This window comes from Podarcis muralis, chromosome 3 (genome assembly GCF_964188315.1).
Source record: "Podarcis muralis chromosome 3, rPodMur119.hap1.1, whole genome shotgun sequence".
Classification (NCBI taxonomy): Eukaryota; Metazoa; Chordata; class Lepidosauria; order Squamata; family Lacertidae; genus Podarcis; species Podarcis muralis.
In genome coordinates, this window is record NC_135657.1 from 25,527,384 (window position 1) to 25,651,377 (window position 123,994).

A 123,994-nucleotide genomic window follows, 5' to 3' on the forward strand; every position below is an offset into this window, starting at 1 on the left:
GTGTGGGGAGAGGGCACTTTAACACTTTGATGCTACTGAGGCCCTGATCCACCTGTTGTTGCTTTTTTTAAGTGATCGTACAAGGCCCAATAACACCGTGTTGACTTTCCCACTTTATCAAGGCCTTCAGTGCATCTCTGGGTTATAACCTAGCAACTTTCCCCTTGCCATTTCACATTTAGCTGTGGCTCTCCACACGTCAGCATCTACTGCTTAAGGTGGTCACCTCACTGCCGGCTCTGAACTGCAGCAAACAGAGGAAGCATCTTGTTCAAAAGCAACACTCTGTCTTACAGGCCCTGCGGAAAGAAATCAGATCCTGCAGGGCCCTGGTCTCATGAGGCAGAGCGTTCCACCAGGCCGGGGCCAATGTTGAAAAGGCCCTGGCTCTGGTTGAAGCCAATCTAACTTCCTTGCCGTGGGGCATACCAGGAGAGGTGGTCCCGTAGGTATGAGGGTCCTAGGCCATGAAGGGCTTTAAAGGTCAAAAGCAGCACCTTAAATCTGACCCTGTACTCCACCGGGAGCCAGTGCAACTTGAAAAGCACTGGGTGAATATGCTCCCAGGGCAGAGACCCCGTGAGGAGCCTCGCTGCTGCATTCTGCACCCGCTGGAGTTTCTGGGACAGCTTCAAGGGCAGCCCCGCATAGAGCGAATTACAGTAGTCAAGCCTGGAGATGACCGTCGCAACTTTCCCCTTGCCATTTCACATTTAGCTGTGGCTCTCCACACGTCAGCATCTACTGCTTAAGGTGGTCACCTCACTGCCGGCTCTGAACTGCAGCAAAGAGAGGAAGCATCTTGTTCAAAAGCAACACTGCTGATTTCTCCTCTCTAGCAGGATCTCTGGGAGAGGAGTGTTGTCAGCATCTAGGAAATAGCTATGCCACGACGCTACAATTATTTGCAATTATTATAAATCACAAAGGCCTCACCCAGCAACTGGGCTTCTGAAAATACTGCATACAGATTTAGTTTGGCATACTTGGAAGAAATTCTAATCTGTTCATCTGGAAAGCTCGATGAACCACAGCCTTGTTTCCACACATCATACATAATATGGGATGCTCGCAAATGGTACACTAGGATTTTTTGCATCCTGCTTTTCTCCTCCAAAACAGGTTGCTCGGGTGGCTAATGAGGTATAAAACAACAACAAAAATTGAAAACAAATAATTAAAACAATGACCAAGGCTGCTTCCAGATTAGAGCTTAATACTGTAAACTAGTCGTTGAGATAATCTGGCAACAGGCTTCTAAAAACAAACAAGCAGATTTTAAAGAAAAATCCAGGTTAAAGTTACTTTGACACTTGAAGCAGAAAGTCTCGCAAGTGTCCTTCACCTTTCCTTGTGCTAAAAATGCAATAGCAATGCATTAAATAATAATGCATTAAATAACTAGCACTTTCCAGCCTTTCAAGAAACCCCAAAATGGCCGCTTAGGGCTGCCACTTCACTTCCTAATGGTAGAGCCAGCCTTCAGAGTCTAAAGTGTAGAAGATTGAGAAGAGGAAAGAAGGGACCAGGGCAGAAAGGTCTCCACTTGGCCAGTTGAGCCTCCAGTATTGGGGACAGTGTATCTCTTAATGCCGGGTGCAAGGCTTATCGAAACTCGGGAATGGGCATTGCCTTCATGCCCTGTAGACTTGTTTCATTTTGTTCAGGTGGCTTCAGAATCAAAGGGTTGCATTCAACGTAGCACCACGTCGGGGTCCCATCAGTGCAAGGATTACAGCTAGTGCAATGGGACTCCCCCCTCTTTTTCCCCTGCGCACCCCTTAAATCTGTTCTAGGGCTTCCCCTGATACCCCTGGAAGGTAAAGAGCATGCAGGGCATTCCACTACATTCGCGGTAATCCTTGTGCTTGGAGGAGGAATTAGTAGAATACTGCCCAAAACCTTTTGGCTATGCTCAGACCGAATATAGTGCAGGGGTGAAGAACCTCAGCCCTGAGGCCTGAATGTCATCCTCCAGGCCCCTCTAACCAGTCCTTGCTCCTGCTCTCTCAGTTGTTTTTGGCTGGCTGGAGTCTTTGAAGAACAGTGATCACATCTCCTGCTTGCCTGAATGGAGAAGTGGTGTTTGCAAGTGTGTGGGTGTAGAAACCTCAAGACTTTTGTGTGGGTGCAGCGGAGATTACTGTACAGAGGAAATCGTCACCCTGGTCTGTTTGCCCTTCCCGTCACCAGCATGTGGGCTGTAAGGAGGATCTTCCGCACCCCTGTCCTATAGGGTCACGCAGCTTTGAGTCGCTTCCTTTTTGAAACAAATAGCTTCATTGGAAAATGATGAGGCAACAAGTTGTGATGCTTTCAGTTGCGGCACTTGCTGCTGGAAGTTTAAACGATGGAGTGCACTCTGATCCACAGAGGCTGACTCTAAGTCTCAGCCATCCTGCAGGATAGAAAAATAAATGATACAGAACAGCTGGAAAAGAGCAGTTATCAATATGGGATGTGTCCTTTTCTCACACCCATCCCTTGTTGTCCTTGTCATTTCCTTTCCTCCTCCACCCCATTTTGAAATGTGTATTGTAAGCTGCTCAGGGCAAGAATTGTTATTTGGGGGAAATCAAATGGTAACCGGGGCTCTCACACTTGGAGACACACCTGCCAATTACACCTCATGCGTTTCCAAGGAACCACCAGTGTAACACTGCTGCACCCACAGGAAACACAATTCCTGCCTAAAGACCCAATTAAGACATATTGCTGCTGCTGCTGCTCCAATAAAAGGGATGTTTGATTTGGTAACAGGAGTATAGGAATCTGCCATACACAAGTGATCTAGCTAGCTTAATAGTGTCTACACTATCTGGCAGCTGCTCTCCAGCTTGGACAGGAGTCTTTCTCAGCCCTAAGTGAAGACGACAGGCATTGAACCTGAGACCTTTTGCATGCAAGCTAATACGCGCAAGGTCACTGACCTGTATCCTCTCCTTTCATTTGCATGGGCAAGTCCAAAATGAAAATAAGCTATTAGCCCAGGCACTCCACTCTCCCCATTATAAGAGGCTTAAGAAGAATCTGCTGGAGCAACCCGGCATCCTATTCTCACAGTGGCCAACCAGAGACTTAGAGGAAGCCTACAAGCTCCCTTATCACAGTTTCCAGCAACTACTATCCAGAAGCATTCGGCCTGACAGTCTACTCCTCTTTTAAAGTTGGGGACCCTCACATCCTCCTGCAAGAGCAAGTTCCTCAGTTTATGCACTATGTGAAGAAGTATTTTCTATTGTCTGCACTGAACCATCCAACAGTTGGCTTCATGAAATGCCCATGAGTTCTAGCACTATGAGAGAGGGAAGAAAAACCTGTGTCCATTCACTTTCTCCATGTCTCATATAGTTTTACACACTTCTAAAAGACGCCTGCTTCTTGGGAGAAGGGCAATGACAGGCCTAGACAGCATCTTGAGAAGTAGAGACGTCACCTTGCCAACAAAGGTCCGTATAGTTAAAGCCATGGTTTTCCCAGTAGTGATGTATGGAAGTGAGAGCTGGACCATAAAGAAGGCTGATCGTTGAAGAATTGATGCTTTTGAATTATGGTGCTGGAGAAGACTCTTGAGAGTCCCATGGACTGCAAGAAGATCAAACACATCCATTCTTAAGGAAATCAGCCCTGAGTGCTCACTGGAAGGACAAATCGTGAAGCTGAGGCTCCAGTACTTTGGCCACCTCATGAGAAGAGAAGACTCCCTGGAAAAGACCCTGATGCTGGGAAAGATGGAGGGCACAAGGAGAAGGGGGCGACAGAGGACGAGATGGTTGGATAATGTTTTCGAGGTTACCAGCATGAGTTTGACCAAACTGCGGGAGGTAGTGGAGGACAGAGGTGCCTGGCGTGCTCTGGTCCATGGGGTCACGAAGAGTCGGACACGACTAAACGACTAAACAACAACAACAACATAATATCAACTCTGACTCGCCTTTTCTCTAAACCAAAAAGCCTGAATTTTGTACCCTATCCTCATAGGGAGCTGCTCTATCCTCTTCATCATTTTGGTTGCCTTTTTAGAAACCTTTCCCAACTCTATCCTTTTTGAGGTTTGGTGTCCTGATCCCCTGGCCTACCTGTCAGCCACTCAAGTGTGCCAAACACAAGTTCAAAAGCCAAGGGTTGATCAGCACCGGCAAAGTCCGAAATCCAAAGGCTGAAGGTCAGGAAACAAGGTTCAGGGCCAATCCAAGTCTGAAGTCAGGATACAGTCCAGCGTCAAGCCCAAAATACAGTCCCGTGGAGGTCCAGGAGCACCCAAGTCAAGGTGCAGTTGAGCAGGGACAGCACCTCAGCTTTGCTGCCCTTTATTTATTTTAAATGATATTTATTAAAGTTTCAGAAAAGATTACAAAAATAGGAAAAAAAGAAAAAAGGGAAAAAAAGAAAATACAAAATACAGAAAAGTAAAAACAATTAAAAACAAATCAATCTTTCCATGTCTTATCTTTCATTTACTTGTTTCCCTGACCTCCTCACACCTCCCTTTTTTGTATTCCGGTTCAGTTAGTTATTTCAGCAAATCCTTTCCCTCTTTGTTTTTATCTTAATCCTTTATCTTAATATATTATAACTTTAGATTCTCATCTGTTAACAATCCATTTTTACATACTCCTTTATAACATTGCTGCTAAAACCACTTAACTTCATTCCAACATCATTCTAACATTCATTAGCTTTGCTGCCCTTTTATACTATGCCTGCTGATTTCAGCATCTGGGCTTGAGGAGCCATGTGACCCTCACCTGCTCCCAGTCTACTCCAACTGGGGAATCACTTACCTCCTCCCAGAGCTAGTGAGCCCCACCTGGCCCACTGGTAAGTGTCGACATGCAGAGGGCCGGGAGGCCAGCTGGCTAGCCCCAGCTGGGCTGTCTCCTTCCAGCTGTCCCGCTGCGAAGACCCATCGGCCTCTGCTCTGACGTAAATCAGCAACCCGGGCTTCAAAGCCAGGGCACACTATCAGCAGATTGAACTGCACACACAGAATAGGTGTGAGGCTTGTGAAAGCATACTACAACTACAGATTTATTAATCATAAATCAAGACAAAGAAACATGTCCTCTCTCTCTCTCTCTCTCTCTCTCTCTCTCTCTCTCTCTCTCTGTCTTCTCAGAAAGACCGGGAAAAGCAAAAACTATACACACAGCAGAAGTTCCCAGCAAGCTGTGCTGGGATGTAAACAGACATATGACACGTAACAGTTCCACATGTCTGCTCCTTAAGGTGGAATGGAAATTCTCAACAGTAAACTGGGCTGTGGGCCCTTGCCTGCCTCTGCCTCTGCCTCTGCCTCTGCCTCTGCCTCTGCCTCTGCCTCTTGGAGCGCTCCACCCGCTGTTCCCTGTGCATCAGAGCCTGCATATATCTGGAGGCAGGGGCCCCTCTGGCTCTGCGGATGGGTCCTGTTGCTCCGGCTCCTGCGCATCGACCCCCATCCCCTCGTCCTCCTCGGTCCCCCTTCCTACACCAACATCTCCTTCCCCATCCCTTGCTTGCCCTGGTGTGCCCCAGTGCTGTCTACACCCACCCGGAAGCCCCTTCCTCCTCCCCATACTCCTGCCAGTTCAGGACATGAGGTGACCAGAGGTGTACAATTTAGTACCATCCGTCAACTTGGCTGCCATCACTGTTCCCCTGACTGTGCTTGTTAACTGGCTCATGAATGAGCTAGAGTGTGAACTCATTTGTGAAAATGTTAATAAGCCCGGTCCTAATAGAGGACTCCATTCTCTACATCCCTCCACTGGGAGAATTGTCCATATATTCCTACTGTCCACTTTCTGTTACTTAACCAGTTCCTGATCTACAAGTCGGGTGCTGGCGGGGGACAAGTCATGCATGGGGTAGTTTGTCTGCCTTTGGTCCTCATCCTGCACTCAGCTCTCACCCTGTGGCTCCTAGAAGCTGTCAGCATGCAACAGAAGCCACACCCTTGGAAACGGCTTTTAGCTGATGTATCTCAAACCCTTGGTGAGTTACGGATTTCCCCTGCATGGAAAGATAGACTGCTGCGGATTGAACAGACAAGACCAGTAGTGTTAGATTCAACCCAGGATCATGTTTTGTCTTCTCCCAAACAAACCATAAGTGATAAGCCAATAACTAACCTTGATTACAGTTTATTGTTTGGAATGCGACAAACCCCCAAAATGAAACCATTGCTTAGTTTCTTGTAGCCCAGAAGCAGTGGAATAACATAGCAGTTCTGCACCAGCACTCTTGCTCGTTCATGCTGAGTCATAGTTTGGCTTACCATGACATGTGAACCAACGGCTCTCAAGTTTTCAGACAGGAGACATGCCCTGTCCTACCAGGAGATGCCAGGATAGTTGGATGTTCAACAGAACGGTTGCCTGCTTGCGCTCAGATTGTGTTGCTGTTATTTGATTGCTGTATACAGTTTCCTATCTGGTTTCAGGAGGCACTGATTCTGTGACCGTACTGCTACTGAGTGTCTCAGGTTCCTGTAACCTGTACACCAGGTTTGTCATTGATGTCTCTTGCAGGCTTTAATATTGCAACGTGGTACAAATGAGTCACGACTCAAAGCCCAGCCTGCTCCATCCTTGGGGCATAAATTATGTACTTGGTTTTGAGGAATTTTGAAGTGAAACAAAGAAGCCCGGTTTCAGAATGCACCGAGCCATTATTGCCACCGTGGCGAAAAACACAGGAACATGGCGTATCATTTGTCTATCTGAACACTGCAAAGGGAAATTTATCTCTTATCTAGAAATATGACACCGATCCCATTCCTTTGCATCTGTTCTTGCTGTTGAGTTTGACAGATCATTTGCCAAGAAGATTGAACATACCAGCTAACAAGTACACACATGAACCTTTTGCAGAGAAAAGGGCTGGATTTCCTTGCCTAGAAGCTCAAACGTATTCAGTTAGGTCAATTTCCAGGTACAATTATTTCATCTTGCCCCAAGGTTAGCAATGACTTACTAAAAAATAGATGAAGACCAAAAATGTAGAATGAGCCAGCCACCACAGATTGTAGTCTCTTTTAAACGTTTCTGCTATAGGTCTGTGCTTAGAGATTGCTTTAGGTCTTTTCTTGAGGAGGTCCATCTTCTCTAGAATCATAGAATTGTAAGGGGCCACAAGGGTCATCTAGTCCAACCCCCTGCCAGGCAGGAATCTTTTGCCCAATGTGGTGCTCAAACCCATGACCCTGTGATTAAGAGTCTTGTATCTGGTATCTCGGGAGACAATGGAGGAGTGCATCTTTGGGGGTGAAGTCAAACCATTGGAGAGTTATAGAGCCTGCTGTGGCTGTAAAGAATGATATGGAAGAGACGTGTTTTGTGGCATCTGGGGAGGATGAAAGTGTCCGGTTGTGCTGCTGCAGATGCACCATGGCATTTCTTCGCTCTGTGCTCCTTCCAGCAGTCATTCCTCCTCCTCTGTGGATACACGACCTGATTCACTTTGATTGATTGCTTTGTCAATGCTTGCCATTTAGTAATCCTTATGCAAATCATATCCAATAACTAATAATCTACCTGATTTTGTATAGCTTTTTATATATTATATTTTCCATTTTCTGTATGCATTCTGTATCATTCACAATTCTATTTCACATCAGTGTCATTTTCCATATCTATTAAGCTTTGTATATCCTTTATGCTTTTCTATTGTTGTTGTTGTTGTTGTTCTATTGTTGGGACGCGGGTGGCACTGTGCTCTAAACCACTGAGCCTCTTGGGCTTGCCAGTCGGAAGGTTGGTGGTTCGAATCCCTTTGACGGGGTGAGCTCCCTTTGTTCTGTCCCAGCTCCTGCCAACCTAGCAGTTTGAAAGCACTCCAGTGCAAGTAGATAAATAGGTACCGCTGTCGTGGGAAGATAAACGGCGTTTGTGTGCTCTGGCACTTGTCATGGTGTCCCGTTGTGCCAGAAGCGGTTTAGTCATGCTGGCTGCATAACCCGGAAAAGCTCTCTGTGGACAAACACTGGCTCCCTTGGCCTGAAAGCGAGGTGAGCGCCACAAACCCCTAGTTGCCTTTGACTGGACTTAACCGTCCAGGGGACCTTTCCCTTTTTTTTTAACCTAAACCACTGCAATATATTTAAACTGTATATATTTTTTATTAAAAATAAATAAATATTAACGGAGTAATTTGTTTCAGTCACATGCAATTGTCTGTGGGTTTTCTTGGACTGTAAGCTTTCCTCCGTTTACCCAGGTTGCTACTGAGCAAAATCTAACTTCGACTGGGATCCAATGGCTGCAAGTGTGTTGGCCTGACTTTGGCTTTGGCATGGCCTGTGCTGACCTTGATTTGGATCACCAGACTAACAGCACACAAAGAGACCTGTATGTCAGTTATGCTCAGGGCTAAGCTGGAGGTTATTCCCACTGTGTGAATGCAATAAACATTTGGACTGAATGCAAGTTAGACTGGAACAAAATTAGGGTGCAAACCTATTAAAGCAGCCAGATTCTCTTTGAAGCACTTTTGCATTTATAGATGATGTTGATCAGAAGTACTAAAAGGGAGGGGAAAGGTCACAGAGAGCAGGCTTGCCCGATACGCAAGACTTGCGGCAGGCAAAATGGACAGAGGCAGCTGCAGGAACGGTACAAGGACAGGCCAGCTTCACCATCACATGGCAATTACAACGGCCAGCCATGGGATTAAGGCGGATGCACGTCTCCATAAATTTAATACGGTTAAATTCAGGAGGCAACATTTTCCGTTCTTCAAAAAGCTGCGACCTGAACTGTGTAAACTGAATTTCCAGTGCTCCTGCACCGATAGCCAGCTGCTGGTTAAATCAAGTTCAGCTTGGTAGTGACTAGCTTTAAGCTCAGACAAACCCATCCTTGCAAATTAAATCAGTTTTTCGCACAGGAAATTGTTTGCAGCGGTTGACATACGTAGGGACATGTTTTAGGCCTGCATTTGACCTGAGCAGAGGCTGTAGGAAGGGCACTCGGTGGCACTGTGGTAAGAAAATGCATTTCCAAACATGATTATTCCCTGTACTGTACTCTGCAATCAAACTGAGTGCCTGTATGTATGTATTTTTATTGTGCTTATATAAGTTGATGATTTAACTGAATCAGCCTGGAGACTTAACTTCTTCCCACCCCAGAACAGCCAAAGTCCCTGCCCAAGAAAGAAAATAAACAATATTTGATTAAATACATGAAAATCAGAAAGTTGAGGTGATTTTAATCTGTTTTAGTATTTTAACTTTTTTGTGTTTTAAAGTATACTTGAGATTTCTTTTGATTTCACTGTTTTGTCTTTTGTAGTGTTGTTGTAAAGTATACTTGAGAGTTCTTTTGATTTCACTGTTTTGTCTTTTGAGTGTTTTTTTTTTAACAATCAAGTGATGTATACATTTTATGAAATAAATAAATGATTAATATTAATATTTACAGATAAATGTAAATCTATCTAACTTATTGCATTTTTAGTTATCCAATAACCAACATTCTCTGGGAAATGTACAGTATATGATTTTTAAAAACCAATAAAACTGTACGATCCAAAATATGGTGCTAAAAAGCAGTATTTTAAAGCAATCAATATACATCAGAAACCCTATTTGGGCCCTCTGCTTATGTGTTTAACCTACATGTAAGCATGGAGAGTGGAAACGATCATACTAAACAGTGCCTCCATCACCCTCCAAGTCATGGAAGCTCTGAAACTTATTTATTTTAAAAAATGGCAAATTTAAAAAAACCCCAATTACAGGAATTTGCTGGTTCCTAAACAAGGTGCAATTTCAGTGTCTCCTCTTGGGAAATGCAGCTAGCAGAATGCACGAGGAAATATGCCAGTGATAACAAGCACTCAAAGCAAAATAAATTTAGAATGACAGTTGGCATCCTTCTTCAGAGGTGGAGACATAATGGCACTAACTAGGATCAAGAAGCCATCGTGACACGCCACAAGGAAGTCATTTGGGACTTGGCAGAGGCAGCAACACCAAAACCACGGCATCCTCTGATGGAATAGGTTTCTGACCTGCAGTGTTGAAAAGGCAACGCTCATTCTGACAGGCAAAAGGACTAGAGTGAGGAAGGTGCCTTGGAGGAGCACTGCTACCACAGATTTAGACCTGCTTTCCGGGGTCTCAGGCAAGAGAGGCCTTTCCCATCACCTGATCCTTTTTCTAACTACAGATACTGGAGATCGAGTCTGGGACTTTCCCCATATGGCCCAAAATGAAAAGTTGGTTCAAACAATGTAGAAATCTAGCAGGACTGGTCCTAACTATTAGGACATGGCTGCCTCGGGCAACTGATTTAAGCCTCATGAAAGGGCAGCAAATTATTATCATTTAATGTACAGTGGTACCTCGGGTTAAGTACTTAATTCGTTCCAGAGGTCCATTCTTAACCTGAAACGGTTCTTAACCTGAAGCACCACTTTACCTAATGGGGTCTCCTGCTGCCGCCGCGCCGCCGGACCCCGATTTCTGTTCTTATCCTAAAGCAAAGTTCTTAACCTGAAGCACTATTTCAGGTGTGTAACCTGAAGCGTATGTAACCCGAGGTACCACTGTACGTCTGCTGCCTAGAAGGGGAAAGAACCGTTTGTGGGATGTCCTGCCCCAGATGTCAAAATATCTTGGTTGATCTTGGGTACTATGACTTGGAGGGTTGCCTCATGCAGCAAAATGGCTTGTGCCAGCCCTGACTATTTTGTCGGCCTCATTACCAGCTACCGTACATTAAATGACTCAGGACCGCAACATGAGAACAGGGCCTTCCCTGCAGTGGCTCCCCGTCTGTGGAATGCTTTCCTCAGGGAAGTTCGACTGGTGCCTTCATTATACACCTTTATACGTCGGGCCAAAACATTCCTTTTTAACCAGGCCTTTGGTTGATTTGATTCAACATCCTATGCCCTTTTAAAATGTTTCCTTTTTTTTGAGGGGAGTGTTATTGGGTTGTTGTTTTTATTTTGAATATGGAATTTATAGTTTTATATTTTGATTTTATTCTGTAAACGGCCTTGAGACCTGTGCGTATAGGGCGGTATATAGATTTAATAAATAATAATACTACTAAATAATATTACTAAATAATATTACTAAATTACTAAATAATATTACTAAATAATATAACTAGGGTCCTTCTGCATGCAAACCACTGAACTATGGACTCTTTGTCCAAGGAAAGACCCAGCCCCCTGTGTGCACTGCCTCTCTATTGAGGTTCTCCTCTCCCTCCAATCTTGCTTTCACCAACAGACAATATTTTAGAAGAGGATCCACCAAGGATTGTGTCTGCCCCTGCCTGGTGTAACCCTGGCACCGGTTCCATATCTTGCTTATGCCAGACTACGTTCATCACCTGAGGCCCTGCCTCTTGTCCCACCTCTGAGAGAGATTTGGAGAGTGGCAACACAAGAATGGGCCTTTTCAGTGGTGGCTCCCCAATTGCGGCTTGCTCTCCTCAGATAAAGTTGCCTGGTGCCATCATAGGAACAACTTCTTAGCCAGGAAAAGTCATTCCTGCTCACCCTAGAATTTGGCTTTTAATTGGGGGTCATAAGGTATGATATACCCAAGTCCATAATGGTAGGATGGGGAAAGATTTGTTATTTTTATGTTTTTGAAGGATGGGCACATTTAGGCAATGAATGCTCCTTTTAACTTTGTGATATTTTTTAATCTTTGTACAGTGGTACCTCGGGTTACAGACGCTTCAGGTTACAGACTCCGCTAACCCAGAAATAGTACCTTGGGTTAAGAACTTTGCTTCAGGATGAGAACAAAAATTGTGCAGCGGCAGCAGTGGGAGGCCCCATTAGCTGAAGTGGTGCTTCAGGTTAAGAACAGACCTCCAGAACGAATTAAGTTCTTAACCCGAGGTACCACTGTATCCCGTCTGCTTTTATAATTGTAAGCAGCTTTGAGATGTTTTTGTAAGCGACAAATAAACGTCATAAGTAATAAGAGACAACACACTGCGTGCTTTGTGCTGTTCAACTACAACTTCCATCTGCCCTGACCACAGGCCATTCTGGTTGAGGCTGATGGGAGTTGGCGCCCAACATCAAGAGGACAACCCTTTGGCGATCTCTGCGCTATAGTTGTGGCAGAATGTTGGGAAACTGGTTTCATTTAGAGAAGCAAGATTGTCATCACAACCGATGGGCTGCCTGCGAGGTCCAAAACACATTGCCCAGAATTGAGGGGATTTCAAACTATGAGAGTCAGGTTACTCAATATTTTCCCTATGAATGTTTCCTCATTTGGGGGGGTGGGAATGGCCCTCATTAACATGGGAGAAAGTCATGGGACACTGATGGGTGGGGTCAACAATCTGCCCCTAATGACACCCCCCCACCCCCAGAACTATAAAATAACTCACCAAGCATCAAGCCTGCTCCTTCCCAAGTCAGGCAACAGAGTGAAGTTTGGAGGGTAGCTTTTCCAGACTGAGCGACCTTCTTACCACCTTGAGAACTGGCTTTCCATCTTCCTAGCTCTTGCCTCCTTGGCTGATCTGCCTCATGTAAGAGGATTTCATATTATGCAAACACACAGATTCGGCTACCAGAAATAAATTAGGAAAATTTAGCAAATGTATGCATGGTTATCCATTGGGGGGCAGGGAGAGAAATTTATTAGTGCAGGAATCCAGGCTTTGCTGATTTCTCATTAATAAGTCTTTCCTGTATGGCAGAGGTGTCAGATTTTCAGTCCCACTTGAGATTATTGCTGAGGCCCACCAGTCACAAAAGGGTGGCAGATGGAGGCAGAATTCAGCAGTCGGCCAGTAATTACCAACATAATTTTTCTACCAATATCTAAAGCATTTTTGGAAATTGCTAGATTCTTTGCCACAGCATTTTCCTCATGTTAAGGAGTTCCACTACTCAGCTTTCTTCAGGCACACTCTGCATAAATGTGAAATCCATGTGTGTGTGTGTGGGGGGGGGTTGTCTTCTGCAAACCTTGGGATGACCTTGAGAACAGCAATACCACCCTCTTATTCATTTTTCAGAAGGCCTCATTTTTGCAGCATTTTTTTTGTAAGAATGCTGTAATTTAAGTCTATTAGCAAATACAGGGTAAACTTCAGTTCCTTTTAGCAGTTACAGTCGTACCTTGGTTCTCGAATTGAATCCGTTCTGGGAGTCCGTTCGACTCCTGAAACGGTTTGAAAACCAAGGCGTGGCTTCCGATTGGCTGCAGGAGCTTCTTGCACTCAAGCGGAAGCCGCGTTCGATGTTCGGCTTCCGAAAAACGTCCACAAATCGGAACACTCACTTCTGGGTTTGCGACGTTCAGGAGCAGATTTGTTCGACAACTAAGGCATTTGACTACCAAGGTTCCCCTGTACTTTTATTGGTTCCTATTACAGTGTATAATAATATATTTCTGAGCAAGAATATATTTTTTGGTGGAGAGTCAAGGGCTTCCACACCTCCTCCTGATCCTCTGTCTCCCAGGACCAGGAGAGGACTGAAGTGGGAGGAGCAGGAGGTGACATGCAGGCAGAGTCTTCTCTCGCTTGCACACAGCTCGGGTAGGGGAGATCCAAAAGCCAAGGTTGGGACCTCTCTGTTGTGGCAACTGCCACATTGGGTGCACACCTTGTTAGTATTTTCATTCTCCATTGCTGCTGGATCACCTAGGAGTAGCTGAGAGACGTAGGACTGATGGACATGCCTTCTCCTAACTTGTAAGTGTACTTTTGACAATAAAAAGTTAATTCTTCCCGCTGGACAAAGCGCATCGCAATACTTATAGCATCACGATACTGGAGGGACACTTATTTCCCACCCTTGGTCCACACCCATCCATGATCTATTGTAAAGCTGTTATAGCATATGGTGGCTATGGGTATGAACAGGAAATCTTTCAGAGTCTCTCCTTTACCACAAACTTGCTAGACAATTACAGGCAATAAATTCTCAGTCTTGCCCCTACCCCACTGGGAAGATGGAGGTAACATTCACCAACATTATAGAGCTATTGTGAAAATTACTGAAATGATATATATTCTCATGAGATGTTCTACAGAAGTGGTGGCATTAGTAATCTGGAAGAAGAGAATCTCTAGCACTGATATAAGAGATTCAGAGTAGGCTATATATAATTTGCCTTTTTCTCTATGCAAATGGAAAGCTGCTCCATGCCGAATGTTCCCTTTTATGTGTTCGTCTTTTGGACAATCAGCATTTGCATTCTGAATGGCTGCTTACTGGGAAATATTTTTGCAAGCCTCTTTTAATATGCAACCTCGTTTCCATGTTGTGAAGATAACCTTCAAAATGCATTATATAATAAAATCACAATTCTAAGATTCTGTAAAATTCTGATTTTATGCAAGACAAACAGTTCTTCACGGTGCTTGAAATATGAAGCAAAGAAACATTTCCAGTAGGTCCTTAAAATCCAGCACAGCTGATGTGCAATAGCTTCCCCCAGACTTGACCATTCCTGAGACAACAAATGAAATAAATACGACAGAATTTGGTCAAGGAAAAGAAGTCCTAACTTGCATACAATGCTTGAATTCATGATCACGTATGTGCTTACCTAAAGTCTCGTCCCTAGAAGGTTACCCAAAAGGAACACAGATTGTGGGACGAAAGAGATTCCCCATCCCTGATCATAATGTGTGGGTCATAACTGCAGATAAAACACTCAGGCAATAAATTTCCTATGACCCAGATCACTATGCTTTTCAGTGGAGGCAGCTGTATGCAGAAGTATTGCTGCCTCTGACCAGGATATCTGGCTCAAGCTTGAGGCTGGGGCCATGACTCCAAGGACTCCAGATGCTGATGTTGGTCATGGCTCCGTTTTCATCAGCCTCAGAACTTCAGACATAAGGCCCATAAAAGCCTGAATTAAGTATCTTTCTTAAAAGTGCAGCTACACAAAAATGAGGGGAAAATATTGAATTTCTTCCCTGCTTTGAATTCTACTGCCTTTCAGCCAGTCCATCTTGTTTGAAATCCCATCTCCAGCTACGGCTATTTCGGATGCACCAGAGGAAGGAACCAACATGAAAATCTGTATTATTCTGTATGTGGGAATTGCCTAATCATCATAATGGATTACACATTTTTTTTTAAAAAAAAGCTTACCACTCCATATCTTTCTTCCTCCAATGGTTCCAACTTGTAGAATTTACCTCCGTGCTGGTATGCAGAAATTCTAGCTTCATCTCTGCTCCCCCTACGTCCCAGGTTTATTTCACCAATGTCCCTAAAGGCCAACCAACATCAGAGTATTTTCTAACCATGTTTCAGCTCCTTCTTCTTGCTCCTGGTATCACACTTTCCTTTTCTGCTTTCCATGGTCATAAATGAGCATGAATTGGATTGTCATATATGGCTATTAACACAACGGACAAGTTTTCTTCTTGAGCAAAGTTAGACATTATGCAAAACCATTCACCTACCATTTCAACTGGGCACCATATACTACACCATAAAGCAGAATTATGCCAATTTAAACAGTCATGGGTTTCCCCAAAGATTCCTGCGGACTGTAATTTGTTATGGGTGCTAAGAGTTGTTAGGCAATCCCTGTACCCCTCACAGAGCTACAATTCCCAGAGTTGAAAAAAATGCTAGCCCACATTGATTCCATTACTGATTTCAGACCAATTAAAGACTTCCAAGACCTCCTAGAGTCGGTGGAAAGGAGAGACAGCTAAGTGTCATCAGCATGTTGAAGATATCCAACTCCAAATCAACCCTAGCAGTCTCATGTAGAAACAAAGGGATGCTCAGTATTCCAGCAGTGGGGTAAGTGGCTTCTAAACAAGTCCAGTATCTATAGGCACAGAACTCCTTTTTCAATTAAGTAAATTTAGGGAAAGAGGAGTCCTGAAGGGAAATAGCTTATTCAATCAGAAATTGGATTTTTCAGCACAAGGTGGAAATATTCAGGGATTCCCCATGGTCAGCTGATGGTATGCACACCTAGCTCCAGTGACCTCTGTGTAACTTGGGTGAAAAGCCTTTGGATTGGGTTTACATAGGTTTGACTTCATCTAAGTCAGTGCTAGACGAAGGTGGCTAAAAGATAAAAATGGGGAACAAACTGTGAAGCTAGCCAGCTGATCAACACGAAGCTCCATCTACCTACGTATGTCAAGCAGCACATTTCCCACTGCTTGCTGTCAGAGGCAGCGTTAGAAATTTGCCAGGCGCATTTGGCTGGCTATCGGCCACTTGCGATCAAGTGAAGATGCCCGGGTGCCAGGATTGGCGGCTGACATGTCCACCATCTGGAGGTGCATGCCTGGGGATCATTGGATCTGCACTCTTTTCACACGCTAATACCCCATTCTGTAGAATTCTATCCATTATCTTTTATCTGCACATTCAAAATGAATTTCAGGACCCAAAAAAGTCATATTGAAAAATATGACTTTCAAGTCGTCTGGCCCCAAAATGGAAACTAGGCATTCTGTTTCAGCAACTGTAACCCTGGTTTAAGGAGCCATTTGGCACCTAGTTTATATATCTGAGTTTATAACACTGGAGATTATTCATAATTTGCAAAATCAACATGGGGGACAGAAGAGGTGAAATGTTTCTTTGTTAAATTGGAGAGACACTTTGAAACCCAAGGCAGCAGTGAATCAAGTATTGGAGTTTAAAGAATGCCAATGTCTTTTTTCCCCACAAGAAGTTCTGGTTTTGCTGATCAGATTCAATTGGGAAACAAATGGTTTATTAGGATATTCTATACATAACAAGGAGGCATTTGCTTGATGTAAGATGAAGTAAGAAACTACATCTGAGTAGTTTCTAAAAAAGGAGCATGTTGCAAGTAACCTCCAAACCCACCCCCCAGTATTTACAATGGAAGAAACCCTCAACCTGCATACCTGTATCATCAAGAGCTGAGTGAACTTCTCACATCTGAAAGCAAGAGGAATGGACACCTTGCAAGTTCAGTAAGAGAATGCAAAGTCAATTTCTTCCTGCACAGCTATGGCATGCACTCCACCAACCATAAGAGCATTTAATAGAAGAAGGCTCTCCATTCACAACTCTGGTACAGAATAAAGCAGGGAATTATTAGTATTAGAATTATTTTCATCCTGCCTTTCAGGATACCAAATGCTTCCAAGCCTTACTGGTAAAATTAAAGTACTTTATAACGTATGTTTGCTTTTTAAAAAATAACAGGATCCTTCCCACTGGATAGCTGGCCTGGAGGCGGTAGGGGCAAGAGTCCATGTGGAGCAGGCTCCAAGATCATTACTTGTCTCCTTGCTCTCTTGAAGTAACTCATAATACCATACAAAATATACCCTCTTTAGGTTATAGGGTACAGGGCCTGGTCATCTGTTGCACTTCAAGCAGCATTTTGCTTTAGAATGAGTTGCCTCTTCCAAAAAACAAAAACAAAACCCTATTAAAAAGTACTCACGTAGCTTCAATGCGCATTTCCTTCATAAAAGAAGAACAGTTATAACACAACCCTTTCTGATCTTTCAACTTTCTAACCTTTCAAAGATGAATATATTTCTTTCTGGGGGACTTTGTGTTGGGGGGCGGGGCAAGGATCCCAACCAATCTGAAATGCCTTTTCCTATAAAGCAAGACCATCTCCCTTTCCCCACAATGGCATAGCTCAAGCATTATTATATAGAGAAGCAACAAATATGAGCAGCTGCAAGACTCAGAGGCATTAAAGAACACCACCCCGATATTTGGAATGATATCCAAACCTCGTTCTAACTTAGCAGCATTCAAAATGATTATTTACATTTAACCACCCAGAATGTCTGGACGTTTGTTGAAACTTTTTGCATTTGTAGATGTACTGAATAACACAGAGGAACACAGTTTTGCATACATAAAAACCCAATGCAATTTGAAAGACTAAATGTAGAATCGAAAGTCATGCTCCTCAGGAAGTGGCAACTGGATTACTCAAACAGCCAATATGTTGGGATGCAACCCAGGAAATTCTTGCAGACCTTTCACTGCTCACTATCTTCCAATTGGAAGCCATCAACAACGATGCAAAGGGAAACCAACTTGGCCCATTCTTATCTGAGGCTTTAAAGTGGCTTTTCTATTGTGTGTGGTGGAATGCAGGTTACAAGGCACACGGAAAGCACAATAAAACAGTGAATGGATGGATCATGTAATGTGCCAGATTTCAGTTCATCACACCATCCTAAAATCTGTGCTGAATGATGGCGAGAAGAGCTGGGTATGTGATGAAGCCATAAAAACATGGATTTAGCCCCCTCAGGCCCTTAGTGACCCACATCACATGAACAGGGCCATAAGAACCTGAAAAAAGGCTTTAAAGCACATAACCAAGGCTTTGTTCTGCTTTAGCAAATTTCTGCACTCCACTGCTAGAGCAATTTCAGTGGCATGGTGGAAACAGCTGGAACCAAGAGCAGAGCCACTTCATTCAACCAGCTTGTTATATGGAGTGCCTCAAGAGGATTGGGTTTCAGTGACCGAGCTGCTTTTTATAGGTGTGATCATTGCAGTTGCCAAGGAAGGAAGGAAGGAAGGAAGGAAGGAAGGAAGGAAGGACGGCATCATGGGAAACAGATGGGGGAAATGACAACATCCACATAAAATGGAATGCCTTTCACTTGGGCTGATGAATGATAAGAACAGTGCTAAAAACGGGAATAGGCAGTTCGTTGCTGTGGCTGCGGCTGTTGTGGTGGCTGCTGTCCTTGCTGCTGCTGAAGTCGAATTTGCTGGGAGTAAGGATCTTCAAGAGACTTAATCAACAGAGTGGTTTTGGGCCCCGTCTTCCATATGATACCATTGAGATCTCTAACAGAAGACTCCACTGTGATGCTGTGGGTGCCAACAATAATAAAGTTCAAGAGGAACTGTGTGCTGAAGTAATCGTTGTGAGGCTCAACCATCTGCTCCATCTCATTTGTCAGGCTGTCAATGGGCATCTGGGAAAGAAAACAGGAGTAGGAATGGCATTTTCCACAGCTTCTCTAAGGGGGTGTTCAATGTTTCAATTCTGCCATATAAGCAAAGGTTTGGCTCACGGAGGACAATATCAGAACTGTTGTCCTTTGCTTTTGTTCAGCATGTCTAAGCAAAACGTAAGAAGCCATTTAGCGCTCTCTGCTAAAGCTATTGCAAACCGCTCAGCTGTTCATAGCAGGGCTTGGGAACCTCTAAGTGATTAGCCATCCCAAGTGATCAGCATTCTCTTACTTGAGCAGATTTGCTTCCTGCTGCCAGACAGCTGTGTGTTCTTAGTCGATTGTAATGTTAGGACTTTTCAGTGCTACTGCCAAGACAGCAAGTGTGGAAAAGGATTATCTGTTCCACCTTCCCCTTTCCACCGAGACGCATATACACAAGGCGCAGACTTTTTCCCATGGGGATATGAACACAACACCACCACAAGATCTTACTTACAGGTTTTATCTTCAAAGAACCTGCCCGAAATGCCTACACACCCACACACCCCTCCCCCGCTGAGATTAAAATCCTCGCCACCCAACAGCAGAAAATGGTATTTCCATTTAAATTCTTCATAGGTTTCAGACACTGTAAAATGTTGACAGTATACAACTCCATACCTTGTACTCTTGCCCAGATTTGGTCTGCAGTGTTGAAGATACATTTAGACAGATTGACTGAATCTTGCGGAAAAGGCCTGGTTTGGAGCCGTGCTGAACCACTCCTTCTACCTTCAATGCCATTTGCTGGTTATTCTGAACGACAATGGGCTCAGCAGGGTTGCGTGGGGATGGTGACAGGGCAAGCTGAAGTACAGATAAAATAAAACAAAGCAATTGAAACAAGAAGCACATGGAAGATGGCGAGGGATATTACAATGCTCAAGATATAATCAACACAATTTATGATCAGTGCATTCATTGCATGAGTAGTGCACTGTCAGAAAAAAATACACGTTTTCAAGCACTCCAAACTTGAAATGCATTTTCTCTAAACTGAATTGCAGCTAACTTTTCTGTTAGAACGTTATTTTACACAATGAAGATGCTGTCCTTAATACCTCCATATTAGGGCAGCTTTAATATTTCAGTACAATCAAGAAGTAAAGCTTTCTCTGAACTTTGGGCAGCAGCTGGAAGGCTGGATGACAGCCTAAAAACTGTGTCTGAAACCAAGCAGGAAATCAGCCTTTGGCTAATTAAACAAACTATGGTCTTTTGAACTGTGAGAAGGGTATTGTTTTTGTTTGTTGCTATGGTATGTATTTTTGTGTTTTTATATTCTAAACAGCCCTGTTACCCCAACCAGAGAGACGACTTATGCTCTGGGGCATGGATTCTGCAACATTTGATAATCTTTCAAGTAAGCTTTTTTGCTTGTTAAGAGCCCTTAGCTTTTGACTCTGACAATCTTAAGTACACATACTCTAAGGACTCCAAATAGACATTAAGTCGACTGCTATTGACTCAGGCAACTGATTAGCTGAAGGAGTCCTGAAGGAAGTTCCATGGGTCTGCTGTAAAGAGAAACCTTAGCAGAGGTACCTGTGCTGCAGAGATCCCTTCTAGAGAGGTACTTCTGGCAGGCTTCTTGGTGAGTTTCAGAAAGCTAGCAAAGACCTTCCTTTTTGGCAAAGTATGTGCTCTTTGGGGAGCAATCCTGGATATCTCTCTCTCTCTCTCTCTCTGTGTGTGTGTGTGTGTGTGTGTATGTATAAAACTTTGTGGCAAATTTGTTTGTTGTGGGGAGCATGTGTGTGTTGACCTCTTTTAAGACATGTACACCACTTTGGATAATCAAGAGGCTAAATTTGAACAGCACTGTGTCTGGGTGGTCAATACTGATTAAACATATGCTTCAGCCATACTGAATATTTGTATATTCCTTCAGGAGCTTGATCATTTTATAAACAGGATGTGAGCTTAATTGCGTAACAGCATCAGAAGCCATATTACATCAAATGAATGATCAATAAAATGAACCATTAAAACGAAGCAGGGAAATAACAAGCCACAAGACTTTGAAAGATATGACAGAGACCATTCTATTTCCTTCAGATAAATGAGACAGTGGGGATGTAAAATAAAAAGGGGAAGATAAATGCGGATGTTACATGTATGGGGCTGCGCTCCCTCTGAAAGAACAGGTTCAGAGAATGAGGGCGCTGCTGAAGCCATCTTTATCTTTTACCTTTTACCAGATGCAGCGGATACATCAACTATAACATTATTGAACAAGGATAGTCTGACCATGGTGACCTCAAGGTCTGATGACTGCAACACGTTCCATGCCGGACCATATTTGGCCCTTGTCTGGAGATTTCAGCTGGTGCAAAATGCTGCAGCTAGATTGTCGATGGGGACAATCACTAGCCTGTAACCCTGGTGCTCAAAAGCTTGCACTGGCTGCCCATATACTAAAGGGCCAGGTTCTAGAGTATTGTCTTAATTGACATGGCCCTTAACAACATAGGTCCAGGACAGCTCAAGGGCTGCCTAATCCCTCATATCCCTAGCCCAGTCACTGTTAGGGGCTCTCCATGGTTCTGATGTATGGCTCGAATCCACCAGAAACCATGTGTGTGGGATGATGGACACAATTTTGTGGAACTGCCTTCCAGTTGAGGTGACGCAGGGCCCCTTCCTGATGAACTTCTGGTGCCTACTGAAGGCTTTTTTTTTAATCCCAGCAAGCATTTAAGTCTGACTGTACTGTTTTAATCAATTTTTACCTTTTCTATTTCCATTTTTTATTTACCTTTACCAATTTCTTGTACACTGCTTAGACAAGGTTAAGTGATATAACAACAACAACAAAAAATTATTTATACCCCGCAACAACAACAATTTATTTATTTATACCCTGCCCACCTGTTTGGGTTTTCCCAGCCACTCTGGGCAGCTCCCAACAGAATATTAAAAACACAACAAAAGATCAATCATTAAAAACTTCCCTAATGCCTTCAGATGTCTTCTAAAAGTCAGATAGTTGTTTATCTCCTTGACATCTAATGGGAGGGCGTTCCACAGGGCGGGTGCCACTACCGAGAAGGCCCTCTGCGACTCTCCATTTACACAGGGTTATGTTATGGACCTCTGTGAGCCGGACGGGCAGAGGGGCTTTGCTGAGGCTGCTCAGCTGATGCATGGGGAAGCTGTTAGGCGGGAAGCCTCAACAATGTCCCGCTGTGCCTCTGTCCTCTTCAGGCTCTGGGGAGGGTCTTCTTGTGAGCCAGAAGGACACTCATGCAAATAGATTGTGTGTAAATGAGGAGTTGCTTGTAGGCATTGTTTAAATAAACAAACACATAATAAAAGCTTTGGAAAAAATAACTGCTGTATGGGTGCCATACAATCACTAAGGGCTCCCATTCCCTCTCCTGTTTATAGAAGAGCCAGGGCCAAACAGAATGCAGTGAGCGATCTGAACGGACTCTCCCACTGAAAAATAGCAATAATTAAAGAATCAAAGCAGACGTAGGGATCTGCATCTCCAAATCCAATTACATTTTAACCTACAAACAGTGAGAAATTTGAGAGCTGGATCAGCAGCAATCCTCCTTCCCCTTCCTCTTCCTGACAGCAAAGGGACTGTAGACATTTCTCTGCATTAACTGCAGTTAAAATTCGGTGACACCACCAGCTTACCTTAATGCTAGTCGACTGCAGCTTCTGGAAAAAATACCTCTGGAATGACAAGGGAACTTTCAGCAAGGCAATGACTGCATTGCATAGACAAGCCGTGTGCTGGAACAAAACAATGCCAAGCCAGATCAGAACTAATCCTTTTTACAGCAGGGATCGGAAACAGAATGTACTTTGTGCATTAGCGTTGCAGTCACTAGCACTTATTAGGAAGCCAAGACAATGCATCATCAAGAATATGGATGAGCGCAGCGCTCACCAGCCTGGGGGGCTCCAGGTGTTTTAGACTACAGCTTCTATGACCTGATGAGAGTTGTGGTCCAAAACGTCTGATGGGCACCAGGCTGGAATAACCTATAGAGATGGTGGAAACAAATCCAGTTTCCTTTCTGTATCAGGACAAGAGAGGCATTGAATAGCTCCGAAAATAGCTCTGTAGCAGCTCTAAAGGAATTTGAGGGAAAGTTGTTATTTTCCCCGACATCCCCTATTCCTAAGTGCATCATTTGATCAAGAATATATGGAAAGATAAAATGGCGGCCAATGCAGCCTAGCACATTAGATCTCAAGGCAGGGGCTTCCTGGAGACCAGAGGCCACCAGGAGGAAGAATATAGCCAAACGGGGCAAGGCAGGGCAAGGCGGTACTGGCTTGAGAGAAACTAAGTAGCAGTGGGGAGTCCCTACAACAAAGAAAGGAAAGCCATGAATGGATCTGAAGATTAAATACGGGGAAATTCTGAAGTCTTACGAAAAACGGCTTGTTCTCTAGTCTGGTCCCACAGTGCTTTCTGCAATAAAACGAGAGCAAAAATATGGCTAGCGAGAAATTAACATATGAAGAGTCCTGCTGGATCAGGCCAAAGCTCTCTCTAGTTCAATATCTCACTTCTCACAGTGGCCAGTGAGATGATTCTGGGAAACCCACAAGCAAGAAATTAGGGCAATAGCAACCACCTGCTGCTGCTATTTGAATAATTGCTTTAGTTTTTATACGGGACTCTGCGTACATTTTTATTCATATAAAAATGCATGTCCATATATAATATAATGCTCAACACGCATGGAAGGACAGCAGATTGCTTGCTCTCAAAGAGATCAGAGATATCCTAAAGTCAGTATCTGAAACCCTGGTTCTAGTCGATAGATTAAGCTCATTTAGAACTCTTCTCCGCCTTGTGTTTGGAGTTACATCACCTAGTGCTTGTGTTCTCAGATGACCTGACCCGATAAGAGAAACTCTACACCAGTGAAAAGTTGTACTGAAACACAATCAGCTTCAATGAATGAAGCCAAGGTGGAGCAATGGCAGGTGGCCTCTAGGATGTTCCACACATGAACTTTCTGCATGATAGCCATCACAGCGTCAGAATCAGAAAGGTATTAAATAACACAGCTCCTAGAAAACTGAGTAAAATTATAAGCAGTCCAAAGAGCAATGATATAGCTCCGCATGTCACTACAAGCTTCATCCCTTTATTTCAAATTACAAATATTTCCGTCTGTTTCTACTGATGTATACCGAAGATGTATATAATGCTTTTCAAGTTGAAGCTTTCCATTCTCAAGTTTAGGAGAGGGGAAAGGGCCAAAATCTAAACAGCCGTGGATAAAGAAACATACTACTCATTAAAAAGCATGGCAAATTTTGCTATAGCTGGTCAAAAATTTTGAGAATGAGTCAAGACTTATTACAAACAAAAAATATTTTTTTTACTCTTCTGCACGTTCATTAAGCTTTTTAATATGCATGATAATCTCTGGATTATACCTATGTTTGTACTGGTTAATTCATTATACCTAAATATCAATGCTGCTTCCACCATTCCTATAGCTTTAGTTAATAAATTACAGATAGAAGCCAAGTCTTGACTTGTCACTTCCACCTTGACCACTGAACAGTACAATCTTATACATGTCTCCTCAGAAATACAAATCTGGCACTGTGAGTCATCAAAAATTATACCCTCTAAAGCATAAAATGAATCTCCAATGTTGCTCTATGGTAGAAACCGATTTTATTCCATCACTCTGGTTATATGCTATTTGTGACCAATACAAAACCTGGGGTCATCTATCTTTTGACTTCTTGTTTCAAAGGAATGTAAAGAACTACTATTTTAAAAGTCTCTATGACAAAGTGGCTATTACTTGCCATGTAAGACACAGGTGCATATTTTCTGTTCAGTGATTCTACTTCTTCCAGCACATGACTGAACACAGACATCATTCTCCTTTCATATTCACTTGTGGCATGTGCCACTCCAGCAGAGCCATATTCCTGTAAACTAGAAAAGAAATTCATTCCGGTGATGCCCAATGTGTGCCTTTCCCTAACCTTTCCAAAGTGTCTTGAGTATTTTTACACAGTGCTTTTGGCACTCTAGGCTGGATAAGAAGGTGAGATAAAGATTCTATAAAATCATCATCTTGTCTATATATACTTAACCATTCATGGGGAAACAAATAATTTCCTGTAAATAGCACAGCCTCTCTGACAGGTTCCTTTGTCCTTGTAAATGCTGTACTCCATGGATACCCTCCCCATCTTTATAGGCATTTCACACTTAATCTGAACATCTCCAATTCACTTAAACATTTCTTCCTTAATTAAAAAAAATAAAAAATCTTGGAATAAATTTGTGACACTCCTGCAAAACAGTTGCTTGTGCATTCAGCGCCGAATTGAATACACAGGAAGTGTCCCCTGAACTGAAAAGGCAGACGGCTCGATTTTGCTGAAGCAGTCTGCACTCACACATGGAAGCCACCTCCACGCAATGCATTCTCTGCACTGGTTCACCAAAACGATGTTGTGGTTGTTGTGTCTGGCAAGCATGGTTTAGATGTTCTGCCAATCAACTTATAACCTTCTGCATCAGGGGCAGGGAACCTTTTCTGGTCAGTGGGCTGGGTCCTTCTTTTCCTTCTCTTCTGGACCAAATCTGACATGTGGGTGAAGATGCTGCCTGCCAATCGCCTGGCATCACTATCGCCAGGTGATACTGCGCTTGGAAGCCCCGATCGTCAGGACATCAAAGTGCAGTGCAGGGCTTGAAATCCTTTTTGCTTGGGTAACGTTTCAGGTTTGGATGTAATGATAAACTGCGGCTAATAGAAAACAGAAGTGACAGCTTCCAATCATTTCTGTTCAGGAGCAGTGAAGAGGAAAGTGAAAATTGCAGGAGCCAAAAGCTGTGCACAACATCTGAATCGGGCCATTGTTTTAAAAAGTGTGTACTGTCTATGTGGATTAAGATCTACTAGGCATCAGTTCAGTCCTGTAATTCCCATGTTTAAATGAGCCATTACTACTTCTGAGCAATTCTTTCCGATTTCCAGTCTCACGGGATCTGATCAACTTACGTTCTATCAACAGAAATCAGAGACAGCCCAAAGGGAGACCTTTTACTAGCACCAAGAAGGCTTACATGGCTATCTTTGTCCCTCGAGAAACTTCATCAAAGTCAATGGCATTACACCAGAGATTAATTATCTGGTTAATTTAGGGGATTTCAAAAGCTAAGGAGGAAAACAGGGACTATTCAAGAGAGCCCAATGGTACTGGGGGGGGAGCCCTGGCTTTTAAAGTAAACTTATTTGAATTTAGTTCCATTGAAATTATTAGTGCTTACATCAAATAAAGTTTATTTAGGGCCAGGTATACAAGCAATACAAGGAAGAAGTATTTGTCATTTATTTTATTTTTACCTTCAACAAGAGTTTGTGGCATCTCATCTTGAACTATTTCTAAGAATGCCAGGGTTCTCTTAAAGCTTAACAGATGCTTCTCAGTGAGAACAGAAATGACAGACAAGCTCTCCTAAAAGATGGCTTGTGCAACAATAGTGATCTTTCACTGCAATGCACTGATGCACGCTCTTGTCTGTGCTTTAAGTTCACATGGGTCAATGAGGAGGCCCAAGCCAGGGAACTGAATGTGTAATTTAATGACTCTCTTTTCTATGCTTTTTTGCTTTCTCTGTTTTACCTGTAAGCTGCCTTGGGGAAAAGGTGGCAAATAAATATTATTACTATTGTTATAATACTGTAAAACATCCTCTGTAACATTAGGGGTTCCATGGCAGACATGCAAGGTTTCCACAGATGTCAATGTGAAAATCCTTCCTAGAAGGAAGACTGAAAAGCACTAAACTACAGAATCTCATTTTCACCAAGGTGCAATGTCCGCAATGCTTTCATCCCTAGAGAAAAAAATCACTAAGGGTTGTGTCCAAAGTGGCAGTAATACGTCTCCAAACAACGCAATAATTTCCACTTGTGCAACAGGACTTCCTGCCTCCTTCCCCTGCACACCCCCTAAATATGTTCTGTGGGTTTCTCCATCCACCCAGAGGAGACTGGGAGAGGGTGGAGGGAGAAGAGGAAGTCCTGTTGTGCAAGCTGAAATCTTTACACTGATGGGACATGTTAGTTGGATACAGCCCTGAGAATTTTTAAAGTAAGGATTGCCTAGCTAAAATATTATAACCAAATTACTTGAATCTGTATTTTTTCTAAATATTTTCTGCCACTCCCAGCCAGCGTCAGTTAGCTGTTGACTTCCAACTCCTATCAGCCGCAGGCGGAATGGCGAATGGTTGGTGTTGATAGGAACTGAAGTCCAACAACAGCTACAGGTTCCCTCATTCCTGATTTAGCCCAATCATCAACCCACTTTAAGGAAATCAGGACTCCCTTCAAAAGATTTCTAATTTTTGCTGTCCTGATGCCTATCAATATAAACAATAACATGCTGAATTTTACATTACTACTCTTCCACATGACAAGTTCATGCGCTAGTTCATGCACCTCGTTATCAGCACGGTACAGTGCCGACAGTTTATTTTATTTTAATACTTCTATTAAAACTTTGTTTAAATAAAAAAACTGAAGTATGATTAGGCCAAGAATTTATCTCATCTGACCGAGTCAAAAAAAGAGGGGTGGTGATCTACGCTAAGGAGAGCCTATCACCAAAATTTCTTTTTAAAGACGAGCAAGGGAGAATTTTGGCAATTGAAATTCAAGCACAAGGAGAGAAGTTTTTAATATTAGGCATTTATGCACCAAATGAGGGGAAATCGGAATTTTACAAGAAGCTGCATGAGACAATGCTGGACTATCTGGATTATAGCAACATCATTTTGATGGGAGATATGAATGGGGTGGTGTCTACAAATATGGATAAGTCTCAAAATCAAGATGTTTCAAAAGATGGTAGACTACCTAAAACTTTTTTTGAACTGATTGACAATATGGACTTAATTGATATATGGAGGTCAAAAAACCCTCTAGGAAGAGAAGGAACATTCTTTTCTGAAGCCCACCTGACATGGACAAGAATCGACCAAATTTGGGTGACTAGAGGTCTGGCACCTAAGACTAGGAAAGTGGAAATCTGCCCAAAGACTTGCTCCGACCATAACGCACTAAAGATGGACATGATATTAACTACAACCGGTTCCTTTAGATGGAGGATGAATGACAATTTACTGAGAGATCAGGAGATCATTAAAAAGGCCCCAAAAACTTTGAAGGACTACTTTGAAATAAATTCGAACACCGAGGTGGAAAAAAGAGTAATCTGGGACGCAAGTAAAGCTGTAATGAGGGGGTTTCTGATACAACAGAACACCATAAAGAAAAGAGCACAGAATGAGAAAAAGGACAAGATCCTGGAAAGAATTAAGGAATGTGAGAAAAAGCTAAGATCGAAACCGAAGTCACAGGAGATTCTGAGAGAAATTAAACTCTACCAAGCACAATATTCTAAATTGATAAATCAGGAGGTGGAGTGGAAAATTAAGTTAATGAAACAAAGATCTTTTGAATCGGCAAACAAATGTGGGAAACTGCTAGCATGGCAGTTGAAAAAAAGACAAAAACTAAATACGGTTACTAACTTAGAGATTGAAGGGAAAAACATCCAGAATCCTGTGGAGATTAGAAAATGTTTCCAGAGATACTTTAAACAACTGTACACTCAAGGGCCGTAGAAAGAGACTGAGATAGACCAATTTTTGAAAAGGAATGGCCTACCAAGATTGTCTCAAGAGAACAGAACAACCCTGAACTATAAAATAACACAACAAGAGATTGAAGGTGCCATTCAGAATATGCAACTGGGCAAGTCTCCAGGGCCAGATGGAATTACCTCCAAGTACTATAAGGTTATGAAAGACTATTTGATACAACCATTAATGGAGGTTTGTAATGAGATTATGGAGGGGAAGAAGGCACCGGAATCGTGGAAAGAAGCCTACATCACATTGATACCTAAGTTGGAATCTGAAAAGACACAACTTAAGAACTACCGTCCCATCTCTCTCCTGAATGTGGATTACAAAATTTTTGCTGACATTTTGGCAAGTAGACTTAAAAAAGTGTTAAACACAGTAATTCATAAAGATCAGGCAGGCTTTCTCCCAGGTAGACACATGTTTGACAATACTAGAAACATCATCGACATTCTGGAACTTTTACAAATATGAATACAAGAGCGGTGTTGATTTTTATAGATGCGGAGAAGGCCTTCGACAATATAACTTGGATGTTCATGAAAAATTTTTTTGAAGGGATGGGAGTGGGACGGGGGTTTGAAAATGCTATAGAGGCAATCTATTCAGAACAAAAAGCTAAACTGATAGTTAACAATGTGGTGACAGAGGACTTTAAAATTCAAAAAGGAACACGACAAGGATGCCCTATTTCCCCTTTGTTATTTATTTCGGTCCTGGAGGTGCTCTTGAATATGATTAGAGGGGACCGGTTGGTGGAAGGGATTCAGGTCGGAGCCAAACAGTATAAACTTAAAGCATTTGCAGATGACCTGGTTTTGACATTACAGGAACCAGACTCTAGTACGAAAAGAGTTTTGGAATTGATTCAAGAGTTTGGTCGGTTGGCGGGCTTTAAATTAAATAAGCAGAAGACAAAGGTTCTGGGGGAAAATTTGACAATTGAGGAATCAGAAAGGTTTCAGAAAGAGACAGATTTAAAAATTGTTAAGAAGGTGAAATACTTAGGGGTTAATATGACTTCTAAAAACTTGAATTTATTCAAGGACAATTATGAAAAGTGTTGGACAGAAATTAAGAAGGACTTAGAAACTTGGTCAAGACTGAAACTTTCCTTGTTGGGTAGAATGGCTGTGATAAAAATGAATGTATTGCCAAAGATGCTGTTTTTGTTTCAGACCCTACAGATCGTGGACAGAGTGGAATGTTTTACAAAATGGCAGAGAGATATTTCTAAGTTTGTCTGGCAGGGCAAAAAGCCCCGAATAAAATTTAAAATTCTAACGGATGCTAAAGAAAGAGGGGGGTTTGCCCTGCCGGATTTGAGACTGTATTATGAATCGGCGGCTTTCTGCTGGTTGAAGGATTGGTTGTTACTTGAGAACACTGATGTCCTAGATCTGGAAGGGTTTAATAATGTTTTTGGATGGCATGCATACTTGTGGTACGACAAGGTAAAAATGCACAAGTCCTTTAAGAACCACATTGTCAGGAAAGCTGTGTTTAATGTCTGGATAAAATATAAAGACTTACTAGAAAACAAGACCCCAAGGTGGCTGTCACCAATGGAAGCCAAGGCCCTGAAAAAACTCAATATGGAGGCCAATTGGCCAAAATATTGGGAGATAATAGAAAAAGAAGGCGATACTTGGAGATTGCAGAGTTTTGAGAAATTAAAAGGTAAAGTGCGAGATTGGTTACATTATGCTCAGATCAAGGAGGTTTTTAAGTTGGACAAGAAAGTAGGTTTCCAGGTGGAAAAATCGAAATTAGAAACAGAGCTGTTAGAACCTAAGACCAAAGTACTTTCAAAAATGTATAACTTGCTGTTGAAATGGAATACGCAGGATGAAATCGTTAAATCAGCTATGATAAAATGGGCTCAGGACATTGGGTACAACATTATGTTTGCTGACTGGGAAAAGTTATGGACCACCGGAGTAAGGTTCACGGCATGTAATGCCTTGAAAGAAAACATTATGAAAATGATATATAGGTGGTACATGACCCCAGTCAAGCTGGCAAAAATATATCATTTGCCCGATAACAAATGTTGGAAATGTAAAGAAGCTGAGGGAACATTCTTTCATCTCTGGTGGACATGCCCAAGGGTTAAGGCTTTCTGGGAGAAGATCTATAATGAACTAAAAAAGGTATTTAAGTATACCTTCCTTAAGAAACCAGAGGCCTTCCTTTTGGGCATTGTTGGCCAAGGGGTGTTAAAGAAGGATAGAACTTTCTTTATGTATGCGACAACAGCAGCAAGAATTCTCATCGCAAAGTATTGGAAGACACAGAATTTGCCCACCCTGGAAGAATGGCAGACGCAACTGATAGACTACATGGAATTGGCCGAAATAACTGGCAGAATCCGAGATCTGGGAGAAGAGAGGATGGAAGAGGACTGGAAAAAATTTAAAGACTATCTACAAAAACATTGCAAATTGTATGAATGTTAGGAGAATGCACAAATGAAAGTAACATGGCAACAGTAAAATTATTGTAAGATATTTGAGAATGTATGATGTTTAAGTTAACGTCGAAAATGGAAGTAATATTTGGTTCAATAGAAGGAGTTAAATTTATGACAAATACAAGTTAAAAGTCGAAATTGAATACCTGAGAACTATAAAATAAGAATGGAAGTAAGGTTACAAATTGCTGCATATAATTATATTGTTGGGAACGCAGGCAAGGGGGATGTGAGGAAGTCTAAAGTTTATGAAAATATAATTTACGAATACTGTTAAAATAAATAAATAAATAAATAAACAAACTGAAGTATGAAGTCACTGTCAAATTTTTAAAAGTATACAGAAAATTTTAAAAAGCATATGTTTAGCTTTAATTTTGGAGCCAAGGAAAAAGACAAAGTTGCTAAAGAACTAATATGGTTTTTTAAAAAATACTTTCTGAATGACAATAAGCATGCACTACATTTAGTTAATGAATTGCTTCCCATGAAACTGCATTTCAGTGAAATGCAGCTGAAGTTTCTTTCAGATGAGCAAATAAACTAAAGGTAATTTGAACAGACTCTTCCATATACTAAAAATGTTTAACTTTGTGCAACTTTATTTCACAGGATCCCTGGCTAAACTACTGCTAGACATTTTTGCCTTGATTAATGGCTACTTAAATTAGAAAATAATGGCAAGACTGGGTGGCAAGAGGCTGAAGAAAGTTAAGTCTGCATCATATTTACCTTGCAGATTCAGGATCTAAAATCAGGGCTTCGATTGCATGTGATATCAATAAGCAACCTTGCTGCTGTCTGACGTAATGTTAAAGGTGAACAAATGAAATTGGCAAAATCAAATTAATATTACATGGTTCATTAAAATAATGGCCGTAAGTTACTAGAAACAGCATGGCCTTCATTTCTGGGGAGATTGTAATACAACATGAATTTAAGAACTTGTTTCTACAGACCACTTTGCATATACACCTGGTTTGGCTACAATGCTGAACCAGAGTTTAGCCCTATGCAAATGTGCCTAGGGAGACGCCAGGTCCATGCACTCCCCCCCCCCCATTTTGGTCATGAACAGGAGATTTGAAACGTTTGGACCCAAGCTATTTACTGGTTTGCCTGCACCCATACGAATCTGCCAACACCACCCTGTTTCGGAAGCTCACCTTCTGCACCCAACCCTCAGGTCAGCAAGATGGGTGACCATGAGGGAGAGATCCTTGCCCATGGTGGCATCATAGCTACAGAGCTCCCTCCCACTGAACCTGTGCCAAATCTCTACATTGAATTGTTTTCCAGAAGGCGCTGAAGAAGAGCCTTCTAGGTATGATGCTTGATAGCTGGGTAATGGTCTGACACAATGATATCAAGTGCTAAATTCTGGCAAACCAACTTTGGTGTTTGGTGTTGGCTTTAAAAGGAAACTGGCATGCTGAATTTGTAAGAAAATTATGTTCTCCCCATGTCCTAAGCTCCAGTAATAAATTAAGAGTCATATTTACAAGGCATGTCCTTAGAGAAAAATAACTAAGCCCTGTGCTTTGAAAAGTAGGATACAGCTCCACATTCCTCAAAGTTGCTGAGTCTGCATCAAAGGATGATTGATAGAGATCTCCGTATCTTGCAGCTAGGTTCCTGAATTCTTCCATGGAGAGTTTCATCTGCAGCAGCAAAAGGGGTGGGGACAAAAACAAAGCACTACTCATGATTGATTGCACTGAACTGAACTAATATTTTTATTTCTTTGTATATCCTTGCTCAGTTTTCTCATTTGTTTCCATTAGGTTCATAAACTGAAAAGGTCAAACAAATACACCACAGAACCCCTGCGCTGAGCCCTCATATCACTGGCTCAGCTGGCAAGACTGTACCTTCTCTCCATCCTGTCTTGGGATGCAGGTTCGCCTGAAGCCAACTGAGCTTCCCTGCTTTCTTTGGCTCCCATTAGCAGCCCCTAACATATAGAACCAGCAGGCGATTCTTGGCAAGCTGCTCAGAATCCAATTACAACTTGCACCTCAAACGTATCAGTTCTCTCTTTGCCCTGTTGAAAGTTGCCTTTTGCCTCACTTCTTGCACCGTCCAAGTCCCTCCTCCCTGCCAATTTGCTCTTCAGATTTCTCCCTGATCCTGCCTCACAATCCAATTCTTGCCTTTCCCCCACCCTGCCCATCTAAATTAGGTTAGGCTCTATTAGGAGCAGGGCCTTTTCTATTGTGGAATATTCTCTTCTGTAAGACCTGCCTGGCTAAATCAAGTCTTGCTTTTAAGAGGCAAATGAAAACCACGGCACTCTGCCAGACTTGTGGAATCTGAAGGTTGAAATCTCTGATACTAGATTTTTTTTTAATATTATTAATTTGCTCTAGTTTGCTTTATGAATTTTCAAAGTGTATTTTGTGGCAATTTTGGAGGATCCTTGTGTGCCAAAATGCAGGGTACTCATTTATGGGACAAAGCAATTCAGTGGGGTAGGGAGAATCCAAAACCTTTCCAATCTCATACCAGCCCAGGCAGAAGGTCAAGGGGGCTGATAGAGGGGGAAATAAACTCCACAGTTGATATATTTCCCCCTCCCTTATGAGGGGTGTGTTTGTATGTTGGAGAATGGGTCAAAATAGCCCACATAATGAGTCATTGTGAATACCCCTAACTATGGCTTGATGTGACGACTGAACTGGGTCAATGTATATCTGATCTTATGCACACTGAAGATTGTTTTTGGCTTACTTATCATGGTTTGTTGAACTGAAACAAACCACCACCCCCAGTTCTGGCATTCTTGTAAGCCAGAGATTTTGTTTAGTTTCCTCCATGCACTAGGAGGGAGGAGCAAAGGGGACAAGATTGGAGGATTCACTGTAGGAGATTAACTCTGGTGCAAGCAAGACTAAAGCAGGGCAGGAACATCTTAACAAATCAACGGCCATATGCATTCTGTGAAGTTGAAGTGCTAACATGCCCCAGAAGGCAAGCAAGGAGGGGAGACTAAGTACTTCCACTGGGAGCACCTTTCACTGAAAAAGCTATGTTTCTGGCCTCCATATAAGGTACAACCTTTAGCAGGGCATCATGAAACAGATCTTACTATGCTAAATCAGAGATGGGGAACATGTAGGCCTCTAAATGTTATTGGATTCCAGCTCTGATAATTCCCTGCCAGTGTGACCTGTGGTCAGGGATGATGGGGGTTCATAGCTCCTGGGCACAGGCGCTAAACAATATTCGTTCTGCAGAAGGTCTGTACCTTTTCAACATGTTTATAGGAGAACACTGTGGCTTCTGCCCATTGCAAAAGGAGCCTCATCCTTTAATGATCGGCTGAATTGCAGCTACTGGTCACTTTTTTGGTCAGTTTTCACTGTTCATTGTTTTCATCTCGGCACACCAAGCCAAGTAAAAAATATAATTGCACGTTCATAACAGGGACAAACTGGAGCACATGCCTGGTTGGAAATGCGTCCACACCGCTGAAGGTCACTGCCTGAGGTCATGACAATGGTTGTGGCAATGGCAGGTGGAGGACTAGTCTTCAGGCTATTACAAGTGCAGATGAGCTGAGAGAAAGCCTGAAGGAGGTCAATCCGGAGTTTGACAAACCCGCACTGAAAGCTCAAAGGGTTAAGGGGTGTGCTGGCAGCCTGAAAGACAAACAAAACACAGAGTCAGAACTTTGAGACTGGTGACCTAAGCCAAAAGCCACTGAAGAATGCCCTTTCAATTTTAGAAATCATTTCTCTAGAAGAACACTTTGTTTAGATAATGTGGGATATTTGTGGGCCACATGATCTCCTGCAATGATTTTGCAAAGTTTTTTGCAGATAAAGTCGCTCAGATTCGGGAAGAGGTAGACGCCACCGTGGGAGCAGGGCCAGGGCGGGAGAGTGCTAGAGTCCTGTCTAGTCAAATTGCGTGGGATCAATTCCAATCTGTTACCTCCGAGGATGTGGACAGGCTGCTTGGACGAGTGAAACCAACCACCTGTCTCCTGGATCCTTGCCCATCCTGGCTTATAAAAGCTAGCCGGGAAGGGCTGGGCGATGGGCTTCGTGGGGTGGTGAATGCTTCCCTCCGTGAGGGAGCCTTCCCAGACCCGTTGAAAGAGGCGGTTATTAAACCGCTTCTTAAAAAACCATCTTTAGATGCTGCCACGATGGCCAACTATTGCCCTGTCTCAAATCTTCCATTCTTGGGCAAGGTGATTGAGCGAGTGGTTGCTGAACAACTCCAGGCACGCCTGGAAGAAGCGGACCATTTGGATCCCTTCCAATCGGGATTCAGGCCTCATCACGGGACTGAAACTGCCTTGGTCGCACTGGTTGATGATCTCCGGCGGGCTAGGGACAAAGGTGAGAGCTGTTTCCTAGTTCTGCTGGATCTCTCAGCGGCATTTGATACCATCGACCATAACATCCTTCTGGACCGTCTTGAGGGGCTGGGAGCTGGGGGTACTGTCATACAGTGGTTCCGCTCCTTCCTCCTGGGCCGTGTTCAGAAAGTGGTGGTGGGGGATGAGTGTTCAGACCCCTGGGCTCTCACTTGTGGGGTGCCTCAGGGTTCTGTCCTCTCCCCTATGCTTTTCAACATCTACATGCAGCCGCTGGGAGAGATCATCAGGGGGTTTGGGCTGGGTGTTCATCAGTATGCAGCTGATACCCAGCTCTACCTTTCTTTCAAATCAGAACCAGTGAAGGCGGTGACGGTCCTGTGTGAGTGTCTGGAGGCGGTTGGAGGATGGATGGCGGCAAACAGATTGAGATTGAATCCTGACAAGACAGAAGTACTGTTTCTGGGGGACAGGAGGCGGGCAGGTGTGGAGGATTCCCTGGTCCTGAATGGGGTAACCGTGCCCCTGAAGGACCAGGTGCGCAGCCTGGGAGTCATTTTGGACTCACAGCTGTCCATGGAGGCACAGGTTAAATCCGTGTCCAGGGCAGCTGTGTACCAGCTCCATCTGGTACGTAGGCTGAGACCCTATCTGCCCGCGGACTGCCTCGCCAGAGTGGTGCATGCTCTGGTTATCTCCCGCTTGGACTACTGCAATGCGCTCTACGTGGGGCTACCTTTGAAGGTGACCCGGAAACTACAACTAATCCAGAATGCAGCAGCCAGACTGGTGACTGGGAACGGCCGCCGAGACCATATAACACCGGTCTTGAAAGACCTACATTGGCTCCCAGTACGTTTCCGAGCACAATTCAAAGTGTTGGTGCTGACCTTTAAAGCCCTAAACGGCCTCGGTCCAGTATACCTGAAGGAGCGTCTCCACCTCCATCGTTCTACCCGGACACTGAGGTCCAGCACCGAGGGCCTTCTGGCGGTTCCCTCATTGCGAGAAGTAAGGTTACAGGGAACCAGGCAGAGGGCCTTCTCGGTAGTGGCGCCCTCCCTGTGGAACGCCCTCCCACCAGATGTCAAAGAGAACAACAACTACCAGACTTTTAGAAGACATCTGAAGGCAGCCCTGTTTAGGGAAGCTTTTAATGTTTGATGTATCACAGTATTTTAATATTCTTTTGGAAGCCGCCCAGAGTGGCTGGGGAAACCCAGCCAGATGGGCAGGGTATAAATAATAAATTATTATTATTATTATTATTATTATTATTATTATTATTATTATTTATTAGTATTCAGAAGAACATTCCACGGGTGAACTTTATGGATGACAGCTCCCACAGATATTCAGAAGTTGCTACTGCTGCTTGGAGCAGGGGGGTAGACTTTTACAAGATTTAGATTAATAAGGAAACGTAATTTAGATTAGGAGTGGGTAGAGTTCAGGCCTGTGAGATCTACTTTGTTTTTTACGAGTGCCGCAAGAATTACCAAGTCCGATGCAAAAAACAGCAGAATCCCCAACCTGTCAGTGTCTCAGGCCTTCTAAGTCAGTCCTCAGATCCACTCCACCCAATTAGCTCACCCAGCTCATGGAGATGCATGCCAGGTCACTTCCCTCATCCACGATTAAATCAGAAGGTCCGGCAGATGAGAAGCTTCATATGCAAAAGACCCAGGATTGGGGAGTCCAGAGATGGGCTATCTGTAACCCTGCTAGAACCAATGACCCCATCCCTCCACCCCGTCACATCTCCCTCAAACTCATAATCACCCCAATAGTGGTCTCCACCAAGTAGAGCAAGGTCTTAATTTCCAATACCTCCTTTCTCTCTGCACTAGGCACCTTCAAAAATTCATCATCACGCAAGCATTACGAGAATGTGTGGCCAGAGCTGAAGGAAAGGGAGAAGCAGCTGTGTTTTCCAGTGCCAATTTTAAAAATGAGCAGCCAGAATAGCAGCAGATTTCTAAGGAAGGATATAAGGATATGTATTTGTCCAGCCTTTGTGAAGGATGATATTCGGATCCTAGATTGGCTTGAGAACCAAAGTTAAGGGCCAAAGAGGTAAAGGGAGACAGAGGAGAAAGAAAAGGACAGAGCATATGCATTTGTAAATGGCATGTAGACATACAGCTTGTATGCATTCAGCAGCAATACTTTCTGAATTAACATATTTGTCAGAGTTCTGCGGATGTCCAAGCTAATAAACAAAGCTCTGTGATTTCCATATACAAAGGGCACAATAAAAGACACATGAAACAACCAAATCAGTATTTGCCCAGAGAGATGAACAAACTACTTAGCTGCCTTTTTAAAGCTTCATAAGAAACAATTACTAGGTTAATAAAAGGCTCAAACTAGGGCACATACATTGCAAAGGCAACCTAAAACATCAATTTTCTCATACTGTGGTTCTTCTATTGAAATGGGCACTATTTTTGTCACGATAAGCAATTAAATACATTTTCTGCTCCATATAAACCAAGCTCTATCTTATTTCTGCTTGCCTGAGCTGACAAATTGCCTTCTTCTGGAGTCAGAAATGTTCACGCACACATTGTGCAACACAGGACTGCAGCAATTCAATAGAACTGGCAAGTTAAATAAGCCTTGAGCCTGTCTTCTTCCTACCACATCAAGGGACTCACTTTGAAGACAATGTATTTATATCCTGTAATTTTTGAGATTTAAGTTTGGACAAGCTGTGTCTCACCACAACATGTATCCCCCTCAAGGTGCTCTTTTTGCAGGCTCTCCCCCTTCCCTGAGGAGAAAATGGCTTTTCTGGCTCTTTGAATAGCCATGGCAATGAAAAATCAGGACAGAGGATATAGGGCCATTCCTATCCTCACCACAAACCTGCGAGGTAGACCTCTTGGTCTGCGAGAGACCAAGTCAAATTCACCTCTGGACCTCTGGGGTGAGGCTGGATTGATCTCTGCCTGCCTAAATTCAGTCCAATGTTCTAACCACAACAACATACTGAACTGAGCAAAGCTTTGAAAAAGAAGAAGAAGCTTAAGAATGCATATTCATTACTTGGCCACGTCTCATGCTTCCCACACCCATTTTAAGTGGTAGATCCAGAATTTCTTGGATTGGTTATTTATGTCAGAATAAGCTTATGCAACATGGTCCATAATAAGGTCAAGCCGAGCCTCCAACACATTAATGCAAATAATCCACAAATGATGTCGTTGTTCATGTAACCAAAATACAAATTAGTTGCTGTTTCTCTACTGCATAATATATTTCCAGTGCAGCAGGGCAAGTCCCTCTCCCTGGCTAAGCATTTCAAGAATGCAGAACACAGTTCCATTCCGGCAAATGCAACCGAAGGTAAACAAAAGGGGAGGAAAGGTCTTCGTTTTATGGAAGAGAACTCTGGTGACTCTTGGCTGATTGCACAAGGAATCCGAGATCGTTCATACTGCAGCCAAGATTGCTATTGTTCAATCTCTGCCTCCTGTGCACTCATGTGATGATAAATGTTAATGTGAGCATGAAAGCACTGGGTTCATACCTACTCTGTCAAACAGCAGTAGTTTACTGGTTTAATTATTACAGGAGTAAGCTGCCTTACTGGTGAAATTATTGCTGGAGTCTTGCACTGCCAACATGCCAATTCGGTAGCGACCAATCCACTCAGATGGCCATGTAGACAGAAAGAAGGTGAAGATCTTAAACGCTAAAGTTCTTGCTGGAATAAGCTACTGCTGCTTAAGAAAGTAGGTGTAAGCGCAACATTTGTTCTCCCAAGACATTTGAAGAAGAGTCTAGTTAGAAACGGCAGTGAAAAAGGACAATTGCTTTAACCTACAGGTCTGCAACAAGTAAAGGGGGGGGGGGAGAATTCACACTGACCGTTAAGGATGCTATTCCTTTGTGGTAAGATTTCAGTGACTCAGCAATACAGGAAAGTGCTGAACTATAATCATCCTTTTGCAGCCCTGTCAGGCACTGCTCTGCATGGGAGAACTCCTTCAAGCTGTTTAGCCAGAAGTAGAAGTGTTCTGAAGCCACCTGAGTCAGCAAGCTTTGATACAGCTCTCTGGCCATGCCATGGTTACCCTGTGCAGGGCAACAAGAGAGAGATTTACAGAACAAAAACAAAACTCTGCACTTAAACCAAACGATAAAACAGGATCAGAATAATATGAAATCGTTAAAAACATTTCAAAGTCGTTCTTGCCATTTAAAGCTTTAATATATCCCACAAGTGGAACCTTGCTGAGAATCTTGCTCTCCCCACTGAAAGGCCTTAGTCTTTCCCAATGAAATCTAAAATAGTGCCCCTGCTCAAGATGAGTGCTCCAATTAACAGCTGCCAAAATGGGACTCTACAAAATGGTATCCAGACCCTACCATGCCTCCAATGAAATCAGCTGACTTTTTTGTTGTTGTAAAATTAGCTGAGGGGAATTGGTCCATCAATAGCTGGAATCTGGCAGGTAGAATTGTTTAAATTTAGCATGCTTTCACATATTTTAACTATACTCCTTATTCTTTAAAAAAGACCCTAGTACGTGGGGAGGGGAATGCAGCCACTTTGGATCACGTAGGTGGGGCAGCTATCTCCCCAAAAGGTTACAGTCTTCATGGGGAATTTAAGGAGTACAAAGAGTTACTTTCAACTCAGTCAATTAGCCTTGCTTATTGGGGAAACCTGAATTATAAATTATGGATCACACATACCATTCTGGAAGCTTGTCTGGCTATCCTGTAAGCTGTCCATCCATTGGAGACATTTTCAAGCTGTTGTTTGATAACAGTTTTCACTTCAGAGGATAAAGTCTTCTGGCTGGCAACAAATATCACAGTAGCAAGAGATACCTAACAAGGAAGGAATAGCGCAAAGCTGAATGAAAAAATAGATCACACAGTCCCTAGCCACAAATAATGTGGAATCATAGTCTGCCATCACCAGCATGAGTTTTGGTCTCATCAGGTCCACACACACACACACACACACACACACACACACACACACCCCACTTGCACAATGAATACAGTCATACCTTGGATCCTGAACGCCTTGCAAGTCAAACATTTTGGCTCCTGAACACCGCAAACCCAGAAGTGAATGTTCCAGTTTGCGAACGTTCTTTGGAATCCTGCAGCCAATCGGAAGCCGCGCCTTGGTTTCTGAACATTTTGGAAGTCAAACAGACTTTCAGAACAGATTCCGTTTGACATCCAAGGTACGACTGTAGTTATGTACCTGGTTCACTAGTAAATTTACTAGTAAAAAACTAGTAAATTTGCCTTCCAATCAGAATCACAATGACAAATTAGGATCAAACTGCAATGCAGTCCTGGTTTGTGGGGAAACGGCGGGTTACACAAACCATAGTTTACTAGGTTTAGACAAAACAGCATTGCTGCTAAACCAGGAGTGGTAAGTACTTTATTCAATCTCTGACCACAACAGGAGGAATATAGAGGGGGAAGGCAGAGTCCAAGGTTCATACTCTGTAAACCACGGTTTAGTGCTACATTTGAATAGTTTCTGTTACTTTATTTGAAAGGTTAACCACTCTAATACCAAACACACTTCCAATAGAGCTTAGGACCCAGCCCAAAACTCTTGAGCTTGGATACATTAATCTCCAGTAAAGTCTCATGGATTTCAGTGGAAATTGCTTGCAAGTGGGTCTGTCTGAAAAGGATTGCAAGCTTTGGCAAGTAAACATGGGGTTATATACAACTGGATCACTGAAATTAATGTGTAGGTCTAGCTTAAGGCCACTGATTTCAACTGGTCTACTCTGAGAACAACTTAGCTGGATACAACCAATGGTAGTGAAATGGCTTTATGCCCTCATAAAAGCCCTGCTAAATCAAACTACAAATCAGCACCTGTGATCAGTCAGGTATCACCAGAAGGGCATTAAAACAACAGCTCTGCATTATTGCTTTGCAACTTGCATTCAGCATTGCCTCATGGCTAATGATTGATGTGAGAATTTGCTTAATCCCCCCTTTAAAGCCATCTAAGCTAATGTCACCTTCACATCTTATGAGCACAATTCCATAAATTATGTGCTGTCTGAAGTGCTTCTTCTCCTCTGTCCTGCATCTACTGCTAATCCATTTCACCGACTGATCCAATTTCTAGTCTTATATGAGAGGGCAAAAAACCTGCTTTCTCCACACCATACATAATTTCACGAGCCTCTACCATGTCCAACCTTTAGACATGCTCTTTCCTAAACAAAAAGGCCTTTTCTGGTACAGAAGGTGTTCTAACCCGTTGATTTTGGTGGTCCTTTTCTACGCTTTCCCATTTGTTAAGCTTCTGAGGCTTACAAAGATATTAAGAAGTAGAAAAACATTCAGCAACAACAGTCACAATAAATAACTGGAACAAAATTACATGAAAATATCGTATAGCAAACAACAGGCTGTTTCAGCCCTCTGCCCATTATATCTGAAATACCTTTATCAGTTTCACACACAGCAGTGTGTGGGATCAGGCAGCTCTGCCCAAAGCCTGCCACTTCCCGGGGCCTGTTCCCTGTGCATCAGCAAGATTGCTGAGGGAACTTCCTCTCTGCCTTGGCTAGCATTGGCAAGGCAGTTTGTGCATGTTTGTTCACACACAAGCACTTTCGATTGAACTGTCTCAATGTTTCCCGCCCACACTAGTGGGTGGTACTTGATGGCAATGTGTTCAAATGCTGAGTTGTTGCCTGCTGCCCTCAACTGATACTTGCACACCCTCACTGAGGTTCAGAAACCTGAGCTCTGCTGTGGGCAAATATCTGTTCACGTGCATGCAACACCCCCCCCCCCCCTCTCTCTCTCTCTCTCCATGTTTTCTGATACATAAGACTTTCACAAAGCAAGTTTAATTATATGTTCATTTGTGTTGCCTGAGCCCACCAAAGAGTGCCTTACCAACGGAAGCAGTAGAAGGGGTGATTATGGCACCCAGCAAAACATCACCACATGTATAAAAAACCGCAGCCACATAATGCGCTTCAACACCTCCACAGCTGAGTAAAGTCGCTCCCCAACCCACATTATCCGTGGATTGGGCAAGATTCAAATCAAATGGGGTGTGCATAAGGGCTGCCACTTGGATAAGGTGGGCAATACGAAAACCATGCAGACATGGGATGCGTCAAATCCACTTTGAGCTGTCCTGTCTACAGCCATGGTGGAAATGGGTAAGACTTTTTCCAGTGGTGCTGTCATTTCCAGGCCAAGCTGACCACCCATGTAAAACAAGTGCCACCTACTGGACTGAAGGAGGATTAAGATTAATAAGACTGCAGATATACTCCTATATGGATGTGTTTCAGGTTTGGGATGCAGACTTTTCAGTTTCCTTTACTGGCTGAAAAATACAAACATCTGTTTGATGCTTACTTAATAGAAGTTAAACAATTTAACATGCCACTCCTCTGTACCATCAAGTTCAATGGGGTTTTTTTTCATTTACAGTATTAAAAATGCTCTCTTCCTCTCTCTCTCTCTACACACACACACACACCTCTTTCAGTAATCACATTGACTTAATGAAATCCAAGGTGTCCAGTGACATCATTATTTAATTAAAAAAGCCAACTGTCTATCTAGCACCTCATCTAGTAGCCAAAGAAGCTTCTCTCTAAAACAGTGCTCTGATGCTAATCCCTCATATTTGTTAGACAGAAGCATTTTGGCTTTGAAAATTATGGGGTTATTTGAAAGCATCATGACTAGTGGCAACCATAGGTTAGATGAAGGATAGGTCTGCCCAGATATATGCTTTCAAACTTGTTGGACCAGTGGTTTGTCATAATGTGCTTTCACTCTCTCACAAGTTCATAGACACATTCCTCCAGTACCACAGGCAGGAAACGAGAGGCAATGAAATCCTTTCGTGTAAAATTGTTATCCCAAACCACTATGCATTTCTCTACAACACTAATGTTGTATTTTAATCTTGTTTTTAAGTTGTATTCATTCAACTTGTTTTTATTATTGCCTGAGCCCAGCCTTGGCTGGGGAGGGCGGGGTATAAATAAAAAAATATTATCATTATTACTATTATTACAACAGGTTTGATAACCAAAAATGAAAAGAGAAGTAACAAGTCTTTTAAACGTGAATGCTAACGCTGTGAAAGAATGGGACAGAAGAAACATGGCAAAGGATACCAAAAAAAGAGAAAGAAACCCCATGATGAGAAGAGAAAGCAAAAAACACAGCAATGTTGTAACTGCATCATGGTTTTCCCTGCAATGAGGCAAGTTGACTGTTACACAACATGTAATACTACATGTTTACAAAATGATTATTCAATCCAATGGTACCCAGGACCAGTTTGCTATCTCTGGAATCAATGTTGCTTACTAAAAGCTCTTGCTGTTTATCAGATGCAGATCGTCCAATCACTTTATAGAGATCCATCAGGTCCCCCAGCATTCCGTCTCCCAAGACCGGTAACTGCATGGCAATGGCTGCCAAGCAGTGGCACATGAGAATCCTGGCAGCATCTTGAGCGCTGTGCAGCTGTGTCAACAAGGACTCCACAATGGACTGGCTCAGGTGGGGGCGGCACTTGGCCAGCTTCACCATGCAAGTGAGTGCTATCTGCATTTGGGGAAAACAAAAAAACGCTTGTTTTAACATTCATCGCAAATCTATCAAATGCTACTCGCTTTTGGTCACAACATTCATGTAACCATGAAGGTGCAAAATAAAGGATAAACCAAAAAACACAAAGGCATTCTGCCAAACCACCAAACCCTCTAAACTAAAGAACGTGCAGGGAGGATTCAGATTTAGGAAGTGCACAGAGAGAGGAGAGGGAATGGAAGTTACGCTGCAGAGCCAGAAGTCCTTGCACTAATGGAAATGTTTTGTTGGATACTGCCCTTAAGCTTCTGTACAGCAGACCCTTCCAGCTTAGGGAATAATCAGCTGCTTCTAAACTTAAAACTAAGCTGGGCTGATTATATCCTGCCTAAAAAGGATAAACTGTGTTGAGCTTAAACTATGATTCATTGGAAGAAGCCAGGATCGAACTGTGGTTTATGTGGTTTAAACATAGGATAGCACTCTAGTCCCATCTCCGTTCTGTTTTTACAAAGATGAGACTCATGCTATAGACAGTCAACACATATAATGTGACTACTTATTGTATGGAACGACAATGAGACAAACTACATATTCACCTATCCCAAGTATTTTTCCTGACTACCTGCTCCACAAAGGGCGTTAACTCATTTGCATGTCAGTCCTCACTCTTTGGTTATATGGGGTGGCCAGTTCACAAGAGCACAGTGAGGCAAATGTTGGGCTACTCCGGACTTGCTAACTTAATGAGTCCTGCCCTTGATCTGCGTGCATTCTGTAGTGCTTGGGCATTTATTTCTATTTTAAGTAGTTAGCCAGACCACAAAAAGCGGCCCCACTAAAACAACCTGCATTGCTCTTACAGAGATTAATATGGAAGACAACTGGGTTGGTGGGGGTGGATTTATTATTTACCTTTAAGGTCGCTTGAGTACCTGGACTGCTGTCTTGACTACAAAGAACAAGGAGGGATTCGAGGCCAAAGACAGCATCCTGCTCCAATGGCAAAAGATCTAGGACAAAGATTTAAACTTTAATTCCTGACTGTTTTAATACTAGCCACTGTGGTCCTCATGGCCATGAAAGAGAACAAAACATTTCCCCTTTAACATAATTTGGAAATCTGGGAGCTAGAAATGCCTTGATGCAGTAATACAGCACAGCCAAATGAGTTTCAAATAAATTCCATCAATTTTAAAACACCAAATGCTGTCAGTTCTAGCTTGCATGCATTTCTTAGTGTTAGGGAGGAGAAAATGGTGAAATGAAAAACAAACCAAACCACATGACCATTAGATTTGGCTATAAACTGGAAGGCAGCAACACCATCTTAAAATTTCTCTTTTATTACACTGGCAGAGAAATGAGCAGAATGTCTGCAGTTCACACCCAGTCAACTTAAGAGCAGTGCACTGATTTACATTAGGATGACCATGCTTAGCTCTCATTCCAACAAAATACTGCATAAGCAATGGAAAAATAGTGAAAGTAAACAGCAATTACTTGAGCTCTCTAGTTTAGCATCAAAGGTAGACGTCCACATGAGTTCAACTTGTTTCCAAAGGAAAACACAGCACATTACATCAAACATGGGGAGATATACCATGACACCCACCCACCCATCCTTTTAGAATTACCTTTTTCCTGGCATGAAGCAGCTATGTTTGTCAGAACTCGGACTCCATGAGCCGCAATACCCTGGTTATTATGGTAACAGCATTCCTGTGCTAGTTTGACTATATCGGATGATCTTGTTGTCGTAGCTGTTGCTCCTAAGGGAGAAATAGTAGGGTACTAAACAGCAAAGCCTTGTTCATTACATGCAGTATTTTCTTTTCCACAGTTTAAGAGCAAGGGAAAAATAGGAAGATGGTCTGGTTAGAAGCATTGCCTAAGCTCCAACTAAGCTATAAAGGGGTAACCCATCGGACTCGGTTATCCCAGCCACTCTGGGTAGCTTCCAACAAATTAAAACACAGTAAGACATCAAACATTAAAAACTCCCTATACAGGCCTGCCTTCAGATGTCTTCTAATAAGAAGTAAGACTGGTGTAGTGCATCCGCCTGAGCAAGTTGCAAAGCTTCCAGAAAGGGAAGCAGCAGCACAAGTCCCTCTCTAAATTTCCTCTAGAGGCTTTGGGGGAGGGGATGCTGCTGTCATTTTTCAGCTTCTTCAATGCCTCAATGAAATATGACTCTGTCCCTCCCACCCAAGTGATTTGTTCATGACAGAAGTCCTGGGGGGTTGGGGGCCCAAGAGCTGAGCTTTTGCTTTATCGTGAGCATTTTCTCAGAAACAGCATGCACAGGAGAAGGGAGGACCCAAAGATGACTACAAATAATGTTGGCTCTTAAGCCAACATGGTAGAACCTGCACAGAACTATACTGCTCTTCCAAAACACAGAACAGCCAAATGGACACTATCCACATCCATCTTATCTCAAATTTATGCAAGTTCCAATCACTACAATATACCCTAGATTCCATCAGCCCCTCCATTTATTTATTTTTAAGTGAAATGGTAGATACTCCACACCCTTGCGGAAAAATAGTCTGCAGGGTGGCTTTGGGATCCTCATCGTTTCTCAGTCTACCTTGCTTCAGGGGGCTTGTTTCAAGGTTGAAAGACTGTTCCAAGTTCATTGGAGAAGGAGCGGAATATGAAGACAACAAATCATTCATTCAGATTCAAAGAGCTACCAAAGATAAGTGGGTTTAAACTTCTCCAAAATCAATAGGCCTTCACATAAACCAAATCAGGACTCCAAACACAGAATGCATCAACAATCTGATTAACTTAGAGACCATCCTGAGACATAGCTGGAGAGCGGAGGATGGTTTAAATCAGATGTGCCAATCAGTTCATGCAATGCAGTGTGTAGCGAAAACAGCAACCCAGGCAACTAAAAGGTAAATAATGTATTCTATCTTATTGTCTAACATATTAATTCATGCTAGGGAAGTGCAGGTTTTAAAATGATCATATGCAGAGAAGAAGGGTGTCAGAGAATACTAATGTGGAAGGCAACTGTAGCGCGGGACTAGTTTCTTGGTTTATAATTTCAGTCATTATCGTAGTCTTACAATGCGATTAAAATTAGCTCTGCAGTTTTTGAACTGCTGCAGTGCCTTCCAAGGAAACACACTTTTCAACATTATTTACAGTGTTCAAAAGACTGAAAAGCACCACTTATACTAATATCTGCAACAACACCAGGGAAAAATTGAAAGTGTGCCAAAATTTGGCTGATCTAATCTATTCATACCTGGAGCAATGCTGAAGTACTGTTTGATGGCTATTGTCCCCGACAGTGTGGAAAGTACAGATAGCATGCCTAGTTTCATACTGTCATAAGGAGTTTGCAGAGCACATTCACATAGTGCCTAAAAGCCAGGAGATAGGACAATTTTAGCACAAGGAAGGAAAATGAATTAAAAATTATTAACATGTGTTCATCACGCTTGATTCACACACATACATAACATTAATATAACAGAAATGTAATATATAATAATAGTAAATAATAATAACTTGATGATTCCTGGTTGAGGATGCAAAGTACCTGCATGGGGGGGGGGCGGGGAATTATTAGTAACCGTAAATACTTGGCAATTGTATAAGGCCTGGGTATTCAAAATTCTTCACACACATTATCTCAGCAGTCCTTATAATAACCCTATAAAGCTGTTCAATATTATCCGCATATTGTAGGTTGTGGAGCTGAGAAAGAGAGAATGCATCTTGCCTAAGGCTGCCCAATGAGGAGAAGGCAGATTTGTTCTCTGTTGCTCCAGTGGGCAGGACCTAAACTAATGGGTTTTGAAATGGCAAGGAACATAATTTCAGCTAAACATCAGAGGAAAAAACACTTCTTAATGCAAAGAGCTGTTTGATAGTGGGAAACACCACCTCAGGAGGTAGCCAGCTCTCATTTTCTGGAGCAATTTAGGCACAGGAACAATGTCTTCTCTTGTAATGGATAACCACCAAGGGCCATTTCAGCTCTAAATTCTATAATTCTACACTATGGGATTTGGGGAGGTATCCCACATTCCATTAGCTCAAGGATTTCTTTTTGGGCAACAGAACTGTCTCCCCCTCCTCTCCATACATGTACCTCCACCCTCTCCAAATCCACTCTTGGAGGTTGGGGGAAAACCCAGAACAGATTTACCGGCTGCCTGGAGTGAGGTAGTCCCACTGTACAGCCAAAAGTCCTTGAGCTGATGGAGTGAGTGTGCTGAATAATACCCTTGAATTTTTTGGCTTCCAGGCTCACAGCTCAATAGCTCTTAGTCACTACACCATGCCAGGTCCTGTTTGAGGTTATGTGAGGTGACAGGTAAGCTTTACCTGTGGTCTTTCTCACATGTGATGGCTGCCTCAAACATGCAAGTCAACATTTGTTACTGGAGTCATGGGTGATGAAATCAGTCATAGAAGCTGAGGTCGGTCATGAGAATCAGTGTGCTATGCACTTCACTAAGTCAAGGATTTTTGAGCTGAATTACCAGCCTGGTATTTCCCATTCATTCACACCAGGAAAGGAAGTGTCATTCCATGAAAGTATATGGCTCTCAACTGGGAAAGATTAAATGTCACCATGAAGTACACTGGTAGCTTCCTTTGTGCTGCCGCAGGAGACAGAATAAGATCCTATGCTCAACATTCACTAACGTGGCATCATCATTTAAAGTTCGGGTACAACTGAATGCATTTGTAGCCGCTGCCCCCTTCTAGGCAAAATGCTTCTCACTTAAGCAACAACACCTTCAGGGGTAAAAAAGTGAAAGGAGGGAGAAAGTCTCTGACATGTCTTGGTAGCCCACACAACCTAAGGAATACAGAAACCTCAAAAATAAGCACAGAGCATCTCTATCTGCCCTTAACTAGTATCAGCAGCTGCTGCTGATATGCAACAAAAGTTATTTTCCTGTTGGCAAACTTTCATAGGCAATGAAAAAAAAGTTTCCTTTTAGAGCAACAGTCCTTACTAAGTACTGACTTGTTTATTTGTTCTGAAAAGTAGTCTTACTAGTGGCCTAATAAAAGGGGACACAAGACCTGGTGGAAGGACCTTCTCCCCTCTGTACAAAAGGGGGGGGGGAAGCTAGATAAGACAGCATCTGCATGGAATAAAAGCATGCAAAGCATCTTTTTCGGCATCAGATTAGAATAATCTATTCTAGCTGTCATTTTTGGATTTTTACAGAATTAATGATGCTTGAGTAGAGATTGGATGTGGAAGGAAGGAAAAATAGGGCAGAAGGAGGAAGTGGCAAGATTAATGGAAAAGACAGATGTGTGGGGAAGGAGAAGAAACTATGCAGGCCAAAAGAAGTCACAGACAAATCTGTTCTAATTTTGGCTTTTCAGCAGATAGCGCCTGTGTATTTCAAAGTTTCACCCACCTCCGTGAGAAAGGAAAGCTTTAAGAACAAAATAGAATTCTGAAGACAGTCAGATTTTCAATATGCAGAAAACAAAGAAAGTGTCGAGTGTCCAACTAAGGCAAGGGGGAAAGACCAGGTTTGTTTTTGTTTCAAATGGAACTGTGTATGTTACACCCATCAACAGAACCCCTCCAATTCATTAATGAATTTCCTTGCCATTGCTACACAATGCTCCAGTGCTTAACAGAACTCTCTAAAGAAATTACATTTGTTCCTTTCATCACAACACGCTGGACAGGAAAAACACTCAATATTCTGCTAGCCTTTTGGAACTTCCATGCACAAAGAAAGAGTTCCATTCATGCACAACCAGAAATTACAGAGAAAACGAAAATGAAATTTGATTGTGCCCCTAGAGTGTTTAAAACTAAATACAGTGGTACCTCAGGTTACATACACTTCAGGTTACATACACTTCAGGTTACAGACTCCACTAACCCAGAAATAGTGCTTCAGGTTAAGAACTTTGCTTCAGGATGAGAACAGAAATCGTGCTCTGGCGGTGCAGCGGCAGCAAGAGGCCCCATTAGCTAAAGTGGTGCTTCAGGATAAGAACAGTTTCAGGTTAAGAACAGACCTCCGGAACGAATTAAGTACTTAACCCGAGGTACCACTGTAAATCACTCAGTTTGCCATTGTCTTCTAAAATAGGTAATACAGTACCATACTACATTGATCTCAGAAGTCAGAATACACCTTATAGGAAAGTTAAAGACTTGTAGTCATCTTTCACATTTTCCTACCACTTCCTCTAGTTTTTTATCAGGAAACCACATTATTGACATTTTGCAAGAGTGATATAAATCTTCAGTAAACTTCAGAATAGTGACCAAAGGCAGGAATCCCTCTTTCCGTGTCACAGACACAAAATCAAATTGCCCAGGCCCTACCTTCTTCCCAGATCTATGGGAGCTGGTTATATTTGCTCAGCTTTGAACCCTAGCTCAAATTCAGCACTCAGCAGCACATTCAAATAATAAAGTGTGTCATATCCCACATATTCAGCCCGTATGTTTTCATTCTCTCATGACCCTTTCTTTGTTAACTCTTCATATTAACCAAAATAAAATGAAAATTCAGCTTTCCAAGACTTGCATGAGTATTTGCACTCAGTTCCTTTCTTAAGCTTATTGTTCCAGTCGAAGGCCAGGACAAACTCGTATTAGGCAATAGTATGAATAAAATAATACAAAACATCCATCCATAATATAAAACACTTTGTCAAGTTCCAGAGCGCTCCAATTCTAATATTATTTTGCTTTTTTAAAATCCAATTTGCCAACATCCATGATGTAAGAGACAGAAGTTACCACAGAGGCCAAGGAACAAGATGTAAATTTAAACAAACAAATACAGTTCTACAAAGTGCTAAAAGCCCACATGTTTTGACATTGTTCCCCACCTCATTCTTCTGGACAGATCTTGAGTAGAATTAGTATGGCTTACATGCAAAACAGGGACGCGGGTGGCGCTGTGGGTAAAAGCCTCAGCGCCTAGGGCTTGCCGATTGAAAGGTCGGCGGTTCGAATCCCCGCGGCGGGGTGCGCTCCCGTTGCTCGGTCCCAGCGCCTGCCAACCTAGCAGTTCGAAAGCACTCCCGGGTGCAAGTAGATAAATAGGGACCGCTTACTAGCGGGAAGGTAAATGGCGTTTCCGTGTGCGGCTCTGGCTCGCCAGATGCAGCTTTGTCACGCTGGCCACGTGACCCGGAAGTGTCTCCGGACAGCGCTGGCCCCCGGCCTCTTGAGTGAGATGGGCGCACAACCCTAGAGTCTGTCAAGACTGGCCCGTACGGGCAGGGGTACCTTTACCTTTACCTTACATGCAAAACAGTATTAGCAGAACACTTCTGATCAATGACAACTGAAACAAGAGCCAAGTCACACTATACGGTGTCCTGATCATGGGATCAGGAGCCATCAAAATGTTCTGCAGAACAGAGCAGGGGCACCTGACAGAATTCAATACTGTGAGGAGTGAGGGAGAGCAAAACAGGGTTGTCAGCAGAAGGTGCACCACCAATTATTTCTCTCTCCAGCCTTTGACTTTAGACTGAAAATAGCAGAGATTTAAAATACCACCATCTGTCTGTATCACAACACCTCTTGCTAGAACGTTTCAACGCATCACTGAGCATGGCTGAAAGGAGGAAAACCATATTAAAGAACACTGCAGCTGACATGTACCTTTGTTTCACATCATTAGCCACGGAAGAATAGAACAAAATGAAAACAGTGCTCATCTAAACAGGTAGTCTGTCCCAACAAATGCTCTAATGTTTACAAGATGAGAGAGGCCTACAGCTAGAGACTTGGGCGGTTAGTTCAAACGCACACTCCAGCTCTTGAACTTGCTGTGCAGATCCCTAGCCGTGACCCCTTCAGTTTCCAAATTCCTTTTATGCAAACACCACAAAGCTCTCCTTGTCCTTGGGTCCTGTGTAAGGTTTGCCTCCAGCTGAAGGAGAAGGGTGGTAGCTCAGTAGTACAACATCTGCTTGGGTTGCAGAAGGTCCCAAGTTCAATGCTTGGCATTTCCAAGTACAGTGGTACCTTGGGTTAAGTACTTAATTCATTCTGGAGGTCCGTTCTTAACCTGAAACTGTTCTTAACCTGAAGCACCACTTTAGCTAATGGGGCCTCCCGCTGCCGCTGCACCACCGGAGCACGATTTCTGTTCTCATCCTGAAGCAAAGTTCTTAACCCGAGGTACTATTTCTGGGTTAGCGGAGTCTGTAATCTGAAGCATATGTAACCTGAAGCGTATGTAACCCGAGGTACCACTGTAGAAATAAGAGAGACCCCTGTCTTGAAACCCTGGAGTGTTGCTGTCAGTCAGTGCGGACAATACTGAGCTAGATGGACCAATGGCCTGACTCAGCATAAGGCAGCTTCCTAGGTTAAGCTTCCCCTTTCTTCATTTCCCTCTTAATTGAACTTCAGACTTGGCCTCCTTCATCTGTAGGCCCCACGTTACTTGTCAGCTCACTTCTTCTTCTACCCTTGCTTCAGCTACTCTCCCTCTGAACTCTGTTCTGCAGGTCCTTGGCCCTTTTCAGACAATTTCCAAGCCTTCCTGCTTCCCAGCACCCATGTCTCAGTCTCTCCCTCCCCCCAAAACACACACTTAACACCTTCTGTCTCTAAGCTCCAAGTGGGATTTTTTTCTAGCCAAATTGACCTTTTACTTCCTTTACAGAAGATGCTCCAAAGCTCCAGCTTTTTCCTGAATAGTTGTGAACATGCTGTGACAATACAGCAGCTCAGCAGATAGTTTGGGGGGGGGGGCAGCTCACAGACAAGTAAGTGGGAAACAGCCACTTCTAGCTGGCTGCAGTAAAGGATAATTTGGACAACAACTAAACTCTCTTCAAATTGCCTAAGCCCCACTATCATTTATGATGTGTCAAGCCACCTGAAGCTGCTGACATGTTATTGCATGGCTCGCTGCATTTTTTCATTAATTTACCAAATAAGAAAAAGTCAATCCAGAGTAAAAATTTAATCAAAAGCTGCATTTGGAAAAAAAAATGATTCATTTGTTAACTAGGCAATCCATCAAAACTCTTTATTAAAGATCTGATCAGAATAAAGGCGGAACCAGAACTTACACAGAAACTGACAAGGTGAATTTGTTAAGAGCAGGGTGAAAATTCCATTCTGAGAAAAATAAATGGCTCAATTGCTTTCCTGCGACAAATTCAGCGATGCACCCATGAATGCATAAGTCCAGGGAAGAGAAGGTGGCTGGCTGCATTGAACTGTGATGCAACTCCGGAATATAGTATGGGAAACCACTGGGCAAAGCAAATCTGCAGCAAAATGAAGAGGAGCTCTGTTGGATCAGGTCAAGGGCCCACCTACCCCTCAATTTTCACAGTTGCCTACCAGATACACATGAGAAGCCTGCAAGAAGGACCCAAATGCAACTGCCCTCTCCCCACATGCAACTCCCAACAACTGGTATTCAGAAGCAAACTGCCTCCATGTCTTGTCCTCCATGAATTTGTCTAAAGCTGTCACTACTTCTTGTAGGAGCAAAACTTTTCTCTGCCCACTTCCTCCATGCCATGCTCAAAGTTCCATCATGTCATTTCTCTAAATGCTGTAACCTTTCCTAAGAAAGGAGTTATCCTCCTGATCATCTTGGTTGTCCTTTTCTGAACCTTTCCTAATTGTACAACTTTTTGAGGCGAGGCTGCCAGAGCCACACATAGGAATCCAAGCGCAGACACACCACAAATCATATTGCCCTGCCCACTTTCTGTACAAGCCCTGCAAATGTTAAGGAACGTAACGTCTTAATTACTCAGTGTGAGCAAATGCATCAGAAGGCTCTGACACTGCCCCAGGGAAGCATTTTTAAAGCACTTCTCTATCTTGCAAAATTCAGTTCTGTCAAGGGCTTGCTGGCAGGCCCCAGCCCTAGAATCAAAGGTTTTCTCAACACAAACAGGCTGGTGCTCCCAAGGAAAACTTGTAATCTTTATAGAACAATACTCCAGGAAAATACACTGATGTCCTAGGTTCCAGCTCTAGGAAGGGCAAGGTATCAAGGAAGGCAGGGATCGAGGGAGCAGGCAAGAATGCAAAACTGAACAAGAATGAATAGCCTGGAGATTTGAGCCTCTGCCCCCTGCCTCACACACACAATGCAAAGGAGCCCTGGATTCCTAAGACAAAGCAAGCTTGGAGTTCCCTATAGTCCAAGCAACCAATCACCAGAATCCTCACAAATTCTCATTTCATTTCTTCCAAGTAAACCTTTCCCGGCAGAAATGGTTCCATCCTAGCAGGTTTCTGTATCTCTCTACTTTTTCTATTACTGCTATCTGACCATCCTTGTTCATATTTTTGGCACATACAGGTAATCAACATACAAAGAAGGGTAGAAGTAGGGAAAAGACACCAAAGCACACGTCTTCTGCTTGTATTTTACTAATGCCGTGGGCTGCTTGTGGGGACTCCCATCAAAAGATGGGACACAAATTAACACCAAAGCCAAAGTGCATTTCTGGTAACACTTGTACTCCTGAAACCAGGTATGGCTGGCTAAGGCTAAAAGGCTGTTTTTAATCTGCTATAAGGGTACAGCTGACTGAGTGGCAAGTGGGTGGTGATCTGTGGATGCCTTACTCTAGACTGCCTTCCAATTGCTAATGATTATTTTTATTTAATATTTATTGGCCCCTTTTATCTAACTGCCACATAACAGGAACTCTCTGAATGACTCACAAAGCAACGGACAGAGAAGCAAATACCAAAATACAATACAATAAAAACCATACATTTAAAAAACTGGAGCGTAACATAAACTCAATTTACTGTTAGAAGAAGAAGAAGAAGAGTTTGGATTTGATATCCCGCCTTTCACTCCCTTTAAGGAGTCTCAAAGCGGCTAACATTCTCCTTTCCCTTCCTCCCCCACAACAAACACTCTGTGAGGTGACTGGGGCTGAGAGACTTCAAAGAAGTGTGACTGGCCCAAGGTCACCCAGCAGCTGCATGTGGAGGAGCGGAGACGCGAGCCCGGTTCCCCAGATTACGAGACTACCGCTCTTAACCACTACACCACACTGGTTACGGAAGATTGGTCTATTACATGCTTGAAAAATGACCTTAGTGAAGTGATCTTGGTGAATGTGGCCCTCCAGATGTCACTGGATTCAAAAATGAAGAAGTGTGCATGCACACAAAAGCTCATACCAATAACAAACTTAGTTGGTCTCTAAAGTGCTACTGGAAGGAATTTTTTTTATTTTGGGTTCAAAACAGTCCCACTCAACATGGTCAAGGGTGACGAGAGCCATAGGCCAGTAACATCTGGAAACCTCATCACCTTGTTCCTCAATCCTCGCACAGAGCTTTTCTACCTTAGCGCCTGAGGAGTGTGATGAAGAGTCACCACTTTATGAGAGATGCTACAGGGTATAGGAGCAGTGATGGGAGGTTTCTCCAAGCAGAATGTTAGAAGCTTCTTCTATTATTTATTAAACATGGTGAGTAAATCAGCTCTTAAACGAAAAGTTACATCTCTAAAATGATGAACAGAGACCTACATCTGGAGCGTGATGCTAAGCAGATCTACTTGGAAGTCAACAACAAAGAGTTTGACAGGTCTTATCTGAAAGAAGGCCTAGTGGTTCAGTTCCAAAACAAGCATGATAGTGTTTACAATACCTGAATATTGTCTCTGCTCCATGTATGTGGGGTTTTATTTGCAAGTAACTTTAGATCTTGAATAGCAAGCCTCTTCACAGCCTCTCTTGGGTCATTCTTCAAGTATTGCAATAAGAGCTGTATCTGTAAGAAAGCAAGTTTTAGATGAAACTACTTTTGACTTCTTTCTTGTATTTCTCAACATGCATGCGAGTACAAGCAAATAAAAAGAGAAGCCTGAATATGAAGGGTTGATTCTGAGTCTCTCCACTGATGGAAAGCTCCTGGCTTCAGCAGAGGCTTGAATTAACCGAAAGGAAGAGATTTTTCATAAATTCCCCCTCTCTCTTGCAGTTCCTTGCACCACCAACATATTGTTCCAAAAGAATGCCTTGCATGAGCAAGGAAGAGCAAAAGAAAGAAGGGCAAATAAATGAAAAGCATCTCCACTTTTTCACCAACGGAAGCCTCCGCTGGATCAAATAGCTTTCTGTCATGGGCACATTTGGAGATAACCTTAAAGCTTTCAGAAACTTCAACAAGCAATCAAAATTCTTAATTACATACAGCTTTTGATGGCTCTGTAAACTCACCATGATACCATCTAAGCAGACAGGATCTGGATATTTTGCAATCTTGCACAAATGAAGTATGGACACAAAATGTGGTACAGACCTTGGGTTACCTAAAAATCTTAGTTTACATATTTCCCCCCCTAAAAATTAAAAAACACAACTTGCCAGTTCTTACAACTTCCAAGATAGGCTTGAAATATTTGGGAAAGGCCTGATGAAGCCTATGAAGTCTTGCTGAATACGATCCCTTCAACTGAACCATGACAATTTTACTTGAGTACACTAAGCACTTCAAAGAAAATATTACCTGCTTGGGAATGTCAACCAAAGAGGAGGCAGCAAGCAAGGTAAAGGTGTGTAAAGTAACAATGACCATCTTGGTAGAAGGGTAGGATGTCACCAGCTGCTGGAGTAACTGGCGGGCACTGGAGGCCAGGCTGGCATCATGATGCATATGCTGCAGGATGGGGATCAACTTCAGCTTCAAGTCTACAGGAGTGGCTAAACCTAGTACATGAAAAGAAAAATACCTTTCAGGGTGACGTGGTGTGCCTATGATAAAATGTGAACATTGAGAGCTCTGGGGCAAATAAAAATAATATGAATAATTTCAGTACTAGAGTCACAGAACAAGGACCATGCAAGCTGGATTATTATTATTATTTTAAAAAATCCCTTCCACTCCATTTGAAATTTAGATTATAAGCTCCTCAAAGTGCAGACCTGTCGTTTTCGCTTATGGCACTCTACCACACACCATGGACACAGATATCACTTCATATAGCACTAACAAATAATACAAATACTTAAGTGTGAAATTAAATACTAGATTCATCTAGACAATTTTAAAAAGACAATATCCAATGCTAGTTGTATTCAATTCCAAATCAGCTCAGCATCTTGCTGCTTTCCCACATCATATAACCAACATTTGAAAAATAAATGAAAATGTCAAAGAAAGTTTCTATTGCATAGCACCACCTTCTAAAATAAGGTACTACGCTTTCAACAGACAACATTAAAAACACTGCATGCCAGATCAAAATAAAATCCAATCCTATGGAAAGAAGACAGAAAAAGCATTCTTAACACCAAGTATTGAAATTGAGCATCGAATTCAGGGCCAACTGAATGCAGGGGCAACTTCCAACAACTAAAAAGATTCACTTTTTTAAAAGAAAAGAATGGTTAGTTCAGAAGAATAGTTACTTAAGATACAATAACCTTTAACAAAATCAAAATCTTTTTATTGCTTTTCATTATTTGTTAGATAAAATGTACATACCTTGAATCATTTCACTGATTTTGTTACAAATCCCTCCAGCAAAATCTCTGTCAAGAACAAGAAGGGGAAGCAGGATAAATCAGTCATACAAACTGAACTACAGAAACAGACTCCCACATCTGGGTAAGCAAAACGAATGTGAAATGTACACATACAGAGAAGTTGCAGGTGAAAGCTAGAGTTGCACAATGGCTGAAAACTAACAGCATAACTGTATGCAGCACAAACCTATACAGCACAAATAAGTTATACGGAGTTCAGTAGGGATTGCTTCCAGCTACATGTGCACAGAATTGCAGCCTGAGCTACAAACCAGGAGGCCCCTAGTTTATATCTTGGCCCCTTCCTGAACTCACTATTTATTAATTTTCTTAATATATACCCCTCTTCATCTTAGCTCTCAGGGTGATTGACAGTGAAATAAAAATCTTTTAAAACCATGAAAATGTATAAATCACTAAATTGGTGATCTAAAGCAGACTCGGCTGCCCTCCCATCTACAAGATGGGGGAAATAATACTGACCTACCTGCTAGGACTGCTGTAAGGATTACTAAGATAATACAGGCAAAGCATTATGCAATTGAAAAGTACTGCCTGAACATTCAGGAAAGATGGAATTACACCAGATGTTCCACTTACTTGGACTGGGCAGAAAAATTAGCTGCAGCAAAGATAGCAGCTTCAACCTCTACATTGTCATGTGAGTCCAAGCTCTGACGAATACTGTGATGTGCATTCTTCCTTTCTGGAATTATGGATGCCATACTGCCTAACATCCTGGAAAATAAAACAGAGGGACTGAACCTACTATAAAGGAGGAGGATGCCTACAAGATAAATCTGCAGCCATCCAGGTAGTGTTTTGTAAAGATGAAATAAAATGTGAACATTCCATTCTATTTACAGATAGGTAGCCGTGTTGGTCTGCCATAGTAAAAAAAATAAAAAAATACTGAGTAATACCCCTCCCCACCTTCTCACTATATAGAAGGATCTGGCAACTTCTGTTTCAGTGTATCTGAAGAAGTGTGCATGCACACGAAAGCTCATACCAAGAACTAACTTAGTTGGTCTTTAAGGTGCTACTGGAAGGAATTTTTTTTGTTTATTCCATTCTATGCATGACAAACAAGATAAATTCAAGACTTGGGCAGATAGAACTCTGAAAGAACACATCTGTGAAGGAACTCCCTAGTTTACTTCCTAGCAGAGATGGAAAAAAACCCTAAAGATATTTTAGCAGCCAGAATAAATAGTACTGGGCTACACAAACCAATATCCTCACTCGGTATAAGGCAACTTCCTATGTACATTGGCCCTGCATTTACTGCATTGACAGTACTCTGAAGAATATAGCATTTGGGCAGGTTCTTGCCCTATACGGCCTAGGACCCTCGTACCTACGGGACCGCCTCTCCTGGTTATGTCCCACAGAGGAACCTACGGTCTTCAAACAAAAACATCCTGAAGGTCCCAGGCCACAGAGAGGTTAGGCTGGCCTCAACTAGAGCCAGGGCTTTTTCAGCTGTGGCTCCAATCTGGTGGAATGCTCTGTCACAAGAGACTAGGGCCCTGCGGGACTTCACATCTTTCCGCAGGGCCTGCAAGACAGAGCTGTTCCACCAGGCCTTTGGTCAGGGCACAGCCTGACTCCCTCCTTTGGCAATCTTCACAGAACTGGTTGCCATCAATTTGATTTGAATTAATTTTATAGTGAAATGATTGTAGAATGTTGTACTATTTTATTGTTGTTAGCCGCCCTGAGCCCGGCTTCGGCTTGGGAGGGCGGGATACAAATAAAATTTATTATTATTATTATTATTATTATTATTATTATTATTATTAAGCATGCATACCTGAGTGTGATCGCTCGAGCAACTGGATCATTGCTGTGAATAACCGAGAAAACTCTTTTCACAAACTCATCCACATTCAGGATTTTTTCCAAATGCTTCTCACTCTGCTGAGTAACTTTCAAAACACACAGCCGCAGGAAGTTGTTTCTGTTTTAAAACAAATTTTATTTATTTACCTACAACATTTGTACCCTACCTTTCTTAGAAAGGTCTAAGGCAGTTAGCAGTTCATAAGTACAAACAATGTAACAATATCAAATATTTACAACATAACATTTAAAGGCACAGAAGCAGCAAAATTAAACATGCAACAGGAAAGAAGATCAAGAAGAATGGGGGAAAGGACACCAAATCCACTACGGGCATCTTTGAGACATGCAAGAGGACCCCCTTACTGAGCAAGCAACATTCATATGGGAGATAGTGGTAATTCAGGTATCTTAGCACCAAACCATAAAAGGGCTTTAAAGAGTCATCGCCAGTACTTTGAATTGAAAACACCAGTTTCTTGAACACTAAGAATCGGGAACAAACTAATTTTACTTACCCCACTCTGAAAACATCGGCTAGCTTTAAAAATGCTGAGTTAATTAGAATTGGGAATGGGTATTTCTGAAAGAGTCTGGGAAAACGTACAACTGCTTCACACTGCTCCCCCAGTTTGCCAGATCGGAGACCTGTGACAAAGAATACCACCATAGCAGTTAAAAACTCTGGACTTTTAAAAACTGAAGCAAACTGACATGCAATATAAAAGCAGCTTTCCTAGACTGAACCAAAGTACCCACCTAGTCCAGCATCAGGTTCTCACAGTGGCCAACCAGATACCTATTGGAAGCCTACTAGCAAGAAACAGGCACGATACTGCTCTCCAAGCTCATGTTCCACAACTGCCTCTTAAGCTTGCAGAAGTGTTAAAAATGGCTTCTTAATTAAATTTATTTATATCCTACCCTTCCTCCTTACAGAGCCTAGTAGCCACTGAAAACTGTATGCTCCATAAATTTGTCTAATCTGCTTTTAAAGCCATCTAAAATGATGGCCGTAAACATACTGTGTGGATGTGAATTCTGTAGTTTAACAATCTACCATGTGAAGTACTTTGGCTGGCGGGGGGGGGGGGAGGGGAGGATTCACTGAATGAACATTGTCAGTGGGAGCCCTGAGCAAGGGTTTCCACTTAAGCAACAGGACTTTCCCCACCACCATCCCTTGCCCCCCCCCCCCACATATTGGCTCGGGAGGGTATTGGGAAACCCTCAGAATAGAGCAGGGGGAGGAAGGTATCATTCCATCTGGAACACCGGTATACCTGTGCAGACATAACAGCTGTTACTGTACAACAACAAATTCCACTGGGCGACTGTGTTATCTGTGAAATGGAGCTCTGCAGCCATGGAAGAAGCAGGCATCTTGTTCGTGGCATGTGGACACATTGCATTAGGTGGGATGAAGAAATACAAAACTCATTTGGGATAATTACGTCTTGGGTGCCTTATCTGTAGATGACTAAAGGTAAAGGGTCCAGTCGTGGCTGACTCTGGGCTTGCGGCGCTCCTCTCGCTTTATTGGCCGAGGGAGCCGGCGTACTAAGCCGCTTCTGGCGAACCAGGGCAGTGCACAGAAACACCATTTACCTTCCCATCGGAACGGTACCTATTTATCTACTTGCACTTTGACGTGCTTTCGAACTGCTAGGTTGGCAGGAGCAGGGACCGAGCAACGGCAGCTCACCCTGTCAAGGGGATTCGAACCGCCGACCTTCTGATCGGCAAGTCCTAGCCCACAGCGCCACCCACGTCCCCCTGTAGATGGCTAAGTGGCTGAAATCTTGATTGTTACCATGCAGGCAGCAGCCCCGCTTAAACAACCACTACACATCTAATTCTGTGTAAGATTTTGCCAGGGAGTGTACGAAGGTTGATTATACCACACGTAATGGGCTATCATAAAGTACGTTATAATAAAACTGTTGCTGTTACAGTTTAAAGTGCCACAATAGAAAGCTGCAATCTCACACATTCCTAGTCTGACCCGCTGAACTCCACGGGCCTTACTTCTGCACAGGATGACACTGTTAAACGGAGAGCAACAAGCCTCTATGTTGCTTTTATCGTCTCACAGATCCCCATGCATGGCTTGTGACACCATCTAAACACAACCTAAACCCGCCTTCAAACTCCCCACCGTCCATCAAAAGGGGCGGGACTTCCTCGCGCCGCTATCAGCGCATGCGCACATCTCGCTCGGCGGCGGGGCCGCCGCTCCTCGACTTACCTTTATCCAGCTCCATGAGGGCGGAGTTGGCGTCCAACTCCTGCTCCCCGTAGCCGGCATCGGCGAGGAAGGATTTGGAAGCAGAGGCCATGGCAGCCAAGGCCCGGAGGGGGCGGGGAGGAGGGCACTTATCCACCACACAGACGCGCACACGCGCTTATCTTCCCTCTTTCCAGTCTTTAACGGCCATTCACTGCGCATGTGCAGACGCCGGGCTGTCAGCTGCGCCTGCGCGGTGGAACCTCCCCTCCGCTATTCTAGTGCGCACGCGTGTCGTAGTCGCGCTCCCTTAGCGGCCGAATGAAACGTGAGAGTTTGCGGGACGCTGTCGCGCATGCGTGTTGATGGAAGAGACGTGCCTGTTACAATTTCATAGCCGGCGGGAGGCGTGGCCTCAACCTTGCCGGTGGGAAAGGAGAAGCCAATGACGAGCAGGAGGCGGGGTCTATTCCTCTGCGCTATCCAATGGCTACGCGCGAGGCGACTTTGGCGCGTACTTCGGGCTGGCGGGAGATAGCGTCGCGAAGCAGGGGGCCGGCCGCTCATTTGCTCCCGGTGGTCGTTGCGCGGGGAAAGGGCAGGAGTGTGCGCTGCGGCCGCCGTTACCATGCTGTGCCGTTCTCTCGTTCGCCGCTGCCAGGCTGGGCCGCGGGGTGAGTATCTGAGGCAACGTCTCCCTCTGCGCCGCTTCACCAGCGCTCCAGTCATGGCGGGGGGGGGAGGGAGATACAGCCCCTTTCTTCACCCCAACCTAATTTTAGCCAAACCACGCGCTTCCCCTTTGCAGAAAGCGGGTCAGGCCCCTTCTGCGTCCCTTTTAATTCGAGTGCTGCCTTGAGCCCCCCCTTTTAATTGGGGCTGCCTCTTGAAGACGGTTGGGAAACGTCAGTTGGTGCAGAATTCAACGGCCAGTTTGCCCACCAGGACAACCGGAGCAAATTACAGTGATACCTCGGGTTACATACGCTTCAGGTTACAGACTCCGCTAACCCAGAAATAGTACCTCGGGTTAAGAACTTTGCTTCAGGATGAGAACAGAAATCATGCTCCGGCGCCGCGGCAGCAGCAGGAGGCCCCATTAGCTAAGGTGGTACTTCAGGTTAAGAACAGTTTCAGGTTAAGAACGGACCTCCAGAATGAATTAAGTACTGTACAGTGGTACCTCAGGTTAAGAACTTAATCCCAGGTTGCTCACCAGGGCAAGACAACTGGAGCAAATTACAGTGGTACCTCAGGTTAAGAACTTAATTTGTTCTGGAGGTCCGTTCTTAACATGAAACTGTTCTTAACCTGAGGTACCACTTTAGCTAATGGGGCCTCCCGCTGCCGCACGATTTCTGTTCTCATCCTGAAGCAAAGTTATTAACCTGAGGTACTATTTCTGGGTTAGCGGAGTCTGTAAGCTGAAGCCCCTCTAATCTGAGGTACCACTGTACACCAAGCCTGTGCCGACAGCAACTGGCTGCCAGTTTTTGGGCCCAGTTCAAGGTGCAGGTTTGAATTCTGAAGCCTCAGAACTGCCTCTCTCCATATGAGGCGACCAGGACCCTACAATCATTCGGGTCCCTCCTCTGCGAGAGGATCTGAGGGTGGTAACACAAGAACAGGCCTTTTCTGTGGTGGCTCCCCATTTGTGGAATGCTCTCTCCAGGGACGCTCGCCTGGTGCCTTCACTATATGTCTTTAGGCACCAAGCAAAAACATTCCTTTTCTTCCAGGCCTTTGGCTAATTAAACAATCAGTGGCCTTTTAAATGTGCTTGTTTGTTTGTTTTATGTGTTTTCATGTATTTTTTATGCTGTAAACCACCCTGTGATCTTTGGATGAAGGGCAGTGTATCAATTTAATAAATTTGTATCTTTTTAATTCCACATTTTCTCCAAAGGACTCATACTTTATGCCATGCAGGGCAAGCCTTCCCACAAGATCACCCAGTGAGCTTCAAAACTAAGCAGGGGAATCTGTTCTTAACATGCAGCGCTCTTGATTCCTCATCTCCCCTCCCCCTCCACTATTTAACTCCAGACAACAGCTTAACCTATCTTGGGAGTGTCCAGTATCAGAAATCAGTCAGTGGAGATACTAAATAATAAATAAAAGAAGCAATAAAATATAATTAGTAATCAATACACTTATTTAACGTGGACGTGCCATGGACCATTTGAATGATGCTCAGAACCAGTGAAATAGTAGATTTGAGGGCAGCATAAATGTCAGCTGCAGTTTTATAAACTTGTTTGCAGAGTTTTTGGTACTTAGCTTCAGCATTCAAAATCATCAAGCATTTTGCACATGGCTATCGGACACTTACTAACAAGCTACTAACATGAGTTTGACCAAACTGGGAGGCAGTGGAAGACAGGAGTGCCTGGTGTGCTTTGGTCCATGGGGTCACGAAGAGTCGGACTCTACTAAACAGCAACAATCGGCCACTTGCAACCAAGTGAAGATGCCCGGGTGCCAGGATGTCATCTGATATCTCCTCCATCTGGTGGTGCATGCCTGGGGATCCTTGGATCTTGACTGTTTTCAATTCTTTGCAGTAGAATTCTATTCATTGTATTTTATCTGCACAATCAGAATTAATTTCAGGAACCAAAAAATTGTATTGAAAAATACAATTTTCAAGCTACCTGGCCCAAAAAATGGTAACCAGGCATTCCGTTTTGGCGACTGTAACCCTGGTTTAAGGAGCCATTTGGCTCCTACCTTGTATATCTGAGTTTCGAACACTGCTTATCTTTCCAAAAATCATTTTTCCCCAGGTCTCCCACCAAGGTTTTCCTTAAACCACCTTTTGGAGTGCTATCAGTGTACTAAAGGAGATGAACATGCATCATATGGAGAAACAGGAATGCCAGTTCCTCCTTTTGGCTGCACCTTTTCAACAGGTATGGGGGAATTTTATCTGTAAACATTGCAGTGTGGCAGAAAAGGGCAACCAAAATGATCAAGGGCCTGGAGCAACTCCTCTGTGAAGAAAGGCTATACTGTAATGTTTGGGCCTTTCATATAAACCTGCAGGGGCTATATTTATTATTTATTTATTATTAAACTTATATCCCATTCTACCTCCCATATGAACCCAAGGTGGTAAAACAACTAGCAATAAAAACATGTTTATAACAATTCCAGTACAGATGCACACCAATCTTTATGACTACTTATTTATACTGTAGAAGTATCTCTATGTTGCCATATAATAAAATAACAGGGCTGTGATACATTATTTTATATATGTTCTTACTTTACTTTAGTTCTGTGATTACTTAACATTTTTATCCTGACATTTTGTGCTGTTAAATTGCATCTTTAGTGGCATGTTATCCAAAGCACTTTAAAAAATGTTTTCAAATGTACAAATGCTGCTTTGTTTTCCAGCTCCAGATGTGCAGCATGTACTTGCCGTTGCAAATGAAGAAGGATTTGTTAGGCTCTACGACACCCACACACAAAAAAGTAACAAGGGGATTTTTAGAGGTAAAAGGGAAACCTTGATGGGAACTATGAGCTGAATTAGTTGATAAAGGCAGTAAAAAAAAAGTGTTTTTGACTGATTAAATAACTGGCAGTTATTGGGAACAAGAACTTCAGTATTTAAAAAGTAGCATAGCATACCTTTCATTGTAATTCTTATGTCTGCCTCCATTACTGCTTTCTTACTTGGTTGATGGCAAGTCAAAACTTCAGAGGATGATTATTTCCTTGCCACCTCCTTCATACCTTATATGCATTGCTCTGTGCTTGGGGTTTCTTCCTGCTAACCACTCTACCACAGAGAAAGTTGTGTTTGTATGAAATTTATGTGCACACAATACTGTAAATTGTAGTTGTTTCAGTGTTTTTCAACAGCTGTTTGTTTGGAACTAACACAGGCTTTTATTTTCCCAATAGAGTGGCAGGCTCACTCAAACGCTGTTTTTGATCTTGCTTGGGTGCCTGGAGAACATAAAATTGTGAGTAAGCTAAAACTATCCCTTCCTTGTTTGGCCCTTTGTATGTGCCGTCACAAATTCCAGTGTTCTTTCTGTCTCTTCTATGATAAGATCACTAGTAGACCCAGTAACCTCACTCATACTTTCAAAAGTTGGTTTACCTGATATGCAGGTAAATCATTGTGTTCTGTTGTTTCATAGGCCAAAGGAGGCAATCTATCAAAGAATTGTCCACAAGTGGATTCTTAAAGATGGAAATGTACAGAAGGTGGCCATTAGTAGGGGGCATTTTTAACCTTTTGGATATCTGCTGACCTTGTTAGCCATTCTTAAAAAAAAGTAAAGGGGCAGTATCCATGAATGAATCCAATTCTGTCTCTTGCGGTTTGCCTAAAATTCATGATTGAGTCTCTGTTTACAGAATGCCTTTACAGTAATGGTTTAGATCCCATGCTTTGACCCAGCAGCTGCATATAAAATTTACAACTTACAATTTATGTATGTTTTACACAGTGCATTCAGTGCCATTCAGAGTAGAATCACTGAAATTTACATAACTAACTTAGGTCTAGTAATTGCAAAATTGGGGCCTGGTTATTTGTGGTTCAGTTACCTTTGAAACTTCTACTTTCATATCTGAGTCATATTGTTGCTGCCACCTTCTAAGGCTGCAATCATATGCAGACTTGGGAGTAAGTCCCTTTGAACTTGCTGGAGTAAACACCCATAGGTTTGCATTGAGAGTGTCAAGAGTGTCTTTTATGCTGAAAGGAAACATGGTTTACCTTCAAAAGCTCATGCCAATACAAGCTATAGTCTTGGAGGGCAACAGGACTCTGCCTTTTTCTTTCTTTCTTTTTTAACTACAATGATTAGCTAACTTCTTTATCTTTTAAGGTTACCGCTTCAGGAGACCAAACTGCAAAAGTCTGGGATATACGCACTAGTGAGCTACTGGGAGTCTGCAAAGGGCACCAGTGCAGCCTCAAGTCGGTTGCTTTCTCTAAATTTGAAAGAGGTAAATATTCCTATTTTATATTTCAGTATATCTCGCCACTTTTGAGGTCATCTGCTAATTGACCCTGTTAACTGGAAATGAGCTTGCTTCTTGAGCCTGAGAAGCTTGCTTTCTGCCACTGTGTTACAGTCTTTCTATAGATTTATCACAGGTTTTTAAAAAGCTGCTCCAGTGTTACTAGGAAAGTTTGGAAATCCTTGGCTTTCCTTTGAATATATGAGATTGTGGCTAGTCCTACATAAATGGGGTAGAAGTCTCATGTTGGTACATCTAGGTATGTTGGCAGCCTTTGATGGCTTTGCTTCTGTGGTGATATTGTGTCCTTTTCAGAGCTTTGGTGGGTGAAAAGGCAGTGATTCCAGCTTAGCTCCTCAAGGTGTTTTTTTGAGTCTTTCTCAGCCATCTAAACAGGACTCCTACTGCCCCGTGCTTGGTGCAGTGAAGAAACAGGTAGAAAATAGAGATGTCATAGAGTCCAGAGCCAAAACCTGATGCTAAAAGAATTAGAGATTCCTCGTAAAGCAAGTTTCTTAAACCTCAAGTTGTTATGCAGAATACCTCCTAAATAATTACCGAGTTTAAATTAAATTGCAGGATTGCATATGAAAAATGTTTCAGTATTTCAAACTGAGAGTACTATTTTGTACTCTGAGAGTATTAAATGGCTCAGGACTGTCATACCTCAAGGACTGTGTCTCTCCATATTAATCAACCTGGACCCCACAATCATCATTTGAGGCTCATCTTCGTATGCCTGTGAGAGGTCTGGTGGGTGGCAACACGAGAATGGGCCTTTTCTGCAGTGGCTCCTCACTTGTAGAATGCCCTAGCCAGGGAGCCTTGCCCTGATGCCTTTGTTACATAACTTTAGGTGCCTGGTAAAAATGTTTCTCTTCTATTTCTCTTCTCAATCAATGGTCTTTTAAACAGCGGGAGGGAGATATTGTTTTTTACTTGTTACTATGTTACATATTTTTGTATATGTACAGCTGCCCTGTGATCCTTGAATGAAGGGCAGAATAGAAATATAATTATTAATGATAAATTTTGCACTGTATATTCCACAGCTGTGTTCTGTACTGGAGGAAGGGATGGAAACATCATGGTTTGGGACACACGGTGCAGTAAGAAAGGTACATCCTATTATAATTCCAGTGCTGTTCACTTAATATGGGCTGAGTGCAGCATTCATAATGATTGCTGACTTTTCCCCCCTTTGTAGTGGTGTGATAGTAGCCTTCCAATTTAGTTTATTTACGAGCTCATTCTCTGTGTGGAACTGCCATGCAGCGGAGGTCCTTTTAATATTGTTTCTTGAAATTGCCTTTCAGATGGATTTTACAGGCAGGTGAAGCAAATAAGTGGGGCCCACAACATAGTAGACAAGCAGACTCCATCCAAACTGAAGAAGAAAAAGCAGAATGTGAGAGGACTCGCTCCCTCAGTGGTAAGGATTTGGAGGCTGAAGGCCATTCAGCGCCCACTTGTGCAAAGAAAAGAGACTAGCTTTATAGAATGTTCTGCTGCATAAGGTTGAGCTTTGCCTTGGCTTGAAAATAAACTGTGGGCATTGTAAATACTGGAGAGTGGGGGCGAGGAGTGAGCAAATTGAATGAAATAGGTCTGCATGAGCCTCTATCAATAGCTAGCCTTGCTTCCAGCAAGAGATAAAAAAACAAAAATCCACTGTTTTCACCAGACTATTCTGTTAGGCTTTTCTCCAAATTAGTGCCCACACAGTCTGGTGTACAAACTTTTCTCCTTTCATTTTTCCCATGTGTATTAGTGCTTTCTCACGCATGTATACCTTACAGAACATTCACCCGCAGGCAGCATCACACACCACTTGTATACATATGCATACGTATATCTTGAATTTGTAGCGCTCTCCCCTTTGCTATTTATTTAGTAAATTTCTTTGCCACCCTTCATCTGGGAATCGCAGGGCGGTTTACAATATCGAAACAGAAATAACAAGCAAAACAATACCCCCCCAGACACAGTTTTAAAAGGTTGTTTAATCAGCCAAAGCTCTGGGAGAAGAGGAGTGTTTTTGCTTGGTGCCTACTAGGAACATGCATTATGCCAGGTCAGACTACTTGTTTGTCCAAACTGGCATTGCTCTCCAGAATCTCCAGTTGGAAAGGGGTCTTTTACATCACCAGCTATCTGGTCCTTCGTAACTGGCGATTCCAGGGAGCGAACAGTCTGCATTTAAAGCAAATTCTCTACCACTGAGCTGCAGTCCATTGCCACACATTAATTTCCATTCTGCTTTTACCTTACCTTTCCGTTGCTCTTTAGCAGAAAACGCTTCCAGCAAAAAGTAGTAATACAGTCACTGCCCTGTGGCTTGCAGTCAAAATGATACGATGCATAAGGAAAAAGGAATGCAGAGGGGCAATAAGGTTCTTACAGTTCTTATAACAACCAGCTAGGTTGGAACAGTTCAGCTACCCTGATGGAATGGCTGCTGCTAAGTGGCAATTGAGGAGTGCCAAAGGCAGCTGGTTTTTCAGCCGAGATGACGTAATACCCTTCCTTCCCTTTTCTCTTGCTTCTCTGCAGCCGATCTTAAACTTAGTCCTTGCAGTTAATAAGTAGGAATATCACTGGCTTCAGGGCATGAACTCATATTCCATCTATGCCACTTCATTGCCTTGGTTTCCACCTTCTGTTAATATTAGGGCAGCAATTGGGGAGCAGGGAGAAGCTGCTTAATGATGCTGTTTACAGGGAATGCTTAGGGTAAATCAAGGCTGAAACTACCTCACATAACTTTTCTGTGGTTTTCAGACAGAATTTCTTCCTTCTCCCTAGGATTTTCAGCAGAGTGTGACAGTGGTGCTACTTCAAGATGAACACACCTTAATCTCAGCTGGGGCAGTTGATGGGTAAGGAAGCAATTGCAGCAATTCTTTAATAAACCCTCCTTAGCTCCTGTCCCACATCAAGCCCATCTGGTACTAAAACACAAAAAAAACAAGTAAGAAATATACCTGTATTTTACAGGTGAAGGGCAAAGATGGAAAGCCAATTTGGAATAAACACTGCTCCTTTGCTATATGTGTCCTCAATTTTGAGTTCGCTCAGGAAAAACTCCCTCATTTCCCTGCGGGGATGCATTTTACCACAAGTTAAATTTTTTTCCAGGAAAGAAAAAAATTACCTAATGAGATAAAAGGAGATGGGGAGGGAATAGGTGGTGGCTCTTGGTTACGTGTATACGGTTGAGCTGATTCTTACCCTTGTCCTGGAATGGGTGCATACATACATACATACAGCAAACTATGGATCAGCATATTGCCCTATTCAGTTGTGAGTGCCCATATAAGCTGGTCACATTTTTAAGCAAATATCCACCCATGCAATCATTGGTGGGGGAGGTAGAGCAATGGAGCGTGGAATGCCTTATCTTGACACAGGGCTCTGAAGGAAAAGGCATGGCCTCCAATCTTGCGCCCTCCCGCAACATTCCATTCCCCTTGGTATGTGTGTTACAAATGAGAAAGAACTGTGGAGTTCTGAGAGGGCCTGTCTCTTGAATTTTAGCGTAATCAAGGTATGGGACCTGCGCAAGAACTACACCACGTATCGACAGGATCCAGTGCCATCCAGGTCTTTCAGCTACCCTGGGACCAGCACTCGTAAGCTTGGTATGTCTTAGCATTGTGCTGAAGAACTGAAGGGAACCAGAGTCCCTTAAAAACAAAACAGGTCTTCCTTTACTTTTTCACTTTACGGTGAGATACATTATGTAGATCTGTCCATCTGGCTTCAGCTTCGATGAACTTTTCCAGGAGAAGAGTGGGGAGTGCGGACCTACCGTATTTTTCGCTCTATAAGATGCACCAGACCACAAGACACACCTAGTTTTTGGAGGAGGAAAACAATAAAAAAAATATTCTGAATCTCAGAAGCCAGAACAGCAAGAGGGATCGCTGCACAGTGAAAGCAGCAATCCCCCTTTCTGTTCTGGCTTCTGGGATAGCTGCATAGCCTGCATTCGCTCCATAAGACGCACACACATTTTCCCTTACTTTTTAGGAGGGAAAAAGTGAGTCTTATAGAGCAAAAAATACGGTAATTTTCCTGGATCTTCTAGTTGCCTTCAATACTATTGACCATGGTGTCCTTCTGGATAGGCTTTATGGATTAGGGTTTAAGGGCACAGAACTTTGGTGGTTCTGTTCCTACTGGAGGACTGATTCCAGTAGATGGTGCCTGGGGACTGCTGCTTGGCCCTGTAGCATCTATATTGCCACCGCCCCGTGCTTTTCAACATCAACATGAAGGCTCTGAGTGGGGTCATCTGGGAATACGGAGCGTGATATCAACAAACTCCACTCCTTTAACACATAATTCAGTTTAGAAGGGCTGGATGAATGCTAACCAACTGGAACTCAATCCAGAGAAGGTGGTGGAACTGCTGGTGGGTGGCTTGTGTGGGTTGGTAATGATCAGCCTGCTGAGTAGAAGTTTGCAGTATTGCTATGACCCTAGAATGGAAAAGTGAGAGCTATCTGGGTTGGACTCCAGATGGGAGCATTCCACACTGCACCATTTTGCTGCAGTTTCTATTTATTCCCTCTATAGATTTCTTAAGCAGCTACTTGTTTATCGTACATTTGACATAGAGTTTTTTCTCGTCTAGGTTATTCTAGTCTTGTTTTGGACTCGAGTGGTACCAGCCTATTCGCTAATTGCACTGATGACAATATATACATGTTCAGTATGTCGACTACAAGGACCACTCCAGGTAAGAATGATTAATATCGCACACTAGATTATCCTTAAACCTAGGTGCTCATGAAGCTTAGGTGAATATGGCATGTGTGTGTACATCGTCAAATCCTATGTGTATTTCCTGTAAAAGAACCTCTGCAGTGTTCAGTGAGCCTTGCTCCTTGCTGACTGGGGCTAATGGGAATTTTAGTCTAACGCATCTGGGGGCACCAGGTTGGCAAAGCTGCGCGGTTACCTCCACCTACATTTACCGAGAAGTAGGGCCACTGTATTCATAAAATCTAAATATTTGCTTGATTACTATAATGCACCCTATACACATCCATAGAGGATCTGCTTGTAATGGGTTATAAGTGATTAAATAAATACCCATGAAATATAGTTGTGAATTGTTACCATGTTCAGTTCCATATCCTATTATAATGGAGAGAAGTAGTTCTTGGTGGTTTTTTTCACTCTGCCACTTTAGCCAGTGGCTTCTCTTCAAAATCTGTTCTTAGGCCACCAGAGAGCAGCAAATACTGAAAGCCTGGAAAAGAGCAGGTGCTGCTCGCTTTCCCTTTTGTACTTCCTCTAATTCAAGTCTCTTCGCTATAGAGTTTATAGAGCATAATTACTTAAACTTTCTTCTCCACCCATCTCCTTTTGGAGGAAATGTGGTCTGAGACAAACTTTTCATGGACGTCTGTCTACATTCCAAGCATCTGAGCTCATACTATATCCTGTAATTTAATTTTGTACAATTTTAATAAAAATTGGCTATGTCCAATGAACTTTTTTGGGTGTGTTGGGTGACTTTGCCAAAGGCAATTTTAAACACCTTATCCCGAGCCCTGCATTTATAGTCAAATACTTGATTTTTTTAATTAAGCAGTTGTGCAAACGTATACATTTCTGGCTGTAGTAATAACATTGTTCTAGTGGCACCTGGATTTTTATTTATTTCTTGGCAGGGAACTGGGGTGGGAGGTAGCAGTATAAGAAAAACATAGAGGCTGCTGGCAGCTGGGTGTACTTATAGGAAGGAGACTGCAAAGGTAGCAAGTGTATGTATTCCCTTAATGTTAGGAAGCAAATAGCCCAATATGTCAAATCCACATACCAAAGAAACTCCTACCACCTTCACTGTTCTGAAGTCAGTTATCGCTGCAGGTTATGGTATTGCCGTCTATATGATGGGTGCCGCAATGAGCTTCTCTTTCAGGACTGAAAGAGGCCTCGGTAACGTTCTGTGCTAAGGCTAGGAATGCGCCCTTTCCCCCTTCACAGTCAACCCAGAGCTCTTGGCATCTGCACGTAACTCTCCCCATTAGTGACAGCCACTTCCAGTTCTTGACGTGCCAAGAGTCACAGCTATTTGGGGCAGTAGTTCCAAGGTGTAATCGATCAGGTGAGCTGTTATGGAGCCCTTAAAAATAGCCCACTGACCCGTGTCACCGAGCTGATGCATATCCTCCTTGAGAAATAGGATACCAGAGGCAGGAAGTGAGAGAGGAGCAGCTTCCCTGACACATGCTGGAGCTTCATTCTCTATCCAAGAAGTGCTGAATGCTAAGAGGTTTAAGGAAGCTGCCATAACTGGGGGCTTTGAAGACTGAGAAGCAGAGCAAAACTGCACTGCAAGGAGTACATAGGGTAACTGACTGGGGCGAAGGGAAGAGCGGGTCAGATTTGTTTTATTGTGATCTTTTCGTAAGCCAAACTAGGAACCTTTTGAAAAGCAGGGTATAAATCATTTGCCAAAATCATTTTGTTTTATCATAAACTGCTGGTGAAATCCTTGTCAGTTTTGGAATGCCAGACTACAGTAAGAGCCTCCTGGGCTGTACAGCAGGGTTGAGCAGAAGGCAGATCAGGATCTAATGGTCAATCTCTGGGTCATGAGCTGCAGACAGACCCAGGTTTCTGACTCCTGATTGCTCAGCAGTAGTAGCAATAATGAAACAACCTTTTCCACCTAAATAAGCCTCCTAAAAATGGGGACTTTTGTGTGAAAGTTTCAGTTTTGGAAATAAATCCCTAAACTCAGAATGTGCTCAGAGGCACTCTTTTTAAAATTCTTGCGATTTTTGTTGTTGTTGCACCTGGCTCTTCTACTTGGTAGAAGGTAGAAGTTGGGGGGGGGGGTTGCTAATAAAAGGCAAAGTGGATCTGACAAGTCTGAAACTTGCCCACCTTTTGCCATGCAGACACGCGTTCACTTTACAGCATGATTCCTGTTTGATCAGTGTGTAGACCATAAGATGAGACGCCTGAACTTACAGGCAGAATCCAGCATATATACACAAACATTGAGTTACCATTATACAATAACATTTAGTCATTGTGGGTAAAAGTTAGGAACTGCATTGTGGTGGTTGCTTGCCTTTGCCCTGAAATGTTAATAAGGCACTGGCAGTGTTTCCTTGGGGCAGAGTGTGCTTCTGTTGACTGTGTGAGCTTTCCCTTAATTGTGTGTCCACCCCTGCCCTCTGTAAGCCAAGGCCCTCCCAGCCTGAAACGAAAGCCCCTTGAAGATGACTTCTGAAAAGCTTTGGACTGAACTTCCACTTTGCTCTTCTTCCATGTAGGCTTTGTGTCAAGTGAAGCAAGTTTCCCAACCATTTCACTTGTTGCTTAACTGAGCGCATCTGTTTCCAAACAAGCCCAGTTTCTAATACTTTCGCTTCTGAAGTCGGCTGCTCAAATTTTACTAAATGGTGCAAAGTATTATGAAGGGTTGACGAAAGACTGCTGGGAGTATTATTTGACCTCTCATATTTTATTGCAAAGGGATGTTTCTTCAGCGGATAAGAGGATCTAGCAGCCTCCCCAACCTGGTGCCCTCCAGATGTTGAACTCCAATCAGCCCCAGCCAGCACTGCCAATAGTCAGGGATGGCTAGAGCTTCAGATCCAGGGCTACAATTCCCCAGAGTTCCCTGGGAAGCAGGACCGGTTGTTAAACCACTCTTCCAACTGTAGCCAACAACTCTTGGCAACCTTAACAAACAGCAGTACAGTGGTGCCCGCAAGACGAAGGCCTCGCAAGACGGAAAACCCGCTAGACGAAAGGGTTTTCCATTTTGGAGGCGCTTCGCAAAACGAATTTCCCTATGGGCTTCCTTCGCAAGACGAAAGCCCATAGGGAAATCTCCGGGACAGCGGGGAAGCGCAGCACGTCTTCCCCACTGTCCTCGGACCTCCTCCGAAGCCGGGCGGCGGGGCGGGAACACCTTCTGAAGGCCGGCGGGGGGCAAAAGTCTTTGTTCCCCCCTGCCTGCCTTCCCGGGAGAGCGGAGAAACGCAGCGTGTTCTCCGCTGTCCCGGAAGGCTCCGCTGTCCTGGACCTCTTCTGAAGGCTGGCGGGGGGCAAAAGTCTTTGTCCCCCCTGCCTGCCTTCCCAGGGGCTTTTAAATCGCCCCGGACAGCGGAGAAGTCCTCCACTGTCCCGGGGCGATTTTAAAATGCCGCCCGCCAGCATTTTAAGATCGCCCCGGACAGCGGAGAAGTCCTCCGCTGTCCCGGGGTTTTTTAAAATGCTGGGGGTGGGAAGAAAAGCCCTTGTCCCCCCCCCCCAGCCTTCAGAAGAGGTCGGGGGACAGACTGTCCCCGGACCTGGTCTGAAGGCGGTTTCTATAGGAACGCATTAATTGATTTTCAATGCATTCCTATGGGAAACCGTGCATCGCAAGACGAAGAGACTTGCAGAACGAATTAATTTCGTCTTGCGAGGCACCACTGTATAGGATTCTTCTGTGGAAGCCATGACTGTTTAAAAGTGGTATGATACTGCTTTAAATGTGTAGTGCGGAAGGGGCCCTAATCCTCAGTGTATGTGACCTGGCAGGAAATGGATGCACTTTTGGTCTGTGCGTCTATAACTACTGACTAATCCTGAAAGTTTGGTTTTCTTTGTTGAATCTCAGGCTCCATTTTCAGTGGGCATCAAAATTCCAGTTTCTATGTCAAATCCAGCATCAGCCCAGATGACCAGTTCTTGATTAGCGGCTCAAGTGACCAGAATGCCTACATCTGGAAGGTAAGCAGCCCCAACCCCTGTGGCTGGTCTCTTCCACACCCAGTGAACACGGAGAGGAGGCAGAGACAGGATCATTGGGGGGGGGGGCCTGCTCCTAGCATTACTGTGCCAAGAGTATACAACTGTCAAGCCCAAATGCAAGCGCTGATAGAAAACAGCTAACTTCCTGCTTCTACTTTCTTTCGTGGCTCCTGGCTCCTGCTTATTTCAAGTTGCTGATCTTAATCTGGTTTTAATAGGCCTTTAAAAAATCCCTTTTGGTCCTGTTTACTCAGCCAGCTATGACAAGCTGAAAGTTCTTGCTTCATATTTAACAGAGTCTAATGGTTTAATTGTTTTGATTCTTTCCCCCCCCCCAGCACTTTACCCACTTCACAAGCTCTTTCATCAGGTTTGTCTCTCTTCTTCCTCTCCTCCTGCCTCCACCTTTCACCTTCCTAGCTGCTTAGTATTCGGGAGTTAAGGCCTTTGCATTATTAGGGTGGCTGAGCCAGAGCTTTCAGCAAAATTCCCAAGCACCGGCTAGCAGCTGAGAAGCTTAGCTGGCACACTGAGATGATGTGAGGAGGAATGCAAACGGCTTTTGTATTATTATTTCTCCACCCAAGGGCACTTATTTATGTAGGCTTTTTTTTTTTTTTTTTTTGTCCACCCCATCCAGTGTAAAACAAACTCAGTAAGAGATGCCTTCTGCTGAATTTTACTTATTAAATATTCAATACCGCCCTTTGTCCATAGATCTCAGGGCAGTTCACAAAGTAAAATTGCAAAGTAAAAAAAACAAAAAATACATAATAAAAATAAGGAGGTCCTTGAGGTATTGCAGTCTTCAGCTGTTTAAGGCTTTACAGGTGAATACCAGCACTTTGAATTGGGCCCAGAAGCTAATTGGCAGCCAGTGCCATTGGATCAGTGTTATATGCTCAAACCATCTTGCCCTGGTGAGCAACCTGGCCACCAAATTCTTCACTAGCTGAAGTTTCAGAACAGTCTTCAGAGACAGCCCTGTGTAGAACACATTGCAGTAATCTAACCTAGAGATTACCACAGCATAGACAACGTAAATTAGGCTGTTCCTGTCCAGAATAAGAATCTAGAGTGACCACTTCTTCCCCTGTCAACTTGGGTTGACTTTGGACACAGCAGGTACAAATCTGTGGTTGTGTAATGGGCAGTCTTTCCTCATGTGTGATTCTTAAAACAACTGTCCTAAATTCTGGAATGTTAGCGCTCGGATTCATTCATCTCTCGGCTACCAAAAATTGGATACAAGTTCCTTCCCACCACACTGTTCCACACCAGGAACACGTCAGATCCTGAGAGGGGAACAAAGCATGAAATTGAATCACGCCATACTGACATCTACATGATTCCTTTCCTTATTTTGAGCAGAGAAGCCAAAATCATAGCATTGGAAAGAACAGAAGGCTATATATCCCCCTCACCCCCTTGCCCCAAAGAATGATCCTCTGCCTTCCAGTGCCTCCCTTTCCCCACTGCATTCCAAGTCGCTGTGCCATATGCAGAGATCAAGTGCACTACAGAAAGGCGGGTAGCTCAAGAGACGCCCCCCCCCCCCAAAAGAGAGCCAAGCCTTTTGCTGCAAAGCAACAGCAGAAACATGTATATCTTCTGTATTTTCAATACACAATCTGTCCAGCCCTTAAGTTGTCAGCTTCTGAGTTGGAAGAGACCCACTCTGCAGCTTTTCATAAATGTGACCACATTTCTCCTTGTCTTCTCTCTACTCTGGCTCCCTTTCTCTTCAGTTCACTGTAAAGTTCCATTGTTGTTGATGTATAAAAAAATGTTTGTGCTCTGTTGCTCCTGTCTGTCTTCTTTAATCCCTCTTTATATGCCTCCTGATTCCAGATCCTTAGCTGGACCAAACAATAGATCTCTTGTCTCATACTTTTTCTGTCTGTCTCTCTCTTGGCAAGTTAAAAAGCAGCAGTTCCAACAGAGATCCTTGGGGGAATCTCCCTCCCTTCTTGCATCCCTCCGTTGTGAGAGTTGTCAATTTATTTCTGTTCTCCGCTTCCTGCTTTTTATCCAGTTTATGGCCCATAAGAGGATTTATCCTTTTACCCCGTGATTGCACAGTTTCCTTAGGAACCTTTGGTTGAGAGACTTCTGTCAAAGCCTTTTTGAAAGTTGAAATACTCCGTTATCTACCAGTCTTCTCTGTTCCACTGAGATTTGAACTGGTGTCCTTTAATTGTCCTTCCCTTATGTTCCTCCTCCTTACTTTACCTCAAGTATATGTTTATTTAGATTATTATCTTGCAGATACAGTTTTGTGTTCTGTTAATCTTAACTTATGTACTATACATTGCCTTGCTTGTTAGGTACTGAAAAACCATTATTCATTAGCTGTTGTCTCTGCGCAAAGCATTAACCTCCTCCACCTTCAAAGGAGCATAGGGGGCCACCTCTCACCAAGTCTTACGGTGGTCCATGTTGCTTGGTACTGTCAACACAGGCTGGCAGTGGCTCTTTAGGGTAGGGATTTCCCCCCAAACCTACCTGAACAGTCTAGGAATTAGACCTGGCATCTTGCGCACGCAAAACATGCATTCTACCACTGAGCCATTGGCCATTTCTCTGAGCTAAGTCTTGGAGTTGAGGCCGGTTCACACAAGCAAAGTAGCCAGTCACAACACTAACAAGTAATTCTTCATTGTGGCCTATCAGGTGTAAGACTGCATGGAGATAATAACCATCACTCCCTGGGTGAACTTGCCTCACTTTTTGTCTGCACTGCATGCTGAACCCATGGGCTTAACTTCTCAAGAGACATTCCTGCCATTCTCCTTGTATTACATGGCTGCCTGGCCCAACCCTCCAACTCCTTGTCCTGCAACCTGACCGTCCAATAGGAGGAAAATTTATTAAGACACCTGTCACTTCATTGAGCACACTGGAGTTAAATCATTGCTTCCAGTTCCAACCTAGTGACCTGAGGTAAATTTCCCTCATCGCCATAACCTTCTCTGGAAGCAGTGTAATCAATATGCTGTAAGGAAAGGAGGTGCATTAGTAATAAAGAGCAATATTTATTGTTACCTCAGCATTTGGGATACCTCAAGGCAGTACTCCACTAAAAGTATCCTGGTAGTTTCTTTTGTTGTGTACACAACTTGTTGTGGCTGAAAACTAGGGCAAGATGAGGCTGCGGAATACCTGTTGTCCTTATGGGCCACTATAGGCACCCCACATGCAGCACAGCTTCAAATGTGATTATTTTTAAGAAGCCTGAGTGCTTATCAGGAGCTGGTAGGGGAGAAGGCAGCCATTGGAGGTGAAAGCATTGGTCATGTCTTAGACGAGGGACAAGGACCTTTGGCCCTCCAGAAGTTGAATTCCAACTCCCATCAGCTAGTGGCCAGAGATGGCAGCAATTGCAGTCCAGATCTGGAGGGCTGCATGTTCCCTATCCAGGTCTATTGCAGGGCCTGGGTATTTGCTGTGGGGTCTTCCACCACTCTGCCTTTTCTGCACATGAATTGGCTCCGCCATTAGTGCAGATTTGTTTCCATGCAGAGATTGGCTGTTCTGGACAGGAGCGTCTTGCCAGCGTGCCAGGCTTGAATTGTAGGCTGACATTTGGGATTGTCTGTTTATTTGGTTTAAGAGCATTTATAAGCTGCTTAAAGTTTTGTAAATCTCTTGGCGCTGCGCAACATAAAATAACCATTTTCATCAAAACAGAAGTGCAGCATGAAACAGGAGTATAAAAGCATATTAAAAACAAATAAAATGGCTATTCAGGGAATTCAAAATCATAAAACAGGTTTTGAACTTATGGGCCACAGAAAGTCTGGGTAGTTGCAATTTCACAAGCTTTATGGCAGGGGGTGGGTAGTGTTTTCCAACTATAGTAGAGCTAAGCCAAAGCTGGGCTTATCCATTTATTGCTCCATCGTGCATTGATTATTGCTCTAAAGATGAGCATTTGCAAGGAAGGATGTGCTCAAAGGTGTCAGTTACCTCTCAATGCAATCCCTAGGACTGGGACCAGCTGCTTAGGGCTTTTTTATTATTATTCCTTATGAATGTTGAATCCAGACCCAGCAAGAAGTATGTCTTTTTTCGGCCTGCTCTCATTAATAAGGGATTGTGAGATATTGCTACACACTGTGGAAGGGGGAAATGGCTAAATGTAAACACAGATACTCTCTCTACCAAGAGCTTTAGCTTTAGCTGTTCTCCTTAAAAGGGCTCTGGTTTCCATGTTGTTGCCTCCTTTGGCAAAGAGGATGGGTTTTGAACAGGGCATTTTCTAAATATATATAGGCAAGAAGCTGACCTAAACTCAGAGGGGGCAAAAACCCCTTTAAAATGCACCACCTGACTTAACCCCAATCCTCACTATTCTACTTAAGAACTTTATGGATAGCTTTTCAAGCTGCCAGAACAATAAAGAGGAACCAGATCAGGAAAAGTAGAGCATCCTTTTTTTGCTTTTCATACATCCTTGCAAAGCTTCATTTACCCACATGGTGAAGAATTTAATAAAGTTCGCTTAGTCATCAGTGCAAATCCTCGTCAAATATCACATTGCTGACGGTGACTCACAGCTTTGGGAAGGAGAGCGGCTGAAAAATAGAATTGAGCATCTGAGAATCTGCTGCAGCTTGAGGTTAGCTTAGGTTACTCCTTATTCATTAGCGGCCTAATGAGTCAGAGTAGGTGGCGTGGCATTTTCTCCCAATTGCTTCCTCACCTGCGGCATGGCTAGGAGGTTTTCTGCCTCGGTCAGTACAGATAGCCAGGAGGAGTTATGCATAGAGGACTGTACTGAAATATTTTTTTACACCTAAGGCACTTTCAGGATGGGGTGGGCATGCAAGGTCCAGAAAGTGGAGATCCCAGGGCCTCTGTCCCTCTTAGTGTCTCTCCAGAAAGAAACCGTAGAACAGGGGTCCTCAAACTGTCCACTCCCCAGGGACCAGTTGAGGCAGCTGGAAATTACTGAGTCCCACCAGTCGCAAAACAGTGATCAGGGGTCCATGCCAGTCACAAAATGACAGCGGATGGAGGCAGAGTTCGTCATAACCAGCTGGAAAGTACCATCTTTGCAAATAGCTAGAACACCACAGTGTGGCAAGGAGTTCCAAAGCTTGACTTTCCTCAACCCAAGTACAACTTAGGTATCCCATTTTAGGCGGTATTTGCTGCGCCAGAGAAGACATTCTTTTATATTTTTTCCCTTCACACCCCCATATGCCTTTTATCCCTCTAACTTCTCCCATTCTCCTTTCATACTGAGCTCTCTCCAGTTTCTGGTTTCTTTTTATCCATACTCCCTTGCCTCTTTAAGTTTACCTCTTCCTCCTTTTAATAGCTTTCCTATTTCCTATCTCCTTCCTTTATATCCCCAGTTTTTTTTATTTATATAATAATAAATAACACACTAACCTTTTATCTTGCTTTCTGATACTCTTCAACATTTCCTCTGGCCCTTTCCCATCTGAGCCCTCTCTCTCTCTCTCTCTCTCTCTCTCTCTCTCTCTCACACACACACACACACACACACACAAGCTCCTCTGCCACACAGTATGCAAGGAGCTGCTGGTCATGACATTAGTCCTGTCAAAAGGCCATGGCATAGCTAAGAGGTGGACCAGGCAAGTGAAGAGGCCCCGGGTAGGCTGTGGCACTCAGCCCCCCTGAAAGTGGATAAAGGCCACACCCCATAGTCGCCTTTGACTCACAGCAAGCAAATCTAGCAACAAGGCCTACTGAGATTTCTGAATGCATCGCAGTCAAACAGAACCGGTTGTTTCTGTATGAGAAGCAGAAGGGTGTTGCCTTGACCTTTCAAGAAAAGAATTCTGATTTACAGATAGCTTCCTATATGGACGTTCTGTCTGCACACTGCAACAGGGAATCTAACACAGAATCGGGCTTCCAAAGGATTTCAGCCTAATTCATCAGAGCAAATTGCTTTGCCTTGTGGATTTGCAGAAGCATTTGAAAGTGTCCTGGTAAATCAACCAAGGAGTCTCAAAGGGAAAAGCAGGAATGCTGAAGTTGTGTGTGTTTGGGAGGTGGTGGGAATTTTTGTGCTGTGCCCTACATGGGCCAGAGGATAGTCTGAAGGCACATGCTACGCTGCTGAAGCTAAGCAGATCTGTCCCCATAAGCTCTCTGGGTATGAGCCTGCCAGGGAACCAGAGGTAAGCTGCTCTGAGCTTTTTGGAGTTACAGCAGGCTGTGCAAGGGTGACTGAAAAAAATCAGTACTTCTTTCTACTCTCCCCTGCTCCCCACGCCACCTGTCTCATAATCTTTGTTGCCACCCCATACTTTTCCAAAATATTCTGCATTATTTGAGAATGGAAAAGATTGCACTTGAAGTGACTCATACATAGCTGTTAATTTTGCAGGTTCTTGACAGGGTACAGGGTTTTGGCTTTATGCCAGCGTCAGAGAAGCTGTGATCCTTCAAATATTGCTGGCCTCCAACTCCCCCATCATCCCTGAGCATTTCTCATGTTGGTTGGAGCTGATAAGAGTTGGGAGTCCAGCAATATTTGGAGGACCGCAGGTTTCCCAACCCAGGCTGATGTAATACAGGATGTGTCCAACATATGTATGGATTTCTAGCTTTCCGTACCTGCACACTTAAATTTATTCCCTATTACTTTTCCTGGGTTAAAAATGCTTGTCTTTTTTTGAAAGACGTCATTCATACCAAGGCTGTCTGCAAAATATAACTCTAAGGTGTTTAGAAATGGAGATTTTGTAAGCGCCGCTGATGAGCTGGGCTTATGATGCCTGTTCTGTATGTGGCAAGGTTTGTGTGTGCTGTGATTCTAGAGCTAGGATGTGGAACTTACGGCACTCCAGATGTTGTCAGACTCCAACTCCCTCCAGCCCCTCTGCCAGAATGGCCAAAGGTTGGGGATAAGGAAGTCATAGTCCAACAACATCCGGGAAGCCACAGGTTTCCCTATATCAGTCCTAGGGTAAGATGGGGAAGGAAAAAGCAGGAATGGTGGTTCTGAGTGCAGAATTTAGGCTTCTGACAACCTTATTTGTTTGTTTTAAAATCATGTTACTTAAAACACTGAACAGGTTGTGGGGTGGGGAATATATATAATTTTTAAAAGAAGCTGATGGGATTTATGGCTGACAAGATATCTAAGTCGGTAGAGCATGAGACTCTTAATCCCAGGGTTGTGGGTTCGAACCCCACATTGCATGAAATATTCCTGCATTGTGGAGGGTGGGGTTGGGCTAGATGACCCTCATGACCCCTTCCAACTCTACAATTCTATGATACTATATAAGATATGCTTGAAAGTGTGCAGCCAACAGCTGCTGATATCTCTGAAGCCAGGAATTGATGTGGCAGCTGAGTTACATTTCCAGTGGTTGGGAAGTGAAGGTTGTGTCCTGCATCGTTCTTTCCCCTTGCTACAAGTGAGACAATTGGCGCAAACTGAGCAAAATAAGTGAGGCCTTGCAAATTTGCATGATTTGTACAGCTGCTTTAGGTGCAGAATTTGGATGGCTTTTAACATTTTGTATGTGTGTGTGCACACACACACACATTTCCTCGGCATGGCGCTGGTTTCTCAACTTCCTTTTAAACTTGCACTGTTTGAAAGGCAGCACTGTTTGGTAATGGTGGATTACAGAGCAGATTTTGCTAACTTGGCGCCCTCCACATGTTTTGTACTACAACTCCCATCAACCCCAGCTGTCCTGGCTGGGGCTGATGGGAGTTGTAGTACAAAACATTCAGAGAGCTGGAAAATATCCCAGACTAATGTTTGTCCTTCTGATACTTAGATGTTTTGATGTTCCGGTGTCTTCACTTTTCTGACTTTCTCTGCAATTCTTCCTTTCTATAGGTATCTGAGCCCCAACTTCCTCCCATGATGCTCACTGGCCACTTGCAGGAGGTCACCTCTGTTGCCTGGTGTCCATCTGACTTCACTAAGGTTTGCTTCCACGTTTTCAAAGTCTCTCCTTATGCCTGCCTTCTGAAAGAAACTCCACTAACAAAAGCCTAAATATAATTTCTTTTCATTTGCTTCAAAGCAAAAGTAGCTTCTCCTGCCCAGATAGCCTTACGCCCTTGGCTATACAACTGACTCTCCCACTGTGAGATGAGGCAGATGAAAGGACCTTTTTTCAGTTGTAGAGCACCATTTGTGGAGCTCAGAAGGACCACTGGAAAGACCTGTCAGGAGTATACATGGGCCACTGGTATCAAACTATGTGCCTTACAAGAAAAGCTAATCAATAGATGGAAACTGACATGGGGACAAATAGAAGAGTACGCCTTCACTTTGGTATAACTCCCCTTTATCACATACACAGCCCAACAAGACAACAACAAGAACCCACCAATAGCATATGACAACAAGAACCCACCAATAGCATATGAATCAATATGGCTAGCTTGACCCAATAATTCCTCCGCCACCACACACACACAAGCAAAAGAAAATCTCATTACAACCAACTAAAGACAACCAACCATACCCCAGCTCCCCCATCCCTCTCACTACCAAGGAAATGTAATAAACAAATAGAAAGAGAACCTACCCAAGTGACTCTGACATAAAATCTCACACATGCACTAAGTAAAAGAATATAAGTTTTACCATCCCAACCCCCTCTTATAGCCTTCTACTATATACAACACTAATGTCTCACAACAAATGTAATTGATCTGTAGAAAACACAACTTGAAAAAAGAGACAATGCACATACTTTTGTAAACTAAGAAAATAACAATAATTTTATTTATTTTTAAGGCCTTGTCTGGCAAGGTTATCTTTGCACCAGGCAAACCCTTTTTTTATTCTCACATGTTCTTGTACATGGAACATGTGTTTGCTTAGTTCTTCATTTCTCCCAATCCCTTTTCCTCTTGTGATGTGTCTTGTCAAGATTGTAAGCCTAAAGACAGGGGCTATCTCCCTTGTTCGTTTTGTGTGTGTGTTTGATTTGTAAGCTCAAGCGTGGATTAAAAAATCCTGTCAACTGAAGAGCTAGTACCTCTTTGTGGAATTCTTTCCCCAATAAGGTTTTTAATATTTCATCATTTACAAAGTTACAGGTTTCAAAACTGAATATCTCACCATTCCAATAGATTGTCAAAGACAGCTAGCAACATCACTGTTAAAACAATAAAACATTTTAAAAAATGGATTTACAGAATGAAACAACAGCATAAAACATAATCTATAAAAAGCAGCAGCAGAAAATGCAAAAACTACAGCCAGCATCTCATCTTGGTAGCATAGAGACATATTTGGCAATTATTGGAACCAGATGTTATAGCCTAAAGGCCCATTTCATACCTTTTTTTCTCTTGCTATGTTTTATTATATTTTAATTCCATAAACAGCTCTGAAATTTATTTAAGAGGCGGTATAGAAATCTATTGATTTAAACTTAATAAGACAGGTGGTTTAAAAAAAATTACTGACTCATAATTCTACCAGGCTCTAATCTGAAATGACATTAGCATTACATCCTAATAAAGAGAGAGCCTGAGGTTCTCAATGTAGCAGGATAGCTGCAAGTCCCTTCTCTGACACATTTACCATTCCCAAAACTCGCCACTCTTCCACTGTTTGTTAGAGAGTCAATATCTTCCCTTGTTTGTGAAGTGTGGCATTTCTCAGGTGGCTCCCTGTGCTCTTTTGCAGATTTCCACATGTTCAGACGACAACACCATCAAGATTTGGCGCTTAAAGCGAGGAACCGAAGAAGAGAACTGTCTAGACAAAAGCAGCTTGGTGGGTTGGGCCTGCCAGAAGAAAGTGGGAGAACAAAGTGGAACAGGTAAGAACTTCCGTGACGCTGACAAATGTTCTCTCCTGTGCAGTAGATTTGTAGCTTCGGGGCAATTTCTTTAATAAAGCAGAGGCATAGCATAAATTAGGTTCAAGAACGGTTTGCGCAACAGCTATATGAAACTGATGTCTTGTCAGTGTGTGAGATACCTGTGTAGCCGGAAGATGATTTTTTCCACCCCACTGCATAGCTCATGGAAGACTAGTAATTAAAAGGACATAAGCCTAATTCAGGTTATCAGTTAGATGTGAAGCTGAGAGAATACAGCTGCCACAGAATATGAACGTGTGTATTCAAGGTAACAGGTTGAATGTCAAAAAGCATTGCAGACATGTGGCAAAATTGTGGCTCGGTGATTACCAGCTTAAAACAGCATTTAAAGGCATGGTAAAACCCAATCTTGCCACAGATTTGTAAGAAGTGGAAGCATTCAAACAGCTCTGCAAGTTAATGCAGTAAGCTGGTCACCTGGAGCTGATTATGTTGGCCCTGAAATCAAGGATAATTTTTCTTATCTATCTTTTAAGGATTCTCTGTGAATTATGCAAATAAAGAAAACTTACAATTGGTTGTATTGTGTAGTCCAGAGGTTCTCAGACATTGTGCTCCCAGGGCCCACTTGAGACAACTGAAAATTACTGAAGCTCATCAGTCATAATCAGGCAGCCTTCCTTCCCACCTAGCTAACAGGACAAGTGGTTAGGGATGATGGGAATTGTAGCTGCAAAACAGCTGGAGGGCCAAGTTTGGCCATCACTGCTCTATGGTTTTAACCTTTAATTATAAACTTCAGCATGTTATCCCACAAACAATTGGTTCTAGATTATTTAATATTCCTCCAAAAAATACAGTTTTATTGTTTTGTGATCATGTGGAAAATTCAGTAATCTGTCACTTCACAATTGTTGAAGCATACCCATGGAAACCTTCTTCCCCCTATCCCTTTCTTCCCACAACTCAATAACAAAGAAGAAAAAGAACCACCAACGTGGTAAAACTGTTTCAGTGGATTGTGATTGAATCACACAATTTACACTTGTGCACTAAGGCATAAGACAGTGGCATAGACCACTTGCTAGCACAACATTTATTATTGGTGATAGACTGATCCTATGGTACAGTTTAAAACAACAATACTCTGGATCGTGCTCCCTGCCCTGGGATTTCACAGTAATAGGGAAACAGGCTGTCTTTCTGCTTGAGGCATAAAGCCTCTCTCATAATATGTTCTCCATAGTCTCATTTGCAACCATACACTTACAGGTACAAGCATACAGTCCATTCACACACAGTCTATTTTAAGCAAAGAAAGTAAAGTTAGTAAACTGAAACAAAAGCAAAAGTCCAGGTCTCTTGAGATGTGCCAAGACATTCTCCTTCCTTCAGTTCAGATGTAGTTGCAGCATCCTGTGCTGCTGATCTCTTCATGGTGTTTGGATCATTCTTTCTCTGTTCCCAATGTGTAGTTAGAGAGCTTTTCATCCCGAGGAGTGACTTAGCAGCCATCTTGTGGCTAAGATGGCCACACACCCTAATTCCATAAGAATTGTATAATAGATGTCAATAAACAAAAATACCAGAAATTCAACTGCATACTGTAGAGTGAAGTGCACCTCTCACATGCATGCTCGCTCTGTGGATATCACTGAAAAAGGGGCAGCCCAGATTGCCAAAGGGATGAGGCACATTTTCTTGGAGGAAAGGCTAGGGTTTGGAGTGGGGGAGGCGACCTGGAAGCTGCATGTGAATAATGAGGAATGTAACGAGTCAATAAGGAGAAAGGTTTCTGCCTCCATAAAACGAGAACTCCAAGGTCAGCTGATGAAATTGATGGGCTCTAGGCTCAGGAGACTAGAAATGCATGATTACCACGTGTAATTCACTGCCACAAAACATAATGGCCACTAGATTAGAGGACTTTAAAATGGGCTGGAGTAATACATAGAGGAGCTTTGGTCATAGCTATTAACCATAAGCCTTAATGGAGCCTGATGTCTGGAAGCAGTATACCTCGGAATGTCAGATGCTGGGAACATAGGGATGGGGGTGTGTGGAATCCTCATGCTCATGCCCTGTGAAGTCGTCTTTGGACCTATATCTCTGAGGGAAATAATGCCAGGCTAGGTGGACACTTTGTCTAATCCAGCTGGGCTGCTTTTGTGTTATATTCTTACCCAGAGGGCAGGGAGAGCTCTTTCCCTCTATTCCACCACATAAAAATAAAAGCTTTTGGAGTAGTTTTCCCAGTTGTTAAAAAGATTGATGATATCTACAGAAAGGAAACAGAAGGAGCTGGCGAGAGTCCTCTTAGCAACTCATAAATAAAAAAATTCCTGAAAGAGGTACCTGCTCTGAAGGAAAAGTAGTGTTTGGTTTTTTTTCAATGAAAAAGTAAAGTTAAATAAATAAATAAATAAGCATGCATGCATGCATGCATGCATGCATTGCCGAATTGTGGGAAAGATGCCCTGCTGGGGTGCAAATGTCTTACAGCAGTGGTTCCCAATTGGGGATCTGTGTAATCCTCCCAGGGGGTCCGTGGCACATAACCACCAGCTGTCCGAGACATCCCATTTGGGGGGACTGTGCTCTTGTGTGGGTCACGTGCAGGAGTGCAGGCCAGTTTTGTGCTGGAACACATTGGAGGGTATGGTAGCACAATTCACATAACAAAAACTACCACAGAGATATCAAGAAGAAGAAGAAGAGTTTGGATTTGATTATGGAAGCCGCCCAGAGTGGCTGGGGAGGCCCAGCCAGATGGGCGGGGTATAAATAATAAATTATTATTATTATTATTATTATTATTATTATTATTATCCCGCTTTATCACTACCCTAAGGAGTCTCAAAGCAGCTAACATTCTCCTTTCCCTTCCTCCCCCACAACAAACACTCTGTGAGGTGAGTGAGGCTGAGAGACTTCAGAGAAGTGTGACTAGCCCAAGGTCACCCAGCAGCTGCATGTGGAGGAGCGGGGAATCAAACCCAGTTCACCAGATTACAAGTCCACAGCTCTTAACCACTACACCACACTGGCTCTCAACTTTTTCAGAAGTCCATGGCTTGTCTTTTGAAAAAACAGGGGGTCTGCAGTACTTAGCTAATTGGGAACCACCGGTTTACAAGATTAATGAAATGGTTAAAAGTTAAAGAGCTCCTATTCTTCATGGCAGTGCTATTCTTCACAGCAGTGGTGGGGAACCTGTGGCCCTCCAGATGTTGCTGAACTCACATCACCCTGATCGTTGGCCATGCTGGCTGGGATTGATGGGAATTGGAGTCCAACATCTGGAAGCCATCAAATTCTGGGCAGCTGTGAGATACAATCGTGGCAGCAGCAGCAGCAGCAGCTGTATGTTTACAGTTATCTTTAAAGCTCATTTACCTGGCCAAGCTATGTTTGGGAAGGGGTGTGCATGTGTCTATTACTGTTCTAGGACAATGCAGCACAAGGAATGTAAACAAATGGAGTTTCCTGGTTCAACCTGGCTTGTATAAATAATAATAAAACCATCTTTATCTAAATCCTCTGGGTAGGGCATACAAATATTTGGATTAAGAGGAATTCTAGTTATGTAGTGCTGAACTAGTGTTTCAGAGCTAAGGTTTATACAACCTCCATCCCCACCCCAAATGTTTCCTGAGTAAAATCAGTACTCCTGGGCTTTGTCCGCAGCCCTAAGCACCTCCTTGGGTTGTATCCTGCCCATTCATGGGACTGCAGTGGCAGATACAATCTTAGTTGCTAAACTGTAATCTCAAATCCAGAAATCCTACTGTGAACAGAATTACCAGATGGGTTTATGCTATTTATTGTACTGTTGTCAGTGTGCTTGACACTTAACAGGGTGATTGCAAGACAGATCCCTACTCTGTGGGGGTAACAGGAAGGATATGCATTCAGTCCAGGCCACTAAATTATGACTTGACTTTTCCTGCCCTACAGTCCATTCACAGCAAATAGAAATAGTGTGGCAAATTATTCAGGACAGTGTTCTTCTTCCTTACTTGTATTTGCAGAAAAAGGGGGCATTAGTGGAGAGGATAAAAGAGGACATTAGCATGCCCTAGGTTCAGAATAGCAAGTTGGACGTGTGGCATGTGCAAAAGAGCAGGGAGCTTGTAGGGATTTGCCCTGAACAATTGCAGTTGCTGCTGTTTCTGTCTGAATTGAGAGGCTTTGCAGTCCTTGCCTTTCTGCTCAGCTTAGTTTTACAAGTAAATGAGCTAGAACCTCAAACTATTAATAACCACTACGATTCATGAAGATCCAATTGATGTACTAAAGCAATTTTGTATGGGTCTGTAGCTATGTAGCAAATTATTGGCACCAGACCTAATATCTTGATCTTGGGGACCAGACGTTTTTCAATTCTATCCCAAATCCCATGAGTTTGTCTAAAAAAACCCTAACAAACCCAGAAGGTATGTAAGAACCACTGTGCCAGACCCACAAGAGAGGGTATCCCAGATACTGCTTTTGACCGGGGGCTGATTTTTCCACCTTCACAAATGGCTTCTTTCAACCCAGAGAAATGGAAGAAAGGGATTGTTTTGCCAACATAGAATTCACTCGCAGGAAACTTGCAAAACAATAGGAGGGTATGTGCCAGTTCTTTCGTGCTGTGTGTATCTCGTGTACACACGCATACATCATTGTCCTCTTAGGAAACCTACTTTTAAAAAAAACAACTTCCTATTGATACAGAAGTAGTTGTTAAATCTCCCAGCTTGAAAACTGCAAGTGATGTCCGTGCTGGATATTTACAGTCAAAAAGTTGGCTCTTGTTAGGAAAAAAATGTGATACCTTATTCTTTATTCAGCTCAGGAATGGGAAAGGAAGTGCAAGGATCGTGCAGACATAGGCAGACTTCCTACATACTTTGGCTTTTTGAACACCAAACATGTGTTATGTGCACACAATAGTTATTTGCACTCCGATTCACTGTTGCCTTAACCAGGTACTATTTTATTTGAATGAAACGTGCATCCAGCTAGTGATTGGCACAAGCTGCGGCTGTGCAGAGACTATTAAACTGACGGCAATATAGAGCAAGCTCTTCTTCCCTCTCACTTCAGAGCTATAAGCTGGGAGGCAGGGCGCCGTACAAGTATTTGAATCCTTCAAGAAGATGAGTCTTGCTTCAGTGTTTGTTTTACTTGCACACACGTCCATAATTTTAGGCTGCAATCCTCAGAAGTTTGCAGTGAGAGACCCTTTGACTATGTGGAATGCTAGTATGTCCTGATTGTGCCCTTGCTTTCTTCACACTTGGGATGCTTTGTCCTCATCTGGGCTTTATGTTTTACCTTCAGGAACTCAAAGCAGCAGCCAAGGGACTCCTGCTAAAGCCTCTCTGACGGGCAGCCCCCCTATTTCTTCGCCGCAGCCTGCAGCGTGCGCTCCAGCTTACACCGGAGATCTTCCTCTTCCCTCCAGCACACCAACATCGTCATCGGTCAAACCTCCAGCCACATCGGCCTACACTCCAACAAGGCAGAAGGAAACCGCTACAGACACAATGCCCAAGCCACCTCCTCCTTCAGTTATGTCCATTCGGCAGTGGGTTACCAAGACTCCAAATGTATCTTCCCATGTGAAAGCCGCAGCAGAGATTTCTCAGGTCCTCGCCACTTCTGAATCGCCACATCTGAGGCTTGAGGTGCGAGCCAAGAGGAGGCTAGACTCCAGCAAGGAAGGACCTTCCAAGTGCCTAAGAACCTGCAACTGCGTGACTGATCTTCACCCGGTGCCTAAAAAATCCAGGCCACAGCAGGACACTTTGGAAGCAGACTTAGAAGGGGAAGGCTACCTGACCCTCAGTGGTCAAGCTCAGGCCGCTGGAAGCCTGGAAGGGCCTTCCCCACCTGGAAATCCTTGTTCCCCTCCAAGCTTCTCAAACCTTTCGCTTCCTCTCAAGGCCCCTTGTGGGAAAATGGCTGACAAGGAGAACGGTTCTCCAGACAAAAGAAACTGGCTGTCTGCTTTAGGGGACAAGCTACGGAATAACAAGCCTACTTGTCCAAATGGGTCTGGCTGCAGCTCCCAGCCGTTGCGGAATCTGAGCACGAGGCGACAGGAATCTGGGACAGGAATTGTGTCACCAGGGCCTGTAAGTACATTGAACGTGGCTTTGAACGAAGTACATTGAACATCTTTGATGTTTGAGTTTATTTCTGGGGTTCCCAGTGTGTGGTGCCTGAGGAGACCCTGCAGTCCCTCAGATACTCCACTTGTTACATGCCACTCCCAATGTTTAATTTATGTATGTGTGCTCTATTTTTGGAGGTTTCCCCCTTTCAAAAATTTTTGGCACTGCTTTGGTTCGCCAGAAGCGGCTTAGTCATGCTGGCCACATGACCCGGAAGCTGTACGCCGGCTCCCTCGGCCAATAAAGTGAGATGAGCGCCGCAACCCCAGAGTCGGTCACGACTGGACCTAATAGTCAGGGGTCCCTTTACCTTTTACTAGGACATGCCAGGCACAGATGAAGTAGGGCAGCCCATTTATGTGAATGTTTACCCCACCCTGTTCTATTGCTCAGAGTGGCTTGAGCATTTTTAAGCGTTTTCTGCCTTCCCTTCAATCCCATTTTAAAGGCTTTGATGAGGGTTGTTGCTGACAGCGGGAAACAGCACCGGGAAGCAAATCATCCATTGTTATCTGAGTTTCTTTTCCTGCTCTGTCACAGCAGGCAAAGCTGCAGCAATAGATACAAGGAAGTGGAGCTTAGCTGTGTAATGGGGATGGAAACATTTATAACAGGACTGCTGCATTCCATTCCGTGATAGGAAGGACACTTTGCTTTGGGGTTATGGGAAACGTATTTGCCATTTTTTGGAGACCAGGACAGAACTGGGGCTCTCTTGCTCCATGGGTAGCTAACTTCACCTTGCTTAATTTCTCTGATTATGTTTTCTGGAAGGCAGTGGTACTTCATAGTGCAGATCCTGCACTCTGAGAGTTGCAGTGAGGTTGACACTACCTCACTCAGATGATGAGTGGGTAACTCAGGGCTGCCCTTTCCTTGAGAGAAGAAGGGGGTTCTGCCCTTGCTCAGCAGCATCAGTTTGATACTTATGGACTGCAAGGCTTGCATTCTGCGGTTTGTTGTCTTCTCAAGAGCCAGTAAGGTGTAAGACTTGACATGATGCTTGATAGCGTCTGGGTTCACATCCATGCACAACTATGTTGTCTGCTGTGGGGGACAACCACATTGTGCCAGTTTGAGAACTTTGTGGTGGGGAGAGGAATAAGACAAAAGTATTATAAAATAAGTTTCCTTTTGGTATTTCTGCAAAACTTGGGGTTCCCCAGAGACTGCTGATACCCCAGTATTAATGGTGCTGTTTTGGGTACATGAGGATCCTGAGGAAGTTCATTATTAGGATTCAAATTTCTGGACTAGAATGGCTTTAGAGAGGATAATTTAAAAAAAAATAATACATATCCAATGTGTATAAGTGTGTCTGACCTGATACATAACTCTGCCTTTCTTTTCCCCTCACAGGGCGTAGCTACTTTGGTTCCCATGAGGAAGATTTGCACATACTTTGAGCGAAAATTGCAGAAAAACTGACGAGTGACATTCTTCTAGACTTTCTGTAATGTTGTAGCATACTTGATATTACTGTGAGTGGATTTGTGCCACCCATTGAAAGACACTGTTGTCTTTGGACCTTAATAAAATTAACTTCCTGATTTATTTTTTTAAAAAATTTATAAAACCTGTTATCCATTTATTGCATTTAATTAGTTAATACACCAGCTAAGGGGGGGATATCTGCTCAATTAATGTATAGGAACAGATAGATTTTAAAATATAAACTGTGGTGTGTGTGTTTTTAATTGTAATGTTTCTACCAACCTTTTTCTCAAATCCTTTGTATTTCTTTGTTGGAAATATGTTTTGCCATGTCTGGCATACTGCTTTCAATGGAAGGAGGTTTCAAGTACAACATTAGCACCCTGCCTTTAATAGTAAAATTAGATACTTAGCTGAGCCTCTGACTCCCATTGAAAGAAACATCTATATTTTGTGCTGCTCATTCTTCCATTGTTGCAACAGTGTAAATGTGACTTGTTTTATATGAATGCAGAGTTTCTTAACATCCTTGGCTACTTTTTCCTTCTTTTCTAATGGAGTTCATATGAATGGGAGGAGGAAAAAACATTTAATACAGTACTGGGGGAAATACTCCACCCATGCCTTGAAGCGTCACTTGAAGGAATGCCTAAGTGAGAGCATTATTGTCACGTAGTTCAGAGAAGTGAGGCAGAAAGCCTAACACCCTGACATGTGAAAGACTCACTTATTTTCTCAGCCCTCTGTTTTTATTTTCTTTTAACAAAATGTATAGATTTATAGATTGCTTGGTTGCACAACAGCAGATATTTACAAAATACATGGAGTGGACATCTCAAAAATAACTTCAGGAACCTGAGCTCAGAGTCATGTCCCGTAAGAAAGTTACTAGGATGAATTAGCAAAAAACCCCTGAGTCCCAGTTAGATGCAAGAGAAATTCATTTGTTACAGATGTCCAAATTGGGGTCAAAGAACGAAATAGTTGTGTAGTTCAATTGCTAGAGCGACATAGTTGCAGAGATTAAAATGGTTAGTTCAAGTAAAATGTGTGCACAGCCTTCAGTGCTCCACCCTCCCTGGACCTAGCATCTTCTACTCTACTAGTTTCTATGATAGGGACAAATCTAGGTAGTGATAAGGAATATTACTGTTGCTGTATAAGGAATGGGAACTGGTGGGAGGGATTTCCCAGGCTGTAATAATGAGGCCTATGTATTCCAGGGAAAGTTCAAATGTAAATGGTAGGGAATTGAACCACCCAAGGGAAGAAATGACAAAAACAGAAGGATTGAAACTCCTGTTCCAAGGATAATAGAAGGAGAAGCTTTCACTGGGGCCAAGGGGTCAAGGACTAAGACTGGATACCAAGGCTATTATAGTGGCTGAACACAAGCCATAGGCTGCAGGTACTGAAAATCAGTCTGGTTTATCCAGGAAAATGTCAGTTGTGAGTGGCCAAAGGTAAGTATGCCTTTGTTGGTAATCTTAATCACTGAATGGTTCTTTTCAGAACCTTCCAAGTACAGTTCCTAGAATAGAAAATTGATTTAAGGGGACAATGCATGCCTTCATATTCTTTCAAGCATCTCTGGCTAGTACGAGGGAAAAAACAGATAGGAGGCAAGGGAACAGGTAGGGGAGGGAAACTAGTGACATTTGGAGCTTTCTGTCTTAGGAGAGAGATCCCAGGAAGGCTGAACAGCATGGTCCTCCATGGACAAGCACTTAAAATAACTTGGGCTTCTGAAAGAAGGCACCTGAGAGCTGAGACACAAATCAAATGGCCGAGACTAGAAGAGGCCTTGAGTGTAAATCCATCCTTAAGTGATACAAACAACTACTGACTGGTAGGGACAATACTAATTGAGGAAGACTTTATTTTTGTCAGGGCTGCTATTAATATCAGTAACCTGCCTGTCACCCTTAGGTCCCAAGACAGGTTACAACAACTAAGACACAATGTTAAAATCTGTTTAAAACAACTTACACAAATCTCTGGTGTCTTACACTCATATAAAAGGTAAAGGGACCCCTGACCGTTAGGTCCAGTCAAGGATGGCTCTGGGGTTGCAGCGCTCATCTCGCTTTACTGGCCGAGGGAGCCGGTGTGTCAAATGCCAGGCTAAAGAGGTATGTCTTCAGTGAAATGTTTTTGTGAAGGTGCCAGACACACCTCTGTGGGGAAGAAATTCTGCAACTTTGGGGCTGCCACAGAGAAGGCCCTTTTCCAGGCCACCACACCCTCCGCTTCTGAGGGCAGTAGAACAACCAAGAGGGCCCCTTCTGCCGCTCTTAACACCCAAGGATGTCTGTAAGGAAGGAGGCAGCATTTCAGCTATTTGGAGCCTGAGTCATCAAAGCTGAGCTTTAAACACTAACATGAGCACCCTGGACCTGTTTTCAGACAGGTTATGTGAGCTCTAAATGGAACCCAGCCAATAATCTGGCCACTGCATTTTAAACCAATTGATGTTTTTGAGTTGTCTTGAAGGACAGCTCTGCATAGAGCATGTTGCAATCATCCAGTCTGGAAGTTCCCAGAGCATGAAGTACAAGAGTGGCTGCAGTTGGTTGAACCAGCCAGAGCTGGAAATTTCATGGCCAAATGGAGGCGCATGCTTGTGCTGGAAGCCAGCACCTAGCAAACGGATCAAGTGCCGAGTTGAGCATTAGCATACACTCGGAGCTCTTGCTCTGGGATGCCAGCCAGAGCAGGCACCTGAGTAACAAAGGGGGAGATTATTATTTGAGCAAAGGGAGTCCAAAGGGTCAAGCAATGCAAAGGATTATTTAGCAAAGTGAAGCTTGATCTCAGCAAATCCTGCAAATGGCTGGATCACCGCAGAAAGTAATTTGCCCGCCTTTAGAGTGTTTGTTTACAATATCCTGTGATCAGAGCCTCGATTCACTGGCACACTGCCTAGTACCGTGACACACCTATTCCTGCTTTGCATCACTACACCTTTTTGAGTTTGTTTTTCTTCTCTGGAGTATATGTACCTACCCACTTAAGACATGACTTCGTGTATTTGATGAAATAGGCTCTACTATATGAACATTTATGCTACAGTTATTAGAGCCTTCCCAGGTGCTGTGGGCTTTTTGTATTTGCTGTGGCACACTTAATGCAGACACTTCTCTGGAACTTCTCATAATCCAGTTTCACTGCAAGGTGCTTTTTATAGTTTCGGGCTTTGCAGCCAGGTCCTATCTGTGTTTACCTGGAAGCAAGCCTTCTTTCACAATGAGGCAGCGGAAAAGTAGGTGAGTTCATCATGCCCTATTTTCCCCCCTCAAGTGAAGTGTCATCAACAGTGATTTAAGCCCTGTTATTTAGGTAGAAGTGTGGTTTTCAGCACCTTTTTTTATTGTACAAGTTCACTGAGATTAAACTCCTAAACCTTGGAAAGAATAGGGACTAGGGAATAATGCACACTGCACCAAATGCTAATTGTTTCATTGGCAAAGCTTGAGGACACAATGCTAAAGTCAAGTTTTTCCTCACAATATCACCGCAGGAACGAAGCACATCGCGGGGACTTATATTCAAATAACTGCTGTAGTGCTTAGATATGTGAAACAAAAGAACACCTGACTGGAATTAATGGCACCAATGCCATATCAACAGTGGAAAAAAATATCCTTTATTCAGTTCCATTTATGAATCACTTCCTATGAAAGATCTCAAAGCGGTTAACAATAAAACGGCAATATGAAAAATGACATCACCGACAAAACTGAAACATTCCATAAATAAACACAGTTTCAAATCCAGTACAAACTGGGATAAAGATCTCTAATTAAAAGCCTTGTTGGAAAACGAAGACATTTGTCAGTCTAAAAAGACAATATATCTGATATATGAAGGGAGGAAGTTCCAAAGAGGGGCTGTTTCCACACTAAAGGCCTGAGTCCTGCCTTGTACAGATAGTATCTACAAGAGGCCCTCTGCTTCAGAGCATTTTGATTGGTTGAGTAAACAAGGAATAAGGCTATCTTTTTAGGTACCCTGCTCCCAAAGTGTGTAGGGCTTTGTATACCTTGTATACTTTGGTGTCTTCAATGCAGCCCATTCCCTGCCAGTGTATTTCTTTCAGCAGTTGTGTAACAACACGTGGCAATGGCCTGCACGGTAGCACTCAAGCTGCTACATTTTGCACTAGCCACAGCTTCCAGACCAACCTAAGGGGCAATTCTACATTACGGCAATCCATCCTGGATGGACAACGGTTGTCAGGTTAAATCCTGGTCCAGACATGGCTGTAGCTGTCTCTATAATGACAGATAGATCCAGGAGCACTGCCTAGACTATGAGCCTGTGCCTTCAAGGGGAAAAAAATCCTATCCAAAGCAAGCAATTGACCAATTATCTGGACTCAGTAACTGCTCACCCACAGTACTCTGATCTGAAGGAGCGTCTCCACCCCCATCGTTCTGCCCAGACACTGAGGTCTAGCTCCAAGGGCCTTCTGGTGGTTCCCTCACTGCGAGAAGCAAAGTTACAAGGAACCAGGCAGAGGGCCTTCTCGGTAGTGGCACCCACCCTGTAGACATTTGCTTTTGGCCTGTAGCTTAAATTTTCTGAAGCAAAGGACTGTTTCTTAAGGGGTATGTAAACCCACATACGTTATTTTGAAAGCTATGTTTTCTAAGAAGGTGAGTGGTGTTGCGGTTAAAGTAAACTTCATTTTGATGAGTTTAGGACTTGCTGGATCTCTGAGGACAGGGTGCTGCCTCACATCAGATCAAACTATTTTGTCCATCTAGGCCAGGATTGTATCATTGACCCCATGACTTGATCCTTTTAACTGGAGATACCAGGGATAGAATCTGAGGTGCTATTCAGGCACTCTGCTGCTCTCTTCCCAATCTGTTTAGCAGGTCTGGCTGAAGATCTAATTTGCTTAAGCCAGAGTTTCACAACTTTTTAATTCATTTTCTATGCATTCTATGCTCCCGTCGTTCGGTCCCAGCTCCTGCCCACCTAGCAGTTCGAAAGCACTCTTAAGTGCAAGTAGATAAATAGGGATCGCTTTATAGCGGGAAGGTAAACACGCTGGCCACGTGACCCGGAAGTGTCTTTGGACGGCACCGGCTCACGGCCTCTAGAGCGAGATGAGCATGCAACCCCAGAGTCAGACACGACTGGCCCGTACGGGCCGGGGTACCTTTACCTTTATGCATTCAAAAGAAGCCTCCATGGTTGGAACTCCTCCATGGTTGGACTCTCTCCACCCCTAAACCTTTCCCCTAAATAAATTATAATTGCTACATTCCAAGACCCTCCAAGTGACCCTATTTTCCAGGGATGTCTCAAATTTGGGGAAGCCATCCCGGTTTCTGATGTGATCCCAGAATGTCCCACTTTTCCTTAGCATGTCCCTATTTTCAATGGAGAAATGTTGGAGTTATCCAACCTGCAAACCATCTGAAGGCAATCAGATGTATAGGGAAGGGTTTTTTTTAATGTTTAATGTTTTATTTTGCTTTTATCATAGAATCAAAGAATCATAGAGTTGGAAGAGACCACAAGGGCCATCGAGTCCAACCCCCTGCCAAGCAGGAAACACCATCAGAGCACTCCTGACATATGGTTGTCAAGCCTCTGCTTAAAGACCTCCAAAGAAGGAGACTCCACCACACTCCTTGGCAGCAAATTCCACTGTCGAAGCTGCCCAGAGTGACTAGGGCAACCCAGTAAGATGTGGAGGGGTATAAATAGCAAAATTATCATTATGGAATGGGACGTCCCTATTTTCATCGGAGAAATGTTGGATATGCATTCCATAAAATGACACTCTGATAAGCAGGCAGCTTCAACAGGAAGCCCAGCTCCTGCCCACCGCAATGAGAGACTATAGAGCAGGCAGAAAGTTTCCTACATGGGCATGAGGAATGCATTTTGTGGCCAGGGTTCTCTTTCTCTCCCCCACCCCTAAGAGGCTTTCCTTTATCTGAGGCCTGTCTCATTCTCCAGCGCAGTTCCTGCTGGTTGCCAGGCAACCCCATTCGAACAAATGTTACACAATCTCTACAGTTCTGCTTTTCTTATTAGGAGAACATGCACCTTGGCTAAAAATGGAATGTTTCCTTTCTTCAGGCGACCCCGGGGGGGGGGGGGACAACACATCCAGCCCAGGGATATTTTTAAAATGGAATCAAAACACATAAGCGGTTGAATTGTGAGGCTTTCGCATATCAGGTTCCAGGATCACGGAGGGGCCTGATGGCTTATTTGAAGCGCTGGCGCTTGGTGGTACATCCGTTCTCCTCTCCCGTCACTTAAACAGAGAAGTTTCCTGGCTGGAATTTGTATAACTGCCAGGCTGTAGGCTCACGAATCAGAATGACGTGACAAAATGTAAAACACAAAAGAAACAGCTGAATGGTAACCGTGGCCTGAAATTGAGAGTCTTTTCACAGAGAGACCTGAAGAAGCCAAGACGTACGTAGGTGAGGGAACCCAACACTTGGAGGGGAGGGGGGAATCATTCCTATGTGGAACGGCTTGGAAACATAGACTAGGAAGAACAGAAGACCTGCTGCCTCAGGCCAAAGGCCCAACTGAGTCTTGTAATTCCCAGAAACTGGTTTTTACAGGCATACTGCCTCCAACCGTGGAGGTAGATCATAGCCATCCTGACTTATTTATAGGCTTATCCTTCATGATGGACACCAACTTGGATGGCTTTCAATGAGAATTAACCAAATTCCTGGAGGACAAAGGTGATCGATGACTACTTCATGGCTATGGACCTCAATACCTCAAGGATCTTCTCTCCTCATACAAACTGACCCAGACCCTGCGCTTGTCATCTGACATCTATGTCTCTCCCCCTCTCCCCACCCCCCCCCCACATCCCAGAAAGTTTTGGAGGGTGGCAACAAGAGAACAGGCCTTTTGTGTGGTGGCTCCCTGATTGTGGAATGCTCTCCCCAGAGAGGCAAGGGCTCTGATTGGCTGTGTAGTTCTGAAGGAGTTTTTGTCTGTATATTTGCTTGAATGTGTCCCTGCTGTGAACAAGGCCTGAAGTAAGAAAGACAAAATCTCTCTGTTTATTTCTCCTCAGATTATATGCTGGGTGTTTTTTGTTCAGCTTTTGGTACCAGGATTTATTTTCTCTCTGGATGTCGCCTGCGTTATTTAAGTGACTTTTCTAACAATGCATGTCCTCCAAGGATACATTTCAGAAAGGCTTCCTGTTCTTCTAGGTAGGTAGAGCTGCACACCAAAGGAAAACAGCAGTCTGGGAAGCTTTTTCAGCCTGAGGGTCACAGTTCCTTGTGGGCAACCTATCAGGCCTCCCACCCCACCAATGGTTGGCAGGGCCAGAAGCAAAAGCAGGTGGAGCAATGGTGAGACACTTACATTACAGCCATGCAGAAGCTAGAGGTTTCTACAAATACCACACACACACACACACACACACACACACACACTCCTTCCAGGCATACAAGAACCATCACTATAGTTCAAATACAAAAGCAGTTAAGGAGGGCGTGACCTGGAGATCATCTCAGGGGCCTAGTAAAGATGCTTAGAGGGTCACATTTGACACCTGGACCTAAGGTTCCCCACCCCTGACATAATGCTAAACTATTCCTTTGTGCCATGTCCAAAATGGTCCTTGAATGTGCATTAAATCCACACTGTAGAAAGTTCCAGAGAAATTTAATTTTTCCTCCCACTTTTATCCTTTTCAAACAAAGCAATCTCTAGTTTATCTCTGCATATAAGGTCTAGGGATGGTTCAGTTTCACTGTGTGAAGTTCGGTCTTGGCAAAGTCACTGTCTATTTGTAACTTTGTCCCCATTTGACTACTTGTCTCTTGAGGTTAATACGCATGCATCTCTATTTTTAAAAAAAGACATTGGTTATGTAATCCACTGGGATTAAAAAAACAAACAGTAACAAGTAGGTTTTTTAAAAAAAAGTTTCACTGAATTTCAGAAGCACGTAGGGGGGAAATAGTCACATGTGTATCTATCAAAAATATACATATTCTGCACATTATTGCATTAGCCAAGTATACCGGTACTAGTATGGTGAAGTGGTTAGAGCTGAAGGTAATAGCAGGGGGAACCAGGTTCAGCACCACCCTGAGCCATGAAGTTCACTGGGTGACCTTGGGCCAGTTAGGCTGAGAGAGAGTTAGTCTGAACAGGGTTGTTGTGATAATGCAGTTGGTGGGGAAAGCATGTATACCATATTGAACTCCTTAAAGATAAAGGGACCCCTGACCATTAGGTCCAGTCATGACCGACTCTGGGGTTGCAGCGCTCATTTCGCTTTATTGGCCGAGGGAGCCGGCGTACAGCTTCCGGGTCATGTGGCCAGCATGACTAAGCCACTCCTGGCGAACCAGAGCAGCGCACAGAAACACCATTTACCTTCCCACTGGATTGGTACCTATTTATCTACTTGTACTTTGACGTGCTTTTGAACTGCTAGGTTGGCAGGAGCAGGGGCCAAGCAACGGGAGCTCACCCTGTTGCGGGGATTCGAACTGCCGACCTTCTGATCGGCAAGTCCTAGGCTCTGTGGTTTAACCCACAGCGCCACCCGTGTCCCTACTGAACTCCTTATACCACTATATATTTTGGAAAGTCATCCTACTATGCATTTGGACATCTTTCTGAAAATACCATAACCAAATTTTGCATGATGGTTCCTGAGATCAAAGAGCAAGTTTCTGTCTATGTCTAGAAATAGTGGGGTGCCATTTTGAATCAAGATGGCAGACCGAACCTTTCAAAACCGCAGTGATTTTAACCACTGATTTCAAATATGCATCCATTTTTTGGTTTCTTAGAATTCCTAAGTAACACCACGTACAAGGCTGCTAGTTGTTTATATATTGATGGGCTGATTGTTTTAAATGTAAAAGCGAAATTATGCCAGTAAATTGAGATTATTTTAAATTCTAATTTAAAATAAATGTCTGCCAGTGAATCTTTGTAACACTTTGTAGGCAAAATATCTACTCCAGAGGGTGTGGGTGTGTGAAAAAGCTCTTGTTGATGGTGCTAAGGTAATTTTTTGTCCCCAGTTGCTTTGTACCAGAGCAGAGCTATGAAGTCCCTTAGGTGTCTGATAGTGAAACAGGATCCCACACACTTCCTGGCTGCTGAGTTGGATGTCGGTGAAGGCAGCATTCCAAATTATTTGTTGTGTGCTGACGGAATGGCCTCCAGACAGCTTGTACTTTTGGCAGCTTGCTAAGCAGATCCATTTGGCCATATCGAGGTGGTGTTTTCCTGCTCTGTTTTTTGTTTGTTTTTTTAAATAGCTCCCTAGCTTAGCAATGGAAAAGTTTCACACTGGCATTTACAGTTTGCGTATATTTGTTTCTCCCAGATGGCCACAGTATGAAAGATGTCGCCTACCAGAAACCAGTGGCCCAGAACCAACAACTTACAGGTGAACAAACCTCAGTACGGTGGTACCTCAGGTTAAGAACTTAATTCATTCTGGAGGTCCGTTCTTAACCTGAAAATGTTCTTAATCTGAGGTACCACTTTAGTTAATGGGGCCTCCCGCTGCCGCCACATCACCGCCGCACAATTTCTGTTCTCATCCTGAAGCAAAGTTCTTAACCTGAAGCACTATTTCTGGGTTCGCAGAGTCTGTAACCTGAAGCATCTGTAACCTGAAGCCTCTGTAACCTGAGGTAACACTGTATTCAGAGCTGAGCAGTGGTATGCACTTCTGATGCCATCGCTAACTCTTGAGAAGCCCAGGGAGCCTTCAATCTCTTGCCTCAGAAGAATTCTAATTTCTGCCAGTGGATCTGCCAGCGCTTTCTCACAACTCTCTTATTCTGCGCCCAACTTTTCTGTGGGAAGGTGGGGCCGCTTCATATTGTTGTGTGCTCTGACCCAGTAGTTCCAAAACTTCATTCTCTGGGCCAAACCTTCCGAATAAAAACTTGCTCATGCTACACCCATTTTTTTAATTGATGGGAAATACATTGGGGGATGAGCAGAAGGCATCTGCAAATGCATACGTGACTGGATGAACTTCCTGTGCAAAAGCTGGGTAAAAACAAAGCAGGTTACACGGCAATGTCAAACAAAACCACAGGCGGTAAGATAATGATGCTGCGCTGAACCACCATACCCTGACTGAGCTCGCTTGACAGTGATGCAAGCTCGTCTGCTTTTTCTAGAATTAAAAAATTACTACTGTTGCAAAGTAGGCAAGCCTTTAATGATGCAGTATGCAGCCGATAAGAGTTTCTTCCAACGCTGATTTTCATCTTGGGGGCTACGCCAGCTGCTGACTGGTGTAATGTGGTTTAACAAAGGAAGGGTTTAAATTTGTCGTTGGTTAAATTATGGGGCTCATTGCCCTAACCCCCGCCCTTGTCTTGCCACTGCCTGTCATACATCCCTGCTGAATGTGGTTCTGGAAGAGCACTGCTCATCTGCACATGCTTGAGCATGAACAGCTTTGCATGATCGCACTGTGCCTGGGAGTGCGAGGCCAGCATTCACCACAAGGAGAAAACAAATATTTGGGGACAATGGTGACAGCAGGGAAAGAAGAGACTTGTAGGGCTGTCTAGAAAGTTCTGTTGGGATGGATGTGGTTGGAAAGGTACAAACTGAACACAAGGTTTAGAGAGGAGCGGAGGCAAGAGGCACAGTGGAAACAGGCTGGTGAAGAAGCCAGGGGGGTCTCTCCCTCCTGCTGCGACCAGCTCCCCTCCCCTTGGTCTCCCAGAACCAGAAGAGGAATGAAGAGGGTGGAGCAAAGAGAGACAAGGCAGAGGAGCCTCAGGTTGATGGGGAAGGAGACAGGGAGCTGTAGGAAGGCAGGGATCTTCATTCCTTGCAACTACCTCATTGGAGCAAGACCACCTGTGATCACCAGGCCTGTGCTGTTTTGGTTTGTTCGAATAAAGAGTTAACTTCACTGACACTGGGTGTTTTATTGCTGACCTTCTCAGCTCCTGGGACTTCATGATACATAAGGAGTGTGGCTAATGTCATGAGCAAACACTAGCAATGGACTGAGAAAATAACGTGTGCACAGCCTTAAACCAGACTTGCGTAACTTGTGGTTTGCCAAGCCAAGTCCCATCCACAAGCCATGTATCATAGCCTGACAGGTACTTCCCTCCTGTTTTATTGCAGTGTCAAGCATGACCAAAACAACGTTCACTGAGTCCTCTGAGAGGCTGGAGGTGCAACTGATCAGAACTTGTGCAGGATGAACCTCTGCTTATTGGTGAGTTAACCACAGGCATGCAAAGCAGATTCTGGATGGTCAGGCTTGATTGTGTGTTCTGTTGAATAAAAATCTCAGTGTGGCCCTGGCTGGAACTCAACCAGCTTGCCTGTGTATTTTTATTATTCTTTATTAATTTTGTATATCATCCTTTATCCATAGGTCTCAGCATGGCAGTGCTGTCCTGAAAGATATATCTTTATGGTGTTGCTGTGCTGGTAGGTTCTGATTCTTGAGCTTAGTTTCAACATCGTGGTCAAAACATAGTTAGAAATGAACTGCAGGGGTCATGTGTTCTCTCCCCTTCTCCCATACACTGATTCTCCTTTTTCATTTGCGGTCATCATAGTTTACCTTGGTGTCCAAACTGGGCAAGTATTGCTACGGACTGTACCATAGTTTGCCTTCAAATCATAATTGGGGGAAATGGTTTGAAGCGGTATTATTATTATTATTATTATTATTACTACTACTACTACTACTATTACTATTGTTATGATTATGGTTTGGAGAAACCAGGAAGAGGGGAGAAGAAGCCAAGAAAGTGGGAGAAAGGAGGACCTGTGTCCACAGCACGTTCCAAAGGGCCAAAGCATAGTCTTCTCATGGCATCTGAACTGGGCCACCCTATGGATTCATTCAATGGGATTCATTGTAAAACACAGCAAATATTGTTCATACTCTTCCCCCACACACCCTGCATTGCTTTTGCAAAGATTCTTGGCTGCACAGCAACCTTAAAGAACTGTTTAAGGAAGGAAATGATGAAATCTATTATTATCAAATGCTTCATGTCAACAGCTCTCTGAGTTGGTATAATACCTTTTTACCCTCCAGGGTTGAGCAGCGCTTTCTAAACCTCTTTCCTTTCCGATATATATCCTTAGGTACAGGATAATTAAATAGCATTAGGGAATAATCTATTGTTCTGTGTGCTTGTCCTTTCCCAGACTATGGAAAGTTTGGAGCAACCCTTTCCTTTCAATAATGCAACACTGGAAACATCTATTGTCTTTGAAACCATCTATTTACAAAAGTTTGTTATTTATTACATTTATATATTTTCATCCAATGAGCTCAAGGCGGTGTACACTGTTCACCCCCTCCTTATATAATTCCCTAAACACCTCTGGGAGGTAGGTTAGGCTGACAGGCAATGACTAAAGCAAAGTCACTGTTATGTACTGAGTTGAATAGGATTCAGAATGCAGCAGTCTGATTGGTCCGCAGGAGCAGTGGCGTAGTGTGGGGGGTGCAGGGGGGGGGGCCGGCCGCACCGGGTGCAACATCTGGGGTTAGGGCAAATCCATGGGTTAGGGGGCGCAAATCCACAGGTTAGGGGGCGCAAATCCACGGGTTAGGGGGCGCAAATTACTTTCCTTGCCCCAGGTGCTGACAACCCACGCTACGCCGCTGCGCAGGAGCCACCCAATCCAACTCCAGGTGGAAGTGAATCCGCAACCTGATTGGCCTACAGGAGAATCCCAGAACTAGCCAATCACGTGGGGCCCATTGTGTAAATAATGTATATAAAGCAGACATTTCGGGGGAACTTCCATTCCTCACTACTATGAGCTGAATAAAGAGCATGAACTCCACACTCGACTCCGAGTATATTTCATTCACCTAGGGAGTTTCACGGCTAAGTAGATTTGAACTGCTCCACCCCCACCCCAAGGAGAGGTGTCTCCTTACACTGCCCCACAGAGGCCTGGGAAGCCCGCCCCCCCCCACCAGCCCCAGAGGCACCACTGACCTGGGGAGCTTGTAGCTAGGGCTGCTGCAGCAAACAGCCATGCAAGCCTTTGGGAGGCAGAGATGCAAGAGGGCATCAGAGGAGGGAGGGAAGGAAAGAGGGACAGAGGCCAGTGTTGCCCACGGCACTCCTGACCATCATTCAAGGCACCCTGGTTGAACCACTGGTATAGAGGCGGTCACTGTTATCTCCAAAGCAAGGCCTGTCCTCTCCCTGCAAAAATCAAGAACCAGTTCATTCTCCTCTCACCTGCCAAACAAATTACTCTGTTCAACTCTCCTTGCCCCCACTCCCTGCGACCAGACTGGGCAAACCAGTTTTATCTGCAGCATACCTTGGAGGCAGGTGTGACCTAGGTTACCTACAGCTATCTCTTGCATTGCTTGACCTTTATTACCTTTTACTTTCGGGGGGGGGGGACCAAAAACAAAATAGAAACAGCGCTCTTCTCTCTGCACTCAAGGTATACATACCAAGCACTTATGCTCCCCTTGATGCAGTCATTAGAGATGGCTCTGTCCCACACAAGCTTCTGCCACAATAAACTTATCGGTCTTTAACGCGCCAGAACACTGTTTGTTCTTTTTGTTGCAACAGAATAAGCAAGGCTACCCCTCTTGAATTTTAAAGGAGGTTTTAGGGAAAGTGCAGCTTAATGACTCCTCCACCGCACTCTACTCAGGTCCCACCCTAGGAGGACAAGATGACTCACAACACCTTATTGCGGATACTGCTCAAGACAGAGTCTCTTTCACTATAAAATGCCCTGCACTTTGACAGCCATGAACATTCTTTTCAAAACGGAAGACATTAATAGTTTTATTTAGCATAACTGCTTTGGTGTTTTGTTTTGCTTTGTTTCGTTGCAACAGCATTACCTCTCTTGCCAAACAGCACAAGCACAATAATAAGAGTTTTATGATCTGCCCTGCAAGTCAACTGAAGAAACCCAATGGCTGCATTTTTGGGACAGCATGCTAAAGCATGACTTAGTATGGCATGAGTAAGCCTAGGGAAAGGGGCAAGAGTGCATGCCTGATGGCAGTGTGTAGCTATGGGGTGGGGGCCTAGCTGGGGGCTTTGCCCCAGGTGAAGCCTTCTGAGGGGTACCATTGAGGCTCCCAGCCTCTCTCTCTCTCTCTCTCTCTCTCTCTCTCTCTCTCTCTCTCTCTCTGTGTGTGTGTGTGTGTGTGTGCAAATGTGGGTTTGTTTGTTTTTTGCCAAACTGGGTCTTTGACCCGGGTGAAATAAAGCCTAGTTTTGCCCCTGCCTGTTGGTCACCTAGTCTGAGGGTTGAGCCGTGGGCACCAGTATGGAACCAGGAAGGGAACCAGAGTCAGGATAAAAGGGGAATCGGGGCAAGAAGAGGCAGGACCAAAAGAAACACAGAGGCATAGCACAGTTCAGGTTGGCCTTGTTGCTCAAGCAAAGCAGGAAGTCTTCTTGCATTCTTTCCTCTCCAGGAGGATCCAATGCCTAGCCGGCTGAGTCAGTTCAGAGCCAGAAGGCTCTTTACTGAGAGGTTGCCGTTGAGAAGTTCACCACATCAGGGACAACGATCAGCAGTTCCTGACGCTAACGCTCGTTCATGTCGGGCTAGACTGTGCTTTAGAGCAGGGTTTCCCAAACTTGGGTCTCCAGCTGTTTTTGGACTACAACTCCCATCATCCCTAGCTCGCAGGACTAGTGGTCAAGGATGATGGGAACTGTAGCCCAAAAACAGTTGGAGACCCAAGTTTGGGGAACCCTGCTTCGCAGCAAGGGTTTTCAACCTTTGCGGGATCATGGGGGCATCTGCAAATCAGATAAAATTGTTGTGTGCACTATCCTCATCCTGTAAACAAGCACCTTCTGCAACTGGAGCTTAAAATAATGCTTCTTTCAAGCATTATTGGGTGCCACAGGAGGCCTCTTTGGACACAAGTGCCATACTGGCACCTTCTGGATGGTAACACCTGAATGTAGCCCATTATTATACAGTGGTACCCCAGGTTACAGACGCTTCAGGTTACAGACTCCGCTAACCCAGAAATAGTACCTTGGGTTAAAAACTTTGCTTCAGGATGAGAACAGAAATCGTGTGGCGGTGGCACAGCGGCAGCGGGAGGCGCCATTAGCTAAAGTGGTACCTCAGGTTAAGAACAGTTTCAGGTTAAGAATGGACCTCCAGAACGAATTAAGTTCTTAACTCGAGGTACCACTTTATATAGATCGGGCTTAAATTTTTGCACATGACTACCAAAGAGTGTGTTATGTACTGAGCTGAATCCTAGAACAATAGGATCCAGAATGGAGCTGTCTGATTGGTCCACAGGAGCCACCCGATCCAGCTCCAGGTGGAAGTGAATCAGCGACTTGATTGGCCTGCAGCAGCAGCCAATCAGGCTCCTGGATGAAGTGAATCAGCAACCATAGGAGCAGCCCGGAATTAGCCAATCACTTGGGGCCCATTGTGTAAATAATGTATATATAGCTAGACGTTTTGGGGAAAGTTTCATTCATTGCTACTATGAGCTGAATAAAGAGCATGAAATTCACACTCGACACTGAGTACCATATATTTCAGAGTGTCAAGGAGCTGCACAGTTGTCCTGCTAACTGTAAGGACCTGATGCTTTTTCAGTACTGCCAGCCTGTGTGGCAGTTTCTCCACTCTGTTCAGTTTCTGTTTTTGTAACTAGACAGATATGCTACAAGCATGCCATGATTCTCTAGTGCTCTGTTCTTGCAAGGCAATTGACCCTGCAATAAAAAAGTTGCCCTGAGACTGTTTACCACTTGAAATGAGAAATTGGAAACAGTATTATTTTTGAGAGTGTTTTGCTGTGGCAAAAAAGAAGTAGTATTATTAGATAATATTATCATAAAATTTTCATGTTTTTCTTGAAGAAGAACCCAGTGGGAGTTAAAACATATTGGGGCCACATGCATTCATTTGCACATACTGGTTTTACTTCTGTATTTCTTCTGGGAGACTGACATGGCCATTTGTTCATAAAATAAGGCGGCAATCCTATTTACAGTTGGCTTGGAATCAAACAGAAACCACAGTCATTTTGATGCTCAGCATATGTGGTTAGATTCTGCCTCAGCTGCTGGCAAATGAATCTCTGATTCAGTTTAAGGAGGAGTTGTGACTACTTGTGTCTCAGCTGAATACAGCCCAATGAGGTACAGAAGTGTCAAGAGGCACCTGTTGCTTTTCTGATGCATCTCCATCAAACAGGCTTTTTGTTAAGATAACCATAGTGACGACTTTGCAAAGCTCTGCTGAGATGACAGATTCCTTCTCACCAAGTTACCCAGATTCACAGAGCTTGAAATGTAAGAGATAAACTGGAATCTGCAACAAAGTGTTGCAGTGTGAAATGGAGTGCTCTTGTTCAGAATACTCCATTGCATTGCCCCCCTTCTCCAGTTCCCTTTCAATTATCAGTCAGCATTCTGTAGGCTAACAAAGGCTATGTATACATTAATGGCTTAAAAACACATTAGTGGTGAGGTTATTTTCTCTACTGCGTTTCAAATTGCATTTGCATGTTACTGTACACACCAGAGGAGGAGGAGGAGGAGGAGGAGGAGGAGGAGGAGGAGATGGTGAGGAGGGAATGGCGGCCCAGGCACCCACAATGAACATTTTGTGGGTGCCCAGACCTCCAGGGCCCCCTGGAGATGGCATGCCTGACCTGCACTCTGCTTCTAACTCTCACACAAAATTCTGGCTTTTCCCCCTCTAACTAACAGCTAATTGAGGAAGGGGGTCTATTACCTTAACTAGTTAAAGCTATGGTTTTCCCAGTAGTGATGTATGCAAGTGAGAGCTGGACCATAAAGAAGGCTGATTGCCGAATAATTTATGCTTTTCAATTATGGTGCTGGAGGAGACTCTTGAGAGTCCCATGGACTGCAAGAAGATCAAACCTCTCCATTCTTAAGGAAATCAGCCCTGAGTGCTCACTGGAAGGACAGATCCTGAAGCTGAGGCTCCAGTACTTTGGCCACCTCATGAGAAGAGAAGACTCCCTGGAAAAGACATTGGTGTTGGGAAAGATTGAGGGCACAAGGAGAACGGGACAACAAGAGGACGAGATGGCTGGACAGTGTTCTCGAAGCTACCAACATGCTTTTGACCAAACTGTGGGAGGCAGTGGAAGACAGGAGTGCCTGGCGTGCTCTGGTCCATGGGGTCACGAAGAGTCGGACACGACTAAACGACTAAACACCACCACCACCAACAACAACAACCACCACCACCACCACCACCACCACCACTACCACCACCACCACCCATACTTAGGCTGTTGCTTCACCAGGAAGCTGGCCTAGGTATTCCAGCAACTGAATCATTGCCAGATCCAGGAATTAGAAGGGACTCAAGCATGCAGCCTGACCCACCTCCCACCCAAACTCACAACAGTACATACATGCAGGGGTCCACAAGAACGTATGTTAATGTATCACTCCTGTGCATGAGTTACCTCGGCCTGTAGTTGAGGGGGTTGGAGCAGGAAGTTAGCATCCAAGATAGTAGTCCCTGCTCTAACTTGGGTCTGTTCTTTATGTGCAGAATGTGTTGGCATTTTTAATTTGGATTTTGACAACTTAAAAGTAAAAGCAGACTACATGCAAGCAAGTCAGTGGAGCGTGAGACTTCGCCATGCAAATTAGCTCTTGATTTAACCTGAGAGAAGTATAAGGAGGCACTTTAAATAGAATGACCTTTGCGGCAGCCAGAAACATATGGGAAGTGTGTGTGTGTGTTGGTGTGTGCGTGTTGCTCACTTTGAAAATTTCCACACTGAAAAATGAGTTGTACATTCTCTAAAAGGACAAAGGACATTGAAAGTGAGAGATTCAGTAATAAGTATTGTTAATTAGCGATATGTTGGTTGTGCATACCATGTAGTAGTGACAGGCATCAGTAAATAAAATTAAATAAGAAGAAAAGCCAAATATAAAATTGCATAGGTATACACTTGTGGTAGTTAGGAGGGCTACAGTATATTACAGTATTCACATTACCTTTTAATACCCTATTTTTCATTTGTAACTTATAATTTGAAATGTTGAAGTTGTAATATTTGAGTAGGGCTGTATCTATGTCTTCTCAAAGGTAATGGCTTTAGCTGGTCGGTTAATTGCTCATCAGCCTCTCAAAGAGCTAGTTCTCTCCAATGAGAGGGGAGGCCTTCCCCCCCCCCACACACACCTTATCTGGCTGGAGGCCAATTGATCCTAGATAGATCCATTACCTTTGCAAAGGGACTTGTTTGGCTGGTCCACCAGGTTCCCACTCACTCATTTTGCCGCACTGATTACAGGGTCACAGATTTGGAAGCAACCTCAGGTGTGTCATCCAGATTGACCCCTGTAATTTATCATGCTATTAATCTGTGAAAGGCTTCATTCCCACAGCACGTAAACACTGTGAGTTGCTAAGTGGATCCATGACTATTTTAGCATACAGTAGAACAAATCACCCAAGTGATTTAGTGCCTTTTCTTCAGCTTACAACTGAATCCACTTTTACTTGTTCGTTATAATTTTGAAAAAGTGGTGCTTCAGTTGCTGTTGTTACCCATCCTTAGGTGTTGCCGCTTCACCAAGAACGAAACAGAAGAAAGTTAAGCTGGGAGTGGCAGGAGAGGAGCAAAGAGGAGGAGTGGGATTGTGGGTGCACCATCTTTTATTTATTTGCTTTAGAAAATGTGTAAATTGCTTGAATTAAAACCTCTCCAAGCAGTGCCAGCCCTGAGACTCCTTAACGAATTATGGGGCAGAGGAGCCGGATTATCACTCTGAAGACAGCATGCAGAAAGGGGAGGCTTATCTCTTCAGTCCCTGAATGAAATTGGAATGGAGATTTGCACCTGAGGGAGAGAGGCAATGAGGGATTGTGGGGGGTGATTTTCCTTCTCTTGCACAGGGTGCTTCTTACCTGAAGTCCAAAACCTGTTTCACAGCACATGGCATCTGACTGGAAAGCATTACAAACACGCACAAACTGTAAAAGCTCCACACTTAAGAAAGGAAAACACTTAATAGCATTCTGTTTGGTTGAATCTTCCCTTTGCCTTGCTCAGGAAACGGCCTTCGAAAAGGAGATGATCTATGACATACCTTAGGCAGTTACCCTATTCAATCTTGCTCAGTGTGCTGTTCTACAAGTCATCCCCTGTAACACTCGGTGTTTCCCTTGAAGAAACGCAGCTGCTGGTTGCAAGAGCCAATGGCTCATGGGAGTACAGGAGAGTTCTAAATCTCCTCCGAAAATTTTCATAACACTTCAGTCTCTGCCCCAAAACCAAATTCCTTCTTTGTCCAAATCCAGCACTTTCATTCAAAGCCTGTTTTTCTGTCCTTTTAACCTGGCTGGCTTGTCGTGCTTTACTTCCTCAAAGTTCTCTGAAAGTACAAAAAAGTCTTTGTTTAGATTTTTAAATATATAAATATATATATAAATTAAACAGCAAATAAATTTATGAGTATTTCAGGGATGGGCCCATCTCCATAACACAAACCAACCTTTCAGATCCTGCTAGGTGACTGAAAGCCAAACTAGACATCATTCTGGCAAGCCCATGGCCAGGAACCTGCATTTACTGAGGTAACACAAGTGCATTGGTGAAAGTGATGTTCACGTTCAGTGGGCAGAAGAAACATTTCTAGAGGAGCATTGGCAGGCAGGAGTGCAATTATTGTTATTGTTATTTTCATTATTAGTTCTGTCATCTCTCCCAAAGGAACCCAGGGCAGCAAACATAAGCAAGATGAAACAGTGCAAGTTAAAACAAAATAAAAGCCTATGTTAAACGTTTAAACAACGTAAAGCAATATTTAGAACATCAAAGAACACATAAAACCAATCACATACCCTTCCAGTTGCTATGTTCAAGGTAGCTGAGGCCCGTATCTTTTAGCCATCAACTGCTTGGGCAAACAGTACTCTTTTTACATTTCTCCTGAAAATCAATCATGAGGGAGACAGACACACTTCAGCAGGGAGGGAATTCCACAAACGGTGAACCACCACCAACAAGACCCTGTCACAGGACATCACCGACAGGGCTCCCCTGGCAAATGCTTAACCTAGCTCAGGGCGGTCCAACTTCTCATAACAAGTGGGCTGCAAGAGTACTTTGACACGGAACCAGCAGGCCGCACATTGTATTGTCATGCGGAGGGTGGAGGAAACAAGGCCAAAATTTGATGCCCACCCCCAGCCCTTGCGCTGCCTTCCCAGAGCTGGTTAAGTGAAGAAGCGTGCTTCAGAAAGGAAACACGAGGCTCTGACAGGGTCCTAGAGTTCCCCCACCACCACTTTTTTCTGGAGGCGAAAGAATGACGAATTGCATATTTTTAAAGGTATCACCTACAAGGTGCGCAAAACTATTTACCTCATTCAGCTCAATTTAATTTTCATTCTTTATGATAAACTGTTAACCACAATGGTGTTGAAATGTTATTGCTTTAAGACACATTCTAGCTAGACTAGAGCATGAATCATCTTTAGCTGCTTCCTGAGGCAATGTTTCCGCACAAGCTGGAGATACAAAATAAATGCTTGAGATCTCGAATGCTGTGCTTCCCCAGACTTTGATAATGATTTAAGTTCAAACTAGGTCTTTACAATCTTTGTTCCTCCGCCCCTCGAGGGAGTGATTTTGAGCCAAACGCAGGAAGAAAGAGGGTTAACCAGACCCTCTCTAACTGTTCGGCTCCTGATTACAACCTACAAGGTTGTTTTTCAAACACCACACACACACACACACACACACACACACACAGCATGTGTCTCCTATGCAGTGCTTTTGGGGAGAGTGGGAGAATGAGGTGCTGGTACTCATATATTGATAAACGTGCTGTGGTGCTGGCACAAAATGCCTGCCATGGGCAGAAAAAAACGTGTCACACTACTGTCTCTCTCGTTCTCTCTCTCTCTCTCTCTCTCTCTCTCTCTCACACACACACACACACACACACACCACTGTTTCCATGTAGTCTGACTTTAAAATGTTCTAGGTATGAAAGAGCAGTATCCCCAAAACTGTGTGCATTATTGCGGAGCTTAAAAGAGAAGCACAATCCTCTTTCTGCATGAATAAGTGCTAGCAAGGTGACTCATTCTCAATGTTAAAGCTTTGTAAAATTCTGAATAAATGTATACAGAAGGGATTTGATTCTGATATTTGTTCTTTGCTTACCAAGGCTTTCTCCCCTATTAATAGCTTTGATAGTCACAATTGTAGCCAAATTCAAAATTATATTTGGGATAATTATAAGTATACTCATTACAGCTGTGTCATCTAGCCAAATGGTATGTATCACGTGTGTGTGTGTTTTGTTTCAGAATTTATTAGCTATGCCACCAGAAGCAGTTGTTAGGTTTTCTTAGCATGACTCAGAGCTTAAAGCAAAGCATACAGGCACACAACACTCCTTCTCTTTCTACATCTTTTACTCTCTTATACGCACATGAATGCATATATACAGCACTTGCTCTCTTCTTTGGCAGGATGACGCTTCTTATAAAGACATCCCCATCATATATAGGACTTGTTCAGTGCAGTATGGGAAAATGCTGCCTTTTACTGTACATCTCTCTGTGGTGATGCTCAGCACTGAGATCAGGAGATAAAGGCCTCCTGCCTGCTGTTTAGAGAGAGATTTTAAAGAGAGAGAGATTTTAAATCTCCCAATCTCAGTACTGACCACCACAGCACTGAGACCAGGTTATGAGGTGCTCTGACTCGCTTTCACAGAGCAATCACTAAAGAGCAAGCAGAGGGACTTGGCCTGACTGAGATCAGAAGACCAAGCTTCAGGACTAGTGGAGAAACTTCCTGTGGTTTGTTGGGCCAGATTTGACCCTCAGATTAACCATCCGGGTTTAAAAGAGCTTGTTTTAAAGCCAAATAGGCTTGGAAGTGTTAAGTAAAGGCAGACATAGAGTACATTCAGGCTTTCTTGTTCAGATAGGTTTTTATTTATCTGTATTTTTTTTGGGGGGGGGGAGAGGATAATGCACCTCCATTAGAACCCAAAACTAGTAGCAAAAAATAAGCTATATAGTAGTTGGCCCAAACAAGGGAGCTATAGCACCTATTTCCTCAGTGAGACAAACCTAGCTTCCTCCCACACGCAGCAGCCAGTGAATATGCTGATTCAGTTTATTTCCACCCATCCCTTAGTGGCTCAGGCAAGGCTGGCTGTACATTTTCTCTTTAACCGCAACACATATCAGGACCAGAACTCCCACTAGGCAGCATAACATAACCCCCTCAGGCAGCCGATGCTGGAGGGAGGAGAGCAATGGTGTCATGTTAGAGCTGTGCAAGCCACATGTGGCCTCTCTGGCACCCTCTTGTTGCCTTATAACTTCTTGATCTTAAGCCTTGATTAAACATAAATCTGAACCAAACACAGTGGTTCAACCAAATACAGTGGCACAGACTGAATCCCTGCCCCACATTCCTTGGGATGCCAGTTCAGTACTCAGTGGAGTTTCAGTCTTGAGACTACAGTTGATGGATCGACTCATCACAATGCCAATTTATTGTGTTTCCCCTTGTTTAATACAATCATCATCATCATCACCTTAACAATTTTTCATTACTTCTCAGTCACCATTCTCGTAGTATTTTGGACCTAAAAAACAAAACAAAACACAGTATATCAGAAGAATGGTGTAATGAATAAGAGGACACATTTTCTTATCTGAGAAGCCAGGATGATCATCACACATGAAATGAAACAGGTCTAAAAAGGAGTAGGTGTTGGCGGTCCAATGTTCATATATTAACTGATCCATAAATCCACATGGCAGAAGAGACTCAAGAACAGAATCATAGATGTATTCGATTTTAAAAATATAACTATTGGCACTGAAATAAAGAGAACACAAAAACAGTGCCTTCAAGAAGCAACAGCATATGCCATATAGACCGTCATTCACAACACACACACACACACACACGGCGCTTCCAGGTGAAGGCAACCTTTTTGGGTTGGGTGTGCTGATTCTGGTGGGGACTGTTCCAATCTCAATGCATTTTTTGAAAGTCAAAGCAAATTTAGAAGGATCAGCACAGACAGGCGTGAGACTCGTACAAGAGAAATGCTTGTTGTTTGTTTGAAGAGCCCAAACTTTTTGTTCTGAATATTAGAAACCGGTTCAAACTTCTAATCGGCTGTGAAGCTCCATATATGTTCTTGGGTCTCATGATAACCTGCTATTTAAGGAGTTCTTGGGAGACACCTCAGTTGATTTGAGCACCTTAGAGAAAAGCTGGGGACAACTGTAAATAATTAAATGACACTTTTCCTATCCCTCCCCCTCTTCAAGAGCCTTTTCCTTGTCTCCACTTATGCAACGGGGAGCAAAGCCAGTCATGGGGGCAGAGACCCCTTTCCACCTGCTCTGGGACAACACAATAAGCTTGTTCAATTTACTCTGGCTTTGAGCTAATATGAATCTCTAGTAAGCATCAAGACAACAAACCACAGAAAGAATATCTGCCTTTCTAGTGGAGGGGGAAACAGCTGTAGTTAATGTCAACCATGAATTAGAAAGCAAATATAAAGACAGATGAAAGGTAGTTGAAAATGTGAGTGCTTTATGTCAATCTGTGAGCATGATCAGTGTCAAAAGCCAAAACAGGAATTTTTGTTTTTGTTTTTAATAGAGATAGAGAAGCTATGAGGCAAAATATAAAAGTAGCTTTGTCTGTTTGCAGATTTAAAAAAAATACTTTGTTTCTCTGTTTTGAACACAGACCCAACGATAACACTGCGGCCCCTTGTTCAAAACATGAGAAATGACGCTCAGAGTACACAATGAAAGACAATCAGTCTTTAGCTGTGCTTAAATATTCTGGACCTGGAACAAAATGTCCTAATACATCTCAAAACAAATCCGCCTAGCTTCTAACTGACTGGCTGCAACAGGTGGGATTTCTCTTCTGTTCGAATGCCCATTTATTAAAAAGGAAGAAAGCAACATTTGCTGCTTTGCAGGAGCTGGTACTGTAATTGTGCAAACAATTGTGACTCTCAAGATTTGATCTTTGGGACTGGCAGGACGCTGACGAGTGTGCTCTAGGGGCAGGGGAGCTGGAGTCTGACTTAGGGTGGGGGGCAGTGGTTTGTGGGGCCTTGTACCAGCCAGGAGGCACGAATCAGAGGCAGGGGAAGCTTCAGAGCCGGAGGGTAGAACACAGGATGGATGGGAAGAAGAGGAGGCAGAGGCAAGTCAGACAAGTGAAGAGCCAGGTGCTTCCCCACTCCTGCACCACCATCTCCCAGAACCAGGAGGGGGCTGAAAAGGGATGAGCTGAGGAAGCTTCCAGGCAGGCTCATTCTCCCTCCATTTGTAGCCAGTCCTGCCACGAAGTCTCCATGGGATGAATGGCAAAAAGGTTTTCTAGCCTTGGCTTAAGACCCCAATCACCCTGAAGTCTCTGCCTGCGGTGCGGATGAGCTCAAGACTTGTTCCAGCACCCTGTCCTGTGTAGGAACTTCAAACGGGAATAAAGCATGAATTGATTTCACTCCATGTATGCTCCTGTTAGAGATGTATTTCCCTAGTAAGTTAGCCCTATTCTAGAGTTCAGTGGAACCCACAAGAAAACTTGTTTAAATGTGGGGCAATAGAGTCCCTAATCTTTAGAGAGAAGCAATAGGGGAAGATTATGCCTGTTCTGTCAGATTTACCTCAGAACGCTTTTAAGCTCATTTCATGTTTTAATTTGGTAAATACACTGTCAGAAAACATGTCCAAGGAGGGGGACTCTATAATTATTTATGGGAAGCAGAACTACGCTTGCTGTTCTTTTCTGCAAACAAATCTCAAGTACAATACATTAAAATACAACAGCAGCCAGCTTTGATATCTCCCCTTAGGCTTTTTCTGAATGTTGGCAGAGGCTGGAGGGAGTGGCATACATAAAGTCACTGCAATCTGTTATGAGCAGTTGAATGCCTATTAAGTCTTCTGTTAAGTTTCATTTGGAACAAAAAAATAACGCAGCCAGCAAGCAACTTGCATATTCTTGTTTAGGAATACGAACAAGAGGTCTCAAAGGTATTCACCCCGAAACCTAGTGTGAGGCAACTCCTAGTTAAATAATATTAATATTTGAGGCTTCAGAAGGCACTGAGGGCTGCTGAGAGATGAAGGTTGAAGGGAGGTGAAGCATTCTTATTCTGGCCCAGGGCAAGCCGCCATCTGTAACTGTATACCAACCTATGGGGAATTTAAAAAGACTGGGACGGGTGGGGGTGGGGGAGAGACCCAGTCAAAGAATGGTGAAATTCTGGCCAAAAGTCCATCCTCCAACATTTGCCATATAAAATTAGGCATGTTGATTCGTTGTGGGAGAATGTACTTCCCCACAGTGGGCCTGAAAGTGAACATTGGGGAAAAAAGCAACTGACAGGCCACCATTTTGAAAGGGTTCATTTCAAAAAATTCCTTAGCATTCCTCTCTTCCAATTAGAAAGCATATATTTACGTATCTCTTTTAGATGCAACTAATCCATACACATTTCAATCTGTGATATAGATTTTTTTCCAAAACACCGTTGTTTTCAAATTGAGATACAGCTTTCCCCTTACTTATTATATGGAATTGTTGAGAATTGTGAACAAATTGGTGTGTAGAGAAAGGCCTCTGATTCACACATGGACACACACAGTTACTGAAAATCTCAATTCAGCTGTAACTCTGTGCATGCCCTGTAAGTGTGTGTGCAAGTTTGCTTTAGTCAAAACAATGAGAGCATAATTATAATTGGGGGAACCACTGTAGGTTAGTCAGCCTTACTGTCAGGTCACACCCTGCCTCAACTAACTCTGGAATCCAGTGCTGTATCTAATGCAAGCTACACCCATATTCAGACATTAAATCAAGTCATCATTGCTTGTGACTGAATAGTACCCAACAGGCAAAGATACTCTGCCTTAATTAAACAAAGTACTCCTCTTTGCAGCTGTATGGCAGATATATAAAGATATGCTTGATTTATATTGCCTTAGCCAAACTGTTCACAACAGCTTTAAACTGAGCTATCTTGTTTAATATCCAAATGTGTTTTCACATAATGAATAACCATTGACTTTTACCACTAAGCAAGACAACTCCTGCAGGTGCTTCCTAAGTACTTAGCAATTACCCCTCTTCCTGCGGGTGATGAGTCACCTCTCTAAAGTTCTTTTGTCTAGTTTGTAATGTAACCCAGGCCTGTTTGGATTGGCAGAGAACCACATTACTACTGGAATTAAGAGGCTGGTACTCAAAACTGGGGGGTGGGGGTGGTTTTTCTTTAAAGAAACTGAGCGCACACAGCCTGTGCGGATAGTTTCGCTATCTAGGTTTGAACCCTTCTGCCTGCATAAAATGTTTCAAAGAAAACTCCCTGGACAATGACAATCTGTGTATATTGTATCCTTTAATATCTAACATGCTATTTTTGTGTGTGTTGGCCTGTATGCCTGATGTTATGGTATATGTTTCCTGTAGTAATCTCCTTTGCTTTTGTTTAACCCATTTTGTTTTGAAGGATTCAAAAGCAGTGTCTTAAGTCCATGTATGCTTCAGTAAGCTTTGTTCCAGCTCACTTTAATGACTAGGAAAAGCCCTTGTGCTAAATGGGGTTAGAGTGTCAGACTAGGGCTTGGGAGACCTGGGTTCAAATCCCTACTTGGCCAACAGGCGTTATGATGTCGTCCTGTTCAACATTTTCCTCGATCCTCTACTGGCTACCAAATAAAGGAGCGTGAATCCTGGATGTGATGTCATGTCACACATTTATTTTACTATTACTGGACTTTTCCATGTATAACACGAGGTGGTTTTTTTATTTAAAAAATATGTTAAGAATTGGGGGTCACCTTATACACGGATAGTGCATAGCAAGTCGGAGATTGTCAGCGGCTATTGGGCGTGTTATTGGTGGCTGCGGCAAGGGCTGGTGTTGATTGGGTGTCGCTGCGGCAATTGGGCAGGTGATTGGCGGCTTCTGCTGGCGAGGGGACAGATGATAGGTGGCTTTTGCAAAGCATGTGAGTGGCAGCGTAGGTGAGGTGGGTGAGCAATTTTCTGTAATTCCCCCTTAAAAAAGCTCAGCCACTGTGGGCAACCACCCCCAATACAGCTCAACAACTATGGGCAATCATCCCCCCAAAAAGCTCAGCAACTCTGGGCAATCTCCCCTCATTTTCTTAATTTGGAGTCCCCAAAAATATGGGGCGTCTTATACACGGGAGCATGTTATACATGGAAAAATATGGTAATTACAAGTGAGGCATGTAAGGGAAACTCAGCTGGTGGCAACTATGTCCTTGTCCCATCCTCCACATGTAGTTAAGTCCCCAATATCTGCATATACAGTAATGAGCTTCCTGTGTGATGATGAGGGACAGCGCTGTGTGTATAAAAGCAAGCACAATGCCTGCTCTGTGTTTAGCTGCAGCCAATGATGTCTTTAATAAACACAACGTATGCACGGATTTATTAACAGGGAAAGAAATAAAGAGTTAACAAAGAGCCTTCCTCCTGCTCCAGTAAAAATAGTTATGGTAATACATCTTGCATATTCTTAACAAAAATGTCTGTTTGTTTTAATTAGGGCTTGTCATCTAAATGCCAAGGAGAATATAAACAGTGGTAAATGGGTTACAAGCTGGGCTACAGCATCACCTTAGGCTCCAGGACTGCACTTGACATAATGCAAGCAGACTTCTGCACCTGTAATGAGCAAAAGGCAGAAATGGGGTCAGAGAGGGACACACCTTAAAGCACCTAAGCTGCTCTTTATCCAGGTGGGTTTGCAGAATTAGGAACCCAGGTAGGAAAAAGCCCTGGTTCTGTTAACCCTTTAGAAAAGGGTCAGGCAGTGGGTGATTGGAAAGACTAGGTCACAGCTCTATATTTTCTGCCCCATGTTTAAACTGCATGAATTCGAAGACGACGACCGAAAAATGTCCGTTAATCTGAGAGCATAAAAAAATAAACAAATTGACCTCTATAGCGGAAAGGCTGTCTGCTACATCAAGCATATCACATGTTCTGAAAGACCTCACTTTCAAGTCTACTCTTTCGCTTGACAGCGACGGACACATTTTATACATGGCATGCAGCTGCCGTGAAAAAGAGAGGGGCAAATTCCACGCTGGGGGTCTTTAGGAAAGGTATTGGAAATAAAATTGCCAGTGCTGAAATGCATTCATATAAATCTACATTGTACCACAGTCGGCTATATAATTCTGGCCACTGCACCTCGAAAATAATATTATAATACTAGGAAAAGGGCAGAAAAAGCTACCAGAATGACCAAGGGGCTGGAGCAATTCCTCTGTAAAAGTTACAATATCTGTAGCTTTTTAACTTGGAAAATACCAGTTACTGGGGTAGATGAGCAGGAAAGTTTGGCCTGCTTGTGCATTTCCATAGGCATCTGGTTCGCCACTATGAGAATAAAATGGTCTGATCCTACAGGGCTCTCCTTAATTTCTTATTGTAGTATATAATGCTATGCATTTGACATGTCTGGTGGTTTTGGGGGGGTTGTTTGTTTTTAAAGCATTTCCCACAAGAGCCATGTGTATTATTATTTCCTGTAGGCAATTTGTACACTAGAACACTTTGGGTTAAATGGCAGAATAAATACTTGAACTAAATAAATAAATACATGCTGAAGCCACAGAACACTGGCCTTGTTATTTGAGCTATTTTGGTTTCATGTTATTACGCAACAACAAAATGTTCTTACTATATTTACCATAGAAACATATTAAATCTCAGTCCTTGTTAAAAATAAGTTTCTCTTTTTCTTTTGGTAATTCATTACATTTCCATAAAAACAAATAGCTGTTAAAAGGCATTAGCCTTCTGAACTAGGCTCGTATAAACGAATCTTCTTTTCTGCCTGATAGTGTGTCAAAAACGTTAAAATGACTTATAGTCCACAGCTATAAGGGAAAAGATCAGTGGTTAAACATGTCTGATTTTTGCAGTTAATTCAAATGGAAAAAAAAAATCCAGGTCATTGGCCTTTTTAAACAGACCCCCGTGGCGATATTTACTCCTCCATAAATAGCACAGTCACATGAAATACAAATGGCAGCTAGTAAAGCCAGCAAAACAAAAGAACTAGTTTGCAGACCCAAATGCAAAGTGTTGCAGTTAAGAGGATTAACTGGGCAATCTTATACCACAATTACATCGTGGCACAGGGTGAAGCGAAAGAGAGATACCACTGCTATGCCATACCCTCTCATTCCATAAGGGGAGGGGGAAAATATAAATAACGAAAAATGGCACCAAAATGCAGGCACACACCCAGGATCCCTAAAAACAAAGACTGTGTCATTGACAACACCTATATACATGACACACAGCCAATGAACTGTGGACAGTGGGGACACAGACTCATACAGACTACCACCTCTCCTGGTATGTCCCACGGAAGACCTTATGTTCAAACAAAAACATCTTGGAGGTCCTGGGCCACAGGGAGGTTAGGCTGACCTCAACCAGAGCCAGGGCTTTTTCGGCTGTGGCCCCGATCTGGTAGAACAGTCTGTCACAGGAGACTAGGGCCCTGCGGGACATGACATCTTTCCGCAGGGCCTGCAAGACAGAGCTGTTCCACCAGGCCTTTGGCCAAGGCACAGTCTGACCCCCTCGTTTGGTAATCCTCATAGAACTCTAGCTCAATGGTTGTCATTAATTTGATTTTGAATTGATTTTAGAATGAATTGATTTTAAAATGCTGTGTTACTTTTATTGTTGTTAGCTGCTCTGAGGCCGGCTTCGGCTGGGGAGGGCGGGATATAAATAAAATGTTATTATTTATTATTATTATAACAGCAAACAATGTGATGTCACAGCACTCCCAACCCATCAGTTCAATGGCACAGGCAGCAACAACCCATCCTTGAAAGCAACAATGGGGAACCTGTGGCCCTCCAGAGGTTTTTTATTATTATTATTATTCCTATCAATCCAAGGCAGCATTGTGGTGAGTCTGGCGACCAGCTGGCTCTCTGACAGTCTGGGAAGCCCTAGGCTATAAAGCAGCCGGACTTAATCTAGAGTGTAAGCGACACAGATCTTGTTCCGATGCCAACTATTGCATATAATTGTGCCTCATGTGTTACCTCACGAGTGAGCAGCAAAGAAGACAACTTCACAGCTGTGTTGCATCTTCAAACAACTGACCAGTGGAGCTCTTTTGGGTGGTCCAAGGGTTGTTGACTCCCCACTGAGGGGGAAGGACTTCTGGAGCCATTCCAAGACCTGCCATGACCAACTGGCTGTGGATAAAGTTGTTTGGCTTTGGAGGCACTTTGATTCCACCGCTGTTTCGCTTCTGACCCAAGTGTCTGATGCCTCAGACTGTGATGTATTTTGGGATCACTTTCAGCCTCTGCAGACTGATGAGGTGGGTGAGATGCTCACGGACCTGTGTTCAACCATGTCAAATCTTGACCCCTGCCCTTCTTGCTTTAATAAATCTAGCAGAGGGGGCTTGAATGGTTGGGTTTGGAGTCTGGCTAATGCTTCGCTGCATAAGTGGGTGGTCTCTATGCCCTTTCAAGGTATGAGGTGGTAGTACAGCCACTTCTAAAGAAGCCAGCTTTGAACCCATGGGTTTGGACTAACTGCTGACCCAGAAAGGTGGAGTCGTAGTGGAGCAATCTTCAGGCATTCTTGGATAATATAGTTCCAGTTACAGATGGGTAGCCGTATCTGAAGAAGTGTGCATGCACACGAAAGCTCATACCAAGAACTAACTTAGTTGGTCTTTAAGGTGCTACTGGAAGGAATTTTGTTTTGTTTTGGATAATATAGATTATCTGGACTCATTTCAACCTGGGTTCATGCCTGGTCATGGAACCACATTGGCCTTAGTCACCCTGGTGAATGACTAGTGGTTCATCTCCCATGACATATCTTGAGTTCTGCTGGCATAGTGGGGCTTCCACTGTATCCTAAGGCCCCTCATCTGGCATAACTTGAGTACTGAAGTCCTCTGTATTTGAGCCCACTGCATGGCTGGTGTTTAATGAATGTGTTCAGCTCTGCGGGAAGCTGAATCAAGACAGCTTTAGTGTTTCACCTGCACAAAGCAGAATGGAATAGTAGTATTCCTTTTTGTGGCCTTGGGAGCCCAAGTTTCTTCTGTAAGATCAGATTTTCTGTGGTAGTAGCAACTGATACTGCATTTATTATCATCAGTATGTAAGCCTATGTAAGCACTGTATTCTTGAGTGGTTCATAGTGTTGGAAGT

At 43.4% G+C, this 123,994-nt stretch overlaps 2 protein-coding genes across 4 annotated transcripts; one reads left to right on the plus strand and one right to left on the minus strand.

Moving 5' to 3' along the window:
- Positions 1-16,662: 16,662 nt before the first annotated feature.
- INTS7 (integrator complex subunit 7) lies at positions 16,663-61,776 on the minus strand. 3 transcript variants are annotated; one of them, XM_077925562.1, is made up of 20 exons: positions 61,576-61,776; positions 59,846-59,975; positions 59,299-59,445; positions 58,083-58,220; positions 57,442-57,488; positions 56,464-56,663; positions 55,603-55,725; positions 47,236-47,353; positions 45,605-45,739; positions 44,883-44,980; positions 43,743-43,982; positions 40,095-40,232; positions 39,264-39,470; positions 34,507-34,701; positions 32,618-32,721; positions 31,793-31,861; positions 24,723-24,855; positions 22,572-22,670; positions 19,545-19,730; positions 16,663-18,902 (listed from the first exon to the last, which is right to left on the minus strand). In XM_077925562.1, exons 1-20 carry the CDS (start codon positions 61,664-61,666, stop codon positions 18,609-18,611), a joined length of 2,892 nt encoding a protein of 963 aa, XP_077781688.1. In that variant the 5' UTR covers positions 61,667-61,776; the 3' UTR covers positions 16,663-18,608. The 3 variants fall into 3 exon arrangements, with proteins under 3 accessions (XP_077781688.1, XP_077781689.1, XP_077781690.1); XM_077925563.1 differs by lacking the exon at positions 59,846-59,975 and having other exon boundaries at positions 61,576-61,682; XM_077925564.1 differs by lacking the exons at positions 16,663-18,902; positions 19,545-19,730; positions 22,572-22,670; positions 24,723-24,855 and adding an exon at positions 24,862-25,678.
- A 115-nt stretch (positions 61,777-61,891) lies between these two features.
- DTL (denticleless E3 ubiquitin protein ligase adapter) lies at positions 61,892-93,233 on the plus strand. The gene is made up of 15 exons (XM_028724702.2): positions 61,892-62,228; positions 64,341-64,466; positions 64,957-65,055; positions 65,470-65,531; positions 66,408-66,528; positions 67,596-67,661; positions 67,860-67,975; positions 69,349-69,422; positions 70,081-70,184; positions 71,183-71,287; positions 75,182-75,294; positions 83,159-83,248; positions 84,971-85,106; positions 90,438-91,234; positions 92,633-93,233. The coding sequence occupies exons 1-15, from the start codon at positions 62,183-62,185 to the stop codon at positions 92,699-92,701; spliced, it is 2,124 nt and encodes a 707-aa protein (XP_028580535.2). The 5' UTR covers positions 61,892-62,182; the 3' UTR covers positions 92,702-93,233.
- The last annotated feature ends 30,761 nt before the right edge of the window (positions 93,234-123,994 follow it).

What these genes read in the sequence shown, in the direction of transcription:
- DTL (XM_028724702.2), top strand. Translation starts at nt 62,183, where the DNA reads ATGCTGTGCCGTTCTCTCGTTCGCCGCTGCCAGGCTGGGCCGCGGG. An exon ending in TGCCTGGAGAACATAAAATT is followed by an intron (nt 65,532 to 66,407) that starts GTGAGTAAGCTA and finishes TTATCTTTTAAG; the next exon opens with GTTACCGCTTCAGGAGACCA. An exon ending in GTCCATCTGACTTCACTAAG is followed by an intron (nt 83,249 to 84,970) that starts GTTTGCTTCCAC and finishes GCTCTTTTGCAG; the next exon opens with ATTTCCACATGTTCAGACGA.
- INTS7 (XM_077925562.1), bottom strand. Translation starts at nt 61,666, where the DNA reads ATGGCCTCTGCTTCCAAATCCTTCCTCGCCGATGCCGGCTACGGGGAG. An exon ending in CCTCATGGAGCTGGATAAAG is followed by an intron (nt 59,976 to 61,575) that starts GTAAGTCGAGGA and finishes TCTTTGTCACAG; the next exon opens with GTCTCCGATCTGGCAAACTG. An exon ending in AATTTTTCTGCCCAGTCCAA is followed by an intron (nt 57,489 to 58,082) that starts GTAAGTGGAACA and finishes TGTTCTTGACAG; the next exon opens with AGATTTTGCTGGAGGGATTT.